Source organism: Hyla sarda, chromosome 1, assembly GCF_029499605.1.
Source record: "Hyla sarda isolate aHylSar1 chromosome 1, aHylSar1.hap1, whole genome shotgun sequence".
Classification (NCBI taxonomy): Eukaryota; Metazoa; Chordata; class Amphibia; order Anura; family Hylidae; genus Hyla; species Hyla sarda.
In genome coordinates, this window is record NC_079189.1 from 315,596,048 (window position 1) to 315,734,133 (window position 138,086).

The 138,086-nt window shown below is 43.4% G+C and overlaps 3 protein-coding genes across 5 annotated transcripts; 2 read left to right on the forward strand and 1 right to left on the reverse strand.

Annotated features, from left to right (window-relative positions):
• The first annotated feature begins 9,631 nt into the window (after positions 1-9,631).
• LOC130272245 (glyoxylate reductase/hydroxypyruvate reductase-like) lies at positions 9,632-49,112 on the forward strand. Its single transcript, XM_056518302.1, has 9 exons — positions 9,632-9,798; positions 14,280-14,410; positions 16,373-16,445; positions 26,242-26,358; positions 28,376-28,464; positions 30,162-30,266; positions 38,585-38,720; positions 43,415-43,545; positions 48,389-49,112. The coding sequence occupies exons 1-9, from the start codon at positions 9,632-9,634 to the stop codon at positions 48,511-48,513; spliced, it is 1,074 nt and encodes a 357-aa protein (XP_056374277.1). The 3' UTR covers positions 48,514-49,112.
• A 2,053-nt stretch (positions 49,113-51,165) lies between these two features.
• GRHPR (glyoxylate and hydroxypyruvate reductase) lies at positions 51,166-72,454 on the forward strand. Its single transcript, XM_056518303.1, has 10 exons — positions 51,166-51,293; positions 52,395-52,580; positions 62,183-62,313; positions 65,547-65,619; positions 65,749-65,865; positions 66,923-67,011; positions 67,239-67,343; positions 67,464-67,599; positions 69,748-69,878; positions 72,217-72,454. Exons 2-10 carry the CDS (start codon positions 52,495-52,497, stop codon positions 72,336-72,338), a joined length of 990 nt encoding a protein of 329 aa, XP_056374278.1. The 5' UTR covers positions 51,166-51,293; positions 52,395-52,494; the 3' UTR covers positions 72,339-72,454.
• A 20,618-nt stretch (positions 72,455-93,072) lies between these two features.
• ZBTB5 (zinc finger and BTB domain containing 5) lies at positions 93,073-119,391 on the reverse strand. Of its 3 annotated transcripts, none has more exons than XM_056518307.1 (2): positions 119,243-119,391; positions 93,073-96,020 (listed from the first exon to the last, which is right to left on the reverse strand). In XM_056518307.1, the coding sequence occupies exon 2, from the start codon at positions 96,014-96,016 to the stop codon at positions 93,986-93,988; it is 2,031 nt and encodes a 676-aa protein (XP_056374282.1). In that variant the 5' UTR covers positions 96,017-96,020; positions 119,243-119,391; the 3' UTR covers positions 93,073-93,985. The 3 variants fall into 3 exon arrangements, with proteins under 3 accessions (XP_056374282.1, XP_056374283.1, XP_056374281.1); XM_056518308.1 differs by lacking the exon at positions 119,243-119,391 and adding an exon at positions 105,850-105,986; XM_056518306.1 differs by lacking the exon at positions 119,243-119,391 and adding an exon at positions 118,879-119,217 and having other exon boundaries at positions 93,075-96,020.
• Between the last annotated feature and the right edge of the window lie 18,695 nt (positions 119,392-138,086).

Below are 138,086 nucleotides of genomic sequence, written 5' to 3' on the forward strand. Positions count from 1 at the left end.
ACAATGGTTTCAACATGCAATGGTAGTCCTGGAACCAATTAATATTGTAACTTGAGGGACCACTGTATATGGCTACTAGTCTATATGTATGTTCTTCTCTCTTTTCTTTACAGGACAGGCCTCCATTGGTACTGGACTTCAAGGGATACATCCATATGGGTTTACAAAATAAAATGTATTTTTATATTTTATATATACGGTATCTAAGTATTGCAAGCAAGAGGCCACCGCATGATATGTGTATAGGCATGCTGTGGCCCCTTGGGATAGTCTGCTCAGGTGACACAAACCCTGACGGTCTTTGACTGACTCCTGTGTTGATACCTCCCCTGATAACATCGCTGCAATAGGGGATAGAAACGCGTTGGATGATTCAGTCGCCACCAATGGATGACTGAGGGAGTAATTGTGTGTTAAGTGGCTACCAGATCATTAGTCACATCAGGTTGGCTACTCATGTGGATGGATGTGCTTGTATAACATTATAGCACTCCTTACTTGGATATAATTGATGGAGGAATATTGACTTCCTTTTTAGCAGTAATATCTTGGTTCAAAGACTATTGAGTACATGCACAGAACGGCACAATTTGTACTATGTATATCTTTTATTGAGTAATAATTAAAAGTTATGTTTTAAGCCACCTCTATATCACTGGTGTAGGTCAGCTGGTGTCATTATTTACTTAATACTTGGCTTAGAGGTTTTGATTTGATCGGTCGTGTACAGGACCCTATAGGTGAGCAGTCTATTTTACAAAAAAGACAGTGTAATAAAAAAAATTCTAATTGCTGTAACCAGGGCATCCTCCTACAAAAACGTGAGGGGAGGATATAACCACAAGAGGGCACATGTACATTAATGGTAGGCAGATAATACTGCCGCATATATAGTTTACACATGAGGTTGGGGCTCTAGACGGACTGGGTAGCCATTTATATACTTGTACCGTCTTGAGGGTGGTTATATCCTCCCCTCATGTTTTTGTAGGAGGTTGCTCTGGTTAGAGCAATTTTAACCCCTTAAGGACGCAGCCCATTTGGGCCTTAAGGACGCAGACAATTTTATTTTTACTTTTTTGTTTTTTCCTTCTCGCCTTCAAAAAATTATAACTCTTTTATATTTTCATCCACAGACTAGTATGAGGGCTTGTTTTTTTGCGTGACCGGTTGTCCGTTGTAATGCCATCACTCACTTTACCATAAAGTGTATGGCGCAACCAAAAAAATGTTATTTGTGTGGGGAAATTAAAAAGAAAACCGCAACTTTGCTTATTTTGGAAGGTTTCGTTTTCACACTGTACAATTTACGGTAAAAATGACATGTGTTCTTTATTCTTTGGGTCAATACGATTAAAATGATACCCATGATAACATACCGTATATCCCGGCGTATAAGATGACTTTTTAACCCCGAATTTTCTTGTGAAAAGTCAGGGGTCGTCTTATATGCCGGGTATTGAGGTCCGGGATAGGAAAACTTCTGATTATCTGCCCAGGCCGGCTCCCGTGTGTGGCTGCAGGCGGGGGCTGGCCAGAGCAAGTAAAAACTAATACTGTGTACTAAAAACCAGGGGGCCTCCAGCTGTTGTGAAACTACAACTCCCAGCACGGCAAAGGCTGTCCAGGCATGCTGGGAGTTGTAGTTTTACAACAGCTGGAGGCCCCCTGGTTTTTAGTATACAGTATTAGTTTTTACTTGCTCTGGCCGGCCCCCGCCTGCAGCCACACACGGGAGCCGGCCCGGGCAGATAATCATAGGTATTCCTATGCCGGACATCCCTGTGTCCCGAAAAATCTTTTTGGGACATAAGGATGTCCGCCGGTGACTTACCATTCCCCGGCGGCGCGTGTCCTCCTGCGATCCTCCTTCGGTCCTCCTGCGGTCCGGTCCTCCGTCTCTATGGTTGTACACACGGGATGTCAGTGACGTCCCGTGCCTACAACCATAGAGGCAGAGGAGCGCAGGACCAGGAGGACCGCAGGAGGACGTGGTGAGTGACCGGCCGTGCTATCTTAAGTGATCCGGTCACCGCTCCCCGGTCCCAGCACCTACTGCTATGGTCCATAGGCCATAGCAGTAGATGGTGACCCGGGCCGGAGGAGCGGTGATCGGAAAACTGTGGGGGCAGACCAGTACAGACGTACAGCCTGCAGCCATACACTGTATATGGCTGGAAGCTGTATGTCTGTTGGGAGGAGCTGCCAATCTAATGTGGGGGGAGCTGCCTACTATTGTGGGGGAACTGCTGACCTAATGTGGGGGGAGCTGCCTACAAATGTGGGGGGAGCTGCCTACAAATGAGGGGGGAGCTGCCTACTATTGTGGGGGAACTGACTACTATTGTGGGGGAAATGCTGACCTAATGTGGGGGAATTGCCTACAAATGTGGGGGGAGCTGCCTACTATTGTGGGGGAACTGCTGACCTATGTGGGGGGAGCTGCCTACAAATGTGGGGGGAGCTGCCTACAAATGTGCGGGAGCTGCCTACTATTGTGGGGGAACTGCCTACTAATGTGGGGTAACTGCTGACCTAATGTGGGGTAACTCCCGACCTATTGTGGGGGAGCTGCCTACTATTGTGGGGGAACTGCCGACCTAATGTGGGGGAACTTCCGACCTAATGTGGGGGAGCTGGCAATCTAATGTGGGGGAACTGGCAACTTAATGTGGGGGAACTGCCAACTTAACCCCTTAAGGACCAAGGACCTACCGGTACGTCCTTGGTCCTGCTCTCCTGATATAACGCAGGGTTACACAGTAACCCCGCATCATATCACGGCGGGCCCGGCGTCATAGTGAAGCCGGGACCCGCCTCTAATAGCGCGCAGTGCCGATCGTGGCACCGCGCGCTATTAACCCTTTAGCCGCGCGCTCAGAGCTGAGCCGCGCAGCTAAAAGCGAAAGCGAAAGTTGCCGGCTAGCTCAGTGGGCTGTTCAGGATAGCCGCGGCGAAATCGCGGCATCCCGAACAGCTTACAGGACAGCGGGAGGGCCCCTACCTGCCTCCTCGCTGTCCGATCGCCGAATGACTGCTCAGTGCCTGAGATCCAGGCATGAGCAGTCATGGGGCAGAATCGTCGATCACTGGTTTCCTATGAGAAACCAGTGATCAATGATGAAGATCAGTGTGTGCAGTGTTATAGGTCAATACGGGACCTATAACACTGCAAAAAAAAAGTGAAAAAAAAAAAGTGAATAAAGATCATTTAACTCCTCCCCTATTAAAAGTTTGAATCACCCCCCCTTTTCCAATAAAAAAAAACCACAGTGTAAATAAAAATAAACATATATGGTATCACCGCGTGCGGAAATGTCCGAATTATACAAAAATATATCATTAATTAAACCGCTCGCTCAATGGCGTACGCGCAAAAAAATTCCAAAGTCCAAAATAGTATAGTATAAAATGGTACCGTTAAAAACTTCAGATCACGGCGCAAAAAATTAGCCCTCATACCGCCCCATATACGGAAAAATAAAAAAGTTATAGGGGTCAGAAGATGACAATTTTAAACGTATTCATTTTCCTGCATGTAGTTTGATTTTTTCCAGAAGTCCGACAAAATCAGGTGTCATTTTTACCGAAAAATGTACTACACAGAAACGGAAGCCCCCAAAAGTTACAAAACTGCGTTTTTTTTTCCAATTTTGTTGCACAATGATTTTTTTTCTGGTTTCACTGTAAATTTTTGGGAAAAATGACTGATGTCATTACAAAGTAGAATTGGTGGCGCAAAAAATAAGCCATCATATGGATTTTTAGGTGCCAAATTGAAAGAGTTATGATTTTTTAAAGGCAAGGAGCAAAAAACGAAAATGCAAAAACGGAAAACCCCCCGGTCCTTAAGGGGTTAATGTGGGGGGAACTATACTGTCTACCTAATGTGGGGGGAACTATACTGCCTACCTAATGTGGGGGGAACTATACTGCCTACCTAATGTGGGGGGAACTACAAGGTACCATACATCGCGGTAGAAGTGGTAGTCTTATATGGCGAGTATAACTGTAAAAGTTGAGGGTCGTCTTATACGCCAAGTCGTCTTATACGTCGGCATATACGGTACTTTTCTATTACTGTTGCGCATAAAATAAATTGCAAACTTTTTAACCAAATTAGTACGTTTAAAATCCCCCTATTTTGAAGACCATAACTTTTTCATTTTTCCGTATAAGCGGCGGTATGAGGGCTCATTTTTTACACTTTTTGGGGGTGAAATAGGGAAAATGGGACAATTTACATTTTTATTGGGGGAGGGGGTTTTTCTAATTTTTTTTACTTTATTTTTTTTACTTTTATTTTTACACTTTAATAGTCCCCATAGGGGACTATTTATGGCAATCATTTGATTACTAATACTGTTCAGTGCTATGTATAGGACATAGCACTGATCAGCATTATCGGTCATCTTCTGCTCTGGTCTGGTGGAAGGCAGGTGAGGGGACCTCCGTCTGCCATGCTGGATGATCGGATCGCCGCGGCAGCGCTGCGGGTGATCCAATCATCCATATTAGTGACTGCGATGCTGCAGATGCCGTGATCTGTATTGCTCACGGCATCTGAGGGGTTAATGGCGGACATCCGCGGGATCACGGATGTCCTCCATTACGGGCGGGTCCCTGGCTGCGATTAGCAGCCGGGAACTGCCGCACATGATCCGGGCATCGCTCCAATGCTCGCGGTTAAGCTTAGGACGTAAATGTATGTCCTGGTGAGTTGTAAATTACTTTTACTAAAAAATCTTACTCCTTCCAATAATTATCAGCTGCTGAAGTTTAGTTTTTCTTTTTTGTCTGACAACAGTGCTCTCTGGTGACATCTCTGCTTGTCTTGGGAACTACACAGAGTAGAAGAGGTTTGCTATGGGGATTTGCTTCTACTCTGGACAGTTCCCGAGAGAGGTGTCATCAGAGAGCACTTAGACAGAAAAGAACAACTGAACTTCAGCAGCTCATAAGTACTGAAAGGATTAAGATTTTTTAATAGAAGTAATTTACAAATCTGTTAAACTTTCTGGAGCCAGTTGATATATATTAAAAAAAAAAAAGTTTTTTCCTGGATAACCTCTTTAATTCTTTTTAATTTTAGCCTTTTTGTATGGAATATAATTTCGACCTGGAATATAATTTTGTGCTGTACTTCATTTTCACGTTTCATTTTCACAAATTTCATATTTGTTTTGTCTATTTTTTTCCTTTGTATTTTGTTTATAATGGAAAAATCTTTAAATAAGTTATAAAAAAAAAATTAAAAAGACAATTGAAAACCCAGTGTGGACTATATTATTATACTACAGTTATACGGCCAATCGTACGACATAACAGATTGAGGGAAACAAAACCAAGGACAAAATGATAATTATGGAAATAATGTAAATAAATGTATACAAGAAAAAATGAATGCTACCAGAAACCATACAATTAAAATGTAAACACAGAACCAGTTCTATCTTGGTGATAAAGCCTTGATAAGTATCTATGCCAATGTTAAAAAGGTTCTAGAATATCACTATGTCATAATTAAGTCCTGTCTCAAATTGAGATCATGAAGCTGCTGATTGTTCAATACAAATATCCAATATGTTTTCCGGTTAAGAAGTCATCTCCTCAGATCTTCTCCTCTATCGTGTTTCTTAAAGGGGAACTCCGGTGGAAAACATTTTTTTTTTTTTAAATCAACTGGTGCCAGAAAGTTAAACAGATTTGTAAATTACTTCTATTTAAAAATCTTAATCCTTCCAGTACTTATCAGCTGCTGTATATACAGATGAAGTTCTTTTCTTTTTGAATTTCTTTTCTGTCTGTCCACAGTGCTCTCTGCTGACATCTCTGTCCATATCAGGAACTGTCCAGAGCAGGAACAATTCCCCATAGCAAACCTCTCAAGCTCTGGACAGTTACTGACATGAACAGAGGTGTCAGCAAAGAGCACTGTGTACAGACAGAAAATAAACTAAAAAAGAAAATAATTTCCTCTGTAGTATACAGCAGCTGATAAGTACTGGAAGGATTAAGATTTTTAAATAGAAGTAATTTACAAATCTGTTTAACTTTCTGGCACCGATCGCAGTGATGCCCTATATTAACCCTTCAGACGCAGCAATCAAAGTTGACCGCCGCGTCTGAAGTGAAACTGAAAGCATCCTGGCAGCTCATTCGGGCTGTTCGGGACTGCCGCTGTATCACTGCGGCGTCCCGAACAGCTTGCAGGACACCAGGAGGATCCCTCCCTGCCTCCTGCATGTCCGATCGCCGAATGATTGCTCCGTGCCTGAGATCCAGGCAGGAGCAGTCAAGAGCCGATAACACTGACCAATGCCATGCTATTGCATGGCAGTGACTAGTGTAAGAGATCAGTGTATGCAGCGTTATAACCCCCTTTGCAAAAACATTATATTACATACAATACATTGCAAAAAAAAAAGTGTTAATAAATGTGATTTAACCCCTTCCCTAATAAAGTCAGAATCTCCCCCCTTTTCCCATAAAAAAAAAACTGTAAATAAAAATAAATATAAACATATGTGATATCGCCGTGTGTGTAAATGTCCAAACTATAAAAATATATCATTAATTAAACCACACGGTCAATGGCGTACACGTAAAAAAAATTCCAAAGTTCAAAATAGTGTATTTTTGGTCACTTTTTATTCAATTAAAAAATGAATAAAAAGCGATCAAAAAGTCCGATCAAAAAGTGATACCAATAAAAACTTTAGATCATTGTGCAAAAAATGAGCCCTCATACATCCCCATATGTGGAAAAATAAAAAGGTGTAGGGGTCAGAAGAGGACGTTTTTAAATGTATACATTTTCCTGCATGTACTTTTTTCCAGAAGTCCGACAAAATCAAACCTATATTAGTTGGGTATCATTTTAACCGTATGGACCTACAGAATAATGATAAGGTGTCATTTTTACCGAAAAATGCACTACATAGAAACGGAAGCCCCCAAAAGTTACAAAATGGCGTTTTTTCTTCAATTTTGTCGCACAATGATTTTTCTTCTCCGTTTCGCCGTGGATTTTTGAGTAAAATGTGTAACACTCACGTTTCAGAAAAAAAGGAACACCGGTGGATGTGGATCCGCTGGACCTGTGTGGCAGATGACTTGGACCGTACCAGGAAACAGAGTCTAAGGTGCCACTAGTTTAAGTGAATTGCTTGAGCACCCAACATATTGACTACGACAACTATAGAGGGTGAAAGGTAAACTACCAAAGAAGTGTTACAGTTAAACTAACTTTTAATTTTATATTTCTTATTGGTGGATACAGCGGTAAATGTTTTTATCCTCTATATTCCCACATATAATGTCCTATTCACATTTACAATTTCCTATACTTGTTAGCCAAAAGAGAAAGAAATCCTACAAAAAAAAAACCCAGACTTGGTTTACCAAAAGACTAGGATACCAGAAAATTACATTAAATCTTTATTTATTGCATATAAGACAATTACATATAATAAAAAACTGCATTAAAAATAGGAATGCACAGAGCACAGCAAGAAAAATCACACAAGGCAATTCATGTTAAAATCCTAGTACAGCTAAAAAAGTTTTGAACTCCTATAAATAAATAAATCAATGTATAGGAGGGAAATTAAACACAATGGTCCTAATTTTTGTCTTGTCGGGTTGAGCACCAATAATTCTGTCTGTGCCAGAATTGAAAAAAAAAACAACTAACTCTTAATTTTACTGAGAAAAACCAAAAAGCGGTGTGCCTGGCAGAAAAGTGGGTATGGCCACCAAAAGGGGCATGCCCTGACATTTTCACAAAAAAACAACACATTTACTAAGGTTTCCACAAAAATTTAGTGGCAGATCAAAGCATGTGTAAAAAAAAGCAAAATGTAGGGAAACCTTAGTAAATACCATGGAAAAAATTGTAGGGAATGAAAACCCAAAAAAGAAAACAACACTCCACTCTTAGTAAATCAGGGCCAATATGTGTCCAAATTATATTAGTTAAGTGCTAGTATAATGCATTCAAAAATTTAAATTAATACTTCAATGGGATGGAGTAAGAAAGGAGTGGCTACAATAAATATTACACATAGGGAAAAGTGTCCTCCTGATCCCTATCTAAATGTAGATACATATACAGCACAAATCTGTGGACCTTAAAAATATAAGGCCCATGCAAAAAACCTCCCTTAAGCTAAATAGCCCACCAGGACCCACATGAATTACGTGTGGCCGATCACCCTTCTAACGCGCTCTTCGCGTTCGCTTGGTCACAGGGTATGGTGCCAGGGACACTAATCCGTACCTTTTTATAATGCCCCATGATCCTGAAATGGCACCCGCCATCTGCAGACACCTCGCGCTTCTCCGCAGTGGTGCCAGAAAATAGGGCGGGAAGTGCAAGGTATTTTTTAACACCAAGTAAGGCTGTGATCGCTAAACACTTGCGATATTAGTGGCTTCCTCTGTAAAGGATGATCTTTGAGGTTAAAGGGGTACTCCGCCCCTAGACACCTTTGGATTGGGGATAAGATGTTTGATTACAGGGGGTCCAACTTCTGGTTCCCCTGGGGATCTCCAGGCCAGCACCACGGATGTTCTGAACATGGAAGCTTGGAGCTTCTGTGTTCGTGATGTCATTCCACGCCCTCTCCATTCATGTCTATGGAAGGGGGTGTGACGGCAAGGACATAGCCCTCACACCTCTTCTCATAGACATGAATGCAGGGGATGTGACGGCTGTGGTCACCCATCATCCGCCAGGGAATGGAGTTCGCTCCGTGTACTGGATGACTGGGGTGCCGTGCCAGAGATGGGGGTTCCCAGCGGCCAGACCCCAGCAATCAGAAATCTCATCCTCTATCCTTTGGAGTACCCCTTTACCTACCTCTATCATATGAAGGACCAGTTGTATGACGATATAGGCAAAGTTAACAGGTTTTATTAAACTAGTTCCACTTGCTCAAGCTCTGGGAAGGTCCCAACCTTGCTAGATGCGCTTTTCCAATTAACTCGCAAAATATTTTTTTTTTGTACAGTATTTAATCTTGTAAAAGAAGCTTAGAATATATGTTAGACACTGTTTAGTACTTTGTGCACCTCCTCTGTAAACCTTGTTTCCCAAAATCACCCTCCCCCTCCATCCACCCCCCTTCATCCACCCCCCCCCCTCCATCTACCCCCTCCTCCATCCACCCCCCTTCATCCACCCCCCTTCCTATAGGTGTCAATCTACACCCTTAGTTTGAAAATAGATTTTGACTGTACTTTTTGTTTTGCAGTCCCTAAATTTTTTATTGTACTACATTCCTGTTTATTACCTTTGTATCCTGCAATTTAAAACTTGAATAAAAACGAAGTTGATAAAAAAGAATATATGTTAAACATTACCCTGGCCCCAGTGTATGTATATATATATATATATCACATCTGACAAGATAGACCTTGCACATTACAGGAGAGAAGTAGCACTGAAACAGACTTGTGTACAGTTGATTAATAATCTACCAGTATTGAAAAGAGGTCAGGAGTGTAAATGGCAAATATTCATTGGCTACAAAATCTGCTTTCCTCCCACTGTTTACTCAAGTCCCCAAACCTGGTCATCTGGCACAAGTGAGATCCAAAGTCCTCCAGAATTTGTATTAATACAGTTATGTGGATTTACAGTCATTTGAAAGTTCCATTCAGGACAATAGCTGCGGATCTTCACATCTGCTGCAGGTCCCAAGCAATGAAGGCTTCAGGAAAACACTTACCCAAGGTTTATGTAACCAGAAGGATTCCACCAGATGGTATAAAGATTCTGCGCCAATCAGGATGGTAAGAAAAATGTAGTATCTATTCAGTTATTGAAAATATAGCCAGGAAGGTCCTTTACACTATCTGGATTTTTTTATTGGAATTCCAAGTTGGAAAAAGAAGGTATTGAATTTGTTTAATGCAACTTTTAACCATATCATAAAATATAATCAGGTGTACCCTAATAGAAAATTATTGCAATGTATCGGGCTGATTGGTAATCTGGCACAACTATTTGTTTGTGAACAAATCACAATTGTTCACCAAATATTTGGAGCATGAAGGCTATGTCTTTTTTTTTTACTGAAATCCCTTTCTAGAAAGTGTTGAAATTGAAAATGGTGCAAGTCACAATTTTTTTTGTGTGTGTAAAATGCACCAGAATTCTGGCATGTACAATAGTATATCTGGGCCAGTGAATGTGTTTACATACGTATTTTACATATACGTATTTTACATTTTTACCCCAAACTCCTAATGCCAACAAGAGCAACCAGCAAATACTTGAAATACAAAAATTTATATAGACTCATTCTATTTATTAACCATAAAATTGTGTTGAAAAGTAGGCATATACTTTAAGACCATTCTGCACAATGCCACAGATCTTATTTAGTGTACTATTTTGAATACAAGGTGCTATGATTTTGCAAACATAAGGAAACATAAACTTATTCACAAAAAGAAGCGTCAAAGGGTTAAACAAGTGTTGTTTGTGCTAAACTTGTTTTATTTAGACTTATGCTATTTTAAAGCGCAACTGTCATGAAATCTTGGTGCAATAACCTGCACACAGCCTTTGTACTGTGTGCAGGTGGTGTGTATAGCAATGTTTTTACCTGATATTTGCAGGCTTTCATGATGCCAAAAAATGCTTTTAATCAAAGCCACTGACGAATAGGCGTGGTGCGAGGTACGCAATGCCCCACCGCCACCACGCCCACCCTCCCGCCTACCCAGTATGTCAGCGCTGGGACCGCTGTGTGATTGACACACAGTTCCCAGCGCATACGCCCTTCAGCTAATCTAACCTGCGTGCCGCTGTGTGTCATCCAGCAAGCGCTCGCTCCCGTCGCCGTCTTCCTCCTCAGTGCGCCTGCGCAGTGCTAGGTGCAGAGAGCGCGCTTCCTCTCTGCACCTAGTATCAAGAACTAACCTGATTGCGTGCAGGAGTGAGCACTTGCTGGGGGAGCGAGCGCTTGCTGGATGACACAGAGCGGCACGCACATTTGATTAGCTGAAGGGCGCATGCGCTGGGACCTGTGTCTCAATCACACAGCGGTCCCAGCGCTGACAGACTAGGTAGGCGTGGGGGTGGCGGCAGCGGTACCTCACGCCACGCTTATCCGACTGTCAGTGGCTTTGATTAAAAGCATTTTTTGGCGTCATGAAAGCCTGCAAATATTAGATAAAAACATTGCTATACACACCACCTGCATACAGTACAAAGGCTGTGTGCCGGTTATTGCACAAGATTTCATGACAGTTACACTTTAAGCACTGTTTGAGTTTTATACAGTGGTCTATATAACAGCAGTGTGTTCCATTTTAGGGGGGGGGGGACTCTTTGTCCTTCTTATGACACTATTGATAAAAGTATACCCAAGAAATGTATGTACATTAAAAATATATAAAATGTATGTACATCAAAAAATTGACAAATCTTTATTGAGACATAATATGTGGCTACAATTAATAAGAGTGCCTAAACGTAACTGCAACGTGATTAGATCATAAATAGCCTAAAATGCCATTTTAGCCAAGAAACACTATAAAAACCACACTATATACAAATAGAATTTCTACCCCACACATAAAGAACTGTTAGGTATTCTGCACTGACACCTGCATTGCACTTTGAGGTGAACATCAGTAATATGTAAAATCTACAGTTTAGGCAAAAAGTTAATATGTTGCTGAGAGTAGGGCAGGCATATTTACAGGACTGTATTATTAAGTGAAGACATAATTAATGATTATATGAGTTTACCCTTTGTGTAATACTTACTGTGCAACCAGCTGTGTTATTTCTCTGTGCCATCTTGTGAGGTCAGGGGAACCTTTGCCAAACCCTATGGCTATGTCCACACTGCAGAATGTCCGCACGGAAAATCTCTGTGCGGATATTCTGAAGGACCACACAGGAATGTGCGGTCTCATAGACGGCAATTTATTCCGTGCGGAGTCTGCAGAAAGAATGGACATGTCCATTCTTCCTGCGGATACTGGAATCAGAATTTCCACGGCAGAAACATCTGGCGTGGAAATTCCACCCTGTGCACAGTGCAGCAGAATCTCATTGAAATCAATAGGACTCCGAGGCTTCCAGATTGGAATTCCACACAGAAATCCTGACATGTGAACATGTAAGGCACTAACCATATGACTCATATACAGAGCTATAATACTGCCATGTGCATGAACAATGACTTCAGAATTTACATTATTTTAACAATATGTTCCCATAAATGTCTTTGTTGATTTGAAGTAGTATAACTCATCTTACACATTGGAAACAAATGTCATTTTTCGTGACCTAAGAAGCTAATATAATTTTCTGTTTAAACATCAAAACTAACAATAGTTCACTGTGAGGCTTTCTGAGACTTTTGATGATTTTCATTTGAGCTTTGTTGTCACAGTTTCCACAACCAGAACCACCATGGTTCTTCTGAAGCCAACTTAAAAAGGCACTTTTTGTGCCTATATACTATAGCAAAGAATATTATTCAAGAATAATATAGGTTCTCTTGTGTATGCCTTGTGTATACCTATTTTTGTCCATGTCCTACTAATGGGTTGTCTTCCTTCTTGATTTCTCGTTTCCCTCTGACATGGTTTCCCTAATGCAGTCTAAATATTCCACTTGCACTTCCACTTGCATTGCAGAGGTGTTGCACTCCTGCTCTGTGTCCAATCTAAAGACAGAAAACACAGATGTGTCCACACTTAAAGGGGTATTCCGGCTATATACATCTTATCCCCTGTCCAAAGGATAGGGGATGTAACACTCACATTTCAGAAGACAGGAACTCCGGTGGATGTGGATCCGCTGGACCTGTGTGGCAGATGACATGGACCGTACCAGGGAGCACACTAAGGTGCCGCTGGTTTTCACCAGAGCCCGCCGCAAAGCGGGATGGACTGGCTGCGGCAGGCGGCACCCAGGTCGCTATCCCTGGAACGGCTCGACCACACAGGTGGCTGAGGAGATGCGAGGCACAGGAGGGATAAGGCAGCTCGTAGTCAGGATAGCAGAAGGTCAGGGCAGTCGGCAAAGTAGTGTAGTCAGGACTTAGCAGGAGGTCAGTAGGCAGGCGGCAGAGGAGCAAGGTCAGGTCACAGAGCAAAAGGATCAAATACACGGCAAGGCAATATCAGGAATGCTTTCTCTCAGGCTCAAGGCAACATAGATTCGGCAGGGAAGTGAGGAGGGTGGAGGAATATATCAATGAGCCACAGGTGAATTACACTAATGAGCGCACTGGCCCTTGAAATCTTAAAGCTCCAGCACACACGCGCCCTAGGGAGAGGCAGAGGCTGGGGCAGGAGAAGCACCAGGTGAGTGAAGGACTGGGGCTCGAATGCGAGCGAGTCCTGCAATGCGAGTCCCAGCCCCGTCGGCAGCAGCGTGTGCAGCCGGAGTGCATAACATAACGGGATAAGATGTATGATCACAGGGGTCCTGCCGCTGGGGACCCCCATGATCTCGATGTAGCCCCGGCATTCTGTTCCAGGCACTGCCTCTGAGACGGGGGACATGATGTCACTGCCACGCCCCCTAGTGATGTCATGCCACGCCCCCTCCATTCATGTCTATGCGTTTAGGGGATAAGATGTATAAAGCTAGAATACCCCTTTAACTTTCCTTTAGTTAAGTTGAGGATTCTCATTAAATCCTTTTAACACAATATCACAACATGCCGTCAGTACACTAGTGACAGAGTGTCAGGCTGTCAATCTCATGCCATACATCTTAGATTATACTGATTTTAGAGATAAATTATACAAGGACACATCTGTAACACATTTTGAGTATTCCTATGTGACAAAGTTTCACACTACTTTCTCCTGTCTGGAGCTTGTCCCAGGTTTCTCGCTGTCATGTATTACAAGTAGGAGGCAGGGAAGAGCAGAGTGAAGCTGCATCTCATAGGACACACTAGAGAATCTGGATATGAACTTAGCATCCTATGGGCCTACTATATTATTGCATTCCTTACACTGGGTCAGGTCCTCTATCTTCATCCAAGAAAGGACAAAGCAAATATAGAGAGGAGAACTCCAAGTACAATAAGGGGTGAATGAAGGTTACCCCAACCATACAAGCTGCTCCAATTTTAGTCTGGACAAGCTTGTAGACATAATGATCATTACAATAACTGGTTGTTTTATTTGAGGTATTACTGCATATTTAGCTAGACATTCATTTGCCATTCTTTCCCATGCCTGCATATTCTTTCTAATGTCTATTTTGAGTGATATGTTATTTATACTGCCAGCTGTGATATTGAGCAGTGGGACTCTGATGATCCAGTGCCACGTTCGGAACTTCTCAAGAAGGTTGTTGGAATTCAGGGATTGTACTGTCTTTTGACCGAGAAGATTGACAAGGAGTTATTAGATGCTGCAGGTAGGATTTTCCATTATTGCTTTTTCCATGGGAGAGGGTGAAGATTGATGTTATGTATGTTTCAATATTTTTAAGGGCCAGATGAAATTGGTGGTTGGAAAAGTAGATGGGGTGGTTATTATAGTAGATAAGAATATCTGTATTATATAGAACAGTGAAGACAAATTTTAAAACATTAAATTCCTCAGGGTGAGCAGTAAGCTAGGGCTGACTTCTGCCCTATATTAGATATGTGCTCATTAACTCAGCCTATTACATGGCTTGATATTGGGTGGGCAGAGCAGCCCGAACGATCACTGGGTGGTTCATTCAGCCCTTTATTCTGTTACTTGTTGACTACACATGCCCTATTACATAGGACAATGTGCAGCAAACAAACAACGATTATTCAACTTGTCAAAACCCCGAGATCATCTGATGAACAAGTGTTTACAAGCATTTGTAGGATGATAACTACCTCATGTAATAGGGCCTTTAGAGGATCTTATAAAATTTAACATATACAGTAGTGTGAATGTAAAAAATGCTTTTTTAAATATTAAAGGAGTGCTCCAGGGAAGTACATATACAAAAAAGCTCCAAAGCCACTATACTACCTGGATATGTTTCCCGTAAATGAACCTGCTTGAGATGCTTGCTTCCTGTGGCCCCTGTTGTCTTCTCTGACTGCTTGATATTCTTTGCCATCCTTCCCTACTCTTCAGCATGAATACTACATTTCCCGGCAGCCATTGCAGCTCTGCTCTCAATGTTGTCCAGCTCCTCACAGCTCCCTCACTGAGAGCAGTCACCACCCTCCTGTTCTGTGAGCAGAGAGATTCATTGTCTGATTGGCTAAAGCTGCACAAATCTCCCAGCTAAAGGAAGCATGACTCATCAGTGCAGAGCAGAAACCACGTGGTCTGTGTCTCTTAGAAGGGTGGGGCTGCTTACAGAGAGGGACTTGAACAGAGACAGAGTGGATGGCTGGATGACGTATTTTTCTCACTCTCTGCATGAAAATGACAACTGAAAAAGAGTGAACTGCTCTACATAGCTAATGAATGACATTTTGACAATTACATAGGTTGGTGAGAGGGAAAGGATAAGCTATGGGTTTAGTTCCCCAGAGTATCCCATTAATGGAGTACCTACTGATACTAAGATTAAGAAATTTTAAGATTTACCCCTTGTCTTTCCTTTTATAACCACATCTTTCCCTCGGCACTTTACAGATATATGTCTGTTTTTAACCATACAGTAATAGTTTCAGTTGTTTTGTCTATCAAGAAAGAGTGATTGCTTCACTAGGACACTTTTATTAATGTAGTTATGCCAGTTTGTTATAATTAAATAAATAAAAAATGGTGTTTAATCTGAATGTCCTGTTTATTAAGTCAACCGCTATGTTTTCTGCACCTTACACTTTTCATGAATGCTTTTGAAAAAAGAGGCCAAAAAATGCCTTGTGACTTATTTATAAAAGAAGCAAGCAGAAAAGTGGGGGTGAGTGATGTTGAATGTAGATGGTTCCCTTGAAAATCACTGGTACAGGCAGCTGTATCCCTTACTGGTTAGTTGTATATTCTGTATCCACTCTATACGGGTAAGTGTACCACTGAGTACAATTAGAATAGGAGACACGATTGGTGGAATTATCTGTATCTGATCCCTATGAGTTAGTGGTACAACACGCACTTATGAACATTTTCCAATGTCTGTCAATTACTTGAGAAAGCAATGTAATAAAGACCTATGATGCTGAATATTTTCTATTTAAAACATTCATCTATTTAAAAAAAAAATTTAAGTTTTTAAAAAGTTTGCTGTTGGCCCTTTCACAATGTAGCTGCTCCCTTGCTCTTTGATATAGTTTGTCTAACTCAGTAAAAATCTAAATAACCATAACCATAGATACAAGAAGTATAGATTGTGATCAGAATAATCCCTTAAAGCTAACAGTTCAATTGCATAATTCTACAGGTCCAAGCTTGAAAGTTGTCAGCACCATGTCTGTGGGTTTTGACCATTTGTCATTAGAAGAAGTGAAAAAACGGTAAGATTTCAGATTCTAAAAAGCTGTCATAGCACAATGGGTTTTGTGTAACTGCACTATACTAAGAAGTTGTTGTTACATATTAGATCTAATGTAACTGACCACAGCAATGAGATTAATACTGAATATATATTTGTATATGGTTTCTCTTTGACACCTAAAAAATTGCAGCAATTCATATAAACAGGGTTTGTCTTCATTGGACACCTGTTTCAAATGGCAAAAGTGTCACATTTAAAATGTCACCATATGTATGTTTTTACATACTGCTTGGACATCAAACTGAAAACTGTATCCTCGATATGTACACGTTGGTCCTGTTTTTAGATGTGTACATTTCTCAGCTGATCCTTACGTCCCTCATCCCTCTTGTCATCAAACAAGACCTATTGTATGAATCAATTTATTCACGTAAGATTTTTGGTGATTTTTTATTTTCCATGTCACTAAATAAATGCTGACATATTGCAGTGTTAACTCTGGCCACTTAGCCTAATAATATTCTGACACTTCCTGTTCTATAGAGATAATTTTTCAGAAGTCTTCCCAATATCATCAAGGGCAGGACTGCAACAAAAAGTCTGCGTGTATATGTTACGCCGAGCGCTCCGGGTCCCCGCTCCTCCCCGGAGCGCTCGCTTCACTCTCCCCGCGGCAGCGCTCCGGTCACGTCCTCTGACCCGGGGCGCTGCGATTCCGCTGCCAGCCGGGATGCGATTCGCGATGCGGGTAGCGCCCGCTCGCGATGCGCACCCCGGCTCCCCTACCTGACTCGCTCTCCGTCTGTTCTGTCCCGGCGCGCGCGGCCCCGCTCCCTAGGGCGCGCGCGCGCCGGGTCTCTGCGATTTAAAGGGCCACTGCGCCGCTGATTGGCGCAGTGGTTCCAATTAGTGTGTTCACCTGTGCACTTCCCTATATCACCTCACTTCCCCTGCACTCCCTTGCCGGATCTTGTTGCCTTAGTGCCAGTGAAAGCGTTCCTTGTGTGTTCCTTGCCTGTGTTTCCAGACCTTCTGCCGTTGCCCCTGACTACGATCCTTGCTGCCTGCCCCGACCTTCTGCTACGTCCGACCTTGCTTTTGCCTACTCCCTTGTACCGCGCCTATCTTCAGCAGCCAGAGAGGTGAGCCGTTGCTAGTGGATACGACCTGGTCACTACCGCCGCAGCAAGACCATCCCGCTTTGCGGCGGGCTCTGGTGAAAACCAGTAGTGGCTTAGAACCGGTCCACTAGCACGGTCCACGCCAATCCCTCTCTGGCACAGAGGATCCACTACCTGCCAGCCGGCATCGTGACAGTAGATCCGGCCATGGATCCCGCTGAAGTTCCTCTGCCAGTTGTCGCTGACCTCACCACGGTGGTCGCCCAGCAGTCACAACAGATAGCGCAACAAGGCCAACAGCTGTCTCAACTGACCGTTATGCTACAACAGTTACTACCACAGCTTCAGCAGTCATCTCCTCCGCCAGCTCCTGCACCTCCTCCGCAGCGAGTGGCCGCTCCTGGCATACGCTTATCCTTGCCGGATAAATTTGATGGGGACTCTAAGTTTTGCCGTGGCTTTCTTTCCCAATGTTCCCTGCATCTGGAGATGATGTCGGACCTATTTCCCACTGAAAGGTCTAAGGTGGCTTTCGTAGTCAGCCTTCTGTCCGGAAAAGCCCTGTCATGGGCCACACCGCTCTGGGACCGCAATGACCCCGTCACTGCCTCTGTACACTCCTTCTTCTCGGAAATCCGAAGTGTCTTTGAGGAACCTGCCCGAGCCTCTTCTGCTGAGACTGCCCTGTTGAACCTGGTCCAGGGTAATTCTTCCGTTGGCGAGTATGCCGTACAATTCCGTACTCTTGCTTCAGAATTGTCCTGGAATAATGAGGCCCTCTGCGCGACCTTCAAAAAAGGCCTATCCAGCAACATTAAAGATGTTCTGGCCGCACGAGAAATTCCTGCTAATCTACATGAACTTATTCACCTAGCCACTCGCATTGACATGCGTTTTTCCGAAAGGCGTCAGGAACTCCGCCAAGATATGGACTCTGTTCGCACGAGGCGTTTCTTCTCCTCGGCTCCTCTCTCCTCTGGTCCCCTGCAATCTGTTCCTGTGCCTCCCGCCGTGGAGGCTATGCAGGTCGACCGGTCTCGCCTGACACCTCAAGAGAGGACACGACGCCGTATGGAGAACCTCTGCCTGTACTGTGCTAGTACCGAACACTTCCTGAGAGATTGTCCTATCCGTCCACCCCGCCTGGAAAGACGTACGCTGACTCCGCACAAAAGTGAGACAGTCCTTGATGTCTACTCTGCTTCTCCACGTCTTACTGTGCCTGTGCGGATGTCTGCCTCTGCCTTCTCCTTCTCTACAGTGGCCTTCTTGGACTCTGGATCTGCAGGAAATTTTATTTTGGCCTCTCTCGTCAACAGGTTCAACATCCCGGTGACCAGTCTCGCCAGACCCCTCTACATCAATTGTGTAAATAATGAAAGATTGGACTGTACCATACGTTTCCGCACAGAGCCCCTTCTTATGAGCATCGGATCTCATCATGAGAGGATTGAACTTTTGGTCCTCCCCAATTGCACCTCGGAAATTCTCCTTGGACTTCCCTGGCTTCAACTTCATTCCCCTACCCTGGATTGGTCCACTGGGGAGATCAAGAGTTGGGGGTCCTCTTGTTCCAAGAACTGTCTAAAACTGGTTCCCAGTAACCCTTGCCGTAACTCTGTGGTTCCTCCAGTAACCGGTCTCCCTAAGGCCTATATGGACTTCGCGGATGTTTTCTGCAAAAAACAAGCTGAGACTCTACCTCCTCACAGGCCTTATGATTGCCCTATCGACCTTCTCCCGGGCACTACTCCACCCCGGGGCAGAATTTATCCTCTCTCTGCCCCAGAGACTCTTGCCATGTCCGAATACGTCCAGGAGAATCTAAAAAAGGGCTTTATCCGTAAATCCTCCTCTCCTGCCGGAGCCGGATTTTTCTTTGTGTCCAAAAAAGATGGCTCCCTACGTCCTTGCATTGACTACCGCGGTCTTAATAAAATCACGGTTAAGAACCGCTACCCCTTACCCCTCATCTCTGAACTCTTTGATCGCCTCCAAGGTGCCCACATCTTCACTAAATTGGACTTAAGAGGCGCCTATAACCTCATCCGCATCAGAGAGGGGGACGAGTGGAAAACGGCATTTAACACCAGAGATGGACACTTTGAGTATCTGGTCATGCCCTTTGGACTGTGCAACGCCCCTGCCGTCTTTCAAGACTTTGTCAATGAAATTTTTCGTGATCTGTTATACTCCTGTGTTGTTGTATATCTGGACGATATCCTAATTTTTTCTGCCAATCTAGAAGAACACCGCCAGCATGTCCGTATGGTTCTTCAGAGACTTCGTGACAACCAACTCTATGCCAAAATTGAGAAATGTCTGTTTGAATGCCAATCTCTTCCTTTTCTAGGATATTTGGTCTCTGGCCAGGGACTACAGATGGATCCAGACAAACTCTCTGCCGTCTTAGATTGGCCACGCCCCTCCGGACTCCGTGCTATCCAACGCTTTTTGGGGTTCGCCAATTATTACAGGCAATTTATTCCACATTTTTCTACCATTGTGGCTCCTATCGTGGCTTTAACCAAAAAAAATGCTGATCCCAAGTCCTGGCCTCCTCAAGCAGAAGACGCCTTTAAACGACTCAAGTCTGCCTTTTCTTCGGCTCCCGTCCTCTCCAGACCTGACCCTTCCAAACCCTTCCTATTGGAGGTTGATGCCTCCTCAGTGGGAGCTGGAGCTGTTCTTCTACAAAAAAATTCTTCCGGGCATGCTGTCACTTGTGGTTTTTTCTCTAGGACCTTCTCTCCAGCGGAGAGGAACTACTCCATCGGGGATCGAGAGCTTCTAGCCATTAAATTAGCACTTGAGGAATGGAGGCATCTGCTGGAGGGATCAAGTTCTCCTGTTATTATCTACACCGACCACAAGAACCTCTCCTACCTCCAGTCTGCCCAACGGCTGAATCCTCGCCAGGCCCGGTGGTCTCTGTTCTTTGCCCGATTTAATTTTGAGATTCACTTTCGTCCTGCCGATAAGAACATTAGGGCCGATGCTCTCTCTCGTTCCTCGGATGCCTCAGAAGTTGAACTCTCTCCGCAACACATCATTCCACCTGACTGCCTGATCTCCACTTCTCCTGCCTCCATCAGGCAGACTCCTCCAGGAAAGACCTTTGTTTCTCCTCGCCAACGCCTCGGAATCCTCAAATGGGGTCACTCCTCCCATCTCGCAGGTCATGCGGGTATCAAGAAATCTGTGCAACTCATCTCCCGCTTCTATTGGTGGCCGACTCTGGAGACGGATGTTGTGGACTTTGTGCGAGCCTGCACTATCTGTGCCCGGGATAAGACTCCTCGCCAGAAGCCCGCTGGTTTTCTTCATCCTCTGCCTGTCCCCGAACAGCCTTGGTCTCTGATTGGTATGGATTTTATTACTGATTTACCCCCTTCCCGTGGCAACACTGTTATTTGGGTGGTCGTTGATCGATTCTCCAAAATGGCACATTTCATCCCTCTTCCTGGTCTTCCTTCTGCGCCTCAGTTGGCTAAACAATTTTTTGTACACATTTTTCGTCTTCACGGGTTGCCTACGCAGATTGTCTCGGATAGAGGCGTCCAATTCGTGTCTAAATTCTGGAGGGCTCTCTGTAAACAACTCAAGATTAAATTAAATTTTTCTTCTGCATATCATCCCCAGTCCAATGGACAAGTAGAAAGGATTAACCAGATCTTGGGTGATTATTTGCGACATTTTGTTTCCTCCCGCCAGGATGACTGGGCAGATCTCCTCCCATGGGCCGAATTCTCGTATAACTTCAGGGTCTCTGAGTCTTCCTCCAAATCCCCATTTTTCGTGGTGTACGGCCGTCACCCTCTTCCCCCCCTCCCTACTCCCTTGCCCTCTGGTCTGCCCGCTGTGGATGAAATTTCTCGTGACCTTTCCATCATATGGAGAGAGACCCAAAATTCTCTCTTACAGGCTTCATCACGCATGAAGAAGTTCGCGGATAAGAAAAGAAGAGCTCCCCCCGTTTTTTCCCCTGGAGACAAGGTATGGCTCTCCGCTAAATATGTCCGCTTCCGTGTCCCTAGCTACAAGTTGGGACCACGCTATCTTGGTCCTTTCAAAATTTTGTGTCAAATTAATCCTGTCTCTTATAAACTTCTTCTTCCTCCCTCTCTTCGTATCCCTAATGCCTTTCACGTCTCTCTTCTCAAACCACTCATCCTCAACCGTTTTTCTCCCAAATCTGTTCCTCCCACTCCTGTTTCCGGCTCCTCGGACATCTTCTCGGTCAAAGAAATTTTAGCTGCCAAAAAGGTCAGAGGGAAAAATTTTTTTTTAGTGGACTGGGAGGGTTGTGGTCCTGAAGAGAGATCCTGGGAACCTGAGGACAACATCCTAGACAAAAGTCTGCTCCTCAGGTTCTCAGGCTCTAAGAAGAGGGGGAGACCCAAGGGGGGGGGTACTGTTACGCCGAGCGCTCCGGGTCCCCGCTCCTCCCCGGAGCGCTCGCTTCACTCTCCCCGCGGCAGCGCTCCGGTCACGTCCTCTGACCCGGGGCGCTGCGATTCCGCTGCCAGCCGGGATGCGATTCGCGATGCGGGTAGCGCCCGCTCGCGATGCGCACCCCGGCTCCCCTACCTGACTCGCTCTCCGTCTGTTCTGTCCCGGCGCGCGCGGCCCCGCTCCCTAGGGCGCGCGCGCGCCGGGTCTCTGCGATTTAAAGGGCCACTGCGCCGCTGATTGGCGCAGTGGTTCCAATTAGTGTGTTCACCTGTGCACTTCCCTATATCACCTCACTTCCCCTGCACTCCCTTGCCGGATCTTGTTGCCTTAGTGCCAGTGAAAGCGTTCCTTGTGTGTTCCTTGCCTGTGTTTCCAGACCTTCTGCCGTTGCCCCTGACTACGATCCTTGCTGCCTGCCCCGACCTTCTGCTACGTCCGACCTTGCTTTTGCCTACTCCCTTGTACCGCGCCTATCTTCAGCAGCCAGAGAGGTGAGCCGTTGCTAGTGGATACGACCTGGTCACTACCGCCGCAGCAAGACCATCCCGCTTTGCGGCGGGCTCTGGTGAAAACCAGTAGTGGCTTAGAACCGGTCCACTAGCACGGTCCACGCCAATCCCTCTCTGGCACAGAGGATCCACTACCTGCCAGCCGGCATCGTGACAGTATATACATATAGAAGTCAACGAGTCCGCTCCTGATCACACATTTTGACATTGCAGTCCATCTCTACTGTTAGACTGGCATTCTACTGAGGATTTTCAAGTAAAAACGCTGTAAAAAACGCCCATTTTGCCGCACGTGTCCAGATGTTAGCTGCAAGTCAATAGTAAACTGCAAAATGCTAGATCCATTTGGCGTTTTTCAGTTTGCCGTTTTTTTTTTTTTTTATCCTTTGGGCGTTTTTCAGCTATATTGGGCTCAGAGGCTGGTTTTCAATAATGCCCTACAAATCCTAGTTTGGCGTTTTTTGCACAGAAATCGTGGTGTTTTCCTCCCATAGAAGTCTATGGGAGAGCAAAAATGCCAAGAAAAACGCCATGTTGGTTTTAACTTTGGCGTTTTGCCGGCAGTTTTTATTCTTTTTTGGACTTTAGCGATCAAAAAAAGTGATGGAGATACCTTTTTTAATAAAATTTCGTAGGGTATCATTATAAAATTATAATAAAAAAGATACAGTAGTGATGGAAAAAATTGTATTTCACAAAATTTATCTTTTTTATAACGAAAATTTTATACAGGGATCAATTTATATTTGCGGGAAGGGCATTCAAAATATAGCCAACAATAATAAAAATGTAGTGTGTGCGTGTTTCACTTTAAAAAAAAAATGTTTTAGGTAGTACTACTACTCACAGCATGGAACACACTGTTCCATGATGGGAGTAGTAGTACCTGTACTACTTTACAGATCGCCCCGGGTCTGTTGCGATCCTTCTGTGTAATTTATAGATGCAGCCGCTGCTCTTCTATGGTCCCCTGCACTGCCGTATATATAAACCTATTCATATTTCCCACAGAGAGCTGTGATTGGCCAGATGGTCCAGCCAATCACAACTCTCTGTGGGAAAAATGAATAGGTGTATATATATCAGTGCAGGGGTCCATAGAAGAGCATCAATTGGTGCATAAAAACATACATATGTGACTGACAAAACGGGGGCCGCTGTGTTTTTAAAGGGAACCTTACAGACAGAACATGCTGCAGTTGCTGAGGGCAGCACAATATAGACAAGCATGCCGTTTCCAGTGGTCTGTCGCTTCTGCAAGTATGTACAGTAGTATAATCAAACTTAAATATGGCACTGGGAGTCCAGCATATTTATTAGGCACCGCTCCCCTGCCCATCTGCTGATGACTGACAGGCTTCACTCTATGTACAGTGAATGGGAGAATCCGGATGAATACGTCAGATTCATCACTTGCCGCACTGGGCGCATACTGCGGACTTCAACATGTACTATGTATCTGCATATGAAAGACCGGTGGAAACAGCATGTCCACAACCGTACCATGCTACCATGCGGACATGCTGTCTCCACCGGTCTGTCATAAGCAGATACATAGTACATGTTGAAATCTGCAGTATGCGCCAAGTGCGGCAAGTGATGAATCTGACATATTCAGCCGGATTCTTCCATTCACTGTACATAGAGTGAAGCCTGTCAGTCATCAGCAGATGGGCAGGGGAGTGGTGCCTAATAAATATGCTGGACTCCCAGTGCTGTATGTAAATTTGACTAAACTACTGTACATACTTGCAGAAACGACAGACCGCTGGAAATTGCATGCCTGTCTATATTGTGCTGCCCTCAGCAACAGCAGTATGTTCTGTCTGTTTAAAAACACAGTGGCCCCTGTTTTGTCATTTAACAGGAAGATAACAGCGGGTGTCAGGAGTGATCTGTCTATTAATGCAGGTACTACAACTCCCAGCATGGAGCAGAGTGAGCTCCATGTTGGGAGTAGTAGTACCTGTAGTTAAGGACAGATCACAGCGGATGTCACTCCTGACTCCCGATGCGATCGCCCTATCTATTGCAGAGATGTGGAGCAGCTTTCTCCTGCTCTCCGCATTTTTGCACTATACTCCGGCCAGTGATATGAATAAAACATCGCTCATTCATATTTCCCACTGAGAGCTGTGATTGGCTGCAACCATCTGACCAATCCACACTTTGGGAGGAAAATATGAATGAGTGATGTTCTATTCACATCACTGGCCAGAGTACAGTGCAGAGACGTGAACGCTGTATAGAGCCGCTCCGCATCTCTGCTATATTATGGACAATCGCATCAGGTGTGAGGAGTAACACCCGGGGCGATCTGTCTATTAGTACAGCTACTACTAATCCCTTCATGGAACTGTCTGGTCCATGCTGGGAGTAGTGGTACTACCTAAAAAATGTAAAAAAAAAAAAAAAAAAGGGGGGGGGGGGGAAATGGGGAAAAAAAAGGGGGGGGGGAAATGAAACACACACTTTATTAAAAATGTATTACAGTTTCGTTATAAAAAAGAAAAAATGAATTAAATACATTTTATTCCATCCCTACTGCATCTTTTTTTTTTTTTTTGGTACCCAACAAATTTTGAAAAAAATAAAACAGTGGCGTTTTTTCTGGCGTTTTTAAGCCTAAAAAAACGTAGTGCAAAAACCTCAGTGGAATCCTAGCTTTAGTAAATCAGGGCCATAGTTTAAAAAATGTTAGTGCATTTTTTTCTTTTTTGATATGTAGGCTTTGGATTTATTTCTATTCTCGGTTATAGAAAACTGTATGTAAGAAAAACATCTAATAAGAGCAGAGGTTTAGCTAACACATATGTAAAATTGTTTCAGTTATTTTTCTATGAGGAAACACAGAAATATTTTAACCAATTTAGGCTGGGTTCCCATTACGTTTTCCCCCATACAAAATGAGCCGACCGGACCGAACGTTTCACTCCGGCCGGCTCATTGAAATGAATTACATACGGGAGCGCATAGAAAGGAATACGGGAGCGCAAGTTTTTAGCTCTCCCCTGCCGTATGCGCTCCCGTATGCCTTTCTATGCGCTCCCGTATGTAATTCATTTCAATGAGCCGACCGCAGTGAAATGTTCGGTCCGGTTGGCTCATTTTTGCCCCGTATGTGCTTTTTCCCCGCACCTAAAACCGTGGTCGGGGCAAAAATGAGCTGACCGGACCAAACTTTTCACTGCGGTCGGCTCATTGAAATGAATTACATACGGAAGCGCATAGAAAGGCATACGGGAGCGCGAGGTTTTAGCTCTCCCCTGCCGTATGGGCTCCTGTATGGGGGAAAACGTAATGGGAACCCAGCCTAACATATGTTTCTATGTCAGAAAAGTCATGTTCACTGCCTTCCTGAATTCCTTACCTATGTAGTTATGCAGCTAATGGTTTACAAAAATATTTAGGGTAGGGTCACACATGCTGTATATTGTTGCATATTTTGCTGCGTATTTATTTGTTGCGTATTTTCCTATCCATTGATGTCACTGGGTAGAACAATCCCCTGCAGAAAATATGCCCTGAATGTGTTTTTTGAATCCTCCCACAAATTTCAGATTTTACTCAATCTATCTGCAATTCTCCAATGCAACATACTAGCATAAAATAGAATGTACTGCTTTTGTTGCCACTGAAGGCATTTTTTTACCCTATTGGAAAATTTTACTCCAAGATAGTTGTCTGTGGCTTTTCTATTGTTTTTAATGTAAAATATTTTGCTTTCTAGAAACATTCGAGTTGGATTTACCCCTGATGTTTTAACAGAAGCTGTGGCTGAGCTTACAGTGGCTCTCCTGCTAGCAACATCTCGAAGACTAATAGAGGCTGTGGATGAAGCAAGAAGGTCATATAAACCGGCTTATATAGAGGGCACCAAAAGTGGTCATAGTGTTGTCTCCAACTCCATTCATGACACTATGACTCCCCTAGTTAATAGATTACATAATCTTGCAAAGTGATATATACCAAGCATATTTTAAACTTGTTTATAAAGTCTATTTCCATCCAGTTTTAGGTGCACTACTGTGCAAAAAAGGTGATAAACATTATATATGAATATATTTTATCATAACTAATAATATTTACTAGTGAGATGCCTCAATTATGTTCTTAGCAGGGTTATATCAAATCCCAAAAACATATTATACAATAGTTCTATCACTTAAAGGGCAATAAGTTCTATCACTTAAGAGCCATGAATTGAAGTGCGCTATTGCACACCTCTCCGAACTGGATCTCCTGATCAAGGAGTCCCTAGAAAGGGTTAATTCAGATGATAAAATGTTTCCAAATCAACTGGTGCCACAAAACTATAATAGTATTCTAAATTACGTTTATTTAAAAATCTTAAGCCTTTTAGTACTTATCAGCTGCTGTATGCTCCAAAGGATATTGTGCAGTTATTTCTAGTCTGATGACAGTGCTCTCTCCTGCCACCTCTGTCTGAATCAGGAACTGTCCAGAGCAAAAGCAAATTCCCTTTGCAAACTTCTCTTGCTCTGGACAGTTCTGTACTGTGGTCAGGCTGGAAAGAACTACACAACTTCCTCTGAAGCATACAGCAGCTGAAGGATTAACATTTTTAAATGAACATAATTTAGAATACTGTATAGTTTTCTGGCACCAGTTGATTTGGAAATGTTTTTTCCTCTGCATTACCCCATTGTTAACTTGTATAGTTCTTATTTTTAAGCTAGGGCTACACAATGAGCATAGCTCACGATGACATTATTTAAAATTTTACATACTTTACATAAAATATATATTGTCCATTATGTCAAAAGCAGAGCAAACCTTATTCGTTAAAGTGTTCCTGTCAGTTTCCACAAAAAAAATGTATTGGTTACTCAGTACCTAATCCTGACCATGTACATGTCATTTGTATGCCTCTATCACCTATATTGATTATATAAAAAATATTTTCATTAGCTCACAGTGTTAGAAATCCTCTCAGGGAAAGGGGACTTTTCCCTCCTTTGTGGTGGTGGGAGGTGATTGGTCTGCTCATGCAGCCTTGTCCATGAGTCATCTCTTGTCCATGACTCATGGAAAAGCCTGATGCTGCTTTTTCTTTATCAAATATTCAAAAATTTGTAAACAACCATATTACAAAAGGTCTTTAATTTTCATAAGTAACAACATATAAAACGTTTTTGGATTTGACACTGCCCATTTAAACACTGCAGGACATTGGCAGATGTCTTGTTTTAACAACAATGTACAATGAAACCTCCAATTTCTATGGCTGGTCTCATGACATTACATATTAAAGAAATATATATTTAATTACAAAATTCTATCACCTTTATACCAGATGTTTCAGGTTAACAAATGGGCACTACACTTTCAACAACGTTTGCCAAAATCAATAGTACAAGTGGCTGTTAAAAACTTGATATAGCTCATCAGAGAAAAATGCATCTTTCTTCGCTTATCAGGCTATTTTACAGCTCCTCCCACCCCTATACCATATAGGTAGGTAAAATAATAATCTCCACCTGGCCAGCAAATAGCCTGGCTGCATAGAAATAGTGTATCCAGGTCATTCTCTCTGGGCCTCTGTAATCAAAAGGCTTAACACATGTTATATGTAAAAGTATAAGAAACAAGGCATCATGTATATCCCACCAGTTTCTGTTGAATTCCCAATGCAAAGATGTGTTTTGTATAGGACCAAGTAACCAAGGCAAAACAAATTTTTGCTAGAATTGCTGCTGTGGTCATGTAGCCCCAGATAAAACAACAGCACAGTGTTATCAGAATTGGCATGGAAACTGCACTGAATGTAAAAGGAAAGTAAATAATTCAAAGTTTAAAGTGGTTTTACTGTCTCACTAAATCCCATTTGTAATTTTACTTAGTGGTGGATGGGGAACATGGAAACCACTTTGGATGTGTGGGAGTGGACTCTCCAAAAGTACTGTTGGAATCCTTGGGTTAGGACGAATCGGTGAGTAATATGCAAAGTAAATAGTTTGCTGACAATCTTTAAACAACTGTAAGGATTTCTCCTTAGGGATAGCTCTGTGATCTTCCTTGACACCGTCACAAGACACGTTTCCACTTCAATCAGCAGGCAAACAACAGTCCGGCCCCTCGCCAGCTTTATCAGACAGGTTGCAGGATAAATAAAAAGGAACATAAGACAGGAACAAACAAAACCCTAGACCCTCTAGTCACTAACTAAACAATCCAGTGTGCCCTGACTATCAACTGGTGGGCTTTTCCCGGCCAGTTAAACTTATGCCTCCTGCAACCTTCTACTCACTGTTTACACACAGCGTTTGCAATCTCTTGCTGTGTGTCTCGTCCACACTTGGGGCCACTCACAGCTCGGGCTGTGTGTTCCTCACCAGGACCTTTGCCTCCCCCCTACAGCCACTTTGCTGTCTTCTGGGGAGAGCACAGACCACACTGTCTGACTTTCTTTTAAACACACTTCCCCTCCCTGCTACCTCATTAATTGAAATACCAATATGAAAGGAAAAAAACTGTAGCAGACTACTGTGACAATTAATGACAACTTTATTTGTTAAAATAAGGAGACATGATGAAAAACACATGTAAACAAAGAGGAATGGCAGCTGAAACAAAGGTCCTCTCCTGAATAAAGTGCATGCTAACTGCTACACTGGCAAGTGCCACATATTATGCTGCTATATCATGAGGTAGGTATACACAGGTTGCACACATTATATAGTATATATGCACCAGTGCATATGGATCTAAACAATACTATACAAAAATGCAAGTAGAAATTAGGTAATAAATAACCTATTAGAAAGTGCATAAAGTAACAAGGTGCAAACAGCTGAGATACCCACACATACAATGTAAAATAGCGCATCCAACCACCGCTTCGGACACAAGTTCTTCTTCCGGGAGATATATTATATAATGTGGGCAACCTGTGTATACCTACCTCATGATATAGCAGCATAATATGTGGCACTTGCCAGTGTAGCAGTTAGCATGGACTTTATTCAGGAAATCTGTCATCAATGTCACCTGTATTGATCTGTCTGTCCGGACAGATAGTGCAGGTGACACTGATAACAACCATACTTACCTGATCCCGTTTTGTGCTCCCGTTCTCCCATTATCTTCCTCAGTATCTCTCGTTCCGGAGCCAACTTGGAGCATGGATGGAGCTTCCTGATGTGATTGCTGCTGTTTGCTAGCAGCAGGACCCAGCAGAGAAGCAGCAACAGCAGTGACGTCAGCAAGCTTTACCCATGCTCCGAGTCGGCCCTGAATGGAAGATAAAGATAGCGAGAGAACTACAGCACAAAATGGGATCAGATATGTATGGTTGTCATCAGTGTCACCTGCACTACCTATATGTTTCTCACAGGTTAGTACAGGTGACACTGATGACAGACACTGATTCCAAGCTTATTGGAATTAACATAAAACTTTATGGACTTTATGGTCTATTCAGATATATTTTAAAGCTATTTCATGTATAATAGCAGTGATTAGGGAACCCCTGAAAAATGTTTCCTATCTTTGGAAACCACTACATCCATTCCTAACTGAAGAGTTTAGGGTAGTATAAATCATTCTATCATTTTTAGATTTTCTGACTTGCTTTAGCTGTTATATGAGATAGTAACATTGTTTTGCTTTACTGTGTATTTCTTAAAGGTGAATCTATTGTGAGCCGTCTGAAACCATTCGGTGTCAGTAAATTCATATACAATGACATTGCACCTAGACATGAATTAGCACAAAAGATCTCAGCGGAATATGGTAAGAGAGGCTTCTAGTGTAATAATACTATGCTTTTACAAGTCGGATGTCTTTTTCACAGCAGTGGGCTTAGACTGAGCATTAGTACTGAATTGTTTTTGTGTATAGTGGTTTATGTACTATATACTTTGTTAATAAAATGAATAATTCCGCTGTCAGGTCCACCAGCTATGATAGACAGATCTTTTTGTATATGCAAATAGGTTGAGATCTGTTATTAAATGACCATCCTACAACCCATTGTCTTAAAGCCCAAATGTTTATGTGTTCTCAATGGAGAGGAGGAGTAAGCTGCTGTCAGACTGCTCTGGCGGTGGCTTATCTCTCTGAGAACAAAAGTGTCTGGCAGATGGAATCTAACATGTCCAACTCTTGCTAACAAATGGTTGGGGCCCTTCAGTAGGCTTTTATACACTTTAGACAGTCAACAGGTCCTGCTAAAGTTTGGAGATTAAAGGGGTACTCCGGTGGAATTATTATTATTTTTTAAATCAACTGGTGCCAGAAAGTTAAACAGATTTGTAAATTACTTCTAATAAAAAAACATAATCCTTCCAGTACTTATTAGCTGCTGAATACTATAGAGGAAATTCTTTTCTTTTTGGACATCTCGAGCACAGTGCTCTCTGCTGACATCTATGTCCATTTTAAGAACTGTCCAGAGTAGGAGAAAATCCCCATAGGAAACATATGCTGCTCTGGACAGTTCCTAAAATGGACAGAGATGTCAGCAGGGAGCACTGTGCTCATGATGTCAGAAGAGAGCACTGTGTTCCAAAAAGAAAATAATTTCCTCTGTATTATTCAGCAGCTAATAAGTTCTTAAGATTTTTTAATAGAAGTAATTTACAAATCTGTTTAACTTTCTGGCACCAGTTGATTAAAAAAAATAAAATAAAAAAAGTTTTACACCGGAGTACCCCTTTAACCCCTTAAGGACAATGGACGTACTCCTACGCCCCCGTTTCCGAGTCCTTAAGGACCGAGGACATAGGAGTACGTCCTGCCCATTCCTGGCCCCCCGCCGCTAGCCGGAGGGGAGCCGGTGCCCGATGCCTGCTGAAATCATTCAGCAGGCATCGCGGCGTATCGCCCAGGGGGGTCATGATGACCCCCCATGTCGGCGATGGCCGCAGATCGCTGGACAATTCAGCCCAGCAATCTGCGGCGATTCCGGGTCAATTGGGTCTCCAGTGACCCGGTGACCCGGAATTACTGGCTGATAGGGGCCGTCTCTGACGGCCCCGAACAGCCATAGCCAGCAGGGGTGAGGTGGCACTGGTGCCACCTCACGATCGCCCTGATTCGTCGGCCGGTTTACCGGCCGACCAATCAGAGCACCTGCTGCGGGTGTCACTCCCGCAACCCGCTCCGCCCCTCTTCTGGAGGACGTGAGCGGGTGCGGGAAGAAGACCCCGGGAGCTTGGGACCCCGATCCCCGGCGTCAATGTTGGGATCGGGGCCCCAGGAGCAGCGGCGGCGGCGAGGGACTGACCTGTGTCCCGGAGCAGCAGTAGGAGGTGAGTGACAGCCTCCTGCTGTTGCTTAGCAACAGCTCACAGCATGCAAAAAGGGCATGCTGGGAGCTATAGTTATGCAACAGCAGGAGGCAGACCACCACAACTCCCAGCATTCCCTTATGGGCATGCTGGGACTGGAAAAGTGGTGTTTCACAACCAGTGTGCCTCCAGCTGTTGCAAAACTACAACTCCCAGCATGCACTGATAGACCGTACATGCTGGGAGTTGTAGTTTTGCAACAGCTGGATGTTTCTCCCCCCCCAATGGAGAAATTGTGTTACAAATTTTGGGGGGTATTTTCTGCTATTACCCTTTTTAAAAATGTAAAATTTTTGGGAAAACAAGCATTTTAGGTAAAAAAAAACAAAGTTGTGAAACACCTGTGGGGTATAAAGGTTCACTTAACCCCTTGTTACGTTCCCCAAGGGGTCTAGTTTCCAAAATGGTATGCCATGTGTTTTTTTTTTGCGGTTCTGGCACCATAGGGGCTTCCTAAATGCGGCATGCCCCCAGAGCAAAATTTGCTTTCAAAAAGCCAAATGTGACTCCTTCTCTTCTGAGACCTGTAGTGCGCCAGCAGAGCACTTTTCACCCCCATATTGGGTGTTTTCTGAATCGGGAGAAATTGGGCTTCAAATTTTGGGGGGTATTTTCTGCTATTACCCTTTTTAAAAATGTAAACATTTTGGGAAACCAAGCATTTTAGGTAAAAAAATAAAAAATTTTTTTTACATATGCAAAAGTCGTGAAATACCTGTAGGGTATTAAGGTTCACATTACCCCTTGTTATGTTCCCCGAGGGGTCTAATTTCCAAAATGGTATGCCATGTGTTTTTTTTTCTGTTCTGGCACCATAGGGGCTTCCTAAATGCGGCATGCCCCCAGAGCAAAAATAGCTTTCAAAAAGCCAAATTTCTCTTCTGAGACCTGTAGTGCGCCAGCAGAGCAATTTTCACCCCCATATGGGGTGTTTTCTGAATCGGAAGAAATTTGGCTTCAAATTTTGGAGGGTATTTTCTGCTATTACCCTTTTTAAAAATGTTAAATTTTTGGGAAACCAAGCATTTTAGGTAAAAAAATGTTTTTTTTTTTTACATATGCAAAAGTCGTGAATCACCTGTGGGGTATTAAGGTTGACTTTACTCCTTGTTACGTTCCCCGAGGGGTCTAGTTTCCAAAATGGTATGCCATGTGTTTTTTTTTTGCTGTTCTGGCACCATAGGGGTTACCTAAAGGTGACATGCCCCCCAAAAACCATTTGTCGCTCCTTCCCTTCTGAGCCCTCTACTGCGCCCGCTGAACAATTAACAGACATATGAGGTATGTCCTTACTCGAGAGAAATTGGGTTTCAAATATAAGTAAAAATGTTCTCCTTTTTACCCCTTGCAAAAATTCAAAAATTGGGTCTACAAGAACATGCGAGTGTAAAAAATTAAGATTTTGAATTTTCTCCTTCACTTTGCTGCTATTCCTGTGAAAAACCTAAAGGGTTAAAACACTTACTGAATGTCATTTTGAATACTTTGGGGGGTGCATTTTTTATAATGGGGTCATTTGTGGGGTATTTCTAAGATGAAGACCCTTCAAATTCACTTCAAAACTAAACTGGTCCCTGAAAAATAGTGAGTTTGAAAGTTTTGTGAAAAATTTCAAAATTGCTGCTGAACTTTGAAGCCCTCTGGTGTCTTCCAAAAGTAAAAACTCATCAATTTTATGATGCAAACATAAAGTAGACATATTGTATATGTGATCCAAAACATTTTTTATTTTGAATATCCATTTTCCTTACAAGTAGAGAGCTTCAAAGTTAGAAAAATGCTAAATTTTCATTTTTTTCATCAAATTTTGGGATTTTTCCCCAAGAAAGGATGCAAGTTACCATAAAAATTTACCACTATGTTAAAGTAGAATATGTCACGAAAAAACACTTGGAATCAGAATGATAACTAAAAGCATTCCAGAGTTATTAATGTTTAAAGTGACAGTGGTCAGATTTGCAAAAAACGCTCTGGTCCTTAAGGTGTAAAATGGCCTGGTCCTTAAGGGGATAAAGGGGTTATCCAGGAAAAATTTTTTTTTTATATATATATATATATATATCAACTGGCTCACGAAAGTTAAACAGATTTGTAAATTACTTCTATTAAAAAATCTTAATCCTTTCAGTACTTATGAGCTTCTGAAGTTAAGGTTGTTATTTTCTGTCTAAGTGCTCTCTGATGACACGTGTCTCGGGAAAGGCCCAGTTTAGAAGAGGTTTGCTATGGGGATTTGCTTCTAAACTGGGCGTTTCCTGAGACACGTGTCATCAGAGAGATCTTAGACAGAAAAGAACAACCTTAACTTCAGAAGCTCATAAGTACTGAAAGGATTAAGGATTTTTAATAGAAGTAATTTACAAATCTGTTTAACTTTCTGGAGCCAGTTGATATATAAAAAAAGTTTTTTCCTGGATAACCCCTTTAACCCCTTAAGGACAATGGACGTACTCCTACGCCCCCGTTTCCGAGTCCTTAAGGACCGAGGACGTAGGAGTACGTCCTGTCCTTTCCTGGCCCCCTGCCGCTAGCCGGAGGGGAGCCGGTGCCCGATGCCTGCTGAAATCGTTCAGCAGGCATCGCGGCATATCGCCCAGGGGGGTCATTATGCCCCCCCATGTCGCCGATGGCCGCAGATCGCTGGACAATTCAGTCCAGCGATCTGCGGCGATTCCGGGTCAATCGGGTCTCCAGTGACCCGATGACCCGGAATTACTGGCTGATCGGGGCCGTCAGAGACGGCCCCGAACAGCCAGAGCCTGCAGGGGTGAGGTGGCACTGGTGCCACCTCACGATCGCCCTGATTCGGCGGCCGGATTCCCGGACGACCAATCAGGGCGCCTGCTGCGGGTGTCACTCCCGCACCCGCTCCGCCCCTCTTCCGGAGGACGTGAGCGGGTGCGGGACGTGCACCCCTGGTGCTGGGGACCCCTATCCCCGGCGTTAATGTTGGGATCGGGGCCCCAGGAGCGACAACGGCGGCGGCGGCGGGACTGACCTCATGCGGCGATCAAGCAGCAGCAGGAAGTGAGTGACAGCCTCCTGCTGTTGCTTAGCAACAGCTCCCAGCATGCAAAAAGGGCATGCTGGGAGCTGTAGTTATGCAACAGGAGGAGGCAGACTACCACAACTCCCAGCATGCACTTATGGGCATGCTGGGACTTATGGTTTTGCAACAGCTGGAGGCACATTCTTTCTATGGAAAAGTGTACCTTCAGCTGTTGTGTAACTACAACTCCCAGCTTGCACAAACAGCTTAAGTGCATGCTGGGAGTTGTAGTGGTGCATCTGCTGGTTGCATAACTACAACTCCCAGCATGCCCGTTGGCTGTCGGTGACTGCTGAGAGTTGTAGTTTTGCAACAGCTGAAGGCACACTGAGTTAAGTAGCAAACCAGTGTGTCTCCAGCTGTTGCATAACTACAATCCCCAGCATCCCCAGCCAAAGTAGTATGCCTCCCGCTGTTGCATAACTACAACACCCAGCATGCCCTTCCGCTGTCCGTACATGCTGGGGGTTGTAGCTTTTGCAACAGCTGAAGGCACACTGGTTGCAAAACACTGAGTTTGTTGCCAAACTCGGTGTTTCACAACCTGTGTGTCTCCAGCTGTTGCAAAACTACAACTCCCTAAAAACACTACACTACACTAACACACAATAAAATAAAAAGTAAAAAAACACTACATATACACATACCCCTACAATGAAAATGAAAAACGTCTGGTACGCCACCGTTTCCAAAACGGAGCCTCCAGCTGTTGCAAAACTACAACTCCCAGCATGCACTTATAGACCCTACATGCTGGGAGTTGTAGTTTTGCAACAGCTGGATGTTCCCCCCCCCCCCCCCAATGTGAACGTACAGGGTACACTCACATGGGCGGAGGATTACAGTAAATATCCGGCTGCAAGTTTGAGCTGAGGCAAATTTTCTGCCGCTGCTCAAACTGCCAGCGAGAAACTACTGTGAACCCCCGCCCGTGCGACTGTACCCTAAAAACACTACACTACACTAACACAAAATAAAATAAAAAGTAAAAAACACTACGTATACACATACCCCTACACAGCCCCCCTCCCCAATAAAAATGAAAAACGTCTGGTACGCCACTGTTTCCAAAACGGAGCCTCCAGCTGTTGCAAAACAACTACTCCCAGTATTACCAGACAGCCACTGACTGTCCAGGCATGCTGGGACTTTTAAAACAGCTGGAGGCACCCTATTTGGGAATCACTGGCGTAGAATACCCCTATGTCCACCCCTATGCAAGTCCCTAATTCAGGCCTCAAATGCGCATGGCGCTCTCACTTTGGAGCCCTGTCGTATTTCAAGGCAACAGTTTAGGGTCACATATGGGGTATCGCCGTACTCTGGAGAAATTGTGTTACAAATTATGGGGGGTATTTTCTGCTATTACCCTTTTTAAAAATCTAAAATTTTTGGGAAACTAACATTTTAGGTAAAAATTTTTTTTTTTTTTTTACATATGCAAAAGTTGTGAATCACCTGTGGCGTATTAAGGTTCACATTACCCCTTGTTACGTTCCCCGAGGGGTCTAGTTTCCAAAATGGTATGCCATGTGTTTTTTTTTTTGCTGTCCTGGCACCATAGGGGCTTCCTAAATGCGGCATGCCCCCAGAGCAAAATTTGCTTTCAAAAAGCCAAATGTGACTCCTTCTCTTCTGAGACCTGTAGTGCGCCAGCAGAGCACTTTTCACCCCCATATGGGGTGTTTTCTGAATCGGGAGAAATTGGGCTTCAAATTTTGGGGGGTGTTTTCTGCTATTACCCTTTTTAAAAATGTAAAAATTTTGGGAAACCAAGCATTTTAGGTAAAAAAACATTTTTTTTTTAACATATGCAAAAGTCGTGAAACACCTGTAGGGTATTAAGGTTCACTTTACCCCTTTTTAAGTTCCCCGAGGGGTCTGGTTTCCAAAATGGTATGCCATGTGTTTTTTTTTGCGGTTCTGGCACCATAGGGGCTTCCTAAATGCGGCATGCCCCCAGAGCAAAATTTGCTTTCAAAAAGCCAAATGTGACTCCTTCTCTTCTGAGACCTGTAGTGCGCCAGCAGAGCACTTTTCACCCCCATATGGGGTGTTTTCTGAATCGGGAGAAATTGGGCTTCAAATTTTGGGGGGTATTTTCTGCTATTATCCTTTTTAAAAATTTAACATTTTTGGGAAACCAAGCATTTTAGGTAAAACATTTTTTTTTTTTTTACATATGCAAAAGTCATGAATCACCTGTGGGGTATTAAGGTTCACTTTACCCCTTGTTACGTTCCCTGAGGGGTCTAGTTTCCAAAATGGTATGCCATGTGTTTTTTTTTTGCTGTTCTGGCACCATATGGGCTTCCTAAAGGTGACATGCCCCCCAAAAACTATTTGACGCTCGTTCCCTTCTGAGCCCTCTACTGCACCCACTGAACAATTAACATAGACATATGAGGTATGTGCTTACTCGAGAGAAATTGGGTTTCAAATACAAGTAAAAATTTTCTCCTTTTTACCCCTTGCAAAAATTCAAAAATTGGGTCTACAAGAACATGCGAGTGTAAAAAATGAAGATTGTGAATTTTCTCCTTCACTTTTCTGCTATTCCTGTGAAACACCTAAAGGGTTAAAACACTTATTGAATGTCATTTTGAATACTTTGGGGGGTGCAGTTTTTATAATGGGGTCATTTATGGGGTATTTCTAATATGAAGACCCTTCAAATCCACTTCAAACCTGAACTGGTCCATGAAAAATAGCGAGTTTGAAAATTTTGTGAAAAATTTCCAAATTGCTGCTGAACTTTGAAGCCCTCTGGTGTCTTCCAAAAGTAAAAACTCATAAATGTTATGATGCAAACATAAAGTAGACATATTGTATATGTGAACCCAAAAATGTTTTATTTTGAATATCCATTTTCCTTACAAGCAGAGAGCTTCAAAGTTAGAAAAATGCAAAATTTTCATTTTTTTCATCAAATTTGGGGATTTTTCACCAAGAAAGGATGCAAGTTACCATAAAATTTTACCACTAAGTTAAAGTAGAATATGTCACGAAAAAAAAATCTCGGAATCAGAATGATAAGTAAAAGCATTCCAGAGTTATTAATGTTTAAAGTGACAGTGGTCAGAATTGCAAAAAACGCTCTGGTCCTTAAGGTGTAAAATGGCCTGGTCCTTAAGGGGTTAAGCAAAATTTTAACTAAAGTGTAAGGGGACTGTTAGATTTTATTGCTATACATTTAACATTACTTATAAATATTCCTACAATAAATCTAAAATAAATAAACAAATCATTGTTTATAATTCTATATTGGGCATAGGTTTTAGTTTAGATTGGGTAGTATTGTGTGTGGTTTCTATCATTCTGTTATCAGATACAGCTCTAAATAGAAAAGCCCTCAATAGCACCTTATATCTAAGTATGTTTGCATTTAGGAAATATTGGGAGACCATCTATTGGAAGGCTATGTTCACATGATGTTTATAGCCTATTCATTATCCATAGGCTCCTATTGCAAAGCATATACCAAATAGTGTAGTTTTTATTGTGTCCTTTTGCATGTGTCCTAATGCATGCCAGCCTATGGTCTACAGTATATTAGGTAAGGTATATACTGGAAACATTTCCTGGCATATTCAGCAAGTGTCGGCCACAACGAGAGATAACTAGAGCCTAACAAACATGAAAAGAAAGGAAAAATATACAGTGGACTATACTTTTCACAGCACTGAATTGACTGTGTGTTCCATTTACAGTTTCCTTGCTTGAACTGGCCAAGCAGTCTGATTTTCTTCTTGTGTGTTGTGCATTAACACCTGAAACACAAGGGATCTGCAATAAACAGCTGTTCTCCAACATGAAAAGCAACGCTATCTTCATAAATACTAGCAGGTGATTCTAAGAAAAAGAGCTAATAGAGTGTTCCAGATTTATGCTCATACATTGTTATACCTAGTACATCATACCTTGCAATATGCTAGGGCTGCACCTAAGCTTTTTATTGCTGAAAATCACTTTACATTTTTTTTCCCCTAAATCAACTGGTGCCAAAACGTTAAACAGATTTTTAAATTACTTCTATTTAAAAATCTTAACCCTTCCAGTACTTATCAGCTGCTGTATGTTCCACAGGAAGTTCTTTTCTTTTTAAATTTCTTTTCAGTCTGACCACAGTGCTCTCTGCTGACACCTCTGTCTGTGTCAGGAACTGTCAAGAGCAGGAGCAAATCCCCATAGCAAACATCTTGTGCTCTGGACAGTTCCTGAGACAGACAGAGGTGTCAGCAGAGAGCACTGTGGTCAGATAGAAAAGAAATTCAAAAAGAAAAGAACTTACTCTGTAGTATACAGCAGCTGATAAGTACTGGAAGGATTAAGATTTTTAATAGAGGTAGTTTATAAAAAAAAATAGTTTTTCACTGGAGTACCCCTTTAAGGTTAGGGTAACACATTTTGCTCGGCATGAAATACGCTGCATATACACTATGTGTGACCCTACCCTTAGGGTCTATTCACACGGTGGAATTTCTGCCTCAAATTAAAGCCCATAGACTTCTATGGGATTCCGCACCCATTCACACTTCTGAATTTCCGTTTGCAGAATTCAGCAAATTCAGAAGTGTGAATGGTAGTGCGTAATCCCATAGAAGTCTATGGGCTTTAATTTGAGGTGGAAATTCCACTGTGTGAATAGACCCTAAGGGTGTATTCACACGTACAGTATCCTGTGCATATTTGATGCACAGGATTTGAAGCTGCAAATTTCATACTGCAGAGTTCAATGTAAACTAAATAACACAGGATGCTGTGTGTGTGAATACACCTTAAGGCTGGAACTCCACTGAGGTTTTTTTTTTTGTTGCAAAAACGCTGTCAAAAAAGCCAATTCTCCCACACTGCGTTTTTTCAGTGAAAAAATGCCGCGTCCATATGTTAGCTGCAAGTCAATGGTAAACTGCAAAATGCCAGATTCACTTGGCGTTTTTCAGTTTGGCTTTTTTTTTAATCCTTTTGGCGTTTTTCAGCAACTTCGGGCTCAGAGGCCTGATTTTCAAAACGCCCGACAAAACCTAGTTTGCCGTTTTTTGCCCTGAAATCGTGGCATTTTCCTCCCATAGAAGTCTATGGGAGAGCAAAAACGCCAAGAAAAACACCATGTTGGTTTTAAATTTTGCGTTTTTGCAGGCGTTTTTTATTCTTTTTTGGACTTTAGCGATCCAAAAAAATTATGGAGATACCTTTTTTATTAAAATTTCGTAGGGTTCCATAAAAACAAATTAATAAAAAAGATACAGTAGTGATGGAAAAAATTGTATCTAACGAAATTTTTCTTTTTTATTACGAAATGTTTATTAATTTTTAAACAGGGATCAATTTATGTGAGCGGGTAAAGCGCTAAAAATGTAGCCGACAATAATAAAAATGTAGTGTGTGTGTGTGTGTGTTTTTCACTTTTTTTTTTTTTTTTAACATTTTTAGGTAGTACTACTACTCCCAGCATGGAACACACTGTTCCATGATGGGAGTAGTAGTTACCTGTACTTATTGACAGATCGCCTGTTGTGATCCTCCTGTATAATGTATAGATGCGGCGGCCGCTCTTCTCTGGTCCCCTGCACTGACGTATATATACACATATTCATATTTCCCGCAGAGAGCTGTGATTGGTCAGATGGTTCCAGCCAATCACAGCTCTCTGTGAGAAATCAGAATGTATATATATACGGCGTGCAGGGGACCATAGGAGAGCACCGGCATCCATACATTATACAGGAGCATAACAGCGGGTGTCAGGAGTGATACCCGCAGTGATCTTTCCTTAACTACAAGTACTACTACTCCCAACATGGAGTACACTCTGCTCCATGCTGGGAGCTGTAGTACCTGCATTAATAGACAGATCGCAGCGGGTGTCAGAAGTTACACTCCCCACGATCTGTCTATTAATGCAGGTACTACAGCTCCCAGCATGGAGCAGAGTGTGCTCCATGTTGGGAGTAGTAGTGCCTGCTAAAGGACACATCACAGCGGGTGCCACTACTGACACCCGCTGTGACCATCCTCTCTATAGCAGAGATGCAGAGCGGCTGTATACATCCCTGCTCTGCTCTGTACTCTGGGCCGGCCACTCATTCATTCATTCATCTTTTCCTCAGAGCTGTGATTGGCTGAAACCATCCAGCCAATCACAGCTCTGGGCGGAAAATATGAATAGAACATCACTCAGAGTACAGAGCAAAGATGTGAGCGCTGTATAGAGCCGTTCCGCTTCTCTGCTATATAATGGACGATCGCATCGGGTGTCAGACTGACACCCGGGGCGATATGTCTATAGTACAGGTACTACTACTCCCAGCATGGAACAGTCTTGTTCCATGCTGGGAGTAGTAGTACTACTACATAAAAATGTGAAAAAAAGAGAAAAAAAAAGTTAAACACACACACACTTAATTTATTGAAATTTTGTTATAAAAAAAAAAAAAATTTGTTAAATACATGTTTACATCCCTACTGCGTCCTTTTTTATTTTTTACTTTTTGGTACCCAACTATTTTGTAAAAAAAAAAAAGCAAAAGGGGCCAAAAACGGCAAAAGGTGGCAGTTTTTCTGGCGTTTTTTCTGGCGTTTTTATGCCACAAAAATCGCAGGGCAAAAATCTCAGTGGAGTCCTAGCCTAAGGGTACGTTCACACGGGCAGATTTTTTTGCGGGTTTTCTCGGCTGTCCGCAACAGATTTTCCATGGCGGAATTTACGCTGCGGAAAATCCGCTGCAAGCACCATTGAAATCAGTAGGGATTGTGGCGGATTTTCTGCAGTGTAAATTTCGCCGCGGAAAATCTGCTGTGGACAGCCAAGAAGAGCCCGCCCCCTTTCAAATAAGCACGTGTGAACGTACCCTGAAGCTAAGTTTCCACTTGTTTTTTTTTGTTTTTTTTTTGGAATACTACCACTGCAGTTTTTGACCCAAAGTCAGAAGTGGATCCATAATGGAGGAGAAGTGTAAGTCCTTCCTTTATATGTCCTATTCCTTTTGAATACACTTCTGGCTTTGGCTCAAAACTGCAGTGGCAGTATTCCAAAAAACACCAGAAAAATAAAACAAGTGGAAACTTAGTCTAATGGTCTATTCACACATATAGTATTCTGCGCTGATTTGATGCACAGGATTTTCTGCTGCAGATTTCAACGTAAACTAAATGACCACAACTCTAAATCACCACAATGTAAACCACAATGACCACAACTCTAAATCAAATCTGCGCAGAATACTGTGTGTGTGAATAGACCCTTAGGGTACTTTCACACAAACGTATTATTTTTCAAACTCGCAGTGTGTTTCCCGCTGCAAGTTTAAAAGGGACGAGCTCTGCATGGACTGTCTGCAGCAAATTTCCATCGGAAAATCCACCACAGACCCCATTGAAGTCAATAGGGTCTGTGGTGGATTTTCAACAGCGCAAATCTTTTGCTGAAAATCTGTTGCAGACAGCCTGCGGAGAGCTCGTCCCTTTTAAACTCACAATGGGAAACACGCTGCAAGTTTGAAAAATAATACGTTTGTGTGAAAGCACCCTAAAGCTGTGTTCACATGGCCAAAAATGGGCGGACATTACGTACATTTGAATGTTCCGTGGGGTGCTAGGACTCCTCTCATACACAGCAATGCATTTCCGAACACAATCCGAAGAAAGAATAGACATGTCTAATCTTTCTGTGGACACCGGAATCGGAAAAACATCTGCTGCAGAAAAGTCGCCGTCCACACAGTGCAGCGGAATTTCTGAGCCAAATATTTTGCCATGTGAGCATAGCCTAAAGCTGTGAACAGAGACAACCCCCTTGTAGTGTGTATTAGTACAGGCGTTTTGTTAATTGGCGTTCCCCTAAGTTTTTTGCATTACTAGTCATGTGATTCTTTCATCATGTGATTCTTTCGTCAGGAATTCTATAGAAGAGCTGGATGGAAAATCGCTGGTTTTGTTAACTCACAGCTTTTTGAGTCAGTTTTTTTTAAGCCAGAAGTGGATTATTAGGGAATGAAATATGAATACATATACTTCTCCTTCCTGTTGGGTCCACTCCTGGCTTTGGTTTAAAAACCAAATTAAAAATCGCCACAAAAAACTATGTGTTAACCACCTACACTTAAGGTTTTCATTATTCTATATAGAAAAGTGTTAGGTTGGGATAACACTATGAAAAGATTTATCAAAAATGGTGTATAGGAAGAGTGGTGCAGTTGCCCATAGCAACCAATCAGATCGCTTCTTTCATTTTTTTAAAAGGCCTCTGAAAAAGCAATCCGATTGGTTGCTATCTGCAGCTGCACCACTCTTCCTCTACTCAAGTTTTGATAAATCTCCTCAATAGCATTTTGTTCAATATTTGGTTAGTATTATGGTAAGTTTTTAGCCAAAACCAGGAGTGAGGCCCAAACAAACAAAAAGCCAATGGCTGTCCGGGCAAGCTGGGAGTTGCAGTTTTGCCAAAGCTTGATGCACACTGGTTAGGAAACACTGCCCTTGACTATTGCTTCCTATTGTGTAGTACATTATTTGAGCAATAACACCTTTTCACCACACAGGGGAGCTGTAGTAAACCAAGAGGATCTATATCAGGCCTTGGTGACTAAACAGATTGCAGCTGCAGGTCTGGATGTTACAGTCCCTGAGCCGCTTCCTACAGATCATCCTCTCTTCAAACTGAAAAACTGTGGTACGTTTCCTCCGACCATTTCATAAGCCAAAGTTGTACTTCATTTTCATTTATTTTCCAACCACAACCTGAAAACGCTACATATCCATATTTCCATTTATGTAAATTATTAGTTATACTTCGAAGCATAAAGTATAGAAGGATAGAAATACTCTTGTTTTTTTCTAGTTCATCCTAATACCACCATCAGTTGAAGGGGTCATTACAAGGTTAAGAATGCTATACTTGACTATCTTGGAAGCCGCATAGATAGTAAATGTAGTGGTGGCCCAGCATGCATGTAACCGCTCCAATCACTCAAGGAACAAGGGACCTTTCTTTATGTGATTGGTGGAGGCCCCAGCTGTTGGACCTCTACTAATCCACTATGTATCATATATTCTGTGAATCAGTGAAAATATTTAAACTTGGGATAACCCCTTTAAACAGCCAAGTTCACAACTACATTTTCTTCCATGGATTACACAGAAGATGTAGACATAAAATAGAAAATGTATTAATAAAATAAAAAGTTATTAAAGGAGATATACAGCATTAAACTTTTATGTCCCCCTGTGCCCGGGCTGCAAAAACATATAAAACAAACTTTAGGAACGGGATGCCGATATTGGAGCAACCAGGGAACGTAAGAAGGTGAGTTGAAGTTTGTTTTATTTGTTTTTTTTCCACTTTTTTACATTTAAAGTGTACCTGTCGTAAAAAAAACTTTTTATATAATGTAGATAATACCATTATATGTATATTTGTAATATATATTGGTAAAAAATTGTGTATATTTTTGGGTGAGAAAATGCTGTCCTTGCAGCTATTGTCTGTGTGTCTATGAGGAGTCCAAATACAGTGATGGCAGGACAAGCAGGGATCTGTGCAGACTCCTGGGTTGTCAATCATCCTGATGTATGAGCCAGGAGCATGTTATAGAGCCTCACTGCACACTGTCCTGCTTTTTCTAAGTGCACAGAGCCCTGCTTGTCCTAAGTGCACAGAGCCCTGCTTGTCCACCCTCACTTCCTGTATTCGGACTCCTCATAGAGACACACAAACAATAGCTGTAGGGACAAAAATATACACATTTTTTAACCAATGTATATTACAAATATACCTACAATGGTATTATCTACTTTATATAAAAAGTTTTTGTTGACAACAGCTACATTTTAACTTTTTTTTTTTAAATCCAAATATTATACACATAATTCAGTGGAGTACACATCTGTACTTCATTGAATTATACCTATGTCTGTAGACATACATATACATAGGATAGATCAGTCACTACCTTAGGTAAAGACTGATCTGTTGCCATGACAACGAAGGCCACTGTCAGTCCTCCTGTTGCCATGGCAACCATCAGCGCTCTGCTTTCACTTTGCAGAGCACCGATCGGTGACAGAGGGAGCTCCCTCCCTCTGTTACCCTAATAGAAGCTGCGGTCACAGTGACCCCAGCATCTACAAGGTTAACTTAGGATTGGAGCATAGCTCTGATCTTGAGTGCTGCCGGTGGCCTCCCCTGACAGGGTTCCCCTCACCACCGATAGCTTCACTCTGTGAAGCAACGGAGGAGAGAGGGAAGGAGGAGACCCTCACCAGATCCCTGCTATTGGTCCGTCTGTACTGACGGACCAATAGCAGCGAACGCCGACCAGGGACCACTGCGATTGGTCAGGCAGTACTGGAGTGGGGAGGTCCTCTACCAGACCCCACTCTACCATGGCACAGAGATGGTTCGAGGCTATTCGGAAATGCCTACATTACGCTGATAATGGGGCACGTCCCCCCCCCCCCCCCCCAAAGTGATCCTGCCTATGACCGGCTTTACAAAGTGAGGCCAGTCATAGATCACTTTGGGGCCAAGTTTTGAGATGCCTACATACCCCTAAGGGAGCTCTCTCCGTAGATGAGTCTCATCAGTTTTAAGGGGAGACTCATTTTCCGCCAGCATATTCCCTCGAAGCAGTATGGCGTGAAACTCTACAAACTTTGCGAGAGTACCTCCAGGTACACTTACAAGTTTAGAGTATATGAGGGATGGGATTCCCATATTGCACCCCCAGAATGTCCCCCTACTCTGGGTGTTAGCAGGAAACTCGTTTGGGACCTTGTGCATCCATTGCTGTATAAGGGTTACCACGTGTACAACTTTTATTCCAGCATGCCCCTGTTCACATCCCTCGCCACCAGATCCACGTCCAGTTGTGGGACCATGCGGAAGAACCAGAGAGGCCTCCCTCTAAATTTTGTTCAGACACCTATGCCCAAGGGTGAGTTCCGTGCCCTTACTCATGAAAACCTGTTGCTGGTCAGGTATAAGGATAAGAGGGATGTCCTTATGCAGTCCACAATTCATGGTAATGGCAGCTCACCTTTACCTCTGCGAGGTACCACAACAACGTACCTCAAGCCTGATTGTATTCTGGACTACAATCCGTATATGGGGGGAGTTGTTCTCTCTTTTCCATGGGTATGGTAAGAAAAAGTTGCTGTCTACATGGTACAGGTTGCCATGTACAACTCTATTGTACTGTCCCAGTACACTGGCAACACAGGGACATACCTCCAGTTCCAAGAAGAAGTCCTAAGGGCCCTGATCTTTGGAGACCGGAAAAGAGCAGGCGGGAGTTCCTATGTAACTGGAAATATAGAAGCCAGGCCAGCACTTTCCAGGTGAGGTCACCCACACTGGAAAGAAGGGACGATCCCAGAAAAAAATGCAGTGTGTAACAGGAGGGGGATACGGAAGGATACCACTACTCAGTGTGACACTTGCCTCGATCATCCGGGACTCTGCATCAAGGATTGCTTCAGGGAGTATCACACTTCCATGGAGTACTACATTTTCCCTATTTATTTTAATTTCCCATAATTTAACCCCCAATGTACCAAGTCCAGAATACATTCAAAATTTAAATAAATTGCCCGAAAAACCTGAGTGGTGTGCGCATTTGAGGCAACAGGTTATGGACGGCCACACACATCACATTCCCAGAATGATGATTCAGAGCATCATCATAGTACACTTCATTCATTCCTGGAAAATAAATTTAGGGAACACCCGTCCGTTCCAAATGTCCAGTTCCCCCATACACCTTCCCCAGGGGGTGTACTGTGTGGAATGGGGTCACATGTGGGTGTTCCTTTTTTTTTAGTTTCGCTGAATGTATGCAACTGTCAGCTACTGATATGCCATAGCCTCAAATGCAAACATAGCTCTATGACTCTTGAGCCCTGTAGTGCGCCCGCACAGCATGTAACGTCCACATATGGGGTATTTCCATACTCAGAAGCAATGGGGTTACAAAATTCCGATTTTGAAAGTTTTGTGAAAAATTGGAAAATTGCTGCTGAACTTTGAAGCCGTCTGATGTCTTCCAAAAGTAAAAACATGTCAACTTTATGATGCAAACCTAAAGTAGACATATTGTAGATTTGGAATGTCCATTTTCCTTACAAGCAGAGAGCTTCAAAGTGAAAAAAAAAAAAAAATCATGAAATTTTGACATTTTTCACCAAGAAATTATGCAAGTATCGATGAACATTTTCCACTATGTTAAAGTAGAATATGTTACGAAAAAACTATCTCGGAATCAAATTCATAAGTGAAAGCATCCCAGAGATACTCCGGTGGAAAAAAAATTTTTTTTAGGTCTTCATAAATCAACTGGTGCCAGAAAGTTAAACAGATTTGTAAATTACTTCTATTAAAAAATATTTATGCTTCCAGTACTTTTTAGCAGCTGTATGCTACAGAGAAAATTCTGTTCTTTTTTTAATTTTAATTTTTTGTCTTTTCCACAGTGCTCTCTGCTGACACCTCTGTCCGTGTCAGGAACTGTCCAGAGCAGCATAGGTTTGCAATGGGGATTTTCTCCTGCTTTGGACAGTTCCTGATATGGACATCAGGTGTCAGCAGAGAGCGCTGTGGACAAGACAAAAAATAAATTAAAAAAGAACAGAATTTCCTCTTTAGCATACAGCTGCTAAAAAGTACAGGAAGGGTAAATATTTTTTTATAGAAGTAATTTACAAATCTGTTTAACTTTCTGGCACCAGTTCATAAATCTTTCCCCCCTACCGGAGTACCCCTTTAATGCTTAAAGTGACAGTGGTCAGATGTAGATACTTGTCATGAATGCATGTTTTGTTTGGGTAAAATCACACAATTGGGTTGTGCTGCAGTTGTATTGTAACTACATCAACCATTGTAAGTAATGAAAACCTTCATGGCTGTAGTAATGGTGCCTTTCACCATCTGTCATGCTTTTTTGTGCGCATCTACATGCAGATCTTGTTTCTGCTGAGCTTTGTGTAGTTGAGACAATATTCAAGCAAAGAAACAGCAAAATAAATGTTCCATGTAAATGAATCTTAACACCCTTATTTCAGTAGCAGTTACTGCATGCAGCCATGCACAACACAATGCAACTGTAATGCAACCGCATCATGTGGTTTCACACTGACAATGAGATGTCATGGTCATTGTAGGAGTTGTCTCATAATCATCTTGATGGAATAGCAATGAAATATGTTAGTATTGGGATCCCTACTGATGCATAAAACAAAGCATCCAAGTGGCCCTCCTTGGTTGTTTTATGAAACTTCTAGTCAATATGCCATTAATGTTATATGGGGAACCCCCAGGTATACCCTCACTTATAAGCCATCCTATGACTGATTTCCCCATCCTGGACAGAAATGCCCACATTACACTCCAACTCCACAACAGAATGCAGTTACCTCTGGTCTGTAGTATAGACTGTATCAATGTATGCCTATGTGTCAACATATAGCCATCGGAATTCTGCTGTTCTGCACTTCTGACTCAGTGTCTCTTTCTTTTTCAGTCATTCTTCCTCATATTGCCAGTGCCACTGTGGAAACACGAAATGCTATGGCGGCCCTTGCAGCAAATAACTTGATAGCAGGGCTGAAAGGTGAAACCATGCCCAAAGAAGTACCACTGAAATAATGCCATGCACTTCTCAGCAACTATGCATGTGACTATATTTGCAGTAATGAGATTGAGTGATCGTTATAGCTAGCTAGAAACTATGTAAACATTTAACATTAAAATAATGCCTAATTTTCATGTAAGGCGAGAAAAAACAAAACTTGAGAAAAAGCATTACATAGGGTCTATTCACACACCGAATCCACAATTGCAAATCTACATCTGTGGATCTGCAGTTGTAAAATCCGCAGTTGCAGAGTTTACAGAGCATAAAAATTGCCTTGTAACACTTACAATTGCAGATGCGCCATTTGTGGATTCTACAACTTCAAATCCACAGCGGATCCTGTGTGTGTGAATGCACCCATATACTAGTGTGAAGGTTTCTATCTGCAAATATTCTCTGTTCTGGTTTGTTCTAAAAAGAGCAATGATTTTATTTTTTAACCCTAAATACTTGTTAGATTATAGATTACTTAAAGCAAAGTTAGTGTGCATTCACACAGACCGGATCTGTTGAAGATTTGAAGCTGTAAAATCTGAAGTTGTGGGTACACAAGTGAGGATTTTACAATTCTTATGTATCTTTGATTGAATTGAAAAACACACAACTGCTGATTTTAAAACCTGCAGTTTAGACGAGCCGATCCACAGCGCATTTTATGCTGCGGATGCGCTGCTGAAGGACCACTACAGGGTGCCTTTAGATGTGCCTGCTTGGAGTGGCACTACGCCGCTACACTGCTGCGATGTGCGAGTCGCCGCGCATGCGCGGTGTACTCGCACACATCGCAGCCGCTCCCTGAGCTAGGCTGAGAGCAGCAGCGACGTGCGAGTATACTGTGCATGCACGTGGCAAATCGCACATCGCAGTGTGTCTGCTCGTAGCGGCGTATTGCCGCTCCAAGCAGGCACATCTAAAGGCACCCTGTAGCGGCCCTTCAGCGGCGGATCCTCTACGTAAAATAAACTGTGGATCCGCTAGTCTGAATGTATCCTTAGGGTCTATTCACACTTCTGAATTTCCGTTAGTGAAATTCCGCCTCAAATTAAAGCCCATAGCCTTCTATGGGATTTCGCACTCCCATTCACACTTCTGAATTTCCACTTGCGGAATTTCACTAGCAGAATTCCGCAAGCGGAAATTCAGAAGTGTGAATAGGAGTGCGAAATCCTATGGGTTTTAATTTGAGGCGGAATTCCACTAACGGAAATTCTGCCGTGTGAATAGACGCTAAGGGTCCGTTCACATGGGCAGGTTTCATTGTGAGATTGAATGTGTTTCCAGTTTTAACCGGGGTGGGCTCCCTAGCAGACAACCTATGGATATGCCATAAAAGTCAAAGATAGAAATACACAACAGTACTTAGAGCCAAACAAGTCCACTGTCTTATAGCTTTTGAGGGAGATTTATCAAAACCTGTGTAGAGGAAGAGTGGTGCAGTTGCCTATAGCAACCTATCAGACTAATTCTTAAATTTTTCAGACATTTGTTTAAAAATGAACAAAGCAATCTGAATGGTTGCTATGGGCAACTGCAACAGTCTTTCTCTACACAGTATAGAGAAAGTATGGTGCTGATCAGCTGCCTCTGCTCTGGCAAACAGCTGATCAGTGGGGGTGCCAATTGTTTGCACCTCTCTAATGTATTATCGACACACCTACTATTGGCATACAGCGGACCACTGCAGGGAAAAAGTATTACATCACAGTGTCAATATGACCCAATTATGCATTCCCTATAAAAAGTGTGACTGTTTTATTGGCAACACATTAGTGGTAAGATTAGATCTGAGATGAGCAGCAAGTGGCATACACTACCTGCAGTGATTTCACTTGTTCAATGTGTTACTAATAGCACCTTGTCCTTACATTCTGATGAAGGGCCTACTCCGGGCCAGAAACGCGTTGATGTGCTTTGAATAAACGCTACCAGATAAAATCCTTAAGAGCTAGGTCTCTTTTAATTCACTTGGTTCAGCGCTGCAGAAAAAAATCTGTTTTTTTTATCTACTTGCATCCACAACATCTAAGTGACACTGACGTTGTATATAGGCTATGACATTTAAAGCGTAAAGGACAGGCATATAACAAAGGAAAATACTGCAGTAGTATTATAAGATGGGGACTTAATGATATTACAAGCTCATTTTACACACTGCAAAATCTATAAACCTGTTTTTTGCTTTTACATTTGTTATTTTTTTCTTTTTATTTGTGGTGTAAACATGGGCTAAACCTATATTACACTACCGTGTGCCATTTCCCTGTGCATAGAAATGTCTCTTTATATTGTGTGCATACATCCCATTGGACAAGACATAGACATGTGGTGGTAGTTGTAAAGTTGTATAGTATAAGATTGATCTTGGGATTTCTACAGCTCAAAATAGCGTAACAACAACAATAATTATAATCATAATTATTCAGTTACTATTGGAAGAATTATAGTTCTTACCTTTTAATGAATCCTCTTTGTACAATAAAATTAAATGAAGAAATTGGCTTTATTTGGATTATTTTTATGTTGAATTACTGTATTTGCCTTTCTACATGCACACTGTATTATACACAATGGGGGAGATTTATCAAAACCTGTTCAGAGGAAAAGTTGCTGAGTTGCACATAGCAACCAATCACCTCGCTTCTTTCATTTTTAAAGAGACCTGTGAAAAATGAAAGAAGCCATCTGATTGGTTGCTATGGGCAACTCAGCAACTTTACCTCTGCACAGGTTTTGATAAATCTCCCCCATAGCGCCAACATACTCTACAGCGCTGTAGTTTGAGAACCAACAGGTAAAATGACTAGTAATGAAAACAAGTGAACGAAGAGGACATAAAGAAAAAGACACTAGCGTTAACACCAAGTGTCTATATATATATATATATATATATATATATATATATATATATATATATATGTACAGTGACCCCCCGACCTACGATGGCCCCGACATACGATCATTTCAACATACGATGGTCTCTCAGAGGCCATCGCATGTTGAAGGCAGCATCAGCATACGATGCTTTTGTATGTCGGGGCCATCGCATGAACGGCTATCCGGCAGCACAGACTGCTTCAGCTGCCACGGGATAGATGTTTATGGTGCCCCGTGTGGTCCGCTGACGATCACTTACCTGTCCTCGGGGCTCCGGCGCGTCCTCTTCGGGATTCCCTGCATCGTCGGCGCTCTCCATCGTCATCATCACGTTGCTGCGCACGTCGGCCCGTCATCCAATAGGAGCGGCGTGCGTAGCAACGTGATGGCGGTGACGGAGAGCGAGGATGCCGGGGAAGCAGAGTCCTTGCCGGAGCCCTAGGGGACACCCTAGGGACGTGCGACAGCGATGGAAGGCGACATCCAGGGCAGCGGTGATGGTCTGAAGCGGCGGGGACGTGTGAGTATAACCTCCAATACCAGTGGTCTTCAACCTGCGGACCTCCAGATGTTGCAAAACTACAACTCCAAGCATGCCCGGACAGCCGTTGGCTGTCCCGGCATGCTTTGAGTTGTAGTTTTGAAACATCTGGAGGTCCGCAGGTTGTAGACCACTGTCCTATACTTTACATTGCACGGATCCCTCAAAATACGATGGTTTCAACAAACGATGGTTCATTTGGAACGGATTACCATCGTATGTTGAGGGACCACTGTGTATATATATATATATTTTTATATATATATATATATATATATATATATATATATATAAAATATTTATTTACATACATATATAAAACCTTCAGTGTGTAAATAAATATATGCTGAATACAAGTTGTGTTAGTGATTTGTTAGAATGATTTAACCAGGTATTATAAGAAGAAATAGTAGTCTAATTTCTGTAGTCACTTGGTCGTCCATCTCCCCGTCTGGCATTGTGTTCAATATACACTAGGTGGCGCTGTCGCCTCATTCTAAGCTCGTTGTATGGATAAGCAGCAGCACCGTTGACCTCCAGCTCCTCCTCCTGGCGCTTCTTCCTGGTCACACTGGCAATGAGAGCAGCTCAGCAGGTCATGAAGGTGTTTGTAAGTAGAAGGCTGCCCCCAGAAGGGCAGAAGCTCCTAGCCCAGGCTGAGAAGTAAGTGACACTATTCGTAATGTTACGGACAAGTCCCCTCCCCCGTTCGTGTCACTATAATGTACCTGTGTAGTGTGGAGTAGTTGTGGCATAGATTGGGCATGAGGCGTGTGCCAGCCTGGGGGCACAAGCATATGACTCTAATATGCCTGCACGGCACCATTCACTTGACAACGTTATTATAACTACAGTATACATTAACCCTTAGAGAACACAGCAATTTTTTGTTATTTTCCTTCTTGCACTTTATTAACCATCACTCTTTCAAGGTTTCACCTACAGATCCATATGTTTTCTGCGCCACCAATTGTACTGACATCAATCAATGTACAACATTAAAAAAAATGTATCTAAATGCACCACATAATCAAAAAAAAAAAAAATGTGATGTTACAAATTTTGGGGCTTTATGTTTTCCTGCAGTGTGCTTTACTGTTGTTTTATGTATTCTGTAGGTCCATATTAGAGATGAGCGAACTTACAGTAAATTCGAAAATTCGATTCGTCACGAACTTCTCGGCTCGGCAGTTGATGACTTATCCTGCGTAAATGAGTTCAGCTTTCAGGTGCTCCCGTGGGCTGGAGACTCTCTCTCCTAAGACTGAATCCACCTTTTCCAGCAACTCATTTATGCAGGATAAGACATCAACTGCCGAGCCGAGAAGTTTGTGACGAATCGAATTTACTGTAAGTTCGCTCATCTCTAGTCCATATGATTACAACGGTACCAAATTAATATAGCTTTTGTTTTATTTTACTACTTTAAAAAAAAATTATAACTTTTTGTAGAATTTTTATTTTTTTTGTATGCTTAAAATTGTCCTCTTCTGACCCCTATAACAGTTTAATTTTTCCATATACAGGACTGTATGAAGGCTTATTTTGTGTGCCAAGATCTGTAGTTTTTATCTGTACCATTTTTTTGTTTTGATGGAACTTTTTAATCCCTTTTCCTATCTCGTATATGAATTGCCAAAACGTTATATTAGCGTGAACATTTCTGCATTTGGCCAAACCACATATGTTTGTTTACATTTTCTTATTTGGAAAGCGCGGCTATAAAGTAAGTCCAGGAGCTTCACTTGTTACATAGCAGGTGAGCTCTGGCTACTATCAGCGGCCGGTGATTCACCAATAATGGCAGACATCGGTGATCCTGCTAATGTCTGCCATTAACCCTATAGGTGCCATGATTAATGCCGATCATTGCATCTATAGTAATCAAAAGGTTTCAATAGGCTTATCGCACTCCCCCGTGCAATCGCTGGGGTCTGATAAGCTGTAATGGGCGCTGGAGGTCTCCTCACCCTTCTCTGGCATTCTGAATGGCCGAGCTTCTTGTGCAGTCTGGAGAGCTAGGCTGTACAAGAAGATCGCCGATAGCATTGATCAGTACATGATATGCAATAAAAGAACAAGAGGCGCTTCCTTGTGTGATATCCTCCAAAAGCTAATAGCAAATTGAATAGGTGAGCCAAAAACTGACTTACCTGGGGTGGCTGTGCTAATGCTGGCACAACATGTACAAAGGCATGAATACAAGGCTGCAGCTACCTCCTCCGACACGCTAGGCTGCGTTTTCCTTAAAGGGGTACTCTGGTGGAAAACTTTATTTTTTATTTTTTAAATCAACTGGTGCCAGAAAGTTAAACAGATTTGTAAATTACTTCTATTAAAAAATCTTAATCCTTCCAGTACTCATTAGCTGCTGAATACTACAGAGGACATTCTTTTCTTTTTGGAACAGAGCTCTCTGCTGACATCACAACCACAGTGCTCTCTGCTGACATCTCTGTCCATTGTAAGAACTGTCCAGAGTAGGAGAAAATCCCTATAGCAAACATATGCTGCTCTGGACAGTTCCTAAAATGGACAGAGATGTCAGCAGAGAGCACTGTGCTCGTGATGTCAGCAGAGAGCACTGCTCCAAAAAGAAAATAATTTTCCTATGTAGTATTCAGCAGCTGATAAGTACTGGAAGTAATAAAAGTAATTTACAAATCTGTTTAACTTTCTGGCACCAGTTGATTTAAAAAAAAGCTTTCCACCGGAGTGCCCCTTTAAAAATCCAAATCCACAATTGTACCACCAAGAAGAATTATGGAGAGCTGCCCACGACTTCTTGAATAATAGTATTTATTTAAAAAGGATTATAAAAACGTACAAGGCGTTTTGAAGCCGGTCCGGCTTCTTTCTCAAGCTGTTCCGGCTTCGAAACGCCTTGTACGTTTTTATAATCCTTTTAAATAAATACTATTCAAGAAGTCCTGGGCAGCTCTCCACAATCCTCCTTGGTGGTACGATTGTGGATTTTTACATTACTATATTACATAGTGCTAAACAGTACATGGCAATCTCATGATTTCTACTAAAAACAAGCCCTCATACAGGTTAGTAGATAGAAAAAAAAAAAATGATGTATCTTAGTCTCCGCCTCTCCCATAGAGATGAATGGAGGGGGCGTGTTTGCTTTAAAATGATACCTCCCAGTGTTTGCTTGGCATCAGAGGGTATTGGTGCAGCATATGTAATAACAGACTAGGGCTACTCTGGAACTTTGGTTGTACACAGAAAAGTGATGGGTCTTGTGACTACTACTGAACATCATGTACACTTGGATGTGGCAAACCTACCAATGTGACCCATACCAATGTCCTATTGGCCTGGTATGGTACTATGCTGGTATGGGGTGGTTGTGTGTTGGCAGATTGCACCACTTTCCTATACATTGGGCTACTGAAAAAATATATACTCTGCCATATACATTTTGTTTTTGCATTGTGACCGGAGTATGGCTATACAGTAGGAGAAACACAGTGTATACATAGCCTTACTACATTCTGGCATTTACAGTAGCTTTGGGGGAAAACTCTTTTTTTTTTTATCTAAATATGCTCAAACTGGGGGAAAAAATTATACTCCCCTTCCCCCACTTCCACAAGTTTGCCATTCCGATGGTGCCCAGTCCCACTGCTCAGCACCACTTCAATGGGTGAAGCAGGACATCACTGTGACCAGAGAACCAGAAAGTGCTGAGCCGCAGAACCAGGCAAGGACAGAATGGCAGCACCAGGTTTAAAAAAAATAAATAAATAAAATAAAATTTAAAAGGGTTATTCAGGAATAGAAAAACAGAGCTTATTTCTTCCAAAAACAGCAGAATCGACCGATACCGATAATCGGTCACCTTTCAGGCCGATAGCCGATAACTTATACCGATATTCCGGTATAAGTTATCGGCTATTTCAACAACCCCCCGGCGGGGCAGAAGCCGTTGCAGATCAATGATTTAAAGCAGGCGCTTTAAATCAATGAACTTCAGAGGCTTCTGCCGGGCCAGAGACCGCCGCCGCCACCCGCTTCTCTCCCCCTGCCTGTGCTGGGGTCCTGAGTCTAACCACCACAGTTGCCCCATAGGCTTCCCCCCCCCCCATCCTCTGCCCACATACCGCCGCCAGATCGCCTGCCCCCCATCCCCGGTGTTATAATTACCTGTTCCTGGGGTTCGCGATACTTCTGGCTCTGTCGGCGTCCTGCGCTGTCACTGTGCGCACTGACTGTGACGACGCGTTGGGGACATCATTTGTCATTACGCAGCGCAGGAGCCAGAAGTATCGCGCACCCCGGGAACAGGTAATTATAACACCAGGGATGGGGGAGGCGATGTGGCCAGAGGTTGTGGGGAGGCAATGGGGCAGCGGTGGCGGTGACGGTCATCTCTGGGCGGGGCATTATCGGCATGGTAATTGCCAATACCGATAATGTCCAAAATCGTGATCGGACGATAATATCTGCCAAACCGATAATCGGTCGATCCCTACTTTCAGATACCAGTATTATAACAACACATGTCCATAACTCTGCAGGTTACAGGGGTATTCCCATATCAAATATTTATGGCATATTCACAGTATATGCCATAAATATTTTTAGGACTTGCACTTATCTCTAAAATATGCAGCACGGCCAGAGGGGTGTGATATTGGAAATAGAACATGCAGCAGACTTCCAGGACATCATGTTACATAGCATTGGAATATACTGATAAATGCATTTGTGCCTATCTGAATGCCATAATTATCAGGTCCCCACCACTTTTTTTCTGATTCTTGTGAGTTGTCTGGGAATGACTTGTAGTAGCACATTGTGGTAACAAAGGGGAGATTTATCAAAACCTGTCCGGAGGAAAAAAGTTGCTGAGTTGCCCATAGCAACCAATCAGATCGCTTCTTTTATTTTTGAAAAGGCCTCTAAAAAATGAAAGAAGCGATCTGATTGGTTGCTATAGGTAACTCAGCAACTTTTCTTCTGCACATGTTTTGATAATTCCCCCCCCCCCCCCCCCCCAAAAGAGTATTTACTAACAGTGGTGACTTACTGCACCGTATTTATCAAACTACATATACAGTGGGGCAAAAAAGTAATTAGCCACCAATTGTGCAAGTTCTCCCACTTAAAAAGATGAGAGGCCTGTAATTTTCATCATAGGTATACGTCAATAGTGAGAGACATAATGAGAAAGAAAATCCATAAAATCACATTGTCTTATTTTTTTTAAAGAATTTATTTGCAAATCATGGTGGAAAATAAGTATTTGGTCACCTACAAACAAGCAAGATCTATGGCTCTCACAGACCTGTAACTTCTTTAAGAGTCTCCTCTGTCCTCCACTTGTTACCTGTATTAATGGCACCTGTTTGAACTTATCAGTATAAAAGACACCTGTCCACAACCTGAAACAGTCACACTCCAAACTCCACTATGTCCAAGACCAAAGAGCTGTCAAAGGACATGAGAAACAAAATTGTAGACCTGTACCAGCTTGGGAATAGGCAGGCAGCTTGGTGTGAAGAAATCAACTGTGGGAGCAATTATTAGAAAATGGAAGACATACAAGTCCACTGATAATCTTCCTCCATCTGGGGCTCCACGCAAGATCTCACCCCGTGGTGTCAAAATGATCACAAGAAAGGTGAGAAAAAATCCCAGAACCACACGGGGGGACCTAGGGAATGACCTGCAGAGAGCTGGGACCTAAGTAACAAAGGCTACCATCACTGCGCCACCAGGGACTCAAATCATGCAGTGCTAGATGTGTCCCCCTGCTTACACCAGTACATGTCTGGGCCCATCTTTAGTTTGCTAGAGAGCATTTGGATGATCCAGAAGAGTATTGGAAGAATGTCATATGTTCAGATGAAACCAAAGTAGAACTTTTTGGTAAAAACTCAACTTGTCGTGTTTGGAGGAGAAAGAATGCGGAGTTGCATCGTAAGAACACCATACCTACTGTGAAGCATGGGGGGTGGAAACATCATGCTTTGGGTCTGTTTTTCTGCTTAGGGACCAGGACGACTGATCCGTGGAAAAGAAAGAATGAATGAGGCCATGTATTGTGCGATTTTTGAGTGAAAACCTCATTCCATCAGCAAGGGCATTGAAGATGAAATGTGGCTGGGTCTTTCAGCATGACAATGATCCCAAACACACTGCCTGGGCAACGAAGGAGTGGCTTCGTAAGAAGCATTTCAAGGTCCTGGAGTGGCCTAGCCAGTCTCCAGATCTCAACCCCATAGAAAACCTTTGGAGGGAGTTGAAAGTCTGTGTTGCCCAGCGACAGCCCCAAAACATCACTGCTCTAGAGGAGATCTGCATGGAGGAATGGGCCAAAATACCAGAAACAGTGTGTGAAAACCTTGTGAAGACTTACAGAAAACGTTTGACCTCTGTCATTGCCAAGAAAGGGTATATAACAAAGTATTGAGATGAAGTTTTGTTATTGACAAAATACTTATTTTCCACCATAATTTGCAAATAAGTTCTTTAAAAATCAGACAATGAGATTTTATGGATTTTTTTTTCTCATTCTGTCTCTTATAGTTGAGGTATACCTATGATGAAAATTACAGGCCTCTCTCATCTTTTTAAGTGGGAGAACTTGCACAATTGGTGGCTGACTAAATAAGTTTTTGCCCCACTGTATCATGTTGGTGAATACAGCGCTTGATACACTAAGGTTACATTGTGGTGGATCACTTGCTGGTACACCAGTATTAATAAATATACCGATATCTAATCTATATCTGATAACGTCTGATGTTAAAGTGGACCTGTCAGCAGAAAAACATCTAATTATACAAATGGATGCCTAAATAAGACTTCGAGGAAATATAATACTGAATAGTCTTTGACCCTGTTTATTGCAATACTATTTAATTAGTTTAACATTAAGGCTTAGAAATATCTTATCCAGGTCTAGGAGCTAGAAATGGAGGGAGCAAACTAAGACATGCTAAAGAGCTTGCACACCTCAGCAGTAATGCAGTGTGTTTCCATCGACATTAAGGGTCTGTTCACACGAATAGTATCCTGTGCATATTTGATGCTGCAGATTTGATTCTCTGTTCAGTCATTTAGTTTACATTGAAATCTATAACATAAAATCTGCAACTTCAAATTCTGCGCTATATGTGTGAATAGACCCAAAGTTTCCCTTCAGTTTTTTTTTTTTCACCAGTAAGTATGCCAGAAAAACTGCCACAGCTTTTTTCTGTGTTTTGGTGTGTTTTGTGGCATTTGGAAATACAGTTCTTCACTGCTTACATGGTATCGCTCATGGGCCGGATGCAGAATGCCCCGGCCACGGGGTTTAAGGAGTGATGCATAAAATCACTACTGCACCCATGTATACTATACATGAGCTAGGAATACCATCTCTATACTGATTGGACTCCCTGCTCATACTGGATAGGAGATATACATTGTATCCCTCCTGCCCAGCAACAAAATACAGTAAAAGCAGTGATCTGTTGAGATCGCTGCTTCTACTATAAGCACTTGCTGGCTCAGTGAGGAAAGTGTTAACTAGTACTGCAGAGCAGTGCTGGTTAACCCTTTGGAGTTATACAGTATATCAAGCTATGGATGGCTGTTTATACTGGATACCGCCCAAAGTATTGACCAACGCTGCTTAGCAGTGTGATTTAACTCTTTGCTTGCTGGGCTGGCACATAGTGCACAGCAAGGGGTTAATCGAACCAGTGAGAGATATGACTTACATCTTACTGCTCAGCATCAGCTGTGCTTGAGGCTGTATTTGAGTCCCGATCTCTGCAGGGACAGCTTCTGCACTGGAAGTTGTATGGCTGCGGAGGGAAGTAGTGATGCTATGCATCACAACTTCCCCACAAGGATGCTAAAAATATGGCCTCAGTGGCCCTGATATACCATTGTAAACCCAACCTGTTTTGTCGGGTTGTGAGCCAAAATGTGTCACATTGGGCCACAAATTGTCTGTGACAGAATTTGTGCCAAAAAAAAGGGCAACTCTCCCAAAAGGGGCGAGGCTGGCAGGAATTGGGGGCGTGTTTCCGACATTTTCAAAAAAACATCCACTAAAACACCCCACATAGTAAACCAAAGCAGCAAATGCAATGTAACTATGTTATGGGAACCCAGCCTTTTTTGAGAGCATATGACTCTGACACCTGTAGAGGATTTATTCAGGCCTACCATATGCCTTTGTTCACACACTGCAGTTATTGTTTTTCACACATTTCCATGATTTTAAAACCTGAGGCAAAAAACACTGTACAACCAGCCTAAAAGATGTGAACACAGCCTTAAAGGGGTTCTCCGGTGCCCACACATCTTATCCCCTATCCAAAGGATAGGGGATAAGATGCATGATCGCGGGAGTCCCCCCGCTGGGGACGCCCGTGATCATGCACGCGGCACCCCGTTTGTAATCAGTCCCCGGAGCGTGTTCGCTCCGGGTCTGATTACGGGCGACCACCGGGCCGGCGGCATGTGACGTCACGCTCCGCCCCTCAATGCAAGCCTACGGGAGGGGGCGTGATGGCCCTTTTAAAAGAGTTGTCTAGGATTAGAAAACAGCTGCTTTCTGTAAAAACAGCACCACCCCTGTCCACAGGTTGTGTTTGGTATTGCAGCTTAGCTCCATTGAAGTGAATAGGACTGAGCTGAACATGTGGTCAAGAGTGGTGGTGTTTTTGCATAAAAGAAGCAACATTTTTATGAGTCTGAACAACCCCTTATATGGGCACTGCCAAATATACACTGTCAACATTTTATATGTTGTACATCTTGGCAAAACATTAACCTTTCTAATATACTTCATAAGAAAATTTTATTTCCTTTTTATAGAAATCGTGGCTTATAAAATCATGGCTTTGTCCAAGCTGAAGCACAGTCATGGACAAAGTCCAGTAAGTGAGGGTGGGCTAGCACTATTCTGTCTGATAGGACAGGCGAGAGCACAGAGGAGTCCTGTCAGACAGGCGAGAGCACAGAGGAGTCCTGTCAGACAGGCGAGAGCACAGAGGAGTCCTGTCAGACAGGCGAGAGCACAGAGGAGTCCTGTCAGACAGGCGAGAGCACAGAGGAGTCCTGTCAGACAGGCGAGAGCACAGAGGAGTCCTGTCAGACAGGCGAGAGCACAGAGGAGTCCTGTCAGACAGGCGAGAGCACAGAGGAGTCCTGTCAGACAGGCGAGAGCACAGAGGAGTCCTGTCAGACAGGCGAGAGCACAGAGGAGTCCTGTCAGACAGGCGAGAGCACAGAGGAGTCCTGTCAGACAGGCGAGAGCACAGAGGAGTCCTGTCAGACAGGCGAGAGCACAGAGGAGTCCTGTCAGACAGGCGAGAGCACAGAGGAGTCCTGTCAGACAGGCGAGAGCACAGAGGAGTCCTTTCAGACAGGCGAGAGCACAGAGGAGTCCTGTCAGACAGGCGAGAGCACAGAGGAGTCCTGTCAGACAGGCGAGAGCACAGAGGAGTCCTGTCAGACAGGCGAGAGCACAGAGGAGTCCTGTCAGACAGGCGAGAGCACAGAGGAGTCCTGTCAGACAGGCGAGAGCACAGAGGAGTCCTGTCAGACAGGCGAGAGCACAGAGGAGTCCTGTCAGACAGGCGAGAGCACAGAGGAGTCCTGTCAGACAGGCGAGAGCACAGAGGAGTCCTGTCAGACAGGCGAGAGCACAGAGGAGTCCTGTCAGACAGGCGAGAGCACAGAGGAGTCCTGTCAGACAGGCGAGAGCACAGAGGAGTCCTGTCAGACAGGCGAGAGCACAGAGGAGTCCTGTCAGACAGGCGAGAGCACAGAGGAGTGCTAGCCCACCCTCACTTACTGGGCTTTTCCATGCCTGTTCTTCAGCTTGGACAAAGCCATCATTTTATAAGCCATGATTTCCATATAAAGGAAATAAAATGTTCCTATGAAGTATATTAGAAAGGTTAATGTTTTGCCAAGATGTACAACATATAAAAAGTTTTGAATCTGACAGTGCCCATTTATAAGATTGTTAGGTGGCCAAGGACATGAAATTACTTTTCAGCGGACCGTTGTTCAGTTTTTATTGGCAAATAATATGTTGAATTGAAGATCAGCAGATGTTATACACCTTGGAGTCTGCTTATCTATAGGGTACACCATGGGATTGGACAAATAGGTTGGATGCGGTTTGCTTAATACTTCTACCAATTCAAGTCATCAAGGGACTTTCTGCATAGGTATTAGATTTCTGTGTTACCTAAACTAATTCAATGTTTCACCTGGAGACCTGAAACCTATTTATCTTCTAGCTGTACTGTCCAGCAGTGGGATTCAGATGATCCTGTGCCAAGGGCCGAACTCTTGAAAGGAGTTGCTGGGGCACATGCCCTTCTTTGCCTCTTGTCAGATAAGATCGATAAAGAAGTCTTGGACACTGCGGGTAAGTTTGATTGTCATTTGCCGAAATGAAGGATACATTTTAAAGGATGATACTGTTAACAGGCTGTTGGTAGTGTTGCAAGGGGCCTGACAGTGACTACCCTGTTATGTTGATGACACAGCAATAATGTGATTCAGTTTGATGGAACACTTTACTCAGATGAAGTACTTAAAGGGGTAGTCCAGTGGTGAAAAACTTATCCCCTATCCTAAGGATAGGGGATAAGTTTGAGATCGCGGGGGGTCCGACCGCTGGGGCCCCCTGCGATCTCTCTGTACGGGGCCCCGGCTCTCCGCCGAGATAGCGGGTGTCGACCCCCGCACGAGGCGGCGGCCGACACGCCCCCTCAATACATCTCTATGGCAGAGCCGGAGATTGCCGAAGGCAGCGCTTCGGCTCTGCCATAGAGTTGTATTGAGGGGGCGTGTCGGCCGCCGCCTCGTGCGGAGGTCGACACGCCCCCTTCCCGCGGGCTGTCGGGGCTCCGTACAGGAGATCGCAGGGGGCCCTAGCGGTCGGACCCCCCGCGATCTGCAACTTATCCCCTATCCTTAGGATAGGGTATAAGTTGCTCACCACTGAATCACCACTGGACTACTCCTTTAAAGGAATATTTCGGTGGGGGAAAAAAAATTATATCAACTGGCTCCAGAAAGTTAAACAGATTTGTAAATTACTTATATTAAAAAAAATCTTAATTCTTCCAGTACTTATCAGCTGCTGTGTGCTACAGAGGAAGTTGTGTAGTTCTTTTCTCTCTGACCACAGTGCTCTCTGCTGACACCTCTTTCCATGTCAGGAACTGTCCAGAGTAGGAGCAAATCCCCATTGCAAACCTCTCCTGCTCTGGACAGTTCCTGACATGAACAGAGTTGTCAGCAGAGAGCACTGTGGTCAGACTGAAAAGAACTACACAGCTTCCTCTGGAGCATACAGCAGCTGGAAAATACTGGAAGGATTAACATTTGTTTAATAGAAGTAATTTACAAGTTTACAAGTCTGTTTAACTTTAAAAAATGTTTTTTTTTTTTTTTTTTTTTTTTTTAAAGCTTGGCAGTTAATAAAAACATCTATACAGGTTCACAATGCTCTGCAGTTCTCACTGAGAGGCATGCAATTGAATAACTGAAACTAGCATTCTTTGTGGCAAAGTCTCTATGACGCAGTTTCTGCTCAAAAAGAGGACCCTGCTTCACATGCAAACACTGCGCTCTCACTTACTCAGATGTAACACTACTGCTCCAGAAGTCTCCTGGCCTTAGTTCTCTCTTTATCTGCACTCCCTGTGCTCGCTGTAAATCAGACCTCTCTGTCGCTTATGGGAATTGTGCAACACATTTTTCCACAGCCTAAACAATATGGCCGGCATTTATCATTGTAAGTGAAGCATTTTTCTACACCTTTTTTGTGTGTGCTGGTAATGTGTAGGAGAACCAGATTTATTAAATGGTCACAGAGCGTCTGATAACTTTTATGCAGGTCACATTTTCTGAAATTTCACTCTTCACATAAACCAAAAAGCTAAGTCTGGGCTGGTGTAGTTTTAGAGACTTTTCACAAAAAGGCGCAGTTCAAAAAACCCTTCCATATCATGTGTATTGCCAAAATCAGTGGATTGCAACTCAAAATCAGCAGAAATGTGTAAACAAAAAGGGGCAAAAAAAGTGCAAATAAACCCTGCTTGAGCCTTTTTTGCTCCTTTTCTAGACACAAAAAACAGTCTGAAGACAATGATGAATGTTGGCCTATAGGTCTCTGCAGCCACAGCTTCAGACACTTCATCTGTGACTGGCCATGAAATACTTGCCAGTCTCACACCATTTTGCTTGCCACTTTCAAACCAGGCTTATTTCACACCACTCTGCCAGTGTTGGCTCATCACCCACAGACCAAGAACACTGACATCTCTGTGAGCAAAAGAAAGTCCAGCATTCATTCCAACATGTTATGTATATTCCAACATAGCACAAAAGTTCTGCAATGTTTCGACTTGTTTGTGGTGCAGGCCACCTGTTTGGAAAAATCTCTTTTAGCAAGTCAAAGCTTACACTTTCCCACCATAGCAGGAAACCCATCTATTTTATGCAAGCATGGGAACTCGCCAACCCATCTAAGGAATGGTCACATAGCATCATGCACACAACCACAGTCCCCATGCTAGACCCTGTTAACTACTCATGGCCACAGGGCATCCAGGAGTAAACCTACCAGGCTGCCATCTTACTATACCGCACCAGTACCACTACAAATTACAGTAACATATTTACACAATACAAAAAGTACAGTGCACAGCATAACCATGTCTGCTATGTCTCCCATAAATAATGGCATAATATAGTTTACATCAAACCTAGATGTTTGTAAGGAGGGCACCTGAAAGTCCCAATAGGTTTTACTCTTCATTACCTCATTTCACACTTCATGAAAGCATGGTTCATAGTCTTATTAAATAACATCAAACCATACCAAAAGCCAAGGGGTGCAGAGTGGCATCAAGAGACTATGGCCCAGATTTATCAAAGAATGTCTATGGTAGAGCTATTTTCCCTCCCTCATTTATTTTCCCTCGTTTATTTTCCCTTCCTCATTTAGCTTAATATCAGGGATATGCACAGTTTACCTTGCAATGCTATAGACATTGTATGATTTGTAGCAATGTATCTTTCAATCATTTGGGAAATTTACTAAAACTAGGATAAAAAAAAGACCGAATATGGGACATCAAAACCTATAAGCATCACCTCTTAGTTCAGTGTGGGTCAAGCTATTCATACTACACACCATCTATTCTAATATAATTGGCTGTGCATATTTCACCATGGTTGACCCTGAACTTTGACATCTATATATCTTTAACGGGGTTGTCCCATAGATTAAAAGTTATCCCGTATGCACAAAACAGGTTAACTAACTGATGGGTGGGTTCCATCTGCTGTGACGGTAGCGGTCATGAAAACAGATGTAAATTCTCCCCCGAGTGAAATGGAGCTGCAGTGCTATGTTGCCTGCTTTCATAGCTAAGAACTCACGATCACAGAGGGTCTCAGGAGTGAGACCCAGTGCGATCAACAACTTTTGTAGTGTCCGATCAACATTTCATAAGTTGTTTTTAATAACAGCAATGCTTTAAGTATTAATATTTAGTGTACAGACAATTTTTCCAAATTTAAAAAAAATTCAAAAACATGCTAAATATTTTTTATATCCTAATTCTATTCTGTTTCAATTTATAGGACCAAACCTTAAGGTTATCAGTACATTGTCTGTTGGTTTTGACCACCTAGCAATAGAGGAAATTAAAAAGCGGTATGTACCTTAGTGCAGATGTCTTCACATTACATGTACACTATGTGTTTCATTAATACCCCTTGGTAATGGATTGTCTTTTTTTGTGTGTGATTATGCTGAGATTAATAGGATTTGTGTCTGTTACAGAGGAATCAGAGTGGGTTATACTCCAGATGTTCTAACTGAGGCCACTGCAGAACTGAGCGTAGCTTTACTGCTAGCCACTTGCCGGCGCCTGCCAGAAGCTATACAAGAAGTTAAAAGGTAAGCCATTTATAACATGTGACAAACATGGCTTTTTGAAGTTGTGACTAGTTTACAGAACTGTTTGTGTTTTACTATTTACCAGTCTATTCCAATAGGCTATATCCATACTTCATTCTGTGGGTAACGTCACATTCCCAGTACATACACTAAATGTGTTCCATAGAACCTATGCAGGAGACTTATCAACACCTGTCCAGTGGAAAAGTTGCTGAGTTGCCCATAGCAACCAATCAGATACCTTCTTTCATTTTTAAAGAGGCCTGTGAAAAATGAAAGACTCAAACTGGTTGCTATGGGCAACTCAGCAATTTTTCCTCTGGACAGATTTTTATAAATATCCCCCTATGTGCCCAGTGGATGCCAAAAAAAGAGCCTGTTTTGCATTTATCAGACCTGTATTCACTAGTATCCCTTATTATTCAGCTCGTTTTCCTAAACTGTTTGGTCATGTTTACACTCACAGTAAAATTAGCAGTTTCCAATAGGTCAAAAGCAAAAAAACACCTGTTTTGTCAGCCGTTTACGGCTCCAAAAACAGCCAGTTTTCTGAGCATGGCCGCAAACAGCAAAATAAAAAAGTTTGGGTTTACAGGGAGTTTTCCGCTGCAAGTGGAGGAATATTTGCAGTGGAAAAGCTGCAGAGATTTTGCTGAGGAACATTTGCTTTGGCTCAAACTTGCAGCAGGAAACTCGCTGTAAACCTGGCTATATGAACGTACCCTAAGGCTTATTTTGTCTGTAAAACAAGCTTAGTAGTTCTGAGCCTGAAATTACATTTAAAATACACTGTGTGAACATAGCCTTAGGCACCAGCATCCAGATAACATAGCAATAGCAATGTATACTCTTGTGTGCACCATTGATAAAACATGTATAGTAATGCAGCTGTGCCATTATCATATGGCCAGGGCAAATTTTTATCCTTTGGCAGTTATCAATGAATCTTGAAAATACCAAGGTATTAATACAGTATTAAGTATATAGGAAACATTTAACCTTTATTTGATAAACCTGTAATATGCCTTTTAATTATAGTTTTGCTTCTTCTTTAAAGTGGAGGATGGAAATCATGGTCACCAATGTGGATGTGTGGCTATGGACTATCTAACAGCACAGTCGGCATCATTGGTTTAGGCCGAATAGGTAAATCCTTTAGATGTGTGTTACAAAAAGACTACTAGTGTTTTTATACTCTGCATCTTAGCTGAATATAAATGTATGTACGTATATGTTTTTGTTGCAAGTTTAGGGTACGTTATTGTACTATTCATAGATGCCTTATTGCATTGAGGGCCGTTTCTTCCTGATATACACACAATTCAGCCTTACACGTCAGATGTAGAAGTCTTTCTGGTTTTCAACCTCCGCAGGAATGGCTATTGCCCAACGACTGAAACCCTTTGGAGTGAAAAAGTTCTTGTACACAGGACGTCAACCTCGACCTGAGTATGCTGCCGAAGTAAATGCTGAATATGGTAATTTTCATGAGAAGACTTTCTTCTCTCTGTCAGACACTTGTTGTTTTTCATCTTTGCTATACGTATGCTTGAAAAATAGCAATGTCCTTTTTTTTTTTTTTTTTTGCATATTTTTAGTGTCTCGGGAAAAGCTTACGGAGGATTCAGATTTTGTGGTTGTTTCTTGCTCTTTAACTCCTGAGACGGAGGGGATGTGTAACAAGGATTTCTTTAGCAGGATGAAGAAAACATCAGTTTTTATTAACATTAGTCGGTAAGTTAGTATAATAAACTGTTCAGCCTATATTGAAATACTAAAAAAAAATTGGTTCATTGGGAACACTTATAGTAACAGCATTCTGTGTTCCTTTCTTCAATAGTCTACTCTTTGCTTAGGGGGTTGAAAGGAGGTACCTTAAATGTGCACTTTAACTTCAAAAGACTTTTAATTGGTCATGGTCTTAGTGTTGAGACCTTCATCAGTTGCTAGATATAGCCAGGAGAAGTGAGCAATCCTGTTCTTTCCCAGCTCTGTCTGCACAACCTAGATAGACTTCTATAGAAAGTCTACAAGACCATCCACAAATGAGAAGGAAGAAGCAGCGCTCAGTTACATGCTTCGATCTCTTCATCTTAGCTATTGGTGGGGGTCTGATTAATGCTTTTGACATGTCTCTATGTCATATCAAAGAGTTGTTAATGCCATCCTACTCCTTACAGTGTTAAACAAGGGGTTAACATATTTGTTCAAAGTGTTGCAGACAAAAATTTAAGGTATTGTATGTAGCAAACAAGATTTCAGCAAGGAAAAACTGGTTATAACTGCACTTTTTGTCTGAACCAGTTTGTTCATTAAAGGAGAACTGTAATACCTCGAAGTTTTAATGCATAACTTCAAGATACATTTGCATGTAGTGATCATCTGATATCCTGATGTCCCGTATATTAAGTTATCCCATATGCAAAACACAGGATAACTAGCCAATGAGTAGGTTCCAACTGCTGTGACCCTAGGGGTCACGAGAACAGATGTAAATTGTGTGAATGCAGTGCACATTCTAAGCCACCACTCCATTTAAATCATGTAATCTCTAAAGCTAGCAGTATAGATAAAACAGTAAATTGTTGTTGAAGTATACCACATAGGTTGTCCATACTACATGCACATAATTATCAGTGCAGCAGCACCAATTACATGGGTCCAGAAGGCACTGAGTAAAGGGTTTGTTATAGTGAGGGGCAGTATAAATTAAATTTGAATTTAGATAAACCAACTGCAAATATATGCACTGTTACCATCAGAGTAGTACTGTATTACTTACGAACTGATCTCCTGGTCTGAAAATTGCGCAGGTGAGCAGTTCAGTGTCATTGACCAGCCTTCTTATTGGTCATAAGCCCCTACAGATTGCTGCTACTTCACCAGTCAATGATGACCGGAAAGGTCTGCATGTTTCTAGCGACAGACGCGCCTTCTGCACTGAGAATCTGTTCAAGAATTTGTCAAGGTGGACATTCTCATTGGGAACATATCCTAAGTCTGGCTAGAGGGGAGGAGTTTAAAAAAGTATATTCATTTTTGCAGCTGGTGTCACCTGGATAAGGCCCCACCCTAGGCTTTGGTCCTCCAGTGCCTAGTGGAAAATATGGCCCTGAGTGAGGCTGATAATCTGTCTCATCTCGGCTTCTTTGCACAGAACGGAAAATGATTTGATCAGTGCAGGAGGTGGGAGAGTAGGAGAGTTGTCGGAGAAATAGGCATCCTAATGTATATAACAAAGTTTCTGGATTTATGGGGAAACAAAATTAAAATGCTGGTTATTCTTTAGAGACTGTCACAAGGTTTATGCTGCCTTATTTGGGAACAGCACAAACTAGTGACAGAGAAGCAGATGTAATGCAGCTGTTCCTCTGACATATTTGTAGATATTGAAGACACCGAGGGCAGGATAGTTGTCACTCTCTGCTCCCCTCAGCCAGTGACTGCCTATGGCTAAGTTTCCACTTGGTTTTTTTTCTGGCGTTTTTTGGGATATCTACCACTGCAGTTTTTGAGCCAAAGTCAGAAATGGATCCATAAGGGAGGAGAAGTATAAGTCCCTCCTTTTATATTTCCTATTCCTTTTGAATACACTTCTGGCTTTGGCTCAAAAACTGCAGTGGCAGTATTCCAAAAACTGCCAGAAAATAAATATACAACTGCAATGATATATATATATATATATATATATATATATATATATATATATATATATATATCATTGCAGTTGGCTTCTGCAGCCCTCAGAAAGGGCAGTGTAAATCTAGTGATGGATTCCCTTTATGTTTGCCTAATTCTGGGAATGTAACTCCATGTGCATTTTATAATCTTACCAAACCAGTGTTTTTTATTTTTTATTTATTTATATATTTATTTTTTTAGAGGTTCTGCTGTAAACCAAGAAGACTTGTACCAGGCTCTGATCAATGGGCAAATTGGAGCTGCGGGTTTAGATGTGACAACTCCTGAACCATTGCCAACAAACCACCCTCTCCTCAGCCTCAAGAACTGTGGTAATTTTCTTACATCTTTTTGACACCTTAAGGACCAAGGGTGTACCGGTACACCCTTGGTCTTCGGTGCCTAATGACTGAGGGCATACCTGTATGCCCTGGTCCCGTTACCGGTGTTTAAAGTGTGCTCATGTGCTGAGAACACTTCAAAACTGGTGGGTCCTGACTGCTATGTGCAGCCAGGACCCACAGTTAATGCTGGGCATTAACCCTTTAGACACGGCAATCAAAGTTGATCTGGGCATCTTAAATTGGAGGGGGGGTAGCGATCCCAGCAGCTCAGCAGAGCTGATTGAGACTATTGCAGTAAAATCGATGGTGTGGACGGCTTATCTGCCTCCTTGCCGTCCGGTTGGTCCTCTGATGTTCCAGGAAGCTTTAGCAGGCTGGAGCAGCAGAGCACTGTTAACACTGATCAGTGCTATGCTATGGCATAGTATTGAACAGTGTATGCAATCGAAAAGTTGCATGTTATGGGGGGAAAAAAATTAAGTGCATTAACCCCTTCCTAATAAAAGTTTGAATCCCCCCCCCCCCACCACCATTTTCTAAATAAAATAATGTAATAAAAAATATAATGTGGTACTCCCGTGTGCGTAAATGTCTGAACTACTAAAATATAAGGTTAGTTAAACTGGACGGTTGCTGGCGTATACGTAAAAAATACCAAAGTCCAAAATTGCGAATTTTTGGTCACATCATATACCATAAAAAAAGCAATAAAAAATTCCCATCAAAATAAAAATGTTACCGATAAAAAGTACACATCACGGCACCAAAAACTTGCCCTCATACAGCCCCGTATGCGGTAAAACAAAAACTTAAAGGGGTCAGAAGATGACAATTTTAAACATAATTTTCGTGCATTTAGTGAAGTAGTAAAAAAAAAAACTACATAAATTGGGTATCCTTGTAACTGTATGGACCTACAGAATAAAGATAGTGTCTTTTTTTCTGAAAAATGCACTGCATAGAAACGGAAGGCCTAAAAAGTAGCAAAATGGCTTTTTTTTTTCACCCCACAAATGCGTTTTTGTTTAGCTGCAGATTGTTATAAAATAAATGATGTCATTACAAAGTACAATAATTGACACACAAAACATTTTTTGCGCTGTGATCTGTAGTTTTTATTGTTTCATTTTTTGTTTTGATTGGACTTTTTGATCGCTTTTTATTTATGGTATATGAAGTGAGCAAAAATTGACAATTTTGGACTTTAGTATTTATTTATTTTTTTTACGTGTACACCATCGACCGTGCGGTTTAGCAAACTTTTATATTTTAATAGTACGGACATTTACGTACGCGGCGGTACCACATATGATTATTTTTATTATGTTATTTTATTTAAAAAATGGGAAATGGGGGTGATTCAAACTTTTATTAGGGGAGGGGCTTATTCACATTTAATTTATTATTTAATTTTTTTAAACTTAACTTTTTTTTGTCCCCACAGGGGGCTATAATATGCAATCTTTTGATTGCATACATTGCTCAATGCTATAGCATAGATCAGTGTTATCAGTGCTCTGCTGCTCCAGCCTGCATGGCAGGCTTGGAGCAATAGAACACCAATCGGACGGCGAGGAGGCAGGTAAGGGCCCTCTTGCCGTCCCCTTAGCTGATTGGGACATTGCGATTGTCGCGATAGTCCCGATCAGCTCCGCTGAGCTGACGGGATGCTTACAGTTTCATTTTAGATGCCGCAATCAACTTTGATCAAGGCGTCTAAAGGGTTAATGCCGGGCTTCAGCCCTAATGGTGATGCCCGGCATTAACTTTGGGTCCTGGCTGTTGATTGCAATCGGGACCCACCGAGTTGAAAGCGTTCTCCACTTGTGAGAACACTTTAAATGCTGGTAACGTCCTTAAGGACTCGGAAACAGAGGCATACCTGTACTCCCTGCGTCCCTAAGTGGTTAAGGGGTTAAATATGTTGCATTAAATAATAGTTTTGTTTGTTGTATTGCTTATACTTAGACCAGTTTATAGTAAGTAATATAGAAGGTATTAACATTTTATTTCTAGATTGTGATAGGTAGATGCAATGTCCTATTCGCTATTGGGACACGTTTTGTGTCATTGCGCAAAGATCAGGTTGTGAAGATGAAGCAAAAAGAATATGTTGTTAAGAACAGCACTAAAGTGAAAGGGTATGTTCACATGATGTGAATCCGGTGCAGATCTTCTGCAACAGATTTTAAATCCATAGATTATTTTTTCTCCTTCAGTGCAGACACAAAGATTTTCTGCAACTGATCCACATCAGTGAAAATACCTCAAGACTGTGACATCTGAAATGATCCAAAAGTCTTTAAAGATTTATTTTTCTGCTTAGTTATTTTACCCCATATTGGAAGCGCCACCTACAGTACACGGAACACGATGGGTATACTTGCAGTAAATAATCTACTAAAAGGCTTGGTGGGGGAGGAGATGCCAAGTGAACTTAAGATCTGAACATACGACTTGAATAAACTACAGACAACTACATTGTAAAGAGACAGCGACCAACTGGATGCACCATGTTTATTTAGTTACTATCTGTATCTTTATTAAACATGTTCAATAACTAATCTGTTAGTCTTTATTATTTGGCTGGTTGATTATGTTGATGTAGAAGAATATCAAACAGTAAACCATTATTGAAACGTATCTGTCATATCACAGAGAAAAAAAATAACGCGTATATGTTTATCACTAGGTCATGCAGATTCTAAACATGGATTTTTTTTGTCTAGCTTCTGTATTCAGCTAACAAATCCCTCTGTACTGCTGCTCACTCTTTCAGACATGGACTGCTCAGAAAAGGGCAAGGCAAGCACTGAGCCCGCCCTCACTTACCATGCATTCAGTTCTACCCTGAGTCTGCTGTGCTAAGTCTCTTCAACCCAATCACCGCAGGCTGCTCTGTAACACCCTCCTCTCTGTTTTCTGAAAGGAATCTGATAGACAGGCAAGGAGTGAGCACAGAGGAGTGCTAGTCCCGCCCTCACTTTCTGGACTTTATCCCAGACAGTGTTTCGGCTTGGACAAAGATGCTGCTGCTGCAGACAAACAGACAGGATTGTGTTCTGGATGGTATGGGGACCCCTAGTGGTCTTTATTAGCCATCACTTCTATAAAAAAGGAGATAACAACATTTTTTTATGAAGTATATTAGAAAGGTTAATGTTTTGCCAAGATGTCGGGTCGGGGCACACCTCGAAAAAAAAAAATTTCCGCGGGGCACCGCTACCAAGGTTGACGAGCAAAAAAAAAAAAAAAAAAGGGAAAATGGTAAAAAACGCAATGCACTATATTTATCAGTGGGTATGTAGTTTAAAGTGCTGCTTTATACAGCAACTCACCAATGAAGTCTTCTCTAATTTGCAATGTTGCCTTCTCTTCTCCATCTGGTCCGGGCCATCATCACGATTTCTTCCACACACAATTCTTCACCGTTAAACCTGCAAAACAAATCTATTAGGCACCGAACTTTTTTTTACATGTGTGACAGAGGGGTTTAGAAGAGTGGACATGGGTGACAGAGGGATGTAGAGGGGTGGGCATGGGTGACAAAGGGGTTTAGAGGAGTGTACAGTTGGGTGTAGAGGAGTGTACATGGGTGACAGGGGTGTAGAGGAGCGTACAGAGGAGTGTAGAGGAGCGTACATGGGTGACGGGTGTAGAGGAGCGTACAGAGGGGTGTAGAGGAGCGTACGTGGGTGACGGGTGTAGAGGAGTGGACATGGGTGACGGGTGTAGAGGAGCGGACAGAGGGGTGTAGAGGAGCGTACATAGGTGACGGGTGTAGAGGAGCGTACATGGGTGACGGGTGTAGGAGTGTACAGAGGGGTGTAGAGGAGCGTACATGGGTGACGGGTGTAGAGGAGTGGACAGAGGGGTATAGAGGAGCATACATGGGTGACGGGTGTAGAGGAGTGGACAGAGGGGTGTAGAGGAGCATACATGGGTGACAGGGGTGTAGAGGAGTGGACAGAGGAGTATAGAGGAGCATACAGGGGTGTAGAGGAGTGGACATGGGTAACAGGGGGTGAACATGGGTGACAGGGGGGTGAACGGGAGTGAAAGGGATGACAGGAGGGTGGACGGGTGTAGAGGAGTGGACATGGGTGACAGAGGGGTGTAGAGGAGTGGACAGAGGGATGTAGAGGAGTGTACATGGGTCTACAGGAGGGTGAACATGGGTGATAGAGGGATGACAGGAGGGTGGACGGGGGTTACAGGGATGACAGGGGGGGTGGACATGGGTTAGTGGGGGGGGGGTGAACGGGAGTGAAAGGGATGACAGGAGGGGTGAACATGGGTGACAGGAGGGGTGGACGGGAGTGAAAGGGATGGCAGGAGGGCGGACATGGGTGACAGGAGGGGGGGTGGACATGGGTTACCGGGGGGGGGGGGGTGAACATGGGTGACGGGGGGTGAACGGGAGTGAGAGGGATGACAGGAGGGGTGAACATGGGTGACAGGAGGGGTGGACGGGAGTGAAAGGGATGACAGGAGGGTGAGCATGGGTGACGAGGAGGGTGGACAGGGGTGACGGGGAGGGTGGACGGGAGTGAAAGGGATGACAGGAGGGCGAACATGGGTGACAGGAGGGGTTGAACATGGGTGACAGGAGGCGTGAACATGGATGTGGACAGGGGTGACAGGAGGGTGGACAGGGGGGGGGTGGATATGGATGACGGGGGGTAGTGAACATGGGTGACAGAAGGGTGGACGGGAGTGAAAGGGATGACAGGAGGGTGGACAGGGGTGTGAACATGGGTGACAGGAGGGTGGACATGGGTTACGGGGGGGGACATGAGTGACAGGGGGGGGGGGGGGATATTGTGGACCCGGGTGATGGGGGGGGGGGGGGGGGGGTTGGACAGGGTTGAGAAGGGGTAACAGAGGGGTGGAAAGGGTACAGTACCTTAAGCAAGCCAGTCCGCTCAGCTTGCAGGTCCATGGGAGTCCGGCGCAGGTGAAGATCGTTCCGCCCCAGGGACCCATTTTCGGCTCAATGCATCGCAAGGTAGAAGGGGAAGGGGGACGCTGTGTTCGCAGTGCGCACGCAGGCTTCCCTTCCCCCCTGCGCCGCCAGTCATAAGTGTGCAGGCCGGGGCGGGATATTTAAGAAATTACAGCAAAATCCCGCGGCACCACGGCCAGTGGCGAACGGCACACATGTGTGCCGCGGCACTGCGGTTGGGAATCACTGCTCTAGAGCAACCTATGGGGAGAAGTCTTGTGACCATGTTAGGCAGCATAATTATGGCCCAGAGATGTGTCACCTGCCAGCATATAATAGTAATGTCGCTAGGAGTGATCTTTATCAATACAACCTAAATTGGTTATACTTATTTTGAACATTTAGTTGCTTTATTGTACCATTATTGTAACAATCATTTAAATATCCTTTATATCTTTGTACAAAATGTGTACAGGTTTATAAAGACAAAACTTCTGGGAATGTAAAGCTTACAGTTTAATAAAGGGGTTAGTAATAGGATAAGATTGTAAAGGACAGAGATTAATCAGACTTCTAGTTTATTTTAGCGGTCACTAAAGTCTGGAATAGCTTAAACATGGCAGTGAACCACAGCTTCTTCAAACAGCTGATCAGTTGTCCGTACTGTTGTGTGTTCTGTACTCTGTATACCATGTACAGTCTTGGCCGCAAATGTTGGCACCCCTGAAATTTTTCAAGAAAATTAAGTATTTCTCACAGAAAAGATTTGCAGTAACACATGTTTTGCTACACACGTTTATTCCCTTTTGTTTGTATTGGAACTAAACCAAAAAAGGAGGAAAAAAAAAGCTAATTGGACATAATGTCACAAAACTATTGGCACCCTTAAAGGACAACTGCAGTGGTACACATTTATATATGCCCATGCCTCAAAAATAAATTCATACATACCTTCCTACGAGCCCCCGTTGGTCCGGCAGTGCTGACGTCATTCCACTTCCTGGGGACCTGGACGCCACAGAGCCGTCGGCGTATCACCGGCCGTAGCGATGTCCCGCCCCAGTCAGTGATAGGCTGAGCCCACTGTCATGTAAGGAGCCGGCCAGAGCTCCTTACATGACAGTGGGCTCAGCCTATCACAGGCCGGGCAGGACATTTCTACGGCCGGTGATATGCTGAAGGCTCTGCGGCGTCCCCGTCCCCAGGAAGTGGAATGACCAACGACCCCAAAACATCATTGAACCTCCACCATATTTCACTGTAGGTACTGTGTTCTTTTCTTTGTAGGCCTCATTCCATTTTCGGTAAACAGTAGAATGATGTGCTTTACCAAAAAGCTCTATCTTGGTCTCATCTGTCCACAAGACTTTTTCCTAGAAGGATTTTGGCTTACTCAAGTTCATTTTGGCAAAATGTAGTCTTGTTTTTTGTTTTTTTACGTGTCTGTGTCAGCAGTGGGGTCCTCCTGGGTCTCCTGCCATAGCGTTTAATTTCATTTAAATGTCGACACTGATGCTCCCTGAGCCTGCAGGACAGCTTGAATATCTATCTTTGGCACTTGTTTGCGGCTGCTTATCCACCATCCGGACTATCCTGCGTTGACACCTTTCATCAGTTTTTCTCTTCTGTCCATGCCCAGGGAGATTAGCTACAGTGCCATTGGTTGCAAACTTCTTGATAATGTTGCGCTCTGTGGACAAAGCCAAATCTAGATCTCAGGAGATGGACTTGTAACCTTGAGATTGATATTTTTCCACAATTTTGGTTCTCAAGTCCTCAGACAGTTCTCTTCTCCTCTTTCTGTTGTCCATGCTTAGTGTGACACACACAGACACACAATGCAAAGACTAAATGAACTTTTTATCTGCTTTCAAGTGTGATTTTTATATTGCCCACACCTGGTACTTGCCCCGAGTGAGTTTAAAGGGGTACTTGGCTGAAATCACAAGCACAGGGCTCTCTGCTGACATCTCTGTCCATTTTAGGAACTGTCCAGAATAAGAGAAAATCCCCATAGCAAACATATGCTGCTCTGGACATTTCCTAAAATGGACAGAGGTGTCAGCAGAGAGCACTGTGGTCATAACAGAAAAGAAATCCAAAAAGAAAAGAATTTCCTCTGTAGTATACAGCTGCTAATAAGTACTGGAAGGATTAAGAATTTTTTATAGAAGTAATTTTCAAATGTGTTAAATTTTCTGGCACCAGTTGATTTAAAAAAATAAATAAAAAGTACCCCTTAAGGACCTGGTGTTTTTCCGTTTTTGCATTTTAGTTTTTTCCTCCTTACCTTAAAAAAATCATAACTTTCAATTTTGCACCTAAAAATCCATATGATGGCTTTTTTGCGCCACCAATTCTACTTTGTAATGACATCAGTCATCAGAAATCGCCATTTTGTAACTTTTGGGGGCTTCCGTTTCTACACAGTCCATTTTTCGGTAAAAATTACACCTCTTTATTCTGTAGGTCCATACGATTTAAAATGATACCCTACTTATATAGGTTTGATTTTATCATACTTCTGGAAAAAATCATAACTACATGCAGGAAAATTTATACGTTTAAAATAGTCATCTTTTTTGCACCGTGATCTGAAGTTTTTAGCTGTACCATTTTTGTATTCATAGGACTTATTGATCGCTTTTTATTCATTTTTTTTGTGATCAAAATAGTGTATTTTTGGTCACTTTTTATGACTTTGGAATTTTTTTGCACGTACGCCGTTGACAGTGCGGTTTAAAAATATATTTTTATAATTCGGAAAATTTCCGCATACCACATGTTTATTTTTATTTACAATTTTTTTTTTTTAAATGGGAAAAGGGGGGGTGGTGATTCAAACTTATTAGGGAAGGGGTTAAATGATCTTCCCTTTTTTTTTTTGCAATGTTATAGCTCCCATAGGGGGGGCTATAACACTGCACACACTGATCTTTTACATTGATCAATGGTTTATCATCCTGAACAGCCCCCTGAGCTAACCGGCAATGATTTACTTTCCCTTCAACTTTGAACGCGCGTCTAAAGGGTTAATAGCGCGCGGCACTGGAATCAGTTAGCCACGGGTCCCAGCCACGTGGCCCCGCGTTTATAGAATGGGAGTGGACTCATGACGTACCGGTACGTCATGGGTCCTGTAGGGGTTATGACCAAGCGCTTTTCTGTTTTTCACTTTTGTTTTTTCCTCCCTTCCTTTTTAAAAGTCATAACCCTTCCAATTTTGCACCTAAAAATCCATATGATGGCTTATTTTTTGCGCCACCAATTCCTTTGTAATGACGTCAGTCATTTTACCCAAAAATCTACGGCAGAACAAACAAAAAAAATCATTGTGCGTCAAAATTGAAGAAAAAAACGCCGTTAGGTAACTTTTGGAGGCTTTTGTTTCTACGCAGTAAATTTGTCGGTAAAAATTACACCTTATGTTTATAAGGTCCGTACGATTAAAATGATATCCTACTTATGTAGGTTTGATTTTTGTTGTAATTCTGGGAAAAATCATAACTACATGCAGGAAAATATATACGTTTAAAATTGTCATCTTCTGACCCCTATAACTTAATTTTTCCGCGTACGGGGTAGTATGAGGGCTAATTTTTTGGCACCGTGATCTGAAGTTTTTAGCGGTACCATTTGTATTGTATTGTATTGATCAGACTTTTTGATCGCTTTTTCATGATATAAAAAATGACCAAAAATACACAATTTTGGACTTTGGATTTTTTTTGCGCGTACGCCGTTGACCGTGCGGTTTAACTATATATTTTCTATAATTCTGATATTTCTGCACGTGGTGATATCACAAGGTTTATTTTATTTTTTTAAATGGGAAAAGGGGGTAATTCAAACTTTTATTAGGGAAAGGGTTAAATGATCTTTAACTTTTTCCTTTTTTTTTTATTTTTTGCAGTGTTATAGCTCCCATAGGGGGCTATAATACTGCACACACTGATCTTTTACATTGATCTTTATTATCCCATAGGATAACATAGATCAATGATTCTGCCGCTTGACTGCTCATGCCTGGATCTCGGGCAATGAGCAGTCATTCGGCGATCGGACACCAGGAGGCAGGTAACGGGGACCCTCCTTGTGTCCTACAGTTGTTTGGGATGCCTCGATTTCGCCACAGTGATCCCGAACAGCCCCCTGAGCTAACCAGCAGCAGTTTAGTTTCACTTTAGATGCGGCGATCAACTTTAAAGGCTTAATAACTTAATATCAGTGCTGTGTGCTATTAGCCTCAGGTCCCAGCCGTTGCCCCTGCGTTATAGTAAGGGAGAGGACTCAGGAAGTACCAGTATGTCCTTTTGGTTCTTAAGGGGTTAAAGGAGCATCACATGCTTGAATCAATCTTATTTTTCCACAATTTTGGAAGGGTGCCAATAATTTTGTCCAGCCCATTTTTGGAGTTTGATGTGACATTATGTCCAATTTGCTTTTTTTCCCTCCCTTTTTTGGTTTAGTTCCAATACACACAAAGGGAATAAACATGTGTATCACAAAACATGTGTTACTGCAATCCTTTTCTGTGAGAAATACTTCCTTTTCTAGAAAAATGTCAGGAGTGCCAACATTTACGGCCATGACTGTATATCAATCATTAGATTGCATATTATTGAACAGTGCTATCTGTGATTTTCTTCTCAGGTCTGCTCGATCTCAGACCAGAAGAGAAAACCCTGGGATAAAGGCTGGAGCAGGTAATGGGACCTCCAGACGTCATGCTGGATGACTGGATCCCTGTGACAGCACCACGGGCGATCCTATCATCCATTCAAACAACCACAATGCAGCAGATGCCGGCATCTGAGGGGTTAATGGCAGACATGATGTCCGCCATTACCGATGGGTCCCTCGCTGCTGAAATACTTCATTTTCTTGAAAAATTTCAGGGGTGCCAACATTTACTGCCATGACTGTACATGTTTGTACAATGTGGTAGGACATTGCTTTAACCCGATAACGACCATGGACGTCTATGCTCGTCCAATGGCCGTTACCGGGGTATGACGCGGGCATAACGGCCGGTCCCCAGCTGATTCTTGTAGCTGAGGGCCGGCGTTAATAGCCGACATGCAGCGATCGCCACGACCGGCTATTAACCCTTTAGATCGCCGCTGTAAACTTTGACAGTGGCGTCTAAAGGTGCCTGTATGCCATCCCTGGTGGTCCAGTGGGGTGGATCGCCCACCCGCAGCGCGATCGCAGGGGGGGGGGGGGGTTTAGGAGTTAATCCACTACTCAAGTAGCCTGAGGGCTTAACTCTGCTGCTGCGGCGGCTCCGAGGCGTTCTCAATCGAGCGCAGAGCACACAGATCATTGTGGTTTTATGAAACCACAATGATTTGTATGAGGAATCTAATGATTCCTCCTAAAAGTCCCCTAAGGAGACTAAAAGTGTAAAAAAACAAAAAAAAAAAAGTTTAAAAACACACACATTAACCCCTTCCTTATTAAAAGTTTAAATCACCCCCCTTTTTCCAAATTCCATATTAAAAATATGTAACCATAATAAAAATAAACATATGTGGTATCTCTGCGTGCGTAAATGTCCGAACTATAATAATATATCATTAATTAAACCGCACGGTCAATGGCGTACATGAAAAAAAATTCCAAAGTCCAAAATAGCGTCTTTTTGGTCACTTTTCATACCATAAAAAAAGGAATAAAAAGCGATCAAGAAGTCCGATCAAAATAAAGATGGTACCGATTAAAACTTAAGATCACATCGCAAAAAAATTAGCCCTCAAACCACCCTGTACGTGGAAAAATAAAGAAGTTATAGGGGTCAGAAGATGACAATTTTAAATGTATAAATTTTCGTGCATGTAGTTATGATTTTTTCCAGAAGTGCGACTAAATCAAACCTATATAAGTAGGAAATCATTTTAATCATATGGACCTACAGAATAAAGAGAAGGTGTAATTTTTACCGAAAAATGTACTGCATAGAAACGGAAGCCCCCAAAATTAACAAAATGGTGTCTTCAGTTTTTTTCTTCGCTGTAAATGTTTGTGTAAAATGACTGATGGGGGAGATTTATGAAAATCTGTCCAGAGGAAAAGTCGAGTTGCCCATAGCAACCAATCAGCTCGGTTCTTTCATTTTACAGAAGCCTTTTTAAAAATGAAAGACGCGATCTGGTTGCTATGGGCAACAGCAACTTTTCCTCTGGACAGGTTTTGATAAATCTCCCTGATTATGCTCATTGACAAAAAAAAAAAAAAACACACACACGCAGGTAAAAATGTCAGGTTGCTGCATAACTTGCCATGCGGTTATATCTCAGGCAGATATGTAAATGATTACAGATGTGGTCTGCTCAGACACTGGGTTTTGCTACCCTATAAAAACCACTCTCTGAGGTTACTTTTGCATTGAGATCGTTGATTGCTGGACAAGCCTCTACAAAAGGCATTTTGCCTAGATGACAGATTATGGGAGGGGGTGCATCATTGGACTGAGAGAACCAGGATACCAAAGGCTGTCTGGGCATGCTGGGAGTTGTAGTTTTGCAACATCTGGAGGGTCACAGTTTGCAGACCACTGTTACAGTGGTGCCCAAACGGTAGCCCTCCAGATGTTGCCAAACTACAACTCTCAGCATGCCTAGACTGCCCAGGCATGCTGGGAGTTGTGATTCTATAACATCTGTCCCTTCAGATTTATCAATTTTCATGACATTTTTGAAAATTGCTGCTCTACTTTGAAGACCTAATTTTTTCAAAAAGCAAAATATGTCCATTTTATGATGCAAACATATTGCATTTGTGAAGAAAAATAACATTTATTTGGAATATCCATTTTCCTTACAAGTAGAGACCTTCAAAGTTAGAAAAATGCTAAATTTTCCAAATTTTCATGAAATTTGGGGATTTTTCACCAAAAAAGGATGCAATTAACACCGAAAATTTACCGCCAAAATAAAGTAGAATATGTCACGAAAAAAAACTATCTCAGAATCAGAATATTCAGTAAAAGCGTTTGAGTTATTAATTCGTAAAGCGACAGTGGTCAGAATTGCGAAAAAGGGCTCAGTCCTTAAGAGGTTAAGGATGCAGCCCTTTTTCACCTTAACGTATCCATACACCCTGGCGTTTTCCAGTCCCTGCCGTGCGCCGGGCAGAGATCGGAACCGGATGCCTGCTGAAATCCTTCAGCAGGCATCCAGGGCAAACGCCGAGGGGGGCCATGTAGGCCCCCCATGTCGATGATCGCCGCAAATCGCGAGGGAAATCGCCCTTGCGATCTGCGGCGATACCGGGCTGATCAGGTCTCTGGGACCCGACCGCCCAGTAATTTCACATGATCCCGGCTGTCACAGACAGCCAGGACCATGCTAAAGTATAGGAGCGAGGTGGCAAGCCTGCCACCTCCTCCGATCCCCTGCGATTCTTCGGTTAGCTAACAGACCAATCGCGGGGGGGGGGGGGCGGTTACTTCCTCCTGCCCTGCCCGGCCCCTGGAAGTCCGGAGAGGACGGGAGGAAGACCGGAGGACGCGGCGAGGGACGGGGGAGTGCTGGGGCCCGGCCCCGGTACTTACCTCGTCCCTGGAGACCCGGATCCCGGTGATTAAGACGGCGGCGGCGGCGACAGGTGAGTTCCTCTTCAGCCGCAGTCGGGCCCTTTACAGCAATACACGTCGCCGTAAAGCGACATGCATTGCTGTAATGGGACCCTGTATACTACAACTCCCAGCATGCCCAGACAGCCCTTGGCGTCTGGGCATGCTGGGAGTTGCAGTTTTGCAACATCTGGAGGTCCACAGTTTGGAGACCACCGTGCCCTTCCAGATGTTGCAAAACTACATATCCTCAGCATGCCCTTACTGTCCAGGCATGCTGGGAGTTGTAGTTCTGTAACATCTGGCCCTTCAGATGTTGCAGAACTACAACTCCCAGCATGCCTGGACAGTTTTGGCATACTGGGGGTTGTAGTTTTGCAACATCTGGAAGGGCACAGATTAGGAACCACTGTATTAGTGGTCTGCAAACTGTAGTCCTCCAGGTGTTGCAAAACTACAACTCCAAGCATGCTGGGAGTTGTAGTTCGGCAACATCTGGCTCTAAAGATGTTGCCGAACTACTACTTCCAGCATGCCTGAGAATGTTTGGGAGTTGTGGTTTTGCAACAACTGGAGGCACACTGGTTGGGAAACATTGTCTGTTTCCTAACTCAGTGTTTCCCAACCAGTGTGCCTACCAGCATGCACTGATAGACTGTGCATGCTGGGAGTTGTAGTTTTGCAACAGCTGGAGGTCGCCCCCCGTGGGCAGGGGGCTTACAGTGAGTATCAGGCTGCAAGTTTGCGATGCAGCAAATTTTGCACGGCAGCTCAAACTCGCAGCGGGAAACCCGCTGTAACCCCCCGCCCATGTGACTGTACCCTAAAAACACTACACTACCCCAAAATAAAATAAAAAGTAAAAAACACTACATATACATATACCCCTACACAGCCCCCTCCCCAATAAAAAAACGTCTGGTACGCCACGGTTTCCAAAATGGAGCCTCCAGGTGTTGCAAAACAACAACTCCCACTATTGCTGGAGAACTCCCAGTATTGCTGGACAGCAGGAGTTTTGCAACAGCTGGAGGCACCCTGTTTGGGAATCACTGGCATAGAATACCCCTATGTCCACCCCTATGCAAATCCCTAATTCAGGCCTCAAATGCACATGGCGCTCTCACTTTGGAGCCCTGTCGTATTTCAAGGCAACAGTTTAGGGTCACATATGGGGTATCGCCGTACTCGGGAGAAATTGCCTAACAAATTTTGGGGGGCTTTTTCTCCTTTCACCCCTTATGAAAAGGTGAAGTTGGGGTCTACACCAGCATGTTAATGTAAACAATTTTTTTTTTTTACACTAACATGCTGGTGTTGCCCTATACTTTTCATTTTGACAAGAGGTAAAAGGGAAAAAAAGCCCCAAAAAATTTGTAATGCAATTTCTCCCGACTACGGAGATACCCCATATGTGGGCGCAAAGTGCTCTGGGGGCGCACAACAAGGCCCAGAAGGGAGAGTGCACCATGTACATTTGAGGTGATTTGCACAGGGGTGGCTGATTGTTACAGTGGTTTTGACAAACGCAAAAAAAACAAAACCCCACATGTGACCCCATTTCGGAAACTACACCCCTCACGGAATGTAATGAGGGGTGCAGTGAGAATTTACACCCCACTGGTGTCTGACAGATCTTTGGAACAGTGGGCTGTACAAATTAAAAATTTCGTACAGCCCACTGTTCCAAAGATCAGACACCAGTGGGGGTAAATGCTCACTATACCCATTGTTACGTTCCTCAAGGGGTCTAGATTCCAAAATGGTATGCCATGTGGGGGTTATTTTGCTGTCCTGGCACCATAGGGGCTTCCTAAATGCGACATGCCCCCCGAGCAAAATTTGCTCTCAAAAAGCCAAATATGAGTCCTTCTCTTCTGAGCATTGTAGTTCGCCCGTAGTGCACTTCTGGTCAACTTATGGGGTACCTCCATACTCAGAAGAGATGGGGTTGCAAATTTTGGGGGGTATTTTCTGCTATTAACCCTTGCAAAAATGTGAAATTTGGGGGGAAACACATGTTAGTGAATTTTTTTTACATATGCAAAAGTCGTGAAACACCTGTGGGGTATTAAGGCTCACTTAATTCCTTGTTACGTTCCTCAAGGGGTCTTGTTTCCAAAATGGTATGGCATGCGTTTTTTTTTTTTTTTTTTTTTTTGCTGTTCTGGCATCATAGGGGCTTCCTAAATGCAACATGCCCCCCCAAAAACCATTTCAGAAAAACGTACTCTCCAAAATCCCCTTGTCGCTCCTTCGCTTCTGAGCCCTCTACTGCGCCCGCCGAACACTTTACATAGACATATGAGGTATGTGCTTACTCGAGAGAAATTGGACTACAAATATAAGTATAAATTTTCTCCTTTTACCCCTTGTAAAAATTCAAAAATTGGGTCTACAAGAATATGCGAGTGTAAAAAACTGAAGATTGTGAATTTTCTCCTTCACTTTGCTGCTATTCCTGTGAAACACCTAAAGGGTTAAAACGCTGACTGAATGTCATTTTGAATACTTTGGGGGGGGGGGGGGGGGGGGTGCAGTTTTTATAATGGGGTCATTTATGGGGTATTTCTAAGATGAAGACCCTTCAAATCCACTTCAAACCTGAACTGGTCCCTGAAAAATAGTGAGTTTGGAAATTTTGTGAAAAATTGGAAAATTGCTGCTGAAATTTGAAGCCCTCTGGTGTCTTCCAAAAGTTAAAACTTGTCAATTTTATGATGCAAACATAAAGTAGACATATTGTATATGTGAATAAAAAAAAATATTTTGAATATCCATTTTCCTTACAAGCAGAGAGTTAGAAAAATGCAAAATTTTCAAATTTTTCATAACATTTTGGGATTTTTCACCAAGAAAAGTTACCAAAAATTTTTACCATTATGTTAAAGTAGAATATGTCACGAAAAAACAATCTCGGAATCGGAATGATAACTAAAAGCATTCCAGAGTTATTAATGTTTAAAATGACAGTGGTCCTAAGGTGTAAAATGGCTGGGTCCTTAAGAGGTTAAAGGAGTATTCCAGGCCCAAACTTTTTTTGATATATCAACTGGCTGCGGAATGTTAAACAGATTTGTAAATTACTTCTATTAACCTCCTGAGCGGTATTCCCGAGCGTGACTCGGGGTTAATTTTCCCAGCCAGGATCGGTAACCCCGAGTCACGCTCGGGGTAGAATTGCAGAGTTCCTGGCCGGGGTGCACGATATATCGCAAAAGCAATGCGATATAGCGATGCGGCCCCCGGGAAAACATGCGATTATCTGCTCGGGTCGGCTCCCGATGCGGGGGCCGGCCAGAGCAGGTAAAGAAAAATACTAAAAGTCAGTGTTTCCCTACCAGGGGGCCTCCAGCTGTTCCAAAACTACAACTCTCAGCATGCCCGAACAGCCAAAGGCTGTCCGGGCATGCTGGGAGTAGTAGTTTCACAACAGCTGGAGGCCCCCTGGTAGAAAAACACTGAGCTAAGTGTAAAGGGAAGAAGTAGTAAAATAAAAAAACTTTTGCTCACCTAGTCCCGGTCCCTGCAGATGCCGTTCCCCTCCGTGCGGTCCGGGGTGTCCTCTCTTCACTATTCATCTTCTAGGACCTTTCACTTTTCAGCCAATCACAGGCCGCAGTGGTGTAAAGCCTGTGATTGGCTGAAGGGGAAAGGACTTGTTCTGCAGCAAATACACTAGGTGTGAAATCTGCCGGCAATCCTAGTGTATTCTGCTGCAGAACAAGGTGAGAAGGGGGGGGGATGTGACTGGGGGGGGAATGTGACTGGGGGGGGAATGTGACTGGGGGGGAATGTGACTGGGGGGGAATGTGACTGGGGGGAATGTGACTGGGGGGGAATGTGACTGGGGGGGAATGTGACAAGGGGGGAATGTGACAAGGGGGGAATGTGACAAGGGGGGGGGATGTGACAGGGGGGGATGTGACAGGGGGGGAGGGGAATGTGACATGAAGGGGGGATGTGACAGGGGGGGAGGGGAATGTGACATGAAGGGGGAGAATGTGACAAGGGGGGGAATGTGACAAGGGAGGAAGAATGTGACAAGGAGGGGGGAGAATGTGACGGGGGATGTGACAAGGGAGAGGGGAATGTGACGGGGGAGATGTGAAATTGAGTTAAAAAAAAATTGTACCGCTTTTGGTACACATTTCCAGACAGAATCATACCGCCAGGGAGGTTAAAAAATCTTAATCCTTCCAATAGTTATTAGAAAACAGCAATCAACTTTAGAAGCTAATAACTATTGGAAGGATTAGGATTTTTTAACAGAAGTAATTTACAAATCTGCTTAACTTTCCGGAGCCAGTTGATATATAAAAAAAAGTTTTTGCCTGGAATACCTCTTTAAGGGGTTAAAACTTACATTTTAATAATATATACCTTGGTACCAGAAACAGGAGCCCCTCGGAGTGGTATTTCACCGGCGACATCCCTTTAGGCTGGCCCTGCTAGTAGGAGGCGGCTGGGACCTCCCACTTATCCTACACCTCTCATGACATGCCGCTGGTGAAATACCACTACTCATCGTTTTTTCACTTACCCGGTGAGGCGGGGGGCGAGCCCAGTGGGATTCTCACTTCTGGCTCCAAGCACCCGACCCCCGCGGGTTGTAATGTTATTTATTCCAATAACATTGATTATACCCGTGCCAATAACCATTCAGTTTCAGCCTCTATCTTGGATCATTCAATTGGTTGGTACATGTACATTCTGTGTTATGGCGCTATAGGCATAAGTTTTTCTTCGTTTTTTTTTCTTGCTTATCATGAAATAGCATGTCTCTTTGACCTGAGGGTCTTTTCATCTCCCCGCGGGTCAATGTTGTTTATCTTTAAAGGTATATATTATTAAAAGTAATACTTTTTTTTCCCGTCAGTGATGATTTTACGAGTATTACTAGAAGTCTCCAATTAACTGTAGAGCCTGTTTTCTGTGATATCTGCCAACTAGACTCAGATGTTAGGAGGTATTAGTAGCAGCTGTTACATGGGGGCACGACCAACAGGGTCCAGAAGGCCCAAACAGACCAACAGTAGAGAGTATTATTGGATTCATAGGCAAACATAAGCCACTCCCACACTTTCCTTGTCCACCATCCAGACACAGGTTTCACCTTAATACACACTTATGTCTCTGCCAGAACCATTTCCAGGCACTGAGCAGAAGGAAACTTGGTATTACAGGCCCATTATGTGTTCTGCCATTGGGCTCGTTCACACAGCAAGTGGAGATTCCGCCTGGCCGAATACTTCGGCGCTAGGGCCGCGGGGCACTGAGCAGTCACCATTGACAGCTATGGTCCGCTTGCGGATTCCGTACAAAGAATGAACATGTTTTTTCTTTGTGCGGAAATGTCCGCCGCTGAAATTCGCGGAATTCCGCCAGGAAATTACGTAGTGTGAACGTACCCATTGACAGCCAGCCACAGCTGCCTTTGTTTGCAGTAGTGTTGTGAATGAGAAACCTGGACTGCTACTCACTGAACATGCACAGTCTATAGCGACGTATCCAGGTTCTATTTGGGATCTGACAAGTCAGGTTCAAGTATGGAGGCCTTGTGGTGAACCCAGCCCAAATGTAGACATGATGCTAGCTAGGCAATATAAAGAATAATTGTAAGATCTCTAGAGCCTTTGGAAATATTACCTTGTTAAGGTGGTGAAGTCTTAAAAGGAAAGTTTTTCATTCATTTTCCTTTTTGCACATGTAAGTAACCATCAATTCCTGTCCTTATCTATAGTAAAAGTCCATAAAGGCTCATTATAGAGCATTTTACCCTCATGCCTTCATTGTATAGGCCACATTGACACACACTGCATGTTTACAGTTAAAAATTGGCAGATTTTGTTTTAATGTGTTTCATTACTGTCAATGTAAAATCACATTATGTCAACAACTGTTAAACCTTAGACAACATGGGGTGTACAGGGACGCGGTAAACGGTTCTATATTTTGACAAATGCTTTGCCTGGCCAATTTGCAATTACAATTTTTTATATTTTTTTTTGCTGTCTTTTGAGGAACCCCATACCAGGCGGATGCTAGTTGCAAAATATAGTTTTAAATAATTATTCGTTAAAATATATGCTTTTAAGAGCAATTATAACGATACTGTCTGATGGTATCCTAGTGTTCATATATTGATATCTGTTTTTCTTTTTATAGTGTCCCATTTGAGAATGGATGAAGATTTGAGTGGTACAAGATTTATTCCACTACTCTGTATCTTCTTATCCACGGGCACCTAAACAGCACCAGTTTCGACCTACCCTAGACTTGTTTTAAATTTTCCATGATGCTTCTGGTTTTGCAGGAATAGAAAGGTGGAATTTGATCTATACTAGGGATCGACCGATATAGTTTTTTTAGGGCCGATAATCAGTGCAGGTTAGGACCGATAGCCGATAACTTATACCGATATTCCGGTATAAGTTATCGGCTATTTAACCCCCTGCAGATCATTGATTTAAAGCGGGCGCTTTAAATCAATGATCTGCAGTGGCTTTTGCGGGGCCATAGGCCGCCGCTTCTCTCCCCCTACCTGTCAGGGTGGTCCGGGCCATCCATCCTTCCTTCCTGTAGTGTCTGGGGGCGTTCCGGGTGAAGAGTGAACCGGTCCGGGCTGTCCTTCTCCGGGCGTCCTCTTCTCCACTCCGGGCAGGCTCCGGCCTAGTACGCTGCATAGACGCCGCTGCACAGTGACGCCCGTGCGCAGCGACACACATGACGTCACGGCGTCTATGCAGTGTACTAGGCCGGAGCCTGCCCGGAGTGGAGAAGATGACCGCCGGAGAAGGACAGCCCGGACCGGTTCACTCTTCACCCGGAACGCCCCCAGACACTACAGGAAGGAAGGATGGATGGCCTGGACCACCCCCATTACGGGTAAGTTTAATTTTATTTGCTCGGAGGGTGGCGGAGGGGCCTGACCGGTATAGCGGTATGGGCAAAAATCCATACCGGTGTACCCAGCATCACGGTGGGGGGTGCGGCGGGTCGGGGGGGGGTGGCGGTCGCGGTGCGCGGGGCGGAGCATTATCGGCAAGATAATTGCCGATACAGATAATGCCCAAAATCGTGATTATCGGCCGATAATATCGGCCATACCGATAATCGGTCGATCTCTAATCTATACATTGACTATTTAAGGGTGCATTCATACCACGTTTGTGCAATACGGCTGCTGGATCTAGCGGTAGAATTAGAAGAGTACCTGTAACCAAATAAATAAACTTTCCTAAACTAACTCAGGCCATGTTCCTTTACTCCTAACACTCCTCCCGGCGTTAAAAAAATAAATATTCAGAACTTTAAAAAGCTGTGTATCTTACTGTTCTTCTTGGTCACATAGTAATATCTCCCAGCAGGAGAAAGTGGGCGTTTCCCAGCAGGCATGACATCACTGAAGCCTGCTGGGGGACCACTTCTCCCTTCACATCTTTGCAGTGCTGTGATGAATAGAAGACTTTAGGGTCTGTGCAGCTTTCTGTGAGGGCTCTGTGCAACTGTCAATCAAGCTCAGTGCAGCAAGAAACACTTCCTGAGTTTGGTCTTCTGCCAGGCTGGGAGGAAACCAAACTCACTGTATTAATTGCAGTAGGGACCAGAACAGCACCACCTAGTGGCTTATTTTTCTGTTACATTTTTGAACATTTTATACGTCAATAAATTTTAAAAGCAAGTGAATGGAAAAGTGTCTGCTAATTACACAAGGAACACTATATTAAAAGTTTTATTTGGTGACAGGTACACTTTAAAAACCGTCCGCTGCCATTTCTCTGCAGAACCCCCATTTATTTGAATGAGCCGAAACTCATCCAATTTTGTCGCTGGACTGAAAACTGTGGTCTGCCAAGGTTTCCAGTCCATCCCAAAAAAAATAAAAATAAATTTATTATAAAATAGACTTCATTCTTAACGACCACGGATGTATATTTACGTATTGTGGCCAGCTCCCGATCTGTGAAGCGCACTCAGAAGCTGAGCGCGCTTCTTATCTGCGGGGTCCCAGTTGCTATCAGCAACCAGGACACGCAGCCAATACCAGACATCGCCGATCGGTACTGCTCTGTAACCCCCCCCTCCGTTTTCAGACAGGAGTCTGATAGACAGGACAGAAGTGAGATCTGAGAAGTGCTAGTCCCATCCTCACTTCCTAGACTTTGTTCTTGATCCTGCAGCCGGACAGGATTATGTTTCGGATGGTATAAGGTTTTTTTTTTCCCCTTTAATAAGCCATGATTTCTTTAAAAAAATAAATAAATAAATAAATAAAAAGGAGAAACATTGCAATCTGCTCCCGTTAGGTTCTGGCAAGTCAAGGGTGAGGAAGGGGTTGAATGTTACAATTAGAGCACCTACTGTGTTAGTGCCAAAAATTAATGAAACAATTCAGCACAGATAAAATTTGTTTTAAAGTTCTCAAAGTTTTCTGATTTGGAAAATCTAAAACCTCCTAAATTGGTGGCCCCTACTACTAGCCCTAGACAGAAATCTGTGTTGTCCATTAGATTTTATACTGTAAACAAGGAGGATGGTAAAACCACTGTTTTGTCCTGATATCAGTGAAAACAGAGACTAAATAAGTACCAAAATTGTGGTGGTGCTAGCTTTCAATGAAATATTGTATTAATCATATACTGAGTAAGGGAGAAAATAATTGAAAGCGCACTCACTGGTACTTTTGAAGGTTAAAATGTAATGCTTTATTCAGTCAATTAAAATCTCTTGCAGGTCAGATTGATACATGAAGGGGAGCTATTCACGTGATGACAGTTTCACACCAAGTTGTTTTTTTTAAAGAAAGCATCTGTACTTCTGCGGCTGGAAACTGTACCCTGCGCAGGATAAATATTAAGAAAAACAAACCAAGGAAACCTCAGGAGTGCCACACATTTTTATAGGGTTATCTATGCACTTTCAGTTCAGATCAAACCAAATATGACTCAAAATTTAATTTTTAGAAAATTCGCTCATCTCTAGTTAGCACTTTAAAATGTTGATATGTTTTTTTTTTTATTTTATTTTTTTTTAAATGTGCCTGCCCTGACTCCAGATCTAGTATGGCATTATTTTCCCTAAAATTGTCTTCCTACTTGTCATCTACAACCATTAGTTTATTCTAATTCTGATACTATATGTGGCTAGGCTTGAGAATATAAAGGGTTACTGTCATTTAAAGGGAACCTGTCACTAAGTTTTACCCTAAATAATGAATGGCAACATGTAATAGGGGTTAATATCATGTGTCCCGCCATGTCTGGATTTCTGCTGGCGCATCTGTAAATGTTGAGAAAACAACCTTTATAAATATCACATGCTGTATGTAAATGAGGCTCAAGTAGTCAACAGACATGCACAAGTAACATGCATACGGCTTACTGGAGTAGCCACGGCAACCTGGGCTGTAATCACACCTATCCAGAAATGATTGACAGCCTAGCTGTGAGCAATGACATCAGGCCCTGACTGAGCTGCTCAATCATACCTAGGCAGGCATTATTTGAGCCTGAATAGGCGTGATTATAGCCCTGAGATCCATGACTACTTCAGCAGCACACCCGACTACTTAAAGGGGTACTCCGGTGAAAACCTTTTTTCTTTAAAATCAACTGGTGGCAGAAAGTTTAACATATTTGTAAATTACTTCCATTAAAAAATCTTAATCCTTCCTGTACTTATTAGCTGCTGAACACTACAGAGGAAATTCTTTTCTTTTTGGAATGCTCTCTGCTGACATTATTATAATAATAATAACGCTTTATTTATTGTTGTCCTTAGTGGGATTTGAACCCAAGGCCCCAGCACTGCAAGGCAGCAGTGCTAACCACTGAGCCACCATGCTGCCCTTAGCATACATCTGCTATGCATGGTTGCTAAAATGGACAGAGATGTCAGCAGAGAGCACTGTGTTCGTGATGTCATTAGTGTTCCAAAAAAAAGGAATTTCCTCTGTAGCATTCAGCAGCTAGTAAGTACTGGAAGGATTAAGATTTTTTAATAGAAGTAATTTACAAATATGTTTAACTTTCTGCCACCAGTTGATTTAAAAGAAAAAAGGTTTTCACCGGAGTACCCCTTTAGGCCTAATTTACATACCGGCCCTCATTTACTATTGCAATTAATTCTGTCTGCGGCAGATTTTGCACCAGAATTGAAAAAACCCTGACTAACTCTTCATTTTGACTCTCCAAGAAAACACGAAAAAGGGGCGTGGCCGCCGGGAAAAGGGCGTCTTCCCGACATTTTCACAAAAGCCCAACATATTTACTAAGATTTCCACATAAAATGTGGTGGATTTGAGCTGAGGAAAACCCTACAGATCAGAACATGTGTAAAAAAAGCAAAGTGTAGGGAAAGTGGTAAATGTAGGGAAACCTTAGTAAATACCGTGGAAAATAAATTGTAGGGAATTAAAACCCACAAAGAAACCTACACAACACTCTTAGTAAATGAGGGACAATGGGGGAGATTTATCAAAACCTGTGCAGAGGAAAAGTTTCCCAGTTGCCCATAGCAACCAGATTGCTTCTTTCATTTTTAACAAGACCTCTACAAAATGAAAGAAGCGATCTGATTGGTTGCTATGGGCAACTGGACAACTTTTCCTCTGCACAGGTTTTGATAAATCTCCCCCAATGTGTGTGAAATTTATTAGTTGTTTTCTCCATATTTACAGATGTGCCTGCAGACATCCAGGCATGGTAGGACACATGATATTAACCTCTTATGTGTTGCCACTTGTAATATAAGTTGAAACTTTGTGACAAGTTTAAAATGACCTTTGGCATGTTGTAATCGCATCAGGTGTCACATCAAGGGAACATGCCATAACTTTCATGCTACCCAACCCACAAGTCATTGGGGCAGTCCCTGGTGGCTTCTTCCCACCCTGCCAGCCTTGATTAATAGAGGTCTTCCTGTTTAGTATAGGAAAAATCTATCAATTAAGGCGGTGGGATGGGGAGAAGCCACCAGGGGCCTATTTAATGACTCCTGATTCAGGAAGCATAAAAGTGATGATGATGATCTGTCGTTACTGAATTTATACTGAACAATGGTCTGTTTTCCATTTGGTCTATTGGAAATAAAAGGTATGAAAGTGTAGGCAGAAGACGACACAGAAGCCATAGAGCATTATGGTGAACAAGAACACTAGCAATGGAGATCCTTTATTGGCAAGATTTAAATATTGTCCTCAATTGAAAAACTTTGTTTTCAATAACTTACTTGAAGAAAGGAAACAATACTTACCAAAAAATGGATAAAAATGCATTTTGCTGCATTATGTCTACACAATTGTACAGAAATACCTGATAAAACAGTGTTAGTATTCAGTTATTTTACATAAAACATCCATAAACAAATGAACTTGCACCTCAAAACTTAGAGGTTAAATATCTATCTGAAGGTGTTATTCCCTTCCAAGACCAGATACTTTATCCAAGTCATTTTCTTGTTCATTCACAACACACGCTGAGTCTTTCTACTTTAGGTACAAGGAGATGCTGCTACATCACACAACATGATATCAATTGGTCTTGGAGAGTTTTTGGAGAAATGGTGCTAATGTTAAAGCAATGTCGTCGGAAGATTACTGTTCTGCCACCTAAGGCAAGTAGTTTTGGAATGCTTATATAAATGACTGGATTGACTAAACCGTTTTCCACATTTCAGGCAGGCATACGGTTTCTCACCGGTATGTACTCTGATGTGCTTTTTACAGTCTGTTAAAGTCAGGAAGGTTTTACAACATATTTTACAGGCATATTTCCGGGCACCCTCTACCACCAGCACATTATGCTCAGAGAGAGCTTTCTTACACTTGGAAAGAACATCTGCAGAAGCCCTTGTCAACTGTGGTGGACCCTGTTGAGATGTATTCCCATTGTCATATGAGGAATTTGACCCATTCATCATCAGTTGAGAGTTGGAAGCGTTATCCTGTAGCTGAGTACTCCGTACTGATGTAACAACAGGCATTTTGGGGGCAATACGGCGATAATTTGGAAAATTGAAAGCGCGGCCCCTAACGTTTCCCATGATCGATCTTGACATTGAGTGAAGTCCTAATCCAGACCTTGGAAAGTCCATTCCAAATGGGTCATTTCCACGGTAGTTAGAGGACTGAACACAGGGTAAAGACATTACATCCTGCATAGGACGAGCAAAATGGGAATCTGGCCCATCACCGAAAGGATTATCCATGTGAGACATAACAGAAGAATGACCACTGGGTCCAGACTCGGGGCTCACAAGGTAGGACACCTCTCCATCCATTCTACAATCACTGGTTGTATTGGGAAGGTTATCATCACTGTTCTGACTTAAGCTGAGGTTGCCATTTCTGTTCTTATTTAGAAAGTTAGAAATACTGAAGGAGGATTTGTGCTCTAAGCTAGCTGTTACATCTAAAATATGGATATCTCCCACCCTATCAGTACTAGACTGAGGGTCAGAGAAACTCCGATCACTGCTTTCTGGGCTCAGTTCTATCTTTTCACCACTTGCAACACCTTCTACTTCAACAGGCTCACTTCCCTCTGCTTGGGATGTGACATCGCTTACCTCATCTTGTGGCTCTGGGGAGCTCAGAGGCTCAGATTTTACAATAACTCTCATATGGTCTTTTTCGTCCAATGTAATTTCACGAGTCTCTGAAGTATACATTGCTTTATCACAAGAGGACTCTTGCCCATAGCCTGTTTCAACAGATTGTGTCTGGGATGCCATTGAAATAATATTTTCCCCACCATTGTCAGACTGGCTGGGCACTTGTGTGTCTTCTTGGTTACTGTACGACTGATCAAATAGGATAGTGCCATCATCCTGGTTGTCATTGGCGGAATCAGATTTCATATTGTCTGTTATTTTGATAGAATCAGGAGAAAAATATTCTTCACGTGAATTTACCATCGATTGGACACTTTCATTAGTAACATCTGTTATGAGGCATTCTTCAATAGAGGTCCTCATGCGTTGTCTTGCCCTTTCTTCAGAGGTTTGCTTTCTTTTATGAAGCCTTCTTATCGGAAATGTGGCCCTTTGCTCCACCATACCACTACGGACGGAGGAGCTCATGGAGTTCTGTTGCTGCTGTGACTGCTCTTCATTGCTTTGGTTGGAATTTAAGGCAGAACTAACTATGCTCAATCCCAGTTGTTGAAGCATGAACGATCTCTGCATTCTCACACTCTGCTCCTGAGACCTCTCATTTGGAGAAGAGATGGGCAATGTTCTTGTAGTGAGATAATGTTTGCATGCTTTTACTACTGAATTCAGATGGAGGTGAGATGCTGCCAGTAGAACATCCATCACATTGCTCTCTCCAAGCATAAGAGTGGACGTATACATCATATCGATCAGAGCGGCAAAGGCTTCAGACGTTACCACCTCACTGTCCAGTTGGATCATGTTCATACTTTGGTCACCCTCTGCAACAGTGAACAGAGCACGGAAATGGGTACTGCATGCGGCCAACACTGAGCGGTGAGCTTTAAAGTGTCTACTGCCCACGACTATTACACAGTCACAAAGCTGTCCCTGGAGCCGCTGGTAGTTAAGCTGCTGAAATGTCTGTTCAAAATGTCCAGGAAAATCCATGGTCCTAGAAAGAGAAATGCAAAGTCAGTACATTGGTATAGGCTACATGCACATTTTGAAGAAACATTTTGGTTCATACACCCAATGGCTTTTCAGGAAACCCGCTGCTAGTAATAGCGTGTGAACGCACCCTTAAATAGGTTCCTGTCCCCCCAAGCTAATTTCTCTAGATCAGACGACATGTATTGTCAATTGTAATGCTCAGAGTACATTTCCTATCTTGCTTCATAAGATGTTAGGGTGCATTCACATCACGATTTTACCATCCTACTTCTCACAATTTTTAAATTTGAAATCGTACAAACCTGCATGCCAAGTCGTATCCATTGACTTCCATTCATTAATGATAGACAACAAATGCATCAGTTTTGATCCATCTCCGATTTTGCATGATTTAAGATCGGAGGTAAAATCGTGGTTGACCACGATTTTTCGTCCAGATTCTAAATCTGATCAAAATCGAGTCAGATTTTTTTTTTTTTATTGATGTCTATGTAAATCACATGGAATCGTGTGACTGTGCGATTCTATCTGATTAATCACACACGATTTTTTAGCATGCACGCGCAGTAGACTTCAAAAACACATACACTTAACTTTGTCATTGGCATACATTAATTTTAAAAACAGGATCAGATTTTTATTGAAAATTGGATGGAATTTTCATCTGTACGATTTTTGGATACGATTTTAAAATCGGATAGCAAAGAAATTTTGTATACGACTTTTTGCAATCCGATTTCGTCCGATTTTACGGTCCGATAATCGGATGGTTAAATCGTAATGTGAACCTAGCCTTAGTGATTTTAGGATCTTTGCTTCTGATGTGTAGCAACTGTGATTTTTTTTTTTAGTTTATGCAAGAGAATTTTATTGAAACTTAAAAAAGATACACAGTAGGAACAATACCATATGAAGTGAAAAGTACAGTATATATAGCATATGCAATTTGTCTTACAGATGCTTTTAAATATGAATGAAACAAACAACTGAAAACAAAAAATCCTTACAGACAGAGATAACCATCTGGGTTTTCAAACTAGCAAAAGATATTAATTGTACTTAGTACTGAAAACAGTCAGACAGCCAAAGCGTGCAATCTGGGATGCTAAGAAATTCGGGCACCTGTACATTAATACCTTTAGGACTCGTTCACATGAACGGATTTACTTTCAAACTCAACGCAAGCTCTCCGTGGCAAGTTTTCGGCAGCAGAATCTGCCGAAAGGAAGGTGTTATACGTCCCCCTTCCAGCTCAGTACATTTCTGTCTTTCGTACATTTTCTACTGCAGAAAATCTGAAGTGTATCTGCAACATGTGTTCCTTTCCTAAGGGAGTGTATGGATAAAATTAAGATTGCCATAGTGTTACAGAATTATATCCCACACCTGCTTTGCTTGGTGAAGAATGTACTTAGAATATATGGGGCATAAGGGGAGATTTATCAAAGCCTGGGTAGAAGAAAAGCGATGCAGTTGCCCATAGCAACCATATAGTGTCTATTTTTTTCTTTTTCAGACCTCTACAAATAAAAGAAGCTACTTGGTTGCTATGGGCAACTGGTCCACTTTTTCTCTGCACAAGTTTTGATAAATCTCCCCCATAGGGAAGACACAATTAAGGATTGATATACTGTAACTAAAATCTGATATATGCAGGGGCCTGTCGTCAGTAACCACTGCCTTTCAAGCCCTCCCAATGATGAACATGTAAGAGCTGGGTGTCCAGAACTATCATCCATCCTATTTCAAGCTATTTCAAGCCATTTTAACTATACCTCTCTGCTGCACAAAAGGCACAATAATGGATTCTATCCCTTGAAAGAGATACCGTGGTTAAAATAAGGGGGCTTGGTGGGTGATACATAAAATTTTGAGTAGCAGTATAATTTCAGCAAGATTAACCCAACCAGCCACTGATAGTGGTAATCGGGCCCATGGTGAAGTTTTCAGAAGGGCAAAAGTCTCTGTTGGCTGAAGATTCAAGGCATGACAGCCGGAAATAGGTCTGACTAGGGATGTAAGAAAAAAAAAAAAAAAAAAACGATTTGCGCGATTATCGCGATTTTTTCACTTGGCGATACTGAATCGATTCAAAATATTTTTTAATCGATTCTTTTAGGGATGTGGAATTTGTATCTCCTGACGCCCGGAACAGCATGTCCCGGGCATCAGGAGATACAAGTTCCACATTTGTGGAGCCGGGCAGGCCGGATCTGACGCGGCGGCGCTCTGGGTGTACGGAGCGGGCTCCGACTCGTGCCCGCTCCGTACTCTGCGACCCCCAGCTGATTTCAGTAGCCGGGGGCCGCTGATGCATCACCGCCGCTAATATCCAGCATGCGGTGCTCTGCATTGTGTATGGAGCGGGCTCTGGACTCCTGCCCGCTCCATACTCTGCAGCACCTGGCTGTTCTCAGTAACTGGGGGCCGTCGCTAATAGCCAGCATGCGGCGATCGCCGCAGCTGGCTATTAAAGGAGTAGTCCGGCGCGCACTTTTCTCATTTTATCCCGTCCGGGCTGCAAAATAAAAGAAAACAAACTTTCTCTTATCTGCCAACGAGCCCCCGGGGCTCCGGTACACTCCGGTACAGGTGTTCGGTCTCGGGCTGTATTCTTCTTACTTCCTGTTAGCCCGGCACGTCACACGGAGCTTCAGCCTATCACCAACCGCAGCGATGTCCCGCCTCGGCTGGTGATAGGCTGAAGCTCCGTGTGCAGTAGGGTATATCGGTCGGCTGTTAAGGGAAAAAAAGACTCAAGTGGCATAATAACGAATATGGACCAATTATAGGGGTTATCCAGCGGAAAGGGGGGGGGGGTTAGAATATAAAAACTATCTTTGCTTATCTCAAGTGTTCCAGCGGTGCCCCCGAAGTCCCGCTCCGGTCCCTGGCTGTGATCCTGTCTCTCAGAAACAGTAACGCTTGGGCCTAGAGTAAAATTGGTGCCCAGAGAGTCACACTACCCCAATAACTGGCCAAGACAGGACACCGCTGTGGCAAGGGATCTGAAGAGCAAGACACTGGAGGCACCGCGGGAACGCTGGAGGTACTTAACCCCTTAAGGATGCAGGGTGTACCTGTACGCCCTGAGCCCGCTCCCCTGCTATGACGGCCTAACCCCTTAGAAGCCGTGATTAAAGTTGAGTGCGGCATCTAAAATGAAAAAAAAAATCCATCCTCGGCAGCTCAGCGGAGCTGATTAGGACCACCGCGGTAAAACCGCGCCATCCCGGATCAGCTGAGAGGACAGCGGGAGGGCCCTTACCTGCCTCCTCACTGTCCGATCAGTGCTCATGGAGGCAGTACCTCAGCAGCCTGGAGCATTCCAGCACTGATAACACTGATCAATGCTATACTATGCTATGGCATAGCATTGAACAGTGTATGCATTCTAACGATTGCATATAATAGTCCCCGATGGGGACTATAAAATGGTGTAATAAAAGTATTTAAAAAAAAAAAAAGGTGATAAATGATAGTTAACCCATTCCCTAATAAAAATTTGAATCACCCCCCCCCCCCTTTTCCCCATTTAAAAAAAATTCTAAATATGTAAACAAAAACAAACATTCATACAGTCATGGCCGTACATGTTGGCACCCCTGAAATTTGAAAATGAAGTATTTCTCACAGAAAAGGATTGCAGTAACACATGTTTTGCTATACACACCTTTATTCCCTTTGTGTGTATTGGAACTAAATCAAAAAAGGGATTGAAAAAAAGCAAATTGGACATAATGTCACCAAACTCCAAAAATGGGCTGGACAAAAATGAAAGTGAAAGTAAAGTGATCTTTACTGTGGCAACCACTAGGAAGGCCAAACTGCAACTCTCAGCATGCCCAGACAGCCAAAGGCTGTCTGGGCATGCTGGGAGTTGTAGTTTTGCAACATCTGGAGGGTCACAGTTTGGAGACCACTGTTACAGTGATGCCCAAACGGTAGCCCTCCAGATGTTGCCAAACTACAACTCTCAGCATGCCTAGACTGCCCAGGCATGCTGGGAGTTGTGATTCTATAACGTCTGTCCCTTCAGATTTTGCAATTTTCATTACATTTTTTGAAAATTGCTGCTCTACTTTGAAGCCTTCAAATTTTTTCAAAAATAAAAAATATGTCCATTTTATGATGCCAACATAAAGTGGACATATTGTATTTGTGAAGAAAAATAAAATTTATTGGGAATATCCATTTTCCTTACAAGTAGAGAGCTTCAAAGTCAGAAAAATGCTAAATTTTCATGAAATTTGGGGATTTTTCACCAAAAAAGGATGCAAGTAACGCCGAAAATTTACCACCAAAATAAAGTAGAATATATGTCACGAAAAAACAATCTCAGAATCAGAATATTCGGTAAAACCGTTTTCGCGTTATTAATTCGGAATTGAGAACCAAAATTGTGGAAAAATATCTCAAGATTACAAGTCCATCTCCAGAGATCTAGATTTGCCTTTGTCCACAGTGCGCAACATTATCAATAAGTTTGCAACCCATGGCACTGTAGCTAGTCTCCCTGGGCATGGATGGAAAAGAAAAATTGATGAAAGGTGTCAACACAGGATAGTCCAGATGGTGGATAAGCAGCCCCAAATAAGTTCCAAAGATATTCAAGCTGTCCTGCAGGCTCAGGGAGCATCAGTGTCAGCGCAAACTATCCGTCGACATTTAAATGAAATGAAACGCTATGGCAGGAGACCCAGGAGGACCCCAGTGATGACACAGAGACATAAAAAAAGCAAGACTACATTTTGCCAAAATGAACTTGAGTAAGCCAAAATCCTTCTGGGAAAACATCTTGTGGACAGGTGAGACCAAGATAGAATTTTTTGGTAAAGCACATCATTCTACTGTTTAATGAAAACAGAATGAGGCCTACAAAGAAAAGAACACAGTACCTACAGTGAAATATGGTGGCGGTTCAATGTTGTTTTGGGGTTGTTTTGCTGCCTTTGGCACTGGGTGCCTTGAATGTGTGCAAGGCATCATGAAATCTGAGGATTCCCAACTGATTTTGGGTCGCACCCAGGGTCAGAAAGCTGAGCTGATTTTGCATCTGAGATCTTGGGTCTTCCAGCAGGACAATGACCCCAAACATATACGTCAAAAAGCACCCAGAAATGGATGGCAACAAAGCACTGGAAAATTCTGAAGTGGCCAGCAATGAGTCCAGATCTAAATCCCATTGAACACCTGTGGAGAGATCTTAAACTTGCTATTGGGAAAAGGTGCCCTTCCAATAAGAGAGACCTGGAGCAGTTTGCAAAGGAAGAGTGGTCCAACATTCCAGCTGGGAGGTGTAAGAAGCTTATTGATGGTTATAGGAAGCAACTGATTTCAGTAATTTTTTTCCAAAGGGTGTGCAACCAAATATTAAAGGGGTATTCCGGGCAAAAACCATCTTATCCCCTATCCAAAAGGATAGAGGATAAGATGTCTGATCACGGGGGGCCCGCTGCTGGGATCCTCCCGGCATTCTCCCTGCAGCACCCGCGGGGCTGCGTCTCCAGTCACGCCCTCTCCCACAGACATGAATGGTGGGGGTGTGGCGTGACGGACGGAAACCTGGAGGTTTCCAAAACTGGAGACGCAGCTCCCGCATAGAATGCGAGTGATGCAGGGAGATCGTGGGGGTCGCAGAATACCCCTTCAAGTTAAGGGTGCCAATAATTTTGTCCAGACCATTTTTGGAGTTTGGTGTGACATTGTGTCCAATTTCCTTTTTTCAAATCAGGGTTGCCCACATTTACGGCCATGACTGTATGTGGTATCACCCCGTGCGTAAATGTCCAAAAAATTTAACATTAATTGAACCGCACCTTCAATGGCGTATACGTTGAAAAATACTGTAGTCCAAAATTGTGTATTTCTGGTCATTTTGTATACACCCCAAAAAATAAATAAAATAAAAAGGATAAAAAGCTATCAAAACAAAAAATGGAACAGCTAAAAACTACAGACCACAGCACAAGAAATCAGCCTTCACACATCCCCGTATAAGAAAAAAAAAAAAAAAAAGTTATAGGGTCATTAGGGGACATTTTCAAACATGTTTTAACATTTTTTCCCACAAATAATTTTTTTGGGGGGTTTTTCTGTAAATATTGTGCTGAAATGACTGATGTCATTACAAAGTAAATGTAGCACATAAAACAAGCCTTTATATAGAAAAAACAAAAATGCAATAATGGAAAAACCCTGAGTCCTTAAGGGGTTAAAGGTATCATGTTTACATTTTGGATGGAAGGACTGGGGTCCACAAGGTACAAAATCCTATCACCTGAATATATAAACCCCCTTTATGTAGTCCTTGTGTATTCGGTTCTGACAAAGCCACTCCACAAGGGGTTCCAATGCATAGGGCATAGAATAAAGAGGATAGGGGCACCTGTCTGGTGACACAACACAAAGGAACGGCCTCAGCCAGCCATTAACTTGCACCGGGAAGTGGGCGCATGGCATAGTAGCAGTTGGGTTTCAGTATCAGGCGGATGTGTCTATTAAAAAGGTAAGAAGTATTTGAACCATTTTAAAAATTTGGTCCAAAGCTGAAGGACTCCAACACAGCCAAAAGATAATTCATTGTTGCCTTTGGAAAGCGAAGTCATTTCATTTTTGCTTTGGTTTTGCTTATCATACTACCAAGGGGAGTTGGTAAATTTGGTGCACATAAGCAAAAAACAATAAATCACTTCAGAACACCATTTTTTTTCCTCCTCTAAGACTGTTTTTCAGAATGTTCATGTCAATTTGAAATCGAGATATGAGTAGCAACTGAGATATCATCATGTGTATGTTACAGATTAGATGTACAGAATCTCGTACCATCATTTTAATGATGTGTATCAATCTAGCATATACTTAACCATCTGTGAAGCAGGGGCAGCTCTGACACTTAGGGGAAGGAGACCAGTAAGTTTTCTTTCTTCCGAGGAAAAGATGACCAGTTGCCCATAGTAACCAATCAGATTGTGTCTTTTCTCTTTCAGAGGCATTGGTAAAAAAATAAAAATTAAAAAGGGGTACTCCGATGCTCAGCGTTTGGAACAAACTGTTCCGAATGCTGGAGCCGGGAGCTCATGACGTCACTGCCCGCCCCCTCAACGCAAGTCTATGGGAGGGAGTGTGACAGCCGTCACGCCCCCTCCCATAGACTTGCATTAAGGGGGAGGGGCGTGATGTCATGAGGGGGCGGGGCTATGACATCACGAGCTCCCGGCTCCAGCATTTGGAACAGTTTGTTCCAAACGCTGAGCATCGGAATAACCCTTTTATTTTTTATTTTTTTTACCAATGCTTCTGAAAAGATAAAAGAAGCAATCTGATTGGTTACTATGGGCCACTGGTCATCTTTTCCTCTGAAGAAAGAAAACCTAATGTCAGGCACTGCTTATGCCAAAGAAAATGGATTGTAAGTCAGGAGTAATGTTCGAATCCAAAGTGGACTTGATTATTTGCAGTACAATAAAAGGATAGACGCATTTATTTTGGCTATCTTATAGAGACTTCTATCTGTGTGGACCCCTAAGCAGGGTCAGTGAACACCAGGGTAATACACAAGGTACTGTCCTCCAGTCTCTCTTTTTTTATTCTCACACAACTTTTCCTCAGCTCTTTAGTAGTCATGAGCAGCATTGCCCATATTCGAATTTGCTATATTTCGCGAATATATACAGTGACCCCCCGACCTACGATGGCCCCGACATACGATCATTTCAACATACGATGGCCTCTCAGAGGCAGCATCAACATACGATGCTTTTGTATGTCGGGGCCATCGCAAAAACGGCTATCCGGCAGTGCAGACTGCTTCATCTGCTGCCGGATAGCCGTTTACGGTGCCCCGTGTGGTCCGGTGGGTGTCACTCACCTGTCCCGGGTCTCCGGACCGTCCTCTTCGGGATCCTCTGCATTGTCGTCATCACGTCATCGTGCACACCGCCCCGTCATCCTATAGGAGCGGCGTGCGCAGCGACGTGATGACAGCGATGAAAAGACACAGCAGAGACGGTCCGGGGACGAGGAGGGCAACATCCAGGGCAGCAGTAACGGCGGGGACAGGTGAGTAATAACCTCCTAAACCAGTGGTCTTCAACCTGCGGACCTCCAGATGTTGCAAAACTACAACTCCCAGCATGCCCGGACAGCCGTTGGTTGTCCGGGCATGCTGGGAGTTGTAGTTTTCCAAAATATGGAGGTCAGCAGGTTGGAGACCACTCTCCTATGCTTTACATTGCACGGATCCCTCAACATGCGATGGTTTCAACTAACAATTGTTCATTTGGAACAGATTACCATCGTATGTTGAGGGAGCACTGTATAGACGAATATTCATCCTATTTTCGTTATATTCGCGTATTCGAGGAAGAAAACAGTGAGGGGGGTGGGAAACTTTACTATTGGTTGCTAGGGATGTTGTTGATAACCTCTGACAAGTGTATTTGCATCATTCTAATTGGCCCACAAGTGAAAAGGAATATGCAAATATTCACATATGCGAATATACGCATATGGAATATTCACATATGCAAAAAAAGTGAATATTCGTAATTTCAAATATATAGCGAATATATTCGCGAATTTGCGATATTCACGATAAATATTCGAAATGCGATTATTCGCACCAGACACTACTCTTTTACTGAGCTGATGCCTCTTCTCTAGTCCCTGCATTGTGTAAAGTTTAAATCACATTAAGGGTACATTCACATTGGCGGATTACCTGCGGAATTTTCGCAGCGTATTTGCTGCATAAAATCTGCAGTGGATTTTGCTGCCATTGACTTCAATGCCTCTATTGACGATTTTCTGCTGACCCGTTGAAGTCATAAGTCGGATTTTCCGCAGCAAATGCACTACGGAACTTCCGCAAGTAATCCGCCCATGTGAATGTACCCTTAGGGTACGTTCACACTAGGGATCGACCGCTTATTGGTTTGGCCGATAACGTCCCCCCCGCCCCCCAGAGACCGCCGCCGCTGTTTAAATAGCCGATAACTTATACCGGAATCTCGGTATAAGTTATCGGCTATGGGCCTGAAAGGTCCCAGATTATCGGTATCAGCCCTAAAAAAACAAAAGAAAAAAAAAACATATCGGTCGATCCCTAGTTCACACGAGCTGATTTTCACAGCGGATTTCGCTGCGGATCCGCCGCTGAAGGACCCTCAGTATTCTGCCTTCACCCTCTGTATTCTGCGGCAATACGCCACTATGAGCAGACAGTGCGATGTTCGAGTCGCCACGCGCAAGTGCATTATACTCGCGGCAGCTCTCGACCTGGCTCATTGAGCAGGAGGAGCGGTCGCGATGTGTGCGAGTACATCGTTTCAGTTTGTCTGCACGTAGCGGCGTATTGCCGCTACGGACAGGCACATGTGAAGGCAGAATACAGAGGGTCCTTCAGCGGCGGATCCGCAGTGTAAAGTACGCTGTGGATCTGCTCGTGTGAACGTACCCTGTGATCTTCTGCACAGCATCAATGAATTATGCCAATAACATACCCCCCCCCCCAATCCTAAGAACACTTCTTTCAGAGCAGATGCTAAAGAAGGTTTTGCTGTATTGTAGTACAGTCAGGTCCATAAATATTGGGACATCGACACAATTCTAACATTCTTGGCTCTATACACGACCACAATGCATTTGAAATGAAATGAACAAGAAGTGCTTTAACTCCAGACTCAGCTTTAATTTGAGGGTATTTACATCCAAATCAGGTGAACGGTGTAGGAATTACAACAGTTTGCATATGTGTCTCCCACTTGTTAAGGGACCAAAAGTAATGGAACCAAATAACGATCATAAATCAAACTTTCACTTTTTAATACCTGGTTGCAAATCCTTTGCAGTCAATTACAGCCTGAAGTCTGGAACAAAGACATCACTAGACGCTGGGTTTCCTCCCTGGTGATTCTCTGCCAGCCAGTAGCCAGGCCTCTACTGCAACTGTCTTCAGTTCCTGCTTCTTCTTGGGGCATTTTCCCTTCAGTTTTGTCTTCAGAAAGTGAAATGCATGTTCAAATCGGATTCAGGTCAGGATATTGACTTGGCCATTACATAACATTCCAATCATTTCCCTTAACCTCTTAAGGACCCAGGACATATGGGTACGTCCTGGGTCCCGGTCCTGCAATATAACGCGGGGTCACACGGTGACCCCACATCATATCGAGCCGGGACCCGCCTCTAATAGAGCGTGGCACTGATCGCGGTGCCGCGCACTATTAACCCTTTAGCTGCGCGCTCAAAGCTGCGCGCTCAAAGGCTAAAAACGAAAGTAAAAGTGCCCGGCTAGCTCATGGAGCTGTTCGGGTTCGCCGCGGAATAATCGCGGCATCCCGAACAGCTGTAGCACAGGAGGAGGTCTTCTTAACTTCTCCTGCGCTGTCCGATCGCCGAATGAATGCCTGAGATCCAGGCTTGAGCAATCAATCGCCGAAAACACTGATTGATCCATTCCTATGGAGATGAATCAATCAGTGTAAAAGATCAGTGAATGCAATGTTATAGCCCCCTATAGGAGCTATACTATTGCATAAGAAAAGTGTAAAAAAATCATTAACCCTTTCAATTATCCCTTCCCCTAATAAAAGTTTGAATCACCCGGCATTTCCAAGAATAAAAAAAACACAGTGTAAATAAAAATAAACGTGTGGTATCACCGCATACGGAAATGTCCGAATTATAAAAATATACCGCTTTTTAAACCCCACGTTCAATGGCGTACGCGCAAAAAAATTCCAAAGTCCAAAATAGCGCATTTTTGATCAGAACAAAAATGGTACCGCTAAAAACTTCAGATCACGGCGCAAAAAATGAGCCCTCATAGCGCCCTGAACACAGAAAAATAAAAAAAGTTCCAGGGGTCAGAAGATGACATTTTAAACGTATAAATTTTCCTACATGTATTCATGATTTTTTCTGAAGTGATACAAAATCAAACCTATACAAGTAGGGTATCATTTTAACTGTATGGACCTACAGAATAAAGATAAGGTATCATTTTTGCCGAAAAATGTACTGCGTAAAAACGGAAGCCCCCAAAACTTACAAAAGTGTTTTTTCATCAATTTTGTCGCACATTGATTTTTTCCCCGTTTCACCGTAGATTTTTGGGTAAAATGACTAGTGTCATTACAAAAAATACGCCATCATATAGAATTTTAGGTGAAAATTTTAAAGAGTTATGATTTTTTAAAGTTAAGGAGGAAAAATTGAAAATGAAAAAACGGAAAAAGCCCGGGTCCTTAAGGGGTTAAGGACGCAGGGCGTACCTGTACGCCCTTGCGCCCGGTATAGAACGCAGGGTCCCGCCGTGACCCCGCGTCATACCGGGTCGGTCCCGGCGGCTAAGGATAGTCGAGACCCTGGGCTAATAGCGTGCAGCGCTATTAACCCTTTAGACGTGGCAATCAAAGTTGATCGCCGCGTCTCAAATGAAAGTAAAAGCTTCCCGGCAGCTCAGTCGGGCTGATCGGGACCATCACAATAAAATCGCGATGTCCCGATCAGCTAGCATGCGAGCAGAGGTCCCCTCACCTGTCTCCGTCGCGTCCGATTGGTGATTGATTGCTCCAAGTCTGAGATTCAGGCTTGAGCAATGGACCACCTATAACACTAATCAATGTTAAGCTATGGCTTTGCGGTGAACAGTGTAAAAGATCAGTGTGTGCAGTGTTATAGCCCCCTATGGGAGCTATAGCACTGCAAAAAAAAAAAAAAAAAAAAGTTAAGGTCATTTAATCCTTTCTCTAATAAAAGTTTGAATCACCCCCCTTTTCCCATAAAAACATATGTCAGAATGATAAAAATATGTTGTTAATAAAACCGCAAGGTCAATGGTGTACGCGCAAAAAAATTCCCAAGTCCAAAATAGCGTATTTTTGGTCACTTTTTATATCATGAAAAAATTAATAAAAAGCGATCAAAAAGTCCAATCAATACTCAAACCGGCCCGTATGCGGAAAAATAAAAAAAGTTATAGGGGTCAGAAGATGAGAATTTTTTACCTATAAATTTTCCTACATGTATTTGATTTTTCAGAAGTAAGACAAAATCAAACCTATATAAGTAGGGTATAATTTTAACCGTATGGACCTACAGAAAGAGAAGGTGTTATTTTTACAGAAAAATGCACTGTGTAGAAACGGAAGCCCCCAAAAGTTACAAAACGGCATTTTTTTCTTCAATTTTGTCGCACAATGAATTTTTTTTCCGTTTCACTGTGGATTTTTGGGTAAAATGACCAATGTCACTGCAAATTAGAATTGGTGGTGCAAAAAATAAGCTATCATATGGATTTTCATGTGCAAAATTGAAAGCGTTATGATTTTTAGAAGGTGATGAGGAAAAGATGAAAATGCAAAAACGGAAAAACGCTGAGTCCTTAAGGGATTAATAAACTCTTTGGTTGCTTTTGCAGCATGCTTTGGGTCATTGTCCATCTGCAATGCGAAGTGCCATCCAATGAGTTCTGAAGCATTTTGCTGAATATGAGCAGATATCATCGCCCAAAACACTTCAGAATTCATCCTGCTGCTTTTGTCAGCAGTCACATCATCAATAAATACAAGAGATCCAGTTCCATTGGCAGCCATACATGCCCACTATGCCATGACACTACCACCACCATGCTTCACTGATGAGGTGGGATGCTTAGGATCATGTTCCTTTCCTTCTCCATACTCCATCCCATCACTCTGGTACAAGTTGATCTTGGTCTCATCTGTCCATAGGATGTTGTTCCAGAACTGCCTTGCCTTCCTGTTTTTGAGGCTCACCAATGGTTTCCATCTTGTGGGGAACCCTCTGTATTCAGTCTGATGAAGTCTCCTCTTGATTGTTGACTTTGACACACATACGTCTACCTCCTGGGGAGTGTTCTTGATCTGGCCAACTGTTGTGAAGGGGGTTTTCTTCACCAGGGAAAGAATTCTTCGTTCATCCTCCACAGTTGTTTTCCTTGGTCTTCCGGGTCTTTTGGTGTTGCTGAGCTCCCTGGTGCATTCGTTCTTTTTTTAAGAATGTTCCAAACAGTTGTTTTGGCCACGCCTAATGTTTTAGCTAGGGATGTCCCGATTCCATCTTTTTTTTAAATTATTTTTTTTTTTTTAAAGACCGAGTACAAGTACCGATACTTTAATTCTAGCACTCACCGATACCAATTACAAGTACTTTTATTTTAAGGGGAATCTGACACCAAGCTGACGCGGTTTCTGGCGCTGCTTATCGTGCTGATATGTGGGTTCCTTGTTGTGTACAATGGAGGCGGCTGCTGTTGTATGAGCCAAGATTTCTCTCTTCTCCATTGGGCAGAGCAGGGAATTAGCATTGGCGGTGAGCGATTGCGCTGATGTTCACATGATGAGCAGCGATAGAAACCAGGTCAGCTGCACTATCTACATATAAATTGAAGTTAGTGCAGGTGACTCTGCTGTAAGATTGTCTTTAATAGTAGGTAGTATCCCCTTGTAGGTAGTATAGATAGTTGCAGACATTAGTAGCAGCACCCCTGTAAACAGCTGCCCCCCCCCCCCCCCGCTTTTAGACAGTGCCCCCTTGTAAACAGCAAGCCCCCCCTTGTAGACAGTGCCCACCTGGAAAACAGCAGGCCCCCCTTGTAGAAAGTGCCCCCTTGTAAACAGCAGCCCCCCCCCCCCCTTGTAAACTGCAGGGCCCCCTTGTAAAACAGCAGGTGGCCCTTTAGACAGTGCACCCCTTCTAGACAGCGCCCCACGGTAGTTGCTCACCTGCGGTTGCCGCTCCGCTACCCCGTTCTCCGGTACGCATCATGGCGCCCTATGGAGGATCATGTGACATACACGTCACTCTGCTTCCTCCATAGCGTTACACTGGGCGCAGTGGAGGAGGTGGAGGGACGTGTGTGTCACATGCTCCTCTATAGGAGACCATGATGCGGACGGAAGAACGGGGATGCAGACAGCAGAATGGGGCAGCAGAGCGGGGCATTTGACGGCTGCACTGCAGCAGGTATCGGCCTTGGTATCGGGGACATTAAACGAGTCCCTGATACCATGCAAATGCCGGGTATCGGCCCCGATACAGATACTAGTATCGGTACATCCCTAGTTTTGGCGCTCTCTCTTTGATTGGTTTGTTGTGTGTTTTCTGCCAATTAATGGTTTGCTTTACTGATAGTGACAGATCTTTGGACCTCATCTTGAGAGTTGACAGCAACAGATTCCAAATGCAAATAGCACACTTGAAATGAACTCGACCTTTTATCTGCTCAAGGTAATTGGGATAATGAGGGAATAACACACATCTGGCCATGGAACAGCTGGGAAGGCAATTGTCCCATTACTTTTGGTCCCTTAACAAGTGGGAGGCACATATGCAAACTGTTGTAATTTCTACACTGATCACCTGATTTTGATTTTAATACCCTCAAATTAAAGCTGACAGTCTGCAGTTAAAGCACATCTTTTTTGTTTCATTTCAAATCCACTGTGTTGGTGTATAGAGCCAAAAATGTTAGAATTGCGTTGATGTCCCAAGATTTATGGACCTGATTGTATATACAAGGGAAACACCTAAAATACTCCAATAATGAATTATGAAAAAAAAGCTTTGCAACTTTGCAGACTAAACCTAACAACTCAAGCAATGACTTCATGGACCTTGAGGATTACCTTACATCTTAGTACCTAGCACACAAAAAAACTGAACCAAAAGCAATGGACAGCAGGTGTACACCAGCCATGTGTGCCACCCTTCCCTTACTGCAGGGAGCAACTCTGTGATACATATACACCAATAGCACTTCAGTGTAACCTTAGACTGAAAAATGGTACACTACATGTACAGAAAAGTACCCCGTTTAAGGGCATGTTCATATGTGCAGAATTTGCAACCCATTGAAATAAATAGGTAGCAAAATCAGCTGCAGAAAATCTGAAGAAAAATACACACAGGTGAACATACCCTAAGGTTAATTTTAACATATTTGGTATAGCCGCATGCGTAAATGTCCAAACTAATACTGTTTATGATCCCGCACGGTAAACGGTAGACAATAAAAAAAAAATTTTTAAGAAACAACACCAAAAATACTGATTTTTAAACCCATTATATATGAGGGGAAAAAAAAAAGAGCGATCAAAAATTCCCATCAAAGCAAAAATGGTACCGATAAAAACTACAGATCACGGTGCAGAAAAAAATAAAACACTCACATCCCTGTATATGGAAAAACAAAACAAAAAAAAGTTATAGGGGTTAGAAAAGGACAATTTTATGCAGATGAATTTTGTTTAAAAAGTTAGAATTTTTTTACCTGTTAAAGGGGTACTCCGGTGAAAACCTTTTTTTTCTTTTAAATCAACTGGTGCCAGAAAGTTAAACATATTTGTAAATTATTTCTATAAAAAATCTTAATCCTTCCAGTACTTATTAGCTGCTGAATGCTACAGAGGAAATTCCTTTCTTTTTGGAACACTGATGATATCACGAGCACTGTCCATTTATCTCTGTCCATTTTAGCAACCGTGCATAGCAGATGTATGCTAAGGGCAGCATGGTGGCTCAGTGGTTAGCACTGCTGCCTTGCAGTGCTGGCGCCTTGGGTTCAAATCCCACTAAAGGACAACAATAAATAAATAAAGACTTATTATAATAACGTCAGCAGAGAGCACTGTGCTCGTGATGTCATCAGAGCATTCCAAAAAGAAAAGAATTTCCTCTGTCCATGTCAGGAACTGTCTGGAGCAGGGGAGGTTTGCTTTGGGGATTTGCTCCTACTCTGGACAGTTCCTGATACAGAGAGAGGTGTCAGCAGAGAGCACTGTGGTCAGATGGAAAAGAGCTACACAACTTCTTCTGGAGCATACAGCAGTTAATAAATACTGGAAGAATTGTTTTCCACCAGAGTACCCCTTTAAATGGCTTTGAAGCGAGCGCATGAGCTGCGCTCGCTTCAGAATAGTGAGTGTCGACTAATATCAGTAGCCAGATTAGCTAGCCAGGCTAGATCAGTGGATAGCATTATACAGTAAATACAATCTAATGATTGCATATCAAAGACCCCTTTGGGGACTTAAAAAGTGTAAAAAAAAAAAAGGTTTTTGAAAGAATATAAAACTCCCTCCCCCAATAAAAAAAAAAAAAATATGAAATTACCCTATATAAAACCCGCTCCCCTAATAATAAAAAAAAAAAAAAAGAAAAAAAAAGAAAGATAACCTAATTTGGTTTCGCCATGTGCGTAAAAGTCCAAATTATTAAAATATAATGTCTCTGATCCCGAACCGTAAACTGTGTAAAACAAAAAAAAATAAAAAATCACCAAACATACTGATTTTTAACCCCTTAAGGACTCATGACGTTCTCATAAGTCTTCATTTCAGAGTCCTTAAGGACTCATGACGTATGAGAACGTCATGAGCTTTCCCGGCCCCCCCGCAGCCAGCTGGAGCGGAGCCGGTGCCTGTAGAAATCGTTCAGCAGGCATCGCGGCATATCGCCCAGGGGGGTCATGATGACCCCCCATGTCGGCGATGGCCGCAGATCGCTGTACAATTCAGCCCAGCGATCTGCGGCGGATTCCGGGTCAATCGGGTCTCCAGTGACCCGGAATTACTGGCTGATCGGGGCCGTCTCTGACAGCCCCGAACAGCCATAGCCAGAAGGGGTGAGGTGGCACTGGTGCTACCTCACGATCGCCCTGATTCATCGGCCAGTTTTCCGGCCGACCAATCAGGGCACCTGCTGCGGGTGTCACTCCCGCAACCTGCTCCGCCCCTCTTCCCGAGGACGTGAGCGGGTGCGGGAAGTTGACCCCAGCTGCTAGGGACCCAGATCCCCGGCGTCCCTGTTGGGATCGGGGCCCCAGGAGCGGCGGCGAGGGACTGACCTGTGTGCCGGAGCAGCAGTTGGAGCTGAGTGACAGCCTCCTGCTGTTGCTTAACAACAGCTCCCAGCATGCAAAATGGGCATGCTGGGAGCTGTAGTCATGCAACAGCAGGAGGCAGACCACCACAACTCCCAGCATTCCCTTATGGGCATGCTGGGACTTATAGTTTTGCAACAGCTGGAGGCACATTTTTTCTATTGAAAAGTGTACCTTCAGCTGTTGTATAACTACAACTCCCAGCTTGCACAATCAGCTAAAGTGCATGCTAGTGGTTCATCTGCTGGTTGCATAACTACAACTCCCAGCATGCCCGTTGGCTGTCGGTGACTGCTGAGAGTTGTAGTTGTGCAACAGCTGAAGGCACACTGGTTGTGAAACATTGAGTTAAGTAGCAAACCAGTGTGCCTCCAGCTGTTGCATAACTACAATCCCCAGCATCCCCAGCCAAAGTAGTATGCCTCCAGCTGTTGCAAAACGACAACTCCCAGCATGCACTGAGACCGTACATGCTGGAAGTTGTAGTTTTTGCAACAGCTGGATGCCCCCCCCACCCCAATGTGAACGTACAGGGTACACTCACATGGGCGGAGGTTTAGAGTAAGTATCCGGCTGCAAGTTTGAGCTGCGGCAGAAAATTTTCTGCCGCAGCTCAAACTGCCAGCGAGAAACTACTGTGAACTGTATCCTAAATACCGTGCGACTGTACCCTAAAAACACTACACTACCACAAAAAAATGAAATAAAAAGTAAAAAACACTACATATACACATACCCCCATACAGCCCCCCCTCCCCTCCCCAATAAAAATGAAAAACTTCTGGTACGCCACTGTTTCCAAAACGGAGCCTCCAGCTGTTGCAAAACAACAACTCCCAGTATTGCCAGACAGCCACTGACTGTCCAGGCATGCTGGGAGTTTAGCAACAGCTGGAGGCACCCTGTTTAGGAATCACTGGCGTAGAATACCCCTATGTCCACCCTATGCAATCCCTAATTTAGGCCTCAAATGTGCATGGCGCTCTCACTTTGGAGCCCTATCGTATTTCAAGGCAACAGTTTAGGGCCACATATGGGGTATCGCCGTACTCAGGAGAAATTGTGTTACAAATTTTGGGGGGTATTTTCTGCTTTAACCCTTTTTAAAAATGTAAAATTTTTGGGAAACCAAGCATTTTAGGTAAAAAAATGTTTTTTACATATGCAAAAGTCGTGAATCACCTGTGGAGTATTAAGGTTCACTTTACCCCTTGTTATGTTCCCCGATGGGTCTTGTTTCCAAAATGGTATGCCATGTGTTTTTTTTTTTTGCTGTCCTGGCACCATAGGGGCTTCCTAAAGGTGACATGCCCCCCAAAAACCATTTATCGCTCCTTCCTTCTGAGCCCTCTACTGTGCCCGCCAAACACTTTACATAGACATATGAGGTATGTCCTTACTTGAGAGAAATTGGGTTTCAAATACAAGTAAAAATTTTCTCCTTTTACCCCTTGCAAAAATTCTAAAATTGGGTCTACAAGAACATGCGAGTGTAAAAAATGAAGATTGTGAATTTTCTCCTTCACTTTGCTGCTATTCCTGTGAAACACCAAAAGGGTTAACAAACTTACTGAATATCATTTTGAATACTTTTGGGGGTGCAGTTTTTATAATGGGGTCATTTGTGGGGTATTTCTAATATGAAGACCCTTCAAATCCACTTCAAACCTGAGCTGGTCCCTGAAAAATAGGGAGTTTGAAAATTTTGTGAAAAATTTGAAAATTGCTGCTGAACTTTGAAGCCCTCTGATGTCTTCCGAAAGTAAAAACATGTCAACTTTATGATGCAAATATAAAGTAGACATATTGTATATGTGAACCCAAAAAAAATTTCTTTTGAATATCCATTTTCCTTACAAGCAGAGAGCTTCAAAGTTAGAAAAATGCAAAATTTTCATTTTCTTCATCAAATTTGGGGATTTTTCACCAAGAAAGGATGCAAGTTACCACTATGTTAAAGTAGAATATGTCACAAAAAAACAATCTCGGAATCAGAATGATAACTAAAAGCATTCTCAGAATTGCAAAAAACGGCCGGGTCCTTAAGGTGAAAAAGGGCTAAGTCCTTAAGGGGTTAATCACATCATATAACAGGAAAATAAATTATAAAAGGTCATCAAAAAGTCCCATCAAGCTAAAATGGTACCAACATAAACTACAGATCATGGCACAAAAAATTCGCCCTCACACATCCTTGTATATGAAAAAAATACAAAATTAAAAGTTATAGGGGTCAGAAAGGACAATTCTATGCATATAAACTTTTGTTTAAAAAAAGTTAGCATATTTTTAACCTCTTTAGGACGCAGGGCGTAGCGAGTCGGTCCCAGCGGCTAATGAAAGCCAGGACCCTGGGCTAATAGCGTGCGGCAGCGATCATTGTGCCATGCTCTATTAACCCATTAGACGCGTTGTTCAACGTTGATCACTGCATCTAAAGAAACAAAAATACACTCACAGCAGCTCAGTCGGGCTGATCCGATTAGCTAGAACGCGAGCAGAGGGTGCCTTACCTGCCTCCAGAACGTCCAATCGGCGATTGAATGCTCCAAGCCTGAAATCCAGGCTTGAGCAATTGACCGCCGATAACACTGATCATTGCCATGTTAATGCATGGCAGTGATCTGTGTAGAAGATCAGTGTGTGCCGTGCTATAGCTACTAGAGGGGGCTAGAACACTGCAAAAAAAAAGTGTGAAAAAAATAAATAAACTTAAGATCATGTAACCCCTTCTCTAATAAAAGAATCACACCCCCATTTAAAAAATAAAAAAATAAAATGTAAATAAAAATAAACATATGTGGTATCGACACGTGCGGAAATCTCCTAAGACTTTATCCACCTTTTCCAGCTCACCGGAGCACCTGAAAACTGAACTAATTTCTGCAGGAAAAGTCATCAACCGCCGAGCCGAGAAGGTCGTGACGAATCGAATCACTGTAACTTCGCTCATCTCTAATTTTAAGTTACAAAATGGCATTTTTTTTCTACAATTTTGTTGCACGATAATTTTTTATTTTTTTTCGTTTTGCAGTGGATTTTTTGGGTAGAATTACTAACGTCACTGCAAAGAAGAATTGGTGGCACAAAACATAAGCCATAATATGGAGTTTTAGGTGCAAAATTGATAAAGTAAAAACCAAACCCCCAAAAGTTGCAAAATTGCAGTTTTCTTCTGCTTGCAAATATACATTTTTTGGTTTCGTCGTACATCTTATGGTAAAATTAAAGATGTCATTACAAAGTACAATTGGTCACGCAAAAAAACTGCCCTGATATAGGTCTGTTGGTGTAAAGAGTTATGGATTTTAAAATGAGAGGAAGAAAAAAAAAATATGCAAAAATGAAAATGGGCCATGTCCTTAAAGGGGTACACCGCCCCCAGACATCTTTTCCCCTATCTAAAGGATAGGGGATAAGATGTCTGATCGTGGGGGTCCTGCCGCTAGGGACCCCCGCAATCTCTCCTGCAGAACCCCCGTTCATGAGCTGCAAGGAGTGAAGATTGCTCCATGGCTGATGATGGGCAATACAGGGGCCGGGGAATCATGATGTCACGACCCGCCCCCTCAATGCAAGCCTATGGGAGGGAGTGTGATGGCCATCACGCCCCCTCCCATAGGCTTGCATTGAGGGGGTGGGTCATGACGTCATGATCCCCCGGCCCCTGTATTGCCCATCATCAGCCACAGACCGATCGGGGGCGCTTTGGATAGGGGATAAGATCAGGGGTGCTTTGGATAGGGGATAAGATGTCTATATATATATATATATATATATATATATATATATATATATATATATATATATATATATATGTTACCAGATGATGCTATATGCCATTTCCCATTGACTTACATCATAAAAAAGGGCCCTAATGTATCCTTTTTTGGTTACATGATCGCATGGTTGACCACATTTTGTCATACAGCAAAATTAAACAGACGTAATTAAACACAGAAAAAAAAATGTGGTGTGAACATAACCTAATGCTTTCATTAGCTACTTGGTCTCCTGTTACCTCTGCCCATCTTTCTACATGCTGGGAGTTGTAGTTTTGCAACAGCTAGAGACACATTGGAAAACACTGCTGACCAGGAGACCAAAAATCCACAGCAGGGTTGTCATGGGAGTAGCACTGCTTCTAGCAACCGGTAAGCACAGAGATCGGACCCCCACCAACCAGACACTGGTGGCACCTCCTATCCTGAGACTGGACATTTAAAAAAAAATAAAAAAAAATAAAAAAAAAGTGTGTAGTGAAACATGAATGAAGATAGACATAGTCGTGTGTGTGTATATATATATATATTAGGGGTGTAATAAAAAAATTAAAAAATTAAAATCGACTCACTTGATTATCGAGATTTTTCATTTGGCGACACTGAATCGATTCAAAATATTTTTCAATCGATCCTTTTATGTATGTTGAATTCGTATCTCCCGACGTCCGGGACATGCAGTTCCGGGCGCCGGGCATGTGAATTTTTCCGGCTCGTGCAAGCATGGCCGGACCTGATAAGCGCGGCGGCGCTCTGGGTGTATGGAGCGGGCTCTGGACTCGTGCCCGCTCCGTACTCTGCAGCCCCCGGCAGTTTTCAGTAGCCGGGGGCCGCCACTAATAGCCAGCATGCAGCGATCGCCGCGGCTGGCTATTAACTCTTTAGATTGCTGCTGTCAAAGCTGACAGCGGCGTCTAAAGGGACCTGTGAATGCTCCCTGGTGGACTAGTGGGGTGGATCGCCGAGCCGCCCCCCCCCCCCCCCCCCCCCGTAGCACGATCGCGGGTGGGTGATCCACTGTGGAGGTAGCCGGAGAGCTTACCTCTGCTTCCTGCTGTCCCGTGGCTCTGTCATTGATAAATCCTGGCTCTATCAATGGATCACAGATCAATGGAGTTCAATAGAACTCTATTCATCTGTCTGAGGAATCTAATGATTCCCCCTAAAAGTCTAATAAAGTGTATAAAAATGTTTTTTTAATAAAAGTGTAAAAGACACACATTGACCCCTTCCATATTAAAAGTTCAAATCACTTCCTATTCCTATATAAAAACACGTAAACATAGTAAAAATAAACATACTTGGTATCACTGCATGCGTAAAAATCCCAATATATAGTGTTTTCGAGACAGAATCGAGATATGTCGCGATATATCGTCTCGTAAACAGAATTGGGATATATCGTATCGTCATACATGTATCGCGATTCGTATCGCCAAATTCACACCCCTAGTGTATATATACAGTATACACATACACATCTACAAGTCTTGCCATTAGGAATTGTGACTACTATGCTATCACAAGGATCGTGATCATATACTGTAGTGTAAAATTCCCAAGCTTGGCAGCACATTACAGGTATGTATCACTGCTTGTATCCTGGAGCATGAGCAGAGATGATCCACTCATCTTCAGAAATGACAGGGCATACTATTGCAGTGGTTCCCAACCAGGGGGCCTCCAGGTGTTGCAAAACTACAACTCCCAGCATGCCCGGACAGCCAAAGGCTGTCCGGGCATGCTGGGAGTTGTAGTTTTGCAACACCTGGAGGCCCCCTGGTTGGGAAACACTGTACTAATGTCTGGAGAGGAAGAGCAGAGACAGATCCCCTTTTCCTCTCCCATCCATCGTTATTACTATGTCCTGACATTGTTTCTATGTCCTGACATTGTTTCTATGTCCTGACATTGTTTCTATGTCCTGACATTGTTTCTATGTCCTGACATTTTTGCTGGTGAGGATATAACCGTAGACAATGCTTGACAGCACTCGCTAGTGTGAACACAGCCTTAGCGCATCCTTCCGCAGCAGTGTACAGTATATACGTATGTGACAATCCTATCTACACACAGTGCACATACGAGAGATGTAAACACACAACGGAAGGGGGAGGACACCGCTCCGGCAGGGGGGCAGGAGGAACTGTCACCCAGTCACGTCTCACCTGCGTCTCAGGCCCAGGGCCTCGGTCACTCGGCGGCCTCTTTGTGTTACACGGCTCCCCCGGGTTCAGCTGCTCCTAGCCGCGGCCTCCTCCACAACCTCCGGCTACCGGACGTGACGAGCGACCCGGGGCGGGAGGGAGAGAGCCCAGCAGACAGAGGGGAGGAGAGCCGGCGGGGGGCGGGCGGAGAGTACAGACACAACCGCTCCAGACAGCGCGACCTCCTTCTCCTCCCGTGCACTGACAGCCGGGGACAATGCAGCGCCCTGATTGGTCCCCTCAGCCGGCGCCTATCGCGAGACTACACTTGTTTTCTGCACGCTACTTCACTAAATAACGGGTATAATAACAGAAGGCGCTATACCTGTCGTCGTTACCAGTCGTTTCGAGTATTAAAAAAAATCAAATAAAACCGCTACTTGGCAATGTTTAGTTTACCGCCCGCTAGGACTTCGCAACAGGTACAGCATCCTCCTGCCCCTTGAGCGCGCCTCTCTTCATCAATGGGCTCATTGTGACTGGCCACGCCCACTCGCTGCCGCCCTCGCCCCGCCCCCTGTGGGATCAGCTCTCATTCTTTATGCTGCAGAGCAGGTCGGTGCGGAGCACGGGGGCTGGCCCAGGGTATTGATCCTCACACTGCGGATACCACACGACACCTTGTCTTCAGTCTGCCGCAGACACTGAGAGAATACGACTGGATGTACTGCACAGTTCTTACACTGAAATCCCCTTCACTGCCCTAGGACTGGAGCTAAATCCCCTGAACAAGACAAATGGGCTAGGTGATCCCCCCCCTGGTACCCAGCCTTCTGGCACATTCCACTGTCTACAGCTATATAAACTGTTATGTGCAGTGATCCCTTAACTTACAATGGCCTCAATATACAATGGTCCATAGTGGACCATTGTATCTTGAAACCTGACTCAACGTACAATACTACAGACAGTTTACATCTGTGATACCTGTCAATGATTGGAAGAACTGACCAATCAGAATAAGAATTCACTGGTAAAATATCTGTACTACATAAGTGTATGCACTGAATTCCTGTCTGGTAGCGCCCCCTACAGTACAGGGAGGTATTACATGTTCTGTACTACTCTTCACATGTGCCACAGTTAGCTGCTCCTTCGGACACCAGTAAGAGAGGCTCCATGTTAGGCTGGGTCCACACTACGTTTTGTCCCATACGGGAGCGCATACGGCAGGGGGGAGCTAAAAGCTCGCGCTCCCGTATGTGACCGTATGCGCTCCCGTATGTCATTCACTTCAATGAGCCGACCGGAGTGAAACGTTCGGTCCGGTCGGCTCATTTTTGCGCCGTATGCGCTTTTACAACCGGACCTAAAACCGTGGTTGACCACAGTTTTAGGTCCGGTTGTAAAAGCGCATACGGCGTAAAAATGAGCCGACCGAACGTTTCACTCCGGTCGGCTCATTGAAGTGAATGACATACAGGAGCGCATACGGTCACATACGGGAGCGCGAGGTTTTAGCTCCCCCCTGCCGTATGCGCTCCCGTATGGGACAAAACGTAGTGTGGACCCAGCCTTACTTTTTTGGGACATAGTGTGTACTGTACAGGACCCTGAAGAAGATCCTCTCCTCTACATAGACAGTGATTTACAGCTCCCAGCAGCTCTTTCTTACTTTTATATGTATGGACTTTATCTATATTAGTTATCTACTTATTTTGTTTAATCGTTACTTTTTCCTATTTCTGGACCTTGAGGGACCACTGTGTATATGTAGATAGATAGATAGTGTGAAAAGGTGAAAGTTGTGGTGGTCAATGGATGCTATGTGTCACCAAAGCTCCTGGCTTTGGTAAGAGACGGTATAATTCAGTGTCTGTACTGCAAGGCAGTCTGACACTAAGTTGTATGGCTTTAACCATCCTTTTTTTTCTGTCCCTGCCTATTGACCATCTATCCCTAACCCCTCCCTGCCTTAATTTTTTTTTACTATATTAAAAATGCTTATTTGTATGCCTGGTAGTGTGCTCACTACCAGGCAGACTTCCCCAGCAGGCGTGACCAGGATCCCCACATTAGGTAGTAGCAGGTTCCCCCACATTACGTAGTAGCAGGTTCCCCACATTAGGTAGAAGCAGGTTCCCCACATTAGGTAGAAGCAGATTCCCCACATTAGGTAGGTAGCAGGTTCCCCACATTAGGTAGAAGCAGGTTCCCCACATTTGGTAGAAGCAGGTTCCCCCACAGTATGTAGTAGCAGGTTCCCCACATTAGGTAGAAGCAGGTTCCCCACATTAGGTAAAAGCAGGTTCCCCACATTAGGTAGAAGCAGGTTCCCCACATTAGGTAGAAGCAGGTTCCCACACAGTAGGTAGTAGCAGGTTCCCACATTAGATAGTAGCAGGTTCCCCACAATAGGTAGTAGCAGGTTCCTCACATTAGGTAGTAGCAGGTTCCCCACATTAGGTAGAAGCAGGTTCCCCACATTAGGTAGAAGCAGGTTCTCCACATTAGGTAGTAGCAGGTTCCCCACATTAGGTAGTAGCAGGTTCCCCACATTAGGTAGTAGCAGGTTCCGAACATTAGGTAGTAGCAGGCTCCCCACATTAGGTAGAAGCAGGTTCCCCACAGTACGTAGTAGCAGGTTCCCCACATTAGGTAGAAGCAGGTTCCCCACATTAGGTAGAAGCAGGTTCCCCACATTAGGTAGGTAGCAGGTTCCCCACATTAGGTAGAAGCAGGTTCTCCACATTTGGTAGAAGCAGGTTCCCCCACAGTACGTAGTAGCAGGTTCCCCACATTAGGTAGAAGCAGGTTCCCCACATTAGGTAGAAGCAGGTTCCCCACATTAGGTAGAAGCATGTTCCCCACATTAGGTAGAAGCAGGTTCCCCACATTAGGTAGAAGCAGGTTCCCCCACAGTAGGTAGTAGCAGGTTCCCACATTAGGTAGTAGCAGGTTCCCCACAATAGGTAGTAGCAGGTTCCTCACATTAAGTAGTAGCAGGTTCCCCACATTAGGTAGAAGCAGGTTCCCCATATTAGGTAGAAGCAGGTTCTCCACATTAGGTAGTAGCAGGTTCCCCACATTAGGTAGTAGCAGGTTCCCCACATTAGGTAGTAGCAGGTTCCCCACATTAGGTAGTAGCAAGTTCCCCACATTAGGTAGAAGCAGGTTCTCCACATTAGGTAGTAGCAGGTTCCCCACATTAGGTAGTAGCAGGTTCCCCACATTAGGTAGTAGCAGGTTCCGAACATTAGGTAGTAGCAGGCTCCCCACATTAGGTAGAAGCAGGTTCCCCACAGTACGTAGTAGCAGGTTCCCCACATTAGGTAGAAGCAGGTTCCCCACATTAGGTAGAAGCAGGTTCCCCACATTAGGTAGGTACCAGGTTCCCCACATTAGGTAGAAGCAGGTTCTCCACATTTGGTAGAAGCAGGTTCCCCCACAGTACGTAGTAGCAGGTTCCCCACATTAGGTAGAAGCAGGTTCCCCACATTAGGTAGAAGCAGGTTCCCCACATTAGGTAGAAGCATGTTCCCCACATTAGGTAGAAGCAGGTTCCCCACATTAGGTAGAAGCAGGTTCCCCCACAGTAGGTAGTAGCAGGTTCCCACATTAGGTAGTAGCAGGTTCCCCACAATAGGTAGTAGCAGGTTCCTCACATTAAGTAGTAGCAGGTTCCCCACATTAGGTAGAAGCAGGTTCCCCACATTAGGTAGAAGCAGGTTCTCCACATTAGGTAGTAGCAGGTTCCCCACATTAGGTAGTAGCAGGTTCCCCACATTAGGTAGTAGCAGGTTCCCCACATTAGGTAGTAGCAGGTTCCCCACATTAGGTAGAAGCAGGTTCTCCACATTAGGTAGTAGCAGGTTCCCCACATTAGGTAGTAGCAGGTTCCCCACATTAGGTAGTAGCAGGTTCCGAACATTAGGTAGTAGCAGGCTCCCCACATTAGGTAGAAGCAGGTTCCCCACAGTACGTAGTAGCAGGTTCCCCACATTAGGTAGAAGCAGGTTCCCCACATTAGGTAGAAGCAGGTTCCCCACATTAGGTAGGTAGCAGGTTCCCCACATTAGGTAGAAGCAGGTTCTCCACATTTGGTAGAAGCAGGTTCCCCCACAGTACGTAGTAGCAGGTTCCCCACATTAGGTAGAAGCAGGTTCCCCACATTAGGTAGAAGCATGTTCCCCACATTAGGTAGAAGCAGGTTCCCCACATTAGGTAGAAGCAGGTTCCCCCACAGTAGGTAGTAGCAGGTTCCCACATTAGGTAGTAGCAGGTTCCCCACAATAGGTAGTAGCAGGTTCCTCACATTAAGTAGTAGCAGGTTCCCCACATTAGGTAGAAGCAGGTTCCCCACATTAGGTAGAAGCAGGTTCTCCACATTAGGTAGTAGCAGGTTCCCCACATTAGGTAGTAGCAGGTTCCCCACATTAGGTAGTAGCAGGTTCCCCACATTAGGTAGTAGCAGGTTCCCCACATTAGGTAGTAGCAGGCTCCCCACATTAGGTAGTAGCAGGTTCCCCACATTAGGTAGAAGCAGCAGGTTCCCCACATTAGGTAGTAGCAGGTTCCCCACATTAGGTAGTAGCAGGTTCCGAACATTAGGTAGTAGCAGGCTCCCCACATTAGGTAGAAGCAGGTTCCCCACAGTACGTAGTAGCAGGTTCCCCACATTAGGTAGAAGCAGGTTCCCCACATAAGGTAGAAGCAGGTTCCCCACATTAGGTAGAAGCATGTTCCCCACATTAGGTAGAAGCAGGTTCCCCACATTAGGTAGGTAGCAGGTTCCCCACATTAGGTAGAAGCAGGTTCTCCACATTTGGTAGAAGCAGGTTCCCCCACAGTACGTAGTAGCAGGTTCCCCACATTAGGTAGAAGCAGGTTCCCCACATAAGGTAGAAGCAGGTTCCCCACATTAGGTAGAAGCATGTTCCCCACATTAGGTAGAAGCAGGTTCCCCACATTAGGTAGAAGCAGGTTCCCCCACAGTAGGTAGTAGCAGGTTCCCACATTAGGTAGTAGCAGGTTCCCCACATTAGGTAGAAGCAGGTTCCCCACATTAGGTAGAAGCAGGTTCTCCACATTAGGTAGTAGCAGGTTCCCCACATTAGGTAGTAGCAGGTTCCCCACATTAAGTAGTAGCAGGTTCCCCACATTAGGTAGTAGCAGGTTCCCCACATTAGGTAGTAGCAGGCTCCCCACATTAGGTAGTAGCAGGTTCCCCACATTAGGTAGAAGCAGCAGGTTCCCCACATTAGGTAGTAGCAGGTTCCCCACATTAGGTAGTAGCAGGTTCCCCACATTAGGTAAAAGCATGTTCTCCACATTAGGTAGTAGCAGGTTCCCCACATTAGGTTGTAGCAGGTTCCCCACATTAGGTAGTAGCAGGTTTCCCACATTAGGTAGTAGCAGGTTCCCCACATTAGGTAGTAGCAGGTTCCCCACATTAGGTAGTAGCAGGTTCCCCACATTAGGTAAAAGCAGGTTCTCCACATTAGGTAGTAGCAGGTTCCCCACATTAGGTAGTAGCAGGTTCCCCACATTAGGTAGTAGCAGGTTCCCCACATTAGGTAGTAGCAGGCTCCCCACATTAGGTAGTAGCAGGTTCCCCACATTAGGTAGAAGCAGGTTCCCCACATTTGGTAGAAGCAGGTTCCCCCACAGTATGTAGTAGCAGGTTCCCCACATTAGGTAGAAGCAGGTTCCCCACATTAGGTAAAAGCAGGTTCCCCACATTAGGTAGAAGCAGGTTCCCCAAATTAGGTAGAAGCAGGTTCCCATACAGTAGGTAGTAGCAGGTTCCCACATTAGATAGTAGCAGGTTCCCCACAATAGGTAGTAGCAGGTTCCTCACATTAGGTAGTAGCAGGTTCCCCACATTAGGTAGAAGCAGGTTCCCCACATTAGGTAGAAGCAGGTTCTCCACATTAGGTAGAAGCAGGTTCCCCACATTAGGTAAAAGCAGGTTCTCCACATTAGGTAGAAGCAGGTTCCCCACATTAGGTAGAAGCAGGTTCCCCACATTAGGTAGTAGCAGGTTACCCACATTAGGTAGTAGCAGGTTCCCCACATTAGGTAGTAGCAGGTTCCGAACATTAGGTAGTAGCAGGCTCCCCACATTAGGTAGAAGCAGGTTCCCCACAGTACGTAGTAGCAGGTTCCACACATTAGGTAGAAGCAGGTTCCCCACATTAGGTAGAAGCAGGTTCCCCACATTAGGTAGGTAGCAGGTTCCCCACATTAGGTAGAAGCAGGTTCTCCACATTTGGTAGAAGCAGGTTCCCCCACAGTACGTAGTAGCAGGTTCCCCACATTAGGTAGAAGCAGGTTCCCCACATTAGGTAGAAGCAGGTTCCCCACATTAGGTAGAAGCAGGTTCCCCCACAGTAGGTAGTAGCAGGTTCCCACATTAGGTAGAAGCAGGTTCCCCACAATAGGTAGTAGCAGGTTCCTCACATTAAGTAGTAGCAGGTTCCCCACATTAGGTAGAAGCAGGTTCCCCACATTAGGTAGAAGCAGGTTCTCCACATTAGGTAGTAGCAGGTTCCCCACATTAGGTAGTAGCAGGTTCCCCACATTAGGTAGTAGCAGGTTCCCCACATTAGGTAGTAGCAGGTTCCCCACATTAGGTAGAAGCAGGTTCTCCACATTAGGTAGTAGCAGGTTCCCCACATTAGGTAGAAGCAGGTTCCCCACATTAGGTAGTAGCAGGTTCCGAACATTAGGTAGTAGCAGGCTCCCCACATTAGGTAGAAGCAGGTTCCCCACAGTACGTAGTAGCAGGTTCCCCACATTAGGTAGAAGCAGGTTCCCCACATTAGGTAGAAGCAGGTTCCCCACATTAGGTAGGTAGCAGGTTCCCCACATTAGGTAGAAGCAGGTTCTCCACATTTGGTAGAAGCAGGTTCCCCCACAGTACGTAGTAGCAGGTTCCCCACATTAGGTAGAAGCAGGTTCCCCACATTAGGTAGAAGCAGGTTCCCCACATTAGGTAGAAGCAGGTTCCCCACATTAGGTAGAAGCAGGTTCCCCACATTAGGTAGAAGCAGGTTCCCCCACAGTAGGTAGTAGCAGGTTCCCACATTAGGTAGTAGCAGGTTCCCCACAATAGGTAGTAGCAGGTTCCTCACATTAAGTAGTAGCAGGTTCCCCACATTAGGTAGAAGCAGGTTCCCCACATTAGGTAGAAGCAGGTTCTCCACATTAGGTAGTAGCAGGTTCCCCACATTAGGTAGTAGCAGGTTCCCCACATTAGGTAGTAGCAGGTTCCCCACATTAGGTAGTAGCAGGTTCCCCACATTAGGTAGTAGCAGGCTCCCCACATTAGGTAGTAGCAGGTTCCACACATTAGGTAGAAGCAGCAGGTTCCCCACATTAGGTAGTAGCAGGTTCCCCACATTAGGTAGTAGCAGGTTCCGAACATTAGGTAGTAGCAGGCTCCCCACATTAGGTAGAAGCAGGTTCCCCACAGTACGTAGTAGCAGGTTCCCCACATTAGGTAGAAGCAGGTTCCCCACATTAGGTAGGTAGCAGGTTCCCCACATTAGGTAGAAGCAGGTTCTCCACATTTGGTAGAAGCAGGTTCCCCCACAGTACGTAGTAGCAGGTTCCCCACATTAGGTAGAAGCAGGTTCCCCACATTAGGTAGAAGCAGGTTCCCCACATTAGGTAGAAGCATGTTCCCCACATTAGATAGAAGCAGGTTCCCCACATTAGGTAGAAGCAGGTTCCCCCACAGTAGGTAGTAGCAGGTTCCCACATTAGGTAGTAGCAGGTTCCCCACAATAGGTAGTAGCAGGTTCCTCACATTAAGTAGTAGCAGGTTCCCCACATTAGGTAGAAGCAGGTTCCCCACATTAGGTAGAAGCAGGTTCTCCACATTAGGTAGTAGCAGGTTCCCCACATTAGGTAGTAGCAGGTTCCCCACATTAGGTAGTAGCAGGTTCCCCACATTAGGTAGTAGCAGGTTCCCCACATTAGGTAGTAGCAGGCTCCCCACATTAGGTAGTAGCAGGTTCCCCACATTAGGTAGAAGCAGCAGGTTCCCCACATTAGGTAGTAGCAGGTTCCCCACATTAGGTAGTAGCAGGTTCCCCACATTAGGTAAAAGCAGGTTCTCCACATTAGGTAGTAGCAGGTTCCCCACATTAGGTTGTAGCAGGTTCCCCACATTAGGTAGTAGCAGGTTTCCCACATTAGGTAGTAGCAGGTTCCCCACATTAGGTAGTAGCAGGTTCCCCACATTAGGTAGTAGCAGGTTCCCCACATTAGGTAAAAGCAGGTTCTCCACATTAGGTAGTAGCAGGTTCCCCACATTAGGTAGTAGCAGGTTCCCCACATTAGGTAGTAGCAGGTTCCCCACATTAGGAAGTAGCAGGCTCCCCACATTAGGTAGTAGCAGGTTCCCCACATTAGGTAGAAGCAGCAGGTTCCCCACATTAGGTAGTAGCAGGTTCCCCACATTAGGTAGTAGCAGGTTCCGAACATTAGGTAGTAGCAGGCTCCCCACACTAGGTAGAAGCAGGTTCCCCACATCACGTAGTAGCAGGCTCCCCACATTAGGTAGTAGCAGCTCCTCCACATTAGGTAGTAGCAGCTCCCCCACATTAGGTAGTAGCAGGTTCCCCACATTAAGTAGTAGCAGGCTACCCACATTAGGTAGTAGCAGGTTCCCCACATTAGGTAGTAGCAGGTTCCCCACATTAGGTAGCATTGTCGTGTGTGTCCCCCCCCCCCCCCCCCCCCCCCCCATATTTACAGACACTCTACTGAGTGTTGCTGTGTAAGAGGGGGCGTGAAAGAGGAGTTTCAAAAACAGTGAATATTAGTTGTGCGGAGTAAATCTGTGGGGTGGGTGTGACCGCCTATAGTCCACATTCATATTTTGGGTAAGTCTTTCTCTCTTTCACATAGTGGGATAACTGTTAGAGTTTAAACACCCTTTTTCTGTCTTTTTGAGGTTGCACCTCAATGGGGAGGGTGCAGCTGTGCTTGGGGAGAAGATGGCTAGAAGGATGGAGGAGTGTTTAAACTAGGGACTTGGGGGGAGGGAACCTACAGCAAAGAGGGGAAGATAGTGTAGATAGAGAGGTGGGAATTATAAATGTACCTGGGGGTGGAGCGGAGGGAGGGGTTAGAAGAGTTAATAGGAATAGGCTTCATAGGAAAATAAAACTTACACCCTTGAATCCCATTAACCCCAATAACATAAAGGATGGAAATGTAAAGTGTATGTTCACAAATGCCAGAAGCCTAGCAAATAAAATGGGGGAGCTTGAGGCCTTGATACTGGAGGAACATATTGATATAGTTGGGGTCACTGAGACATGGCTGGACTCCTCGCATGACTGGGCTGTCAATCTGCAGGGGTTTACATTGTTTTGCAAGGATAGAATGAACAGAAAAGGTGGTGGAGTCTGTCTGTATGTAAGAAGTGGTATGAAAGTCAGTGTGAACGATGCCATAGTGTGTGATGATTCTGAGGATGTGGAATCACTGTGGGTAGAATTACAAAAGGAGGGAAATACTGAAAAAATAATACTTGGTGTAATCTACAGACCCCCTAATATCACTGAAGAGATAGAAGGTCGGCTGCATAAACAAATAGAGAGGGCCACCCGGGCAGGTACAGTGGTAATAATGGGAGATTTTAACTATCCAGATATAGATTGGGGAGGGTTGGCTAAAACTACAAAGGGGAGAAAATTCCTAAATTTATTGCAGGATCATTTTATGGGCCAGTTTGTGGAGGACCCAACAAGAAGTGATGCCTTGTTGGATCTGATCATTTCCAACAACGCAGAGCTGGTTGGTAAAGTAACTGTGAGGGAAAACCTTGGTAATAGCGACCACAATATAGTTACTTTTGACTTAAAATGTAGAAAACAAAGACAGGCGGGGAAGGCAAAAACATATAACTTTAAAAAGGCAAATTTCCCTGGGCTGAGAACTGCACTACAGGACATAGACTGGGGGGAGGTGTTGTCAAATACTGATACAGAAGGTAAATGGGACATCTTTAAATCAACTCTTAACCTCTTAAGGACATAGGATGCTCTCTAACGTCCCCGCTACCTGGGCTTTAATGCCCAAGGACGTTAGAGAACGTCCTGTTGTATTTCCGGTCTCTGCCACTCGCCGGGCAGAGATCGGAAGAGGATGCCTGCTGAAATGCTTCAGCAGGCATCCAGGGCAAACGCTGAGAGGGGCCATGTAGGGGGAAGGGAAATCGCCGTTGCGATCTGTGGCGATATCGGGCTGATCGGGTCTCTGGGACCCGATCGCCCGGTAATTTTGCATGATCCCGGTTGTCACAGACAGCCTGGACCATGCTGGAGGCTAGGAGCGAGGTGGCACCTCCTCCGCCTGCCACCTCCTCCTATCCCCTGCGATCCGTCGGTTAGCTGACCGACCAATCGCGGGGGGGGGGGGGGGGGGGGTGTCGGTTACTTCCTCCCGCCCTGCCAGCTCCCTGAAAGTCCGGAGAGGACGGGAGGAAGACCGGAGGACGAGGCGGGGCACGGGGGAGTGCTGGGGCCCAGCCCCGGTACTTACCTCGTCCCTGAAGACCCGGATCCCTGCGATGAAGACGGCGGCGGCGGCGACAGGTGAGTTCCTCTTCAGCCGCGGTCGGGCCCTTTACAGCAATGTACGTCGCCGTAAAGCGACATGCATTGCTGTAATGGGACCCTGTATACTACAACTCCCAGCATGCCCAGCCAGCCCTTGGTGTCTGGGCATGCTGGGAGTTGCAGTTTTGCAACATCTGGAGGTCCACAGTTTGGAGACCACTGTGCCCTTCCAGATGTTGCAAAACTACACATCCTCAGCATGCCCTTACTGTCCAGGCATGCTGGGAGTTGTAGTTCTGTAACATCTGGCCCTTCAGATGTTGCAGAACTACAACTCCCAGCATTCCTGGACAATTTTGGCATACTGGGAGTTGTAGTTTTGCAACATCTGGAAGGGCACAGATTGGGAACCACTGTATTAGTGGTCTGCAAACTGTAGTCCTCCAGATGTTGCAAAACTACAACTCCAAGCATGCTGGGAGTTGTAGTTCGGCAACATCTGGCTCTAAAGATGTTGCCGAACTACTACTTCCAGCATGCCTGAGAATGTTTGGGAGTTGTGGTTTTGCAACAACTGAAGGCACACTGGTTGGGAAACATTGTCTGTTTCCTAACTCAGTGTTTCCCAACCCGTGTGCCTCCAGCTGTTGCAAAACTATAACTACCAGCATGCACTGATAGACTGTGCATGCTGGGAGTTGTAGTTTTGCAACAGTTGGAGGTTCCCCCCCCTGTGAATGTACAGGGTACATTCACATGGGCAGGGGCTTACAGTGAGTATCAGGCTGCAAGTTTGCGATGCAGCAAATTTTGCGCCGCAGCTCAAACTGGCAGCGGGAAACTCGTTGTAATCCCCCGACTGCACCCTAAAAACACAACACTACACTAACACAAAATAAAATAAAAAGTAAAAAACACTACATATACACATACCCCTACACAGCCCCCCTCCCCTCCCCAATAAAAATGAAAAACGTCTGGTACGCCACTGTTTCCAAAATGGAGCCTCCAGCTGTTGCAAAACAACAACTCCCAGTATTGCCGGACAGCCGTTGACTGTCCAAGCATGCTGGGAGTTTTGCAACAGCTGGAGGCACCCTGTTTGGGAATCACTGGCGTAGAATACCCCTATGTCTACCCCTATGCAAATCCCTAATTCAGGCCTCAAATGCACATGGCGCTCTCACTTTGGAGCCCTGTCGTATTTCAAGGCAACAGTTTAGGGTCACTTATGGGGTATCGCCGTACTCGGGAGAAATTGTGTTACAAATTTTGGGGGGCTTTTTCTCCTTTAACCCCTTATGAAAAGGTGAAGTTGGGGTTTACAACAGCATGTTAGTGTAAAAAAATAAATTTTTTACACTAACACGCTGGTGTTGCCTTATACTGTTCATTTTGACAAGAGGTAAAAGGGAAAAAAGCCGCCCAAAATTTCTAATGCAATTTCTCCCGACTATGAAGATACCCCATATGTGGGCGCAAAGTGCTCTGGGGGTGCACAACAAGGCCCAGAAGGGAGAGTGCACCATGTACATTTGAGGTGATTGTTACAGCGGTTTTGACAAACGCAAAAAAAAATAATAAAAAAAACTGTGACCCCATTTTGGAAACTACACCCTTCATGGAATGTAATGAGGGGTGCAGTGATAATTTACACCCCACTGGTGTCTGACAGATCTTTGGAACAGTGGGCTGTGCAAATTAAAAATTTTGTACAGCCCACTGTTCCAAAGATCTGACAGACACCAGTGGGGGGTAAATGCTCACTGTACCCCTTGTTACGTTCCTCAATGGGTCTAGTTTCCAAAATGTTATGCCATGTGGGGGTTATTTTGCTGTCTTGGCACCATAGGGGCTTCCTAAATGCGACATGCCCCCCGACCAAAATTTGCTCTCCGAAAGCCAAATATGACTCCTTCTCTTCTGAGCATTGTAGTTCGCTCGTAGTGCACTTCAGGTCCACTTATGGGGTACCTTCATACTCAGAAGAGATGGGGTTACAAATTTTGGGGGATCTTTTCTGCTATTAACCCTTGCAAAAATGTGAAATTTGGGGGGAAACACACATTTTAGTGGAAAAAAATTTTTTTTTTTACATATGCAAAAGTCATGAAACACTTGTGGGGTATTAAGGTTCACTTTACCCCTTATTACATTCCACAAGGGGTCTAGTTTCCAAAATAGTATGCCATGTGGGGAGTTTTTGCTGTTCTGGTACCATAGGGGCTTCCTAAATGCAACATGCCCCCCAAAAACCATTTCAGAAAAACGTACTCTCCAAAATCCCCTTGTCGCTCCTTCGCTTCTGAGCCCTCTACTGCCCCCGCCAAACAATTTACATAGGCATATGAGGTATGTGCTTACTCGAGAGAAATTGGGCTACAAATATAAGTATAAATTTTCTCCTTCTACCCCTTGTAAAAATAAAAAAATTGGGTCTACAAGAACATGCGAGTGTAAAAAATGAAGATTGTGAATTTTCTCCTTCCCTTTGCTGCTATTCCTGTGAAACACCTAAAGGGTTAAGACGCTGACTGAATGTCATTTTGAATACTTTGGGGGTGCAGTTTTTATAATGGGGTCATTTGTGGGGTATTTCTTATATGAAGACCCTTCAAATCCACTTCAAACCTGAACTGGTCCCTGAAAAATAGTGAGTTTGAAAATTTTGTGAAAAATTGGAAAATTGCTGCTGAACTTTGAAGCCCTCCGATGTCTTCCAAAAGTAAAATCACATCAATTTTATGATGCAAACATAAAGTAGACATATTGTATATGTGAATAAAAAATTTTTTTATTTGGAATATCCATTTTCCTTACAAGCAGAGAGCTTCAAAGTTAGAAAAATGCAAAATTTTCAATTTTTTCATCAAATTTTGGAATTTTTCACTAAGAAACGATGCCAGTATCGACAAAATTTTACCAATATCATAAAGTAGAATATGTCACGAAAAAACTATCTCAGAATCAGAATGATAGGTAAAAGCATCCCAGAGTTATTAATGTTTAAAGTGACAGTGGTCAGATGTTCAAAAAACGCTCTGGTCCTAAGGTGTAAAATGGCCTGGTCCTTAAGGGGTTAAATAACTATACAGCTAAATATATACCAAAGGGGAACAAATATAAACAATTAAAACTAAATCCTACATGGCTGACAATTATAGTTTTGCAACAGCTGTAGGCACACTGGTTGGGAAACACTGAGCTAGAGTCTGTTTCCTCAACTCAGGGGTTCCCCACCAGTGTGCCTAAAGCTGTTGCAAAACTACAACTCCCAGCATGTATGGTCTGTCATGTGAATGTACAGGGTACATTCACACGGGCGATTTACAATGGGTTTCCTCCCAAATTTTCCACCGCAGCTCAAACTCCCAGCGGAAAACTCACTGTGAACCCCCGCCTGTGTAAATGTACCCTAAAAACACTACACTAACACATAATAAAAAGTAAAACACTACATATACATATACACCCCCTTACGCTGTCCCCCCTTCCGCCCCAATAAAAATTAAAAACGTCTCATATGGCAGTGTTTCTTAAACGGAGCCTCCAGCTCTTGCAAAACAACTCCCAGTATTGCCGGACAGCCATTGACTGTCCTGGCAGGCTGGGAGTCTTGCAACAGCTGGAGGCACCCTGTTTGGGAAACACTGCTGTAGGGTTTCGGTGGAGACAAGCCCCATCCTTGTATCTGGGTCCTCCCCTATTGCAAATTCCTCATTCAGGCCTCAAATGCGCATGGCGCTCTCTCACTTCAGAGTCCTGTCGTATTTCAAGGCAACAGTTTAGGGCCATATTACGAGTAATTCTGTACTCAGGAGAAATTACATTACAAATTTTGGGGGGATTTTTCTCCTTTTACCCGTTATGAAAAGGTAAAGTTGGGGGTCACACCAGCATGTTAGTGTAAAAAAAAATAAAAAAATTTTACACTAACATGCTGGTGTTGCCCCATACTTTTCATTTTCTCAAGAGATAAAAGGAGAAAAAGACCCCCAAAATGTGTAACGTAATTTCTGTACGCCATATGTTGGCGTAAAAATGCTCTGCGTGTGAACTACATGGCTCAGGAGTGAGAGAGCGCCATGTACATTTGAGGCCTAAATTGGTGATTTGCACAGAGGTGGCTGATAGTTACAGCGGTGCTGACATGAACGCAAAAAAAAAATATCCACAAGTGACCCCAGTTTGGAAACTACACCCCCACGGAACATAACAAGGGGTATAGTGAGCCGCAAGACCCCACAGGTCTTTGACAAATTTTGTTAAAGTTGGACATGAAAATAAAAAATGTGTTGTTTTTTTCCTGAAATGCTAGTGTTTCCCCAAATCTTTCATTTTCACAAGGGGTAATAGGAAAAAAGCCCCCAAAATTTGTAACACCATTTTTTCTGAGTATGGAAATACCCCATATGCGGATGTAAAGTGCTCTGCGGGCGAACAACAATGCTCAGTAGAGAATAAGCGCCATTGGGCTTTTTGAGAGAGACTCAGGCTGGAATTGAAGGCCATGTGTGTTTACAAAGCCCCCATGGTGCCAGAACAATGGACCCCCCCACATGTGACCCCATTTTGGAAACTACAATCCTTACAGAAATTAATAAGAGGTACAGTGAGCATTTTCACCCCACAGGTGTCTGACAGATTCTTTGAACAGTTGTCCGTGAAAATGAAAAATTTAATTTTTCATTTGCATAGCCCACTGTTCCAAAGATCTGTTAAATGCCAGTGGGGTGTAAATGCTCACTCCACCCCTTATTAAATTCTGTGAGGGATGTAGTTTCCAAAATGGGGTCACATGTGGGGGGGGGGGTGTTCACTGTTCTGGCACCACGGGGGGCTTTGTAAATGCACATGGGCCCCGACTTCCATTCCAACCAAATTCTCTCTCCAAAAGCCCAATGGCGCTCCTTCTCTTCTGAGCATTGTAGTTCGCCCAAAGAGCACTTTATATCCACATATGGGGTATTTCCATACTCAGAAGAAATCGGGTTACACATTTTTGGGGGCTTTTTCTCCTATTACCCTTGTGAAAATGAAAAGTTTGGGGTAACACCAGCATTTTATTGAAATTTTTTTTTTACGTCCCAATTCAACGAAAGTTTGTCAATCACCTGTGGGGTGTTAAGACTCACTGTACCCCTTGTTACGTTCCTTGAGGGGTGTAGTTTTTTTACTGTTCTGGCATCATGGGGGCTTCCTAAATGCGACATGCCCCCAAAAACCATTTCAGCAAAATTCGCTGTAGTGTACATTTGAGGCCTGGGGTGGCTGATTTTACAGTGGTTCTGACATAATTCGCAAAACAATAAATACCCACATGTGACCCCATTTTGGAAACTACACCCCTCACGGATCGTAACAAGGGGAAATAGTGAGCCTTTACACCCTACAGGTGTTTGACGAATTTTCGTTAAAGTTGGATGTGAAAATGAAAAAAAATATATTTTTTACTAAAATGCTGGTGTTACCCTACATTTTAAATTTTCACAAGTGAGAATAGGAAAAAAGCCCCCCAAAATGTGTAACCCCATTTCTTATGAGTAACAGCATACCCAATATGTGGATGTTAAGTGCTCTGCGGGTGCACTACAATGCTCAGAATAGAAGGAGCACAATTGGGATTTTGGAGAGAGAATGTGTCCCAAATTGAAGGCCGTGTGTGTTTACAAAACCCCCATAGTGCCAGAACAGTGGAACCCCTCAACATGTGACCCCATTTTGGAAACTAAACCCCTTACAGAATTTAATAAGGGGTACAGTGAGCATTTACACCCACAGGTGTCTGACAGATTTTTGGAACAGTGGTCTGTGAAAATGAAAAATAAAATTTTTCATTTGCACAGCCTATTGTTCCAAAGATCTGTCAAACAACAGAGGGGTTTAAATGCTAACTGTACCCCTTATTAAATTCTGTAAGGGGTGCAGTTTCCAAAATGGGGTCACATGTGGGGGGGGGGGGTCCCTGTTCTGGCACCACGGGGAGCTTTGTAAATGCACATGGCCCCCGACTTCTATTCCAATCAAATTCTCTCTCCAAAATCTCAATGGTGCACCTCCTCTTCTGAGCATTGTAGTTCGCCCGCAGGACACCTTACATCCACATATGGGGTATTTCCATTATCAGAAGAAATGGGGTTACAAATTTTGGTGGCTTTTTCTCCTATTACCCCTTGTGAAAATGAAAAATTTGGGGTAACACCAGCATTTTAGTGAAAAAACTAACATTTTTAATTTTCACGTCCAACTTCAGCAGAAATTTGTCAAACACCTGTGGGGTGTTAAGTTCACTCTACCCCTTGTTACATTCTGTGAGGGGTGTAGTTTCCAAAGTAGTGTGCCATGTGTTTTTTTTTTTTTTTGCTGTTCTGGCACCATAGGGGCTTCCTAAATGCAACATGCCCCCCAAAAACGATTTCAGCAAAATTTGCTTTTCAAAAGCCAAATGTGACTCCTTCTCTTCTGAGCATTGTAGTGCGCCAGCAGAGCACTTGACGTCCACACATGTGGTATTTACATACTCAGAGGAGTTGGGGTTACAAATTTTGGGGGGCATTTTCTTATTTGTAAAAATGTAAAATTTGGGGGAAAACTAGCATTTTAGTGAAAAGAAAAAATAATAATAATCATTTACACATCTACTTTAACAAAAAGATGTCAAACACCTGTGGAATGTTAATGCTCACTGTACCCCTTGTTACGTTCCTTGAGGGGTGTAATTTCCAAAATAGTGTGCCATGTGTTTTTTTTTTTTTGGCTGTTCTGGCACCATAGGGACTTCTTAAATGTGACATGTCCCCCACAAACCATTTCAGAAACACACTACACTCTCCAAGATCCCACTGTTGCTCCTTCCCTTCTGGGCCCTCTATTGCACCCACAGAGCACTTGACATACACACATGAGGTATTTCTTTACTCGAGAGAAATTGGGTTACACATTTTAGGAAGATTTCTCTCCTTTTACCCCTTGTAAAAATTCAAAAACAAGGTCTACAAGAACATGCAAATGTTAAAAATGGAGATTTAGAATTTTCTCCTTCAATTTGCTGCTATTCCTGTGAAACACCTAAAGGGTTAACAAACTTTTTGAATGTCATTTTGAATACTTTGAGGGGTTCAGTTTTTATAATGGGGTCATTTATGGGGTATTTCTAATATGAAGGCCCTTCAAATCCACTTCAAAACTGAACTGGTCCCTGAAAAATGTCGATTTTGAAAATTTTTTGAAAAATTGGAAAATTGCTGCTGAACTTTGAAGCCCTCTGGTGTCTTCCAAAAGTAAAAACATGTCAACTTTATGATGAAAAAAACATATTGTATATGTGAATCAATATGCAAATGCAAAAGGCAAAATTTTCATAAATTTTTTTGATTTTTCAGCCAAAAATTATGCAAGTATCGACGAAATTTTACCACTAACATAAAGTAGAATATGTCACGAAAAAACAATCTCGGAATCAGAATGAAAATTAAAAGCATCCCAGAGTTATTAATGCTTAAAGTGACAGTGGTCAGATGTGCAAAAAATGTCCGGGTCCTTAAAGGGGTACTCCGGGGAACTAAATCCATAGCCCATTCTTTTAAAACTTTTTTTAAAACGTTTTTTTACATTTATTTTACACTTTTTTTGTCCCCATAGGGGACTATTTATAGCAATCATTGGATCACTAATACTGTTCAGTGCTATACATAGGGCATAGCACTGATCAGTATTATCGGCGATCTTCTGCTCCTGTGTGCTGGAAGGCAGATCAGTGCAGAAGACCCCGGGAGACTGACGGAGGCAGGTGAGGGAACCTCTGTCCGCCATCTTACCTGATCTGATCCCCGCGGCAGTGCTGTGGACGATCAGATCAGCCATTATAAGTGCCGCACTGCTGCAGATGCCGTGATCTGTATTGATCACGGTACCTGAGGGGTTAATGGCAGACATCAGCACGATCGCTGATGTCCTCCATTACCGGCGGGTCCCGGCGGCTGTCAGAAGTGAGCTCCTGCGCTCCTGTCACAGCCTCGCTGTAAATGTATGGTGCTGTGCACTAAGTGATGCTGAGCAGTGCCATACATTTACGGCGCATGTTCTTAACCCCTTAACCCCTTAAGGACCCAGCCATTTTACACCTTAGGACCCGGCCATTTTTTGCACATCTGACCACTGTGACTTTAAACATTAATAACTCTGGAATGCTTTTAGTTATCATTCTGATTCCGAGATTGTTTTTTCGTGACATATTCTACTTTAACATAGTGGTAAAATTTTATGGTAACTTGCATCCTTTCTTGGTGAAAAATCCCAAAATTTGATGAAAAATGTGAAAATTTAGCATTTTTCTAACTTTGAAGCTCTCTGCTTGTAAGGAAAATGGATATTCCCAAAAAAAAATTTTTTTATTCACATATACAATATGTCTACTTTATGTTTCCATCATAAAATTGACGTGTTTTTACTTTTGGAAGACACCAGAGGGCTTCAAAGTTCAGCAGCAATTTTCAAATTTTTCGCAAAATTTCGAAAAACACAATTTTTCAGGGACCAGTTCAGGTTTGCAGTGGATTTGAAGGGTCTTCATATTAGAAATACCCCATAAATGACCGCATTATAAAAACTGCACCACCCAAAGTATTCAAAATTACATTCAGTCAGCATTTT

What these genes read in the sequence shown, in the direction of transcription:
- LOC130272245 (XM_056518302.1), top strand. Translation starts at nt 9,632, where the DNA reads ATGTGGATTTACAGTCATTTGAAAGTTCCATTCAGGACAATAGCTGCG. An exon ending in AAAGATCTCAGCGGAATATG is followed by an intron (nt 30,267 to 38,584) that starts GTAAGAGAGGCT and finishes TTCCATTTACAG; the next exon opens with TTTCCTTGCTTGAACTGGCC. An exon ending in CTTCAAACTGAAAAACTGTG is followed by an intron (nt 43,546 to 48,388) that starts GTACGTTTCCTC and finishes TTTCTTTTTCAG; the next exon opens with TCATTCTTCCTCATATTGCC.
- GRHPR (XM_056518303.1), top strand. Translation starts at nt 52,495, where the DNA reads ATGAGAGCAGCTCAGCAGGTCATGAAGGTGTTTGTAAGTAGAAGGCTG. An exon ending in GCTATACAAGAAGTTAAAAG is followed by an intron (nt 65,866 to 66,922) that starts GTAAGCCATTTA and finishes TCTTCTTTAAAG; the next exon opens with TGGAGGATGGAAATCATGGT. An exon ending in CGAAGTAAATGCTGAATATG is followed by an intron (nt 67,344 to 67,463) that starts GTAATTTTCATG and finishes GCATATTTTTAG; the next exon opens with TGTCTCGGGAAAAGCTTACG.
- ZBTB5 (XM_056518307.1), bottom strand. Translation starts at nt 96,016, where the DNA reads ATGGATTTTCCTGGACATTTTGAACAGACATTTCAGCAGCTTAACTAC.